The sequence below is a fragment of the Carassius gibelio genome, chromosome A21, assembly GCF_023724105.1.
Source record: "Carassius gibelio isolate Cgi1373 ecotype wild population from Czech Republic chromosome A21, carGib1.2-hapl.c, whole genome shotgun sequence".
Lineage (NCBI taxonomy): Eukaryota > Metazoa > Chordata > Actinopteri > Cypriniformes > Cyprinidae > Carassius > Carassius gibelio.
Genome location: NC_068391.1, coordinates 3,581,597 through 3,699,610, shown reverse-complemented (window position 1 = coordinate 3,699,610; position 118,014 = coordinate 3,581,597). Strand labels below are relative to the sequence as shown.

Sequence of the window (118,014 nt, the reverse complement as noted above, 5' to 3'; positions counted from 1 at the left end):
CAAGAACCCTCGAGTCAGCGCGCTTTTAGAAATGTGAAGCGCACTATGTGCGTTACACTGGTGGCAGCATTGGTTGTTTTTTTTGTTGGGACACTTGTAGTTTGTTTGTATTGAATGATGAGGATATCACCACTTTAACCTGCAGAAATATTGATACTGTTTTTGAATTGTTTTTCACTTGCTATTTTTACACATCTGCCATTTAAAATGGACCTTCCTTATCCTTTTTCTAAAGTCTGTACAGAGCCTTTTAGTTCACTGATACAGAGATTTGAAGTTGCACTTAATGTTGTTTTCCTGTATAAGGCCAAACTCCTCCCTGTGAAGCTTACTGGTCCAGCATTTGCATACTGGCAGTCTCTCTCATCTGAAGTGAAAGATGATTGTGAGGTAACTAAAGCCAATTTGGCCATTCAAAATTTTTTGCCACATTTCAGACATTTTTGAATGTACGTCTCCATAAAACACAATAACCTCTTGAAGTCTATGCTGCTGAGCTCACGAATTTAGTGACTGAAGTGTTTCCTCAACGTTTTGCAGCAGCACGGAATTGCGAAATGTTTCGTAGATTTGTGACCAGTTTAGAGCCATCGCTTCAGTTGAAAATGCATGGCGCGGTGAATTTGGACAATGCTTTAAGAGTGGCCACTAATGTGAGCATGCTCAGTTGGCCTTCAGTGTTGCTAACCCTTCAGCTGTTATGCCTATGATGATAAATCAACAACCATCGGCTAACACAGTGACAGCAACCCACATCACTGAACTGGCATCAGCCAAAGCTGAACTCCAAACAGACTTGCATTGCCCATTAGGTCAGCTTTTCTCAGTCATTGGCAATACATATGATGAGGCTTTCTGGAGCCAGAGTATTTAGCAATATTGATTTGACTGCTTGTTACTGGCAAATACCACTTAATCCGAATGACAAAGAAAAAAACTGCTTTCTCCACAGGTACTGGGCTATATCAATTCTGTATGATGCCAATGGGCATCTCTAATTAACAGCCCAGTTTCCAGTGCTTGGAACTTGTGCCTTGGGGTCTGCACTGGAGTGTTTGTTTGATCTACTTAGAAGACATTATTGTCTACAGTGCCAATTTCCCACAAAACCTACAGCACTTATGTGAAGTTTTCCAGCGATTTCGTACAGCTGGTCTAAAACTTAAACCATCCAAATGCCACTTAGCATGCTGCTCTGTTACTTTTCTGGGCCACTGTGGCGAGTGGGGCAGGGCCGAGAGACGTGGGAACAAGGATTGAGGCCGGCAGAATGATTGGGAAATCAGCGACACCTGCGCCCCACCGCCGGTCTCGAGTCCCACGTAGGAGATGGAAGGATATAAAACTGGAGCGACAATAGTGAAGGACGAGAGAGGACCAGGCCTGGGCCATTATTTTATGTTTTGCTTTTTATTTTATGCGCACCAGTCGTCCGTGAGGGGCTGGTGCGCTCTTTTGTGTTTATTTTTGTCATTAAAGTTTCATTTTGATTGTGTGCGGCTCCCCGCCTCCTTCTTCCCGATGAGTATGGTGATTTCATTATCATTACAGCCACCATGTTTCCAGTGCCGGTGTTGAGCCAGACCCATCTAACATAGATATAGTTAAGACATGGCCAATCCCAACATCAGCCACACAGGTCAGGGCTTTTCTAGGTCTGTGTTGCTATTATCATCAATTAATTAGACACTTTGGCTGAACCCTTGTACCATCTTACACACAATGGAGTATCATTCTCTTGGTCAGCAGAAGCAAGTGAAGTTTTCAGTATACTGAAACAGGCACTGACACATCACCAATTATGGCTTTTCCAAGTTTTTCAGCTCCTTTCCTCCTTTACACAGATGCTTCCCTTCATTCTGTGGGCTCTGTTCTTTCACAACAGGTGGAAGGAAAAGAGCATGCCATTGCATATGCCAGTCATGTGCTTTGTAGTCTCAGCCTCAGACATCACGCCCATGGACTGTTGGCTGAACGTCTGATGCATATGGCACACAGAAGTGGAAACGCTTCAGGAGTGTCAAAGTCCTCATCGGATTGGTTGAATTCTACCGGATTTCCGCAAGACGTGTGAGTTGCGTTCAGCCTGCAAACAAAGACACCGTGGTGCCAAACCCCCTCACGAAAGAAGAAAGCCTATTGTTTACAACTGTGACAACGAGTGCTTACCAGGATCAACTTAATGCTGGATTTTCAATAGTATGTGAAAAGAAAATGGTCTACTTTCAATTGAGAATTGTATGCCATTGTGTAGTCAGTTAGCCACTTCCGACACAATCTTGCTTGTCAACCTTTCACTATAAATACGGATCACAAGCCTCTGTTTGGTCATAAGAAACTTCTTTTAGATCATGACCCTACAGGTAGATGAACTTGTTGACCCATAGAATTGGACTTTTATAATTGAAATATCATTCACCATGTCTAGGCGGCCAGAGACTAATTCTGTGGAATCTGATCGTAGCTTTCGGGGTGACGTGTCCATCATTTTGATAGCAACTCAAACCACATCAATACCTTTGCAAGCAAAACCGGTCTCAGCACACACCCAAACATTGCGAATGAACAAAAATGTTATTTTGCCATTGGCTGTTTCTAGTAACACAACATCAAATCTCGTTCTAATTCAAAGTGATTGGGGTGTGATGAAAAAATAAAATTCAGATTCAGATTTACAGGTGCATCTCAATAAATTATAATGTCGTGGCAAACAAAAACTCACATTTAAAAAAAATCACCAATTACCAAATTAGAATATTTTGACATGCCAATCAGCAAATCAACTCAAGACACCTGAAAATGTTTCCTGAGCCTTCAGAATGGTCTCTCTGCTTGGTTCACTAGACTACACAATCATGGGAAAGACTGCTGATCTGGCAGTTGTCCAGAAGGCAATCACTGACACCCTTCACAAGGAAGGTAAGCCACAAACATTCATTGCCAAAGAAGCTGGGTGTTCACAGAGTGATGTTTCCAAGCATGTTAACAGAGAGATGAGTGAAAGGAAAAAGTGTGGAAGAAAAGATGTACAACGAACGAGAGAACCACAGCCTTGTCAAGGATTGTCAAGCAAAATCGATTCAAGAATTTGAGTGAACTTCGCAAGGAATGGACTGAGGCTGGGGTCGAGGCATCAAGAGCCACCACACACAGACGTGTCAAGGAATTTGGCTACAGTTGGCTACTTCAGTCTATGTGCATTGAATTTATTTAATACAAGTTTCACAATTTGAGTTGAATTACTCAAATAAATTAACATTTCCATGACATTATAATTAATTGAGATGCACCTTTTGTTGTTGTTTTCTTTAGGTAGAAACAGGACATAGACCACCCTTATGGAGGCTACGTGATGCTTCTCAACACCAAACAGTGGACACAGTTTAATGGCCTTATCATTCACAATGGGGTTTTATGCAGACATTTATGCAACCCTTTTGGTGATAATGCCTTGCAGGTGGTCATTCCTACATCAGTGATTCCTGAAATACTTGGTCACATCCATGGACACCCATCAGTGCCTAATTATGGTCTGGCCAAAACGTTGGACAGAGCTATGTGGTCCTTTTACTGGTGTTATATTTCTTCAGACATTGCTCCCAATATACAGTACGGCTTGCCCATCAAGGTGTTTTCCTGTGCAGGTGTCACTCATTCCTATCTCTCCCCGACGTCCATTCCAAATAGTGGCCACAGACATAACAGAGTTGCCCATTTCAACCAAGGGTAACCGATGTACTAGTAATGATAGACCTGTACACCAAGTTTGTCAATCTCTATGTGTGAAATGCGCACACTCTGCTCGGTAAAAATACAAATACAGTGAACAACACTTATGCTCTCCTGGCTTCAGACTCTGAGTACTAAAAGAACACGGCCAGAATCAGATGACTCGCTGGCTGACACCCCACCAAGCCTGAATGAATTATATATATATATATATATATATATATATATATATATATATATATATATATATATATATATATATATATATATATATTAGTACAGACCAAACGTTTGGACACACCTTCTCATTCAAAGAGTTTTCTTTATTTTCATGACTACGAAAATTGTAGATTTACACTGAAGGCATCAAAACTATGAATTAACACATGTGGAATTATATATGGAATTATATACATAACAAAAAAGTGTGAAACAACTGAAAATATGTCATACTCTAGGTTCTTCAAAGTAGCCACCTTTTGCTTTGATTACTGCTTTGCACACTCTTGGCATTCTCTTGATGAGCTTCAAGAGGTAGTCACCTGAAATGGTCTTCCAACAGTCTTGAAGGAGTTCCCCGAGAGATGCTTAGCACTTGTTGGCCCTTTTGCCTTCTGTCTGTGGTCCAGCTCACCCCTAAACCATCTCGATTGGGTTCAGGTCCGGTGACTGTGGAGGCCAGGTCATCTGGCGCAGCACCCCATCACTCTCCTTCTTGCTCAAATAGCCCTTGATGCCTTCAGTGTGACTCTACAATTTTCATAGTCATGAAAATAAAGAAAACTCTTTGAATGAGAAGGTGTGTCCAAACATTTGGTCTGTACTGTATATATATGCTATAATAGAGTACAGGCACCTCTTTTGGGCCACTTAAAGCACTGGCTGAGGCCAAGTAGGGCTCGCTGCAGCATGCAGTGGACATCCAAGTGTGACGTCAGAAATCATGCCCATCCCCTACACAATCCCGCCCACATCCAAGTGTGACGTAAACGAAAGCCACGCCCATATCTAAAACATCACCTCATGTGATTTCCTCATCCCCGTAGCGGGAAACCCGGAAATATGTTGAAGCTTGGGCGGCGCGTTGCATTCTGGGACGTGGCGGCCATGTTGATGGCTTCATGAATGTAAACATACAGCAAGTCGAAGGAGAAGAAGCAGTTGGGAAAAAGAGAAAAGATGTTAAAATCGCGAAAAGATTGTCGGATTTAAATGAATACACTAAATATGGATGCCAGGGACCGGTATGTGCACAAAATCGGCACTATTAACGGTTTGGATCCATATGAAATTCCCAACAAAGAGTGGAGCACCAACTGCCGCACTATTGCATTACAGATATCCTCAGCTACCTTGTTTGTTTTATGAGAGTCTACACTTCAGAACAGTTGCGAAGCTACAAGTCATTGGAGTCTCATGTGTGGTTCACAAATGGATAGGTTCAGGAGTTGCAGATCATAAATCCAGGAAACAGTATACAGTAATCCGTACAAAGGTAAGCTGCGCTACACCTAGTTGCTGGTGTGGTAACAGCCGGTAGTGCTAACAACCATTCACACATGTACTTTTAACTATGTGTTTCAAAAGTGTAGTAGCTGTCAACCCTCCCATTTTTTTTCTGGGGTTCTCACGTATTTGAGCTCTTTTCCCGCTGTCTTCCCGTATAAGTATTTTCCTGTAAAATATCCCTTGTCAAGTCTCTGTACTGTTGTCTTTTACTACCCCCTTACCCTTCCAGTGAAACAGATGTTTTCAAAGCATCGTTTTGCTTACTTGAAAACAACCATAGCGTGATTTTTAATAAAATGGCACAACTTAAATCTAATATATATTTAATATGTCTAATATAAGGAGCTGATTTCATCATCATAACAGCCCTTAAAACGCCTGTGTTGACTGAAGTAGGTTAATTGTTAATTAAAACTTTTAAACCTTACCTTGTTAATTTAATGAGATAAATACACATTTATTAAGATCGATTTTGACTTACCCAAAATTGAAATGCATCTAATTTAATGGGGACAATTAGATTTCGGTATTGTAAAAGTATGCAAAATTATTGTTAAAGTTGGTAGTATTGTATAATTGTCATTTAATTTTCTAAAAGCGTATTCCACTCACCATAAAGTGTTAACATTTGAATGATAGAATCAACAGTTGCCCATATGCAGTAGGCTACACATACTTAGGCTGAATAAAGATTGCATTGATAGATTATATAAGTAACATGACATTGACCTTCAGGCAACTTGATATGAAACATGTCCAGGTCCTCCACATACTTAAAGATGAATGTAAAAGGCATCCATTGTTTCACTGGGTATTTTTATATTTACTATTTTACAAAAATAATTACATGTAGAATTTTACAAAAAAATAATCTACACCACCAGTCAAAAGTTTTTGAACAGTAAGATTTGTATTATTTTTTGATGTCTTTTCTGCTCACCAAGCCAGCATTTATTTGATCCAAAATAAAGCAAAAACAGTAATGTGAAATATTTTGACAATTTAAAAGAACTGCTTTCTATTTGAATGTATTTTAAAATGCAGTTTATTCCTTTGATCAAAGCTGATTTTCTGCATCATTACTCCAGTCTTCAGTGTATTAACTTAATAATAATAACAATAATAAAATAATTTTTTGAGCATCAAATCAGCATATTAGAATGAAGGATCATGACTGGAGTAAGTCACCTTTGAAATCACAGGAGTAAATTTCATTTTAATAGAAATATAGAAAATTTTTATTTTAAATAGCAAAAGTATTATACAAATATTCTAAAATTGGACTGTTTTTGCTGTACTTCGGATTAAATAAATGCAGGCTTGATGAGCAGAAGAGATTTCTTTAAAAACAAAAAAAATCTTACTGTTCAAAAACTTTTGACTGGTTGTGTTTAACAAAAAGTATGCTCGAAATATTAGTCTGAGCAGCTGAATGATCAGATAAACAAGTTCTTGACATGCAGTGCACACACATACATACATAGACTACACAGAGAGATTCCCAGAGATATATTAAAGCAAGAGATTCCTTGGCAGACAGTTTAAATCCAACCTCATAAAGCACCTTTGTAACTTGTTGTCAATCAAGACACTCTGTACGTACCCTTATCATGCTCAGGGTGACAGAGCTGTTGAGCACTTTAATCACACTCTAAAAGATGAACTTTCCAAACAACTTTTTGACTTGGGTACGGAGTGGTGTGATCACCTCCTGCAGATGGCATTGGTTTATCACACTACTAAGCACACTAGCACAGGGATGGCACACTTCTTTCTGGCTTATGACCATGAAGCCCACGTTTCCCTGGATGCAGTACTCCATGACAATAATGTTTCCAGTTCAGCAACAGTGGGCACACCAGCAGCATATGCTAAAAAAATTGTTCAAGAGACTGGAACGTGCTTGTCGTTCTGCAACTGCTTTCAGAGACCAGGCTCAAGACCGACAGTGCCTGAGCTATGATTGTCATTTGAAATACACACCGTATAACACTGGTGACTTGGTTTTAATGGATGATCCTGCCCACCGCCACAACAACTGTATCCACCTGTATGAGGTTTTGCAACCACTATGCTCCTCTGGTAGTTCCACCCCAGTTCATTTTGAAGTTCGGGATGTATCTAGACCTCATGCTAAAGCAAAAAACATTCATTACAATCGCCTGAAACTGTACATCACTTACTTAAAGGACTCACATATGATTATCTTACTTCTGTAGATCACAATAATGTACAAAATAAGCACTGTCAATCATCAGCGGAGCTTAGAAGGTGTAAAGTTATCCTGGTTTACAATTGTGAAGCCCATTTCCTTCAGTTTTTAAGCTTTTTTAGATTAATTTTTTTTGCAGTTTTTTCCATTTTAGTGATAAACCGTCACATTATTCTGTCTGATGACCTTTCTATAGTTTGCTGTATGACACAGGTGAGTTTTACAAGCAGTAACTTTTATTTTAACATACAAAAGCAATTAATAGATCATTGATACAACAACAACATATTTATCCAACTAAACCCCAAAATAATTTTTCATGAGCATAGTCTCCAGTAGGTGCTTGTTGTAAGCAAATGTAAGGTCAAAAAGATGCTGCTGCCACCTGCTGATAAATGTTACTAAACATTGATAAACGTTGCTAAAATGTTTATACATATAAACTTTTAACAGGAAACCTTTAATACAACACGGTGCATGTCTTTGCTGCAGCTGCAGAATGTGAAGATCTGCTGGATTCAGTGCCATTGGAGATGGAATCTACAAAATATTTTTTATTTTCTGTACAAAATATATCTAATGAAACAACAGCCTATTGATTATCCATTCAATCAGTTCTTAATAGAAAGTCTGACTGTACATTTTAAATGATTATACAAGTCTAATCCCAACACTCACTGTGCTGGTCCAGTTTTTATAGTTGCAGAGACATGTCTCTCACATCAAACCTTACTCAAGGTGACCAACGTTTCGCTTGCTGCCTTCGTCTGTGTGACAAGTTCTCAGTAACTTGAATATATAAAGACCAGTGAAGACTAACAATGGTAGTAATTATATGATTTTGTACAGATCTTTAATTTAAGATAAGATTATATTAAATTTCCATGTATCTTTTTTTTTATTTTCTAGATGTGTTAACATCAAATCAATAATATCTCCACCACAGTGATCCGTAAACAAACATAAAAAAATATAAATAATAAAACTATCTGCTTATAGTACTCACCAACTACCACTTAATTTTTTTTTAACCAACTCTATAGACTGAGACGCATTTGTGATTCAGAAAAGGAATTTGATAAACATGTTCTACAAAAAAAAAAAAAAAATAATAATAATATACATACTTCAATTTCTATGTCCATTTAGGGTGACCATATGAGCCATTTTCCCAGGACACGTCCTTGCCAGGATTTTTATATTGCCTAAAATATCCAGATTTTGGCTGTTTGTGCTTTGCAGATTGATCATTTTATGACATTCATAAGATCTTTAGAGAGCAGAGCAGATGGCTCCTTATCCATTAAAACCACTCTCTTGGCACTTTGGTGTCATACAATGATCACTGTGCAGCGACGCTTCAAGTGAATGAATGAACAGACTCCTAACATGTACATGTATTTGCATTGCTCTGATCGTTCTCTGTAGATCTCACCTTTTCACACACCACACGACTGGTCGATTATGTACAATACCTGCATGTTATTGGTCAAACTAGTTTGGATGTTTTAGGCATTATAGAAATCCTGTCAAGGAAGCGTCCTAGGACAATGGCTCATATGGTCACCCTATGTCCATTGATACATGTTGGAACAAACGACAATGCCAGAATCCCAGTATCTGGAGTATTTGAATTTAGAAATGTAATTACTATCACCATTGGTCTTAATCATTAAGTTACCGAGACTTCGTCACACTGACAAAAAAAGGCAGCAAGCACAACACTTGTCATCTGTTTTTATATCTCCTGCTATAATAAAGAGAGATCTAGAGTGCAGACCTTGAGAAATGCCTGATAATAAAAGTAAAATGCGTGTTGATTGGATTATTTGCATATGAACATTAAGGTATCATGCCTGAAGAATCCTGGGCATTACAAAGGTCAGTATCTTAGCAGAAAGAGGACATCTTTGCACTGCCAAATTTGTAGGACATGGTTTGACAGTTATTTGGTAAAGCACAACCTTTAACATTTAATGTAGGACTAGTGTTACCTACAAAAAAAACAAAAACAAAAGGAAAATAAAGGAAGATTGGTACTGGTATGACAAGTTCACATGCACAGTGGAAATCTAATCTGCATATTCATTTGCACAAATATAACCGTCAATTTCAATTCATCAACTGGACTTACCTTTTGGTGTCACCACTGTTAAACACTTGGAAGATTCACCTTCACAAGTTATCTCCTTCTTATCCGCACAAGAACCCGTCGGATCATTACACTCATAACATCTGAGAGCGTGTCCTTTAGTAATAAAACAGAGAGATGGTGAGAGAGAGATCCTGTATTTGTACAGTTTAGGTCCTACAGTCTTTGTTTAGGAGGTGAATGTAATGTGTACAGCAATGTGTTTTAGTGCCGTTTTTATATCCTGGAAAAGGGGGATGAAGATATTTCAGGAAATAGAAATGAGGAATAAGGAAATTACTATGAAATGTGAAGAAGTGGGTTTAAAAAATGCAGATACACCAAATCTTCATCTTCCCCAAAAGCATTTAATATGCTAATGATCACAAGTTTGTATACTTGTATTTTTTTTGTTAGTTTTTTTTTTTTATGGAAACTTTTATAGCTTATAGATTTCTGAATGATATTTATTGAATAGATAATTCGAACAAACGGCATTTATGTGAAAATAGAAAATCTGATAAATTTATTTACTGTCACTTTTGATAAATGTAATGCTTTAATCCAATTAAATATTTGCACAAAATAAACAAAATTAGAAAACTTTCTAAAACATTCTGTTCTGTACCAGAAGAAAGACAGTCAGGTTTTCATGGATGAGGGTGTGTAAGTGAAGGTTCACTTTTGGGTGAACTGTACCTTTAAACACAAACTGATGCTCAAAGTTTTTCATTAGCAGCATATTAGATTATGTTTTAGATTAAAATCAGTTCTTGAATTAGTTGAGTGTTATTCACCAAAAACAAGCCCAAACAGGAAACAGTTAAAAGATGAGTAAGAGATTTAATTACGGTATATCTTTACAATAAAAATCCGGACCTGACAGACTGCAGTTTACATAAGAAAGCTTAAGGTTTGGCCCGGTGTGTGGAATGATGGGTAATGAAAGAGTATTCAGGAATGAAGAAAGAAAAATCGTGGGAATGAAATAAAAACAATTAGAAGGTAAGATGAAGGAAAGGTTACTTGCCCAGAAAATGGTAGACAAATATGTAATGAAAGGGTGGAGTAAGTTGAGTCATACTTTTTGATGGAACAATGCATAATGTTTTATGTTCAAAAGAAGCATGTCAAATCTTGCTGTTTGTAATACATATTTTCATGCCACCTTTTTATGATTTAGCGTGCATGTGAAGTACAGTGATACTTTTCCATCAAATATCATGTTGATAACTTTGTCATTAACAAAGCACTAAACATGATGCTTTGAGGAAAGATGCCTGAGTGATTCTGCTTGCTTTGACATTATTTTATTTATTCTATTGTGTATATCCTACAAAATATAGATCAGTATATAAACAGACACTTCGAAATATGAAGGGTCTTACCCGTTTGCAGGAAGCAGCATTAAATTGGCTTGATTGTTAAATTTGAGGAAATGCAAAGCAGGAGTGCCATTTCCTAGAATTCTTTCTTTGATTGTTAAATTAATATGGACAATCTTTTATTTGCATGTTTTATTGTCCTGTTCTAGTTCAGTAAAATATTATGTTATACACAAAAATCTGCTCACAAAAATCTGTTCTCCTTGGAAAAAATGCTTGTTATTCAGAAATATTGATGAAAACTTTATTATTATTATAAATTATCTAGATATTATTTACTGAAACATACAAAACCAAAATGATTGAAACATTAGACTGACAACCTCTTTATGATTTCAATCCCAGTGAGAGCCAATCTTGATGTTAGGTCATGCATTCATTTTTTCCTACAGACATTTTGTAACAACTCCCAATATTATTACTCCCAAAATTCGATGAAGCTCTTTTTGAATCTGGCCTTGAAAAGCTCGACGTACCTGAACCAAACCCAGACCTGAACCTCTGATTGTGAAACATCTGTGTGGAGTGAAAGCTGTCACGGCAGTAAAGGGAGGATCAGATCCCTATAAACGCCTGTGGCTTTGAATTAATTTAAACATTAAGTATTCAGAAGGAACACATGAGTGTGATGTTCAGGTGTTCATACACTTTTGCCCATTCAGTGCATCTTTACACTGGTGTCAGTGTGAGGTAATGCATATGATTGTTATGGTGTAAATATTTATATTTCTGTTGATAAAATATAGACTGAGAAACATTATAGGAAAATAAGTTTGTTTTGATAAAAAATCTAATTCAAGGCAGCTACAGGTGAATCCTGTTATTACCAGTCTTGTCCTCTAGATGTCACTCTCTGTCTGTGTCTGGAAAACGGTTTTGTTTGTACAGTTGTACAAAGAGCTAGAGAACTAGACTATTTTTAATGTCAAATCTTAATTTTTCAGTGCTTGACTAATGAACTGTGGGGTTTTTAACTTTTAGAGGTTCAGCTTTAAAATAGCAAATCATCAGTTTGTGTAATACAAGAACATAATGTAAAGCTGATGGCTAGTAGAGTGTTTAAACTCAACTGAGCTGCTGTTTCAACCGATTTGAACAAAAGTATGAACTAACTGTTGGAAATATGAAGTATTTATAAGTATTATTGATCATCATTCTTAAGTAGACAAATAAAGGTTATATAAAAAACTAATTTATTATAAAATTTTATGTTTTCCTTTTATTATGTTATTTACCATTACAGCTAATTATAATTGTATTTATTTACTTATATTATGTGAATTCTTTTGGTGTTGAAGCATGCAGCTTTAAGGTAATACACACACACACACACACACACACACATGTACGTGGATTGCTGGATTCAGTGCAGCAGGATGAAGGAGAGCAGAGAACAGCAGAGGAACAGGAAGCTCTGAGAGACGTTCTGAGAGACGTTCTGAGAGACGCTCTGAGCACCGTCAGGACTCTGGATGTTGATCTGGTTGACACTGACACCGTTACACAGGTTCCCCTCACAACATTTGATGCCCTGACCACTAGGAAACAATGCTGAGGCATCACAAGCTTTTTTAGAGATACAGCCTTTTGCAGCAACTGACTGGCTTCCGAAATTCGCTGAAAAGAAAGAAAAGAGTTAGAAGTGAAAGCTGAAGTGACAAAATAATTGTGTTAGCCGGTCATTGGCATACAGTATGTGATCTCTATCAAATGCTCTAAATAAGACCCACAGATTCTCACCGGTTGCTGTAAAGCAGTGGTCTTCACTCCCCGAACAGTCTCTTATTTTTGAGCAGCTCTTCTCATCGCAAGAGTAACATTTCTTTCCATTGGGAACATCACTGGGGATATCAAAGTTGGTAGAACTGGAATCTACAGAAGGATCTGTACAAAATAAAATGAAACAACTCTAAAGGCTACATTCAATCAATTTCTACAATTATGAATTGAATGTCCTATGGATGTAAAATTAGTGTTGAATATTTGTAATTTGCACATGTTCAGAAAAGTACAACACCTGGAGCATCTTGGGCGTTACAAAGGTCTGTGCGACAGCAGAAAAAAGACATATTTCCAATGCTGAAGTTTGTGTACCCATTTATACAGGAATATGATGGAAAGCAACCTTTAATCTTTGCCTTTAAAGTGGTGTCTCCTAAAAAACATAAATGACACAGGAATGAAAACTGTTCATAACTTTAATGGTGAATTTATTTATAAATATGCCAAAATAGATGAAAAAACTTTCTAGTTACAACTGTAAAGCAAAAGAGAAAAGACAAAATTTACAGTCTAAAAGACCAGCAGTGAAACACTTAAATGTAGCATTTTTCTCATTTCAAAATTGTATTCATTGCAAATCTTATTATTAACACAGTGCCAAAAATCTGTATATAATATGCTTGCAATCATAAATCTTATATTTGCATTTAAATACATATTTGCTGCGCCCCCATCAGTGAAATATGACAGTTAATCACTGGACTTACCGTACTGTGTTATAGTGGTTGAACTGAAGCATGTTTGAGATTCAGGACATTCTTTCACATTTTGATCCGCACAAGACCCAACACACTCATAACATTTGAGAGAGTGTCCTTAAGCAATAAAAGAGAGACAGTGAGAGAGAAATCCAATTATTTATGTTTGTATAAAAGAGAAATTAAAGTGATTTGTCTTTTTACCTGCATTGAAAAAAATCAACAGAAGAAAGACTGAGAATTGTACATCCATCTTTGAGAAAAATGAAATAATGTGTTTCAGTGGTCATTTTATATCCTAGAAAAGGGACTGGCCTTTGTGAGATAATGACTGCTTCGGGAAGTAGAAATTAGGAGAATCTGTAAATCTGTAACGTAATATACCCAGGGTGCCCAATCCTGCTCCTAAAGGGCCAGTGTCCCACAGAGTTGAGCTCCTGTCTTGAATAAACACACCTGAACCAGCCAATCAAGGTCTTCAGGATAACTGGAAACTTCCACGAAGGTGTGTTTGGGCAGGACAGATGTGACACCTCTGCAATATACATACAGTAGCCCTATTCTGCATCATTATATCAGAATAAAATACACCAAAAAACAAATTTTACATGATCACCAAAATACAACACCTTGCTAAAATGCCCATCTTCTTTTAACAGATACTATTTTCTTTTAACGGCTAGGTTTGCATATACATGAGGTGAGTAAATGAATGTTCACTTTTTAGTGAACTATACCTTTAACAACAAACTGATGCTCAAAGCAAATAACTAGAAGCACCACATTAGTTTAGCATTATATTCACCAAAAACAAGCCTGAGCAGGAAACTGGAACACGTCAAAGATGAGTAAGAGACTGACAAAAGAGATTTAATATTTATAATTGAAATCTGGATCTGACAGTTATAGTGTTTTGCTTATGAATGCTTAGGTACAGCCTGTGTTTGGTGATGTTGATGGGAACGTATTGAGAAATCAGGCCAAGATTAGTTTTTATTTTTTTTACACATCAGTATAATGTGGTGTTCAATTAAAGGATTAAAATGGGTGTAGTAATAATACATGCATTTCACACATTGGATATTATTGATGATATATGGTTCTGCTTAACATGGTTTTTATTTCATTTTAATAAATTCCCAGTGCATTTTTTTTTTTTTGTGTAGAGAATGCATATCAAGATTTAAAAAAAAAAGAATCTGCTATTAAATATATTGTGTGTATATATATATATATATATATATATATATATATATATATATATATATGTATATATATATATATATATATTTTTTTTTTTTAATATATATATATATTTTTTTTTACAAACCAGAGATCTAATTAAAAATGGAAACTTCAAATATGAAAGATTCAGCCAGTTTATTGATTGCCTATATTATATATCTATCTATATATATATATATATATATATATATGTGTGTGTGTGTGTGTTAATAAAAGATTAACTGACAGTTATTTCTCAACTGGCTGTATGATTCAGTCGTCTTGTAAAAGTTTGAAGACTCCTCCATATGATTAATGGGTTTGCAATCCCAGTGAAATCCAATCTTGATGTTCTGTCAGTCACTTATACAGATATTTGAGGAAGGTACTTTAGAATCTGTTCTTGAAGGGTTTGATGTTCCTGCACCAGACCCAGACCTGAACCTCTGCTTTAAGAAGTAACTGTGGGAGTCAATGAAACAAAACAGTATGGTCATGGAACGCAATGAGAAGAAGTATTTGTTGCATGGAAGACCGTATGCACCAGTACCAGTAGCACCCTTTTGTGGCTGTATTGCAAATACAATACATGTGTCTTAAGTTTTTACAAGAAATAAAACATTTTTTTTTATTCATGCAAATACAAAAACAGCTAATCCATTATAAGAAGAGGGACAACTAATTGATAAAACACAATTATGAAAAAAAAGATGGTGTTTGTTGTCAGCAGTTGCAAAGATGTAGGTGTACAAATGTTATCTGTTTCCACCTGCTGTTAATTAATGCTTAATGCGATTTTTAAATATAACAGTATTTCAATCAATCATAATGCATAAACGTATATTGCCACTGTTAAACTTTAGCATTACGAAGCTCCACTGGGATGCCGCTTGTTTTTCTGCACAAGAACCCATCAGTGTCCTTTAGTAATAAAGAAAGAGACATTGATATCTGTATTTGTACCAAACAACAATTAAAACATGATTAGACTTTGCACCTGCAGTGAAAAAATGAATAGAAGAAAAGCAGTGAATTGCTATGATCTTTAGAAATGAATGAAACGAGTAACAATTCAGGAAATAAAAATGTAGGCTTGTATAACTACATAATTGGTCATATTAGGAATATGAAGGGTTTTTATCAGCAAACCTGTTAAGAATTACATGGATTTTTGCAACTAGGCTTCTTAAAGAGATGGTTCTACTGTAGAAACTACTAGAACTATCTCTTTAACCACACACTCATGTTCAGTATCCCTAACCTCCTATTCTGAAATCACATTTTCAGCTGTTTGAAGTAGCTGCTAAATGGCTTTGCTCAGGTCAAATATGGGCAGGGCTTTCATTGGTCATCTTTACTTTATAAACCTTTGCACCTTACAGTCGAATGCAAGTTTATATAAAAATACTTTTAAGATCAGCCGTCTTGGTGATGAGGAGCCAAGATAGAAATAGAAAGCCAAGATTAGTTTATATTATTTTAACTGGAACATATTGTTGCAACTAGCTAAAACATTAAAATAGGTATAAAGTGTAGGTATAATACGTAGACGATTAAAATAGGTATAATGTGACCTAACTGGATTGATAATATGTGGCGACTAAAGTAAGTGTGAAAAGTAAAATCTCTTTCATTCATCGCATAACTTTAAAAAACCCAATTTTAGTAAGTTTATAGCATTAGCCGAAAGACTAAAGACTAAATCCTGAAGAAAAATCGAATTGTGATCAATAACCAGCACGTGTCCTTTATCTTCTTATGTACTACAGTTACACTTTGTACCTTTGTGTCTGTAACTGTAAAAAGAACATTTGTGATACTTGAAATGCAAATATTGTAACACAAACTATTTATTTAAATAATTAAATAATTATCTTTCACGTTTCCTCTGAACACAATAATGATGGAATCATTTTTTAAGAAAGACATTTTTTTTTAATTGTTGCTGTATATCTTTGGTTGTCTTTGCAGTATTACAGGCTTTATTAAATATGACCCCAGGAACAGCTGATTTAATATTTTACTTCATAAATGTCACATCAGAATGCCACAAGAAAATTCAAATCAAATCAAATCAAAAAATGCATAGGTTATAGAAAATAGATGCTTTATATTCAGTGTCTCATTGTAGAAGATCTGCTGGATTCAGTGCAGCAGGATGAAGGAGAGCAGAGAACAGCAGAGGAACAGGAAGCTCTGAGAGACACCATTAGCACTGTTACACAGGTTCCCCTCACAACATGAGATGCTCCGAACATCTCTAACCGATCTTCTGGTATCACACAAAGCTTTAGAGACACAACCTTTCACAACCACTGACTGGCCTTCGATGCTCTCTGATAAAAAAGAAAGAAAACACAGGTTGAGTCTAAGTTTTACTGGTATATATGATATAAATTACATATTTAAACATTAGAGAGATTAAAAACAACAGCAACAGACAACTTTAATCTTCTTTCTTCTTCCTTTAGCAGATTCTCACCTGTTGCTGTAATGCAGCGGTCTTCACTCCCCGAACAACTCAGTATGTTTGAGCAGGTCTTCTCATCGCAAGAGTAACATTTCATTCCATTGGGGGAATTCGAGCCGGGATCTACAGGAGGAAAACAAGTAATCTTTTATTTTATTGTTTTAAGAGATGATTTAAAAACATTTAAGCATTGTGCCGATCTGATATAGGCTGGAAGGCTGCCAGCATCTGCAAAAGCTCTATCCCTTCTATGCTTTAACTGTGATCTGGGGACAGAGAGAAGTCTTTGTTCACCAGAGCTCAGATTTCGTGTAGGATTGTATGATAGAGAGCTCGGTGCCAGATTATTTATAGTTTTAAAAACATAGAAAATAATTTTTAAGCAAATTCTAAGATGCACAGGTAACCAATGCAACGATTTCAAAATTTGTGTAACATGATCAAATGTACATTGTCCTTTTTTTTATTTTTATTTTTTTTTAGAAATGCCAAGATAAAGAGAGTTGCAATAGTCCAAGTGAGATGTAATGAGCGCATGGATAGCAATCTCTACATTTTTCACAGAGAGAAAAGATTTTATTTTGGAGAGAAGCCGTATTTGAAAAAAAAAAAAAACAGTTACTAATAACAGCATTTTTTTTTTTTTTTTATCAAATTTGAGACTCTGATCCCAGAATTATAAAGAGCAATGTTGTCCAGTTCGATTCTTCTGTTCCCTGAATTTTCACCAGGGCCAAAGACTATAACCTTAAGCAGGCAACGAAGAAAAATGACCTAATCTGACAAGAAACTTCGGTAACACTTTAGAAGGTTCCATTAGTTACTGTTAGTTAACTACTTTCGTTAACATGAACTAAGCAAGAACAATCCTTTTACAGCATTTATAAGTCTTAGTTCATGTTAATTTCAAAATTTACTAATGCATTATTTAAATCAAAAGTTGTGCTTGTTAACATTAGTTAATGCACTGTGAATTACCATGAACTAACAATGAATAACTGTATCTTCATTAACTAACATTAACGAAGATGAATAAATACAGTAATAAATGTATAATTCATTGTTTGTTCATGTTAATTAATACATTAACTAACATTAACTAATGGAACCTTATTCTAAAGTGTTACCGAAACTTCTATTTGTTAATTATGATTTGAAGTATAGTACACACTGTCCTTTGGAAGTAGAGCGAGTTTTGACTTTAAAGATGATCATTTGTATATGGTCAGTAAATCAGACAATACCTGGAGCGTCTTTGACGTTACACAGGTCTGTGTTACAGCACACTGACGACGTCCCCACAATCCCGAGGTTCATGGATCCATTTACACAGTCAGGAGTACAATCTTTTAACTTCTGGTTAATGCCACCTACAGTAAAAACATGAATGATTCAGAAAAAAAATGATCTACAGTGCACATTATTTTTAATGGAAAATTGATTTATATGTATGTCAACATTTATAATTCTTCTCATCTTTAGATTCAAATTGTATCTGAGAGTAAACAAATTAAATATCAGAAATCTCTATAGAATATTTTGGATTTGAATCTGTAAAAATTTGTAGAAGTTCTGTGACATGTTACATTTCAATCCGTCATATTGGACTTACCAACTTGTGTAACTGTTGTTAAACTCGTGCACTTGGAGAATCCACTGGGACATGTTTTTACCTTTTGATCCGAACAAGAACCCGTCATACTAACACACTCATAACAGCTGAAAGAATGTCCTTTAGTAAAAAAAAAAAAAAGAGACACATCAATAATCTGCATTAATAATCTCAATAACATTACAAACACTATTTGTCTTTGTACCTGCAGTGAAGAGAACGAACAGAAGAAAAAGTGAGATTTGCAGATCCATCGTTGATCAGGAGCTGAATGAAACAGTGTCTGTTTCAGCGCTCATTTTATAGCTTAATTAGAAGGTGTGGGTCTTTATGAGCATATTAAAGTGTAACAGAAGTTAAACACATTTCTGGAATCAGAAACTTACGTAATTTATAAGATAAAGGGATGTCTGATAAGGAATTGTAGTCTACTAAACCGTTTTAATGGGACAGTTCACCCAAAAATGACAAATCTGTTATCATTTATTCATGTCATTCCAAACCTGTTTGACTTACTTTCTTCAGTGGAACACAAAAATAGATATGTTAAAAATTTCCTTGTGTTTGTTAGTTTGTCTGTGTGTGTGTTTGTCCATAAAATGAAAGTGACTGGGGTTCAGTGTTGTTTGTGCCCCAAAAGTCTTTAAATATCTTCTTTTGTTCTGCAGAAGAAAGAACCGCATACATACTTTGTATATCTTCAAATGCTGTATTATCTGTACATATTTACATTCGGTAACTAGAACCAATACAGTTTGTATGATCACTTTAATATACTATATTGTTGTAAGGTTTATAAGGTTTTATGACACCCACCCTCACACACTGGGTGCATGAAACATTGTGTTTCAACAGAACCATAGTTTCATTTCTTCTGAAATAATTAAAGATAAGTCTGGAGGTGTTAGAAGCTGTAATGACCTTGAACCCATTAGATTGCATTACACTCTTTAGTGAAAGTGGAAGTCGTGACATTTGCCAAGTATAGTAACCCATACTCGGAATTAGTGCTCTGCATTTAACCCATTCAAGTGCACACACACACAGCAGTGAGAAGTGAACACACTGTGAACACACACCTGGAGCAGTGGGCAGCTATAGATCAGCGCCAGGTGGGCAACTGAGGGTTCAGTGCCTTGCTCAAGGGCACTTTATGTATGCACTGTAAAAACAATTACTTTGATTTTAACTGTAAAAAAACAAACCTGTTAAATGGTTAATGATAATTTCCTGTAAAAGTCCCAGAATTTTCTGCGTTGCATTTCAAATTCTGTTTGAAAATGAAGTTGTTCTTTGAAATAACTATGTTTCTTCTTATTTTTTATATATATAATATTCATTGACTCCCCCACTGTGGGAGTCAATGAAACAAAAATCTTGAAGAGTTTCAAGCACCCTTTTGTGGCTGTACAGTATTGCAAATACAATACATGTGTCAAGTTTTTAAAAAAGCAATAAAAAATGTATTTTTATTTTTATACATGCAAATACAAAGACAGCTGATGCATTATAAGAAGAGGGACAACTAATTGATAAAACACAATTATTGAAAAAAAATTATTGAGCTGTTCTTTAGGTGATAACAAACGTTATCTGTTTCCACCTGCTGTTAATTAATGCTAAATGCAATTTTTAAATATAACAGTATTTCAATCAATCATACTGCATAAACATATATTGCCACTTTTAAACTTTAGCACTTGTTTTTCTGAACAAAAACTCATCAGTGTCCTTTAGTAATAAAGAAAGATGGGTCTTTAGGAGAAAAAAGTAAAAATGAATGAAACGAGTTACATTTCAGGAAATTAAAATTTAGGCTTGTATAATTACATAATCGGTCATATTAGTAATGGTTAGGGTTTCTTCCAGGGGGGCAGGGTTTCATATTTTATTGAAGCCCCCATGGGCGCAGCCATTGGCTAGCGGACCCCCACCTGCTGTTAGCATTCCATTGACTTCCATTCATTTTGGCGTCACTTTGACAGCAAATAACTTTGCATCTGAGGCATTTAAAGACTCCATTTGTCCATTAATTATTTCTAAAGAAACACGAAAATGTATAAAAGGCTCCATTACCTTGTATCTTACATTATGGTCCCGTAGAAGCAGTTTTTGTAAAAATAGGCTAATGATTGCATCATGACCTGCGACTCTCTGTCGTACAGTAGAGAAATTACCGTATGGAGAGGAGGAGTAGCTCGCAGACAATCTTTCACTGTCTATGAGGCTATCGGGGGGACGTGGAGGCATGAAGTCAAGGGTGAAGCCCATAGAGAGTCCATAAAAGCAACAGAACAAAATTATTCAACAACATCTGCAAGATTGGGTGGGTGATTCAGATTTCTTTTGCACAGCGATTAGAAGACTTACAATTGTCAGACAGGTTGCTCACGTGACATATATGTCATCAAGCTCAGTTTATGTCTGCGCAGTTCGCTCGACCTCCAGGAAGTGCGTGCCCCAAATGACTTCACTTGTCTCTGTTGAATCCAATGGGGTCTCTGTGTCCATTTCTTTTACTGTCTATGGTTTCTTCACCCCACCAGTTAAGAATTACATCAATTTTTGCAACTAGGCTTCTTAAAGGGATAGTTCGCCCAAAAATTACAATTCCGTAATCATAAAATTTTTTGGGTGAACTCTTTAACCACAAACTCATATTCAGTATTCCTAACCTCACTATTCTGAAATAACTTAAGATCACATTTGATATTTCAGCTGTTTGAAATAGCTGCTAAATGGCTTTGCTCAGGTCAAATCTGGGCAGGGCTTGACAAAAGATTTCATTGTTCATCTTTACTTTATAAATATCGAATACAAGTTTACATGAAAATACTTTTAAGATGGTGATGAGAAGCCAAGATATAAATAGAAAGCCAACTTGAATATATTGTTTATTGTATTAACTTGAATATATTGTTGCAACTAGCTAAAACATGAAATGATTAAAAAAGGTATAATGTGACCTAACTGGATTGATAATATGTGGCAACTAAATTAAGTGTGAAAAGTAAAATCTCTTTCATTCATCGCAAGACGGAGAAGAATTTTCACAAGAATTTTGTCATATGCTCTGAGAGAAATTTAAATGATAATGTTATAAAAGGAGGACAGTGCAAGATTATTTTATATAAAACAAATAACGATTAAATTTGACAGTTTGTGATTAACCAGTTAATTTTAGCTTAAAATAAACACCACCATAGTAAATAGTAATGTCTAATGAGGATTCCAAGTACAGCATTAGCCGAAAGACAGTTTTTATCCTTAAGCAAAAACTGAAACCAAATCGAATCGAACTGTGATCAATACCCAGCACTTGTCCTTTATCATCTGATGTATTACAGTTACAATTTGTACCTTTGTCTGTGTAACTATAAAAATACAAATTTGTGATAATTGAAATGCAAATATTGAAAAACAAACTATTTGCCGATCCGTTAAGGAAACAGTGTCTGTTTCAGCGCTCATTTTATAGCTTAAATTGAAAGGTGTGTGTCTTTATGAGCATATTAAAGTGTAACAGAAGTTAAACACATTTCGGGAATCAGAAACTTACGTAATTTATAAGATAAAGGGATGTCTGATAAGGAATTGTAGTCTACTAAACCGTTTTAATGAGACAGTTCACCCAAAAATGACAAATCTGTTATCATTTATTCATGTCATTCCAAACCTGTTTGACTTCCTTTCTTCAGTGGAACACAAAAATAGATATGTTAAAAATTTCCTTGTGTTTGTTAGTTTGTCTGTGTGTGTGTTTGTCAATAAAATGAAAGTGACTGGGGTTCAGTGTTGTTTGTGCCCCAAAAGTCTTTAAATATCTTCTTTTGTTCTGCAGAAGAAAGAACCGCATGCATACTTTGTATATCTTCAAATGCTGTATTATCTGTACATATTTACATTCGGTAACTAGAACCAATACAGTTTGTATGATCACTTTAATATACTATATTGTTGTAAGGTTTATAAGGTTTTATGACACCCACCCTCACACACTGGGTGCATGAAACATTGTGTTTCAACAGAACCATAGTTTCATTTCTTCTGAAATAATTAAAGATAAGTCTGGAGGTGTTAGAAGCTGTAATGACCTTGAACCCATTAGATTGCATTACACTCTTTAGTGAAAGTGGAAGTCGTGACATTTGCCAAGTATAGTAACCCATACTCGGAATTAGTGCTCTGCATTTAACCCATTCAAGTGCACACACACACAGCAGTGAGAAGTGAACACACTGTGAACACACACCTGGAGCAGTGGGCAGCTATAGATCAGCGCCAGGTGGGCAACTGAGGGTTCAGTGCCTTGCTCAAGGGCACTTTATGTATGCACTGTAAAAACAATTACTTTGATTTTAACTGTAAAAAAACAAACCTGTTAAATGGTTAATGATAATTTCCTGTAAAAGTCCCAGAATTTTCTGCGTTGCATTTCAAATTCTGTTTGAAAATGAAGTTGTTCTTTGAAATAACTATGTTTCTTCTTATTTTTTATATATATAATATTCATTGACTCCCCCACTGTGGGAGTCAATGAAACAAAAATCTTGAAGAGTTTCAAGCACCCTTTTGTGGCTGTACAGTATTGCAAATACAATACATGTGTCAAGTTTTTAAAAAAGCAATAAAAAATGTATTTTTATTTTTATACATGCAAATACAAAGACAGCTGATGCATTATAAGAAGAGGGACAACTAATTGATAAAACACAATTATTGAAAAAAAATTATTGAGCTGTTCTTTAGGTGATAACAAACGTTATCTGTTTCCACCTGCTGTTAATTAATGCTAAATGCAATTTTTAAATATAACAGTATTTCAATCAATCATACTGCATAAACATATATTGCCACTTTTAAACTTTAGCACTTGTTTTTCTGAACAAAAACTCATCAGTGTCCTTTAGTAATAAAGAAAGATGGGTCTTTAGGAGAAAAAAGTAAAAATGAATGAAACGAGTTACATTTCAGGAAATTAAAATTTAGGCTTGTATAATTACATAATCGGTCATATTAGTAATGGTTAGGGTTTCTTCCAGGGGGGCAGGGTTTCATATTTTATTGAAGCCCCCCTGGGCGCAGCCATTGGCTAGCGGACCCCCACCTGCTGTTAGCATTCCATTGACTTCCATTCATTTTGGCGTCACTTTGACAGCAAATAACTTTGCATCTGAGGCATTTAAAGACTCCATTTGTCCATTAATTATTTCTAAAGAAACACGAAAATGTATAAAAGGCTCCATTACCTTGTATCTTACATTATGGTCCCGTAGAAGCAGTTTTTGTAAAAATAGGCTAATGATTGCATCATGACCTGCGACTCTCTGTCGTACAGTAGAGAAATTACCGTATGGAGAGGAGGAGTAGCTCGCAGACAATCTTTCACTGTCTATGAGGCTATCGGGGGGACGTGGAGGCATGAAGTCAAGGGTGAAGCCCATAGAGAGTCCATAAAAGCAACAGAACAAAATTATTCAACAACATCTGCAAGATTGGGTGGGTGATTCAGATTTCTTTTGCACAGCGATTAGAAGACTTACAATTGTCAGACAGGTTGCTCACGTGACATATATGTCATCAAGCTCAGTTTATGTCTGCGCAGTTCGCTCGACCTCCAGGAAGTGCGTGCCCCAAATGACTTCACTTGTCTCTGTTGAATCCAATGGGGTCTCTGTGTCCATTTCTTTTACTGTCTATGGTTTCTTCACCCCACCAGTTAAGAATTACATCAATTTTTGCAACTAGGCTTCTTAAAGGGATAGTTCGCCCAAAAATTACAATTCCGTAATCATAAAATTTTTTGGGTGAACTCTTTAACCACAAACTCATATTCAGTATTCCTAACCTCACTATTCTGAAATAACTTAAGATCACATTTGATATTTCAGCTGTTTGAAATAGCTGCTAAATGGCTTTGCTCAGGTCAAATCTGGGCAGGGCTTGACAAAAGATTTCATTGTTCATCTTTACTTTATAAATATCGAATACAAGTTTACATGAAAATACTTTTAAGATGGTGATGAGAAGCCAAGATATAAATAGAAAGCCAACTTGAATATATTGTTTATTGTATTAACTTGAATATATTGTTGCAACTAGCTAAAACATGAAATGATTAAAAAAGGTATAATGTGACCTAACTGGATTGATAATATGTGGCAACTAAATTAAGTGTGAAAAGTAAAATCTCTTTCATTCATCGCAAGACGGAGAAGAATTTTCACAAGAATTTTGTCATATGCTCTGAGAGAAATTTAAATGATAATGTTATAAAAGGAGGACAGTGCAAGATTATTTTATATAAAACAAATAACGATTAAATTTGACAGTTTGTGATTAACCAGTTAATTTTAGCTTAAAATAAACACCACCATAGTAAATAGTAATGTCTAATGAGGATTCCAAGTACAGCATTAGCCGAAAGACAGTTTTTATCCTTAAGCAAAAACTGAAACCAAATCGAATCGAACTGTGATCAATACCCAGCACTTGTCCTTTATCATCTGATGTATTACAGTTACAATTTGTACCTTTGTCTGTGTAACTATAAAAATACAAATTTGTGATAATTGAAATGCAAATATTGAAAAACAAACTATTTGCCGATCCGTTAAGGAAACAGTGTCTGTTTCAGCGCTCATTTTATAGCTTAATTAGAAGGTGTGTGTCTTTATGAGCATATTAAAGTGTAACAGAAGTTAAACACATTTCTGGAATCAGAAACTTACGTAATTTATAACATAAAGGGATGTCTGATAAGGAATTGTAGTCTACTAAACCGTTTTAATGGGACAGTTCACCCAAAAATGACAAATCTGTTATCATTTATTCATGTCATTCCAAACCTGTTTGACTTCCTTTCTTCAGTGGAACACAAAAATAGATATGTTAAAAATGTCCTTGTGTTTGTTAGTTTGTCTGTGTGTGTGTTTGTCCATAAAATGAAAGTGACTGGGGTTCAGTGTTGTTTGTGCCCCAAAAGTCTTTAAATATCTTCTTTTGTTCTGCAGAAGAAAGAACCGCATACATACTTTGTATATCTTCAAATGCTGTATTATCTGTACATATTTACATTCGGTAACTAGAAACTGTATGATCACTTTAATATACTATATTGTGGTAAGGTTTATAAGGTTTTATGACACCCACCCTCACACACTGGGTGGTGCATGAAACATTGTGTTTCAACAGAACCATAGTTTCATTTCTTCTGAAATAATTAAAGATCAGACTGCAGGTGTTAGAAGCTGTAATGACCTTGAACCCATCAGATTGCATTACACTCTTTAGTGAAAGTGGAAGTCGTGACATTTGCCAAGTATAGTAACCCATACTCAGAATTAGTAATTGGGTTCAGTGCCTTGCTCAAGGGCACTTTATGTATTCACTGTAAAAACAATTACTTTGATTTTAACTGTAAAAAAACAAACCTGTAAATATAAAATAGTTAATGTTAATTTCCTGTAAAATTCCCAGAATTTTCAGAAAGTTCCCAGAATTCTCTGCGTTGCATTTAAAATTTTGTTTGAATTTTATGTTTTTTTTATTTGAAATAACTATGTTTCTTCTTTTTTTTTCTTATCTTTTATGTTTATTAGGGTTTTATGTTGTTAAATTTATGTTTATTGCATATTTCAGTTTAATGAGTCTCACCATGATGAATCATACTGTGCATCTTCTATGTATCTTATTATTTAAAAGCTGCTTGTGATGGGCTTTGTTTCATCACGTGACTTTCTCATCACAACCTGCTTTCAGTGGTTACCAGTATATTACAGAGGTAAAAAACAGATTTCAGTACTTCAATAAGTCGGTATATTAACATTATACCAGTTAAATGACAGTATTAAACTGTAAATTTAAGGTAAAACCTTTTTAAAACTTAAAACTGTGTTTTGTTTTGTTTGTTTTTTTGTTTTGTTTTTACTGTATATTTTACAGATTTTTTTTTACAGTTTATGTATCTATGCATTAATTAATGATTAATTAATTGATAATAAACGATAATAAAAAATAAATGATTAATTCAATAATTTATGATTTTAACATTAAAAGTGAGTAGTTTTAACATGTAATATAGCGAATAATAGATAATACCAAAATAATCAAATTAATGAACCAAAAGTGGGCTAAAATAAGCAAAGAAATGAGGGTAAAACATATTAAAAAATTATATGTTGATGAAATTAAATTAGTAATTAGTAAATTAGTATTACTAACACACAGTATAATATAGATTTTTAAAATGCCGTTATATCTTAATCAACCTTTTGTCTTCTTGCATGTGATTTTGCATAGTGACAGACTGATGTTTGAGGAAACAAATGTGTTTGGGAACAAACTGACAATTCATCTCAACACATAACCTGACAGATAACACAGTTTACACTGCAGGTTTATGTAACTGATTATGACATGAAAAATGCAAAATTTTATTACTGATACTGATCTGCGCATATGCCCAAGAAAAGTTCAGATAAGAAACTTGTATTATTATTTATTTGCCATAATCATAAACACAATGATTTTTAAGACAAATAGTTTGACCATTTCCTGTTGTTATTCTAGATATTTACATACAGTATAGTGGCTACTGAATTAGAAGTCTTACATATTTAAAGTACTTAAAGGTTAAGATAAAATACTGTAATAGTTTGTTCGAGAGCAGGAAGGCCTGAAAAGAGATATTGAGGTTGCTTTGTTTCTGGTCAATACGTAAGTAATTGATATGATGTTGTAATATCAGCTAAAGAGACATGAGAGATTGGAGAGTTAGCCTGGATGAAGCAATAAAGGGAGTGATGCTGATGTCAAATCTTGTTGTTTCTCAGAAATCATTTACTGCACTTTGAACCTTAGTAGACCTTGAAGAACTAAAAGAAAAAAAAGTTAACTAAGGAAAATAACTGAGGAAGATGTTTAATGTAAATCTTTCATTTTAAACAGCAGTTTAGCACACAGTTTTTCTTTTTTAATCTTTATTGGATTCCATTATAACTTTTCACTTGATATATATAGGAAAGTACCTAAATACCAATATACTGTATATACCGATTTAAATATATATATGCAAAAGAAGGGAAAGAAAAAATCTAAAGGAAATATGTAGTCTTTACTGCAAATATTATTACTCTACAAAGTTAATGCAGATATTGCAAACTCTTTATCTTATATTCATATTTTTTTCTTTTTAATAATTATCTGTTACACTAGTTGATGCACTATTTTGTTTAATATGTTTAGTAAAAACACATATTTTCATCCCCCATACCATAATGCTAAAGAACAGTAGAATTACAAGTATACTTTATTCTGAAGAGTATGACAAGAAATGTGCGTTGTTCAGTTTGTGTTGCAGCTGTTGAATCTGAAGTGCAGCTGGATTCACTGAAACAGGAAGTAGAAGAGCAGAGGAGACAACAGAAGGAGGAAGCTCCCCTTATACACGCCATCTGATCAAGACAATCGGGAAATTACTGTTAGTTAACAATACTTATACTAATAACATAATAAAAAAAAATGCTTATCCACTGTTGATGAATTTAATCACAATTAAAACTCTCTGAAACTAATTCATAAGATTCTCCTTTTTCTTCCACTGAAGCTTTGCACACTATTCACTGCTGAAATTTGATATTATGTTCCTTTAAACAGTCAGTTGTGTTTGTAGTATTATTGTTTGTATTATTTCCTCTTTTTAAGTCACTGTGGGGAAATCAATATCACGTGATCATGTAAAGGACAATACCTGCTGCATTGCAGAGGTCAGTGCCACAGCATTGGGTAACTGTCACTTGGGGCAATTGAGTCCCAACTTCACATGCAGGAACACACATTTTACTCATGGTGGACAACTTAGTGGTACCTGCAAAAAAAAAAGACACAACCCTCTGTATAATAGAGAAACAAAACAATCAGTTCTGTGAAAAAAATTTAAATTCTTCCAGTTAATTTAGCTGTACAAAAACAGTCAGTTATACTGCTCAATATTTCATACTGGTATTTCTTATCATATTATTTTAATGTATTGTTGTAATCATAAACACACTGGTTTGTAGCACAAATAGTTTTACTGTTTACTGCACTTATTATGCACTTGTTACCTAGCAGAAATTTGTGGTTATATGAAATGTTACAGTTGCCTTATTTCAGCACCAGTAAATTATAGCAGCATCTTCATCAGTCAAACAAATGACAGCAAATTTTCATAAATCATATTGGACTTACTGGTTTGTACCACTGTTGTTGTAGTCATGCACTGGGACATGTTGTCTCAGTTTTATCCGCACAAGAACCCGTCAACGTATAAACGTATAAAATGTTGCATCATCTTATAAATAATCATCATAACAATTGTAATACATTGTAATACTTACGCATTTGTGATTAACAATGGCTTAGTTATGAGATTTAAAATACATTATAACTGTGATAAATATAATTAATTGTAACTTGGATACAGCATTTTCATTGTTTGTTATAAATGATCATCTTAAAAGCTATAACCACAAATAAGTAACTATCAAAATTAAATCTGTTCTCATGATTGTTTATGAGATAATACAAGATACTGTATTATACATTTTTTTAAAATGCATTAAAATATCATTATGATGTCTTTAGAATACACTTATATTGTATTATAAATATAGGCTTCAAGTGTTTGCAGAATTTCTTCATATTAATACAATACATTGTACCATATTTGTATGGATTTATTTCCTCATTGTAAGTAATTTACTTGGAAGTTAATGATAAAGGAATGTATAATTAGGAACCATAAGGAATGTAAAAGTCTACTTCTAGGGACAGTTCACCCGAAAATTGTGTTTTTCTTATGTTCCAAACCTGTTCTTAAAAAAATATTTGAAAAATGTCTCTTTGTATGTGTTTGTTTATTTATTTATTTATTGTACATAAAATGAAAAGCAATATTGCAAATTAGGAAAAATATCAATCCATGCATTTTCCAATCAACTGTACGTCCCCTATAAGTTTTGTTTTAACCAAGCAAAATATATGGTTTTGATATATCATTGTAATATTACAGTGCACACCTAATGAAAATAGCCACCTATGCAAACAGTTTATTGTTTTTTGTTTATTTAATCATAACAATAAGCTTTTAAGTATTCTGCATTAAGTATGATTTTGTCAAATGTATTTCTTTTAAATAAATGTATTTTGGATGCTATAATCAACTACGTAAATTTGCAATGTTTAAAAAAATGTGTTACATTTTAAATCAACCTATAATTTGAGCTAGTGTAATACATTTTTTAAATGTTGTTTAACCTCTGTAAACCTTTTTTTATTTTTTTTGCATGTGATTTTGCATAGCAACAGACTGACGATTAAGTTAATGTCATGGGATACAAACTGACAATTCATCCCAAAAATAAAGTGACACATCACACCCAAACACATTTAGAAGACCGTGTTTGCATTGCAAAAGCTAAAAGATGCAAAAGTTGTCTCTGGGGCAGTACCTTTTCAAAATGTATTAATATGTATAATTTAGGTACACTAGGTACTAATATGTAACTTTGAAGTCATAATATGCACCTCAAAATATGCACAAAAATGTGTACTGTTTAAAAATTTAAACCTTTTGTACATTTGTATTTTTGAGTGTATCTGTGGTATGACAGATTGACAGGACTGAAAACAAAATACTAAATTTAAAAAAGGAAAAGAAAAAAGATACATTTCTTAAAATGTTTAATACATTTCACCTGTTTTCAGACATGTTCCCATTTTCTCAATGTTTTCTGAGAAACTGTTCTCAAAAATGGCCTCATTTTGCACAGGTTTAACTATGTTCCCATTCTGAAAACTCAATATAATGAACTCAATTCATCACAGATAGCACATATTGATATATGTGTAACTAAGGACGCACCAGTCAGAATCTCTGGAGCACATGTGATTATCTGCTGATGAAAATTAATCCTAGTGGTGGGAGACCAAGAGGAAATGGAGAGGGAAACAAAATAAAGGGGATTTGAAAGGACATTTGATCCTGATGAAATGCAAAGCACTAGATGACCATGTTCTTTGCATGGAAAATGTCTTGCCATCACAACACACACATGGGGATAACAGGAACTATGGTGCGAGGAGACGAGGAATATACTAACATAGTCTTTAATTAATGGAAACACAGGGAACATTAACACCGGAAACAGCAGGGATCACATCACTGTAACGACAAGCAGATCCAACAGTGACAGAACACAAAAACAAAGACTTACATACTACGGATAATTAATAAACACAGGTGACATGAATCATAATCAAACTAAACGAAAAAAAAGAAACATGACCAAATAAGGAAACACAGGAAGGCAAATTTTATCTCAGTTTAAGAAATTGTTTTTTTCCTCTTAGTTTTAGAAAATAACCTTGACGCAGTCTCTCGTTAAGAATTTTCCTCTTGTTGTGGCCTAATGCATTAAGACTGAGAGATATTAAAACACCGAATTTGATATATAATGTATTAATAAAACGTATAAGGCAAGCATGTACACTTTTTAAAAAGTGCCATAAAGAATACATGCATCCATTTGCATCAGTCCGAATAAAAACAATCTGTGCATGTTAAAGATTTGAGGGAAGAAAATCTGCCAAGATTCTTCGTATTATGTTTGTGCTAAATCCAAAAGGATTTAGCCTTTTTTTAAACAGCAGAACAATATGTACACTTGATGTAGGATATAGCTAGATGTGTGTCGTTCAGTTTCTGTTGCAGCTGTTAAATCTGAAGTGCAGCTGCACTCAATGAAACAGGAAGTAGAAGAGCAGAGGAGACAACAGCAGGAGGAAGTTTCTTTTATATACGTTATCTGATCAAAAGAATACAATTGAAATATTTCCTGAAATATACAACAATATATAAACAACTAGTATTATTGTTTGTATTATTTCCTCATTTTAAGTCACTTTGGGGAAATCAATAGCACGTGAGCATGTAAAGGACAATACCTGCTGCATTGCAGAGGTCAGTGTCTTTTTAATGGACACCTTAGTGTAACCTGCAAAAAGACAAACCTCTGTATAATTAAATAATTAAACAGTTCCAACATTTGCAGTTCTGTGAAAATATCAAAAGGCAGGCAAACCCCTTCAGAGCAGAGCTGATGGTCACACACTCAATGATTGTTTTCTGTTTCTGGTAATACATGCTGCTCAGGTCACATTTAGCAAGAGTTGTGTTTTTCCTCTCTCATACACATACAAACTTTGAATGTTGTAGTTATCACTTTAGATACTGCACTTACTTTAACAAGAAATCATTGCTTGTTTATGAAGTGATGTGTGGTCAAGTGTGGTGACCCATACTCGGACTTTGTGCTCTGCATTTAGCCCATCCAAGTGCACACACACAGTAGTGAACACACACCCAGAGCTTCTCGGGAGCAGTGGGGTGTTCGGTGACTTGCTCGAGGGACTCACATCAGTCGTTATATTGAGGGTGGAAGAGAGCGCTGGTTTTTCACTCTCCTCACCAACAATTCCTGCTGGACCTGAGACAAGAAACCTGCAACCTTTGGGTTACAGGTCTGACTCTTTATCCATTAGACCTTCAAAAAAAGAGAATCCAGAAAGAGAGAATCCAAAATTATTTATTATTTATTTATTTTTATAGCGCTTTTTACAATACAAATCATTGCAAAGCAACTTTACAGAAAATCTAGTTTATCAGTGGTGACTGATAAATTATCCAAAATTATGAGATGCATTATGAATGCTTGGCGAAAGAGATGTGGCTATTCCAAGACAACAACTAGAAAATGTATTACCCTTTTAAATAGAACTATAGGCAGAGTACACAGTTTACGTAGGGCACCAACTCCCAGGGGGGGGCATCATCCCAGTTGCTCAAAAGAAAAAGAAAAATTCACTCTATATTAATATTAATATTAATATTAATATATACATAAATAAAAATGTTTGGGGGGGGGGGTATTATAATTATTGCATAAATATTAATTAGTAGCCTACCATGAAATTGTCACGCTGTGTAGTCTCTGTTTCCCTGGGTGTCCACTAGTGGGCTCACTTCCGCTTAGGCACTTCACCGTAGGCACTAGATTTCCTCTAGTCTTGTCATGTCATCACAGTAATTGCACTCCTATTAATTGCACCAGGTGTAGTCACTTTATTGTATTAGTCTCCCTATATATATACCAGTCTTTTTCTGTTTGTTTGTATGGAGTCCTTACCATTCGTGTTGCCAGCATTCTCGTCTTCCGAGATTATCCTTGCCTTCTCGTCCTCTGAGTTCATGTTCCTTCCCTTTCCGGTTCCCTCCTTTTGTTTATTTGTTTATTTGTTTGTTTGTTTGGACTGCTCATTTGGTTTTGACCTTGGCTTGTTTTGGATTACGTTTTGGATTACCAAACTTAATAAAGACATCTGCAACTGGATCTCTATCTCTCCCTGTGTCTCTCTGGTACACGATCGTCACAGAAGGACTCCATCACTTGAGATCCAGCAATATGTTTTTTAATACTTCCTCCCCAGCCACTGAGTGGGATAGAGGAAATGGTTTTGAGGGTACCCGCCTGGTCGTGTTCCGTGGGACCAGGAGAGGTTGTTCAGGAGTGAGTGGTCGAGAGGAGGTCCGGCATCGCTCTCCACTGTGGCCCCCCGTCGACCCTGGGTTCGGATGGGAGCCGCCGTCTCACCATTGTGGATGGAAAGAGGAGAGGAGGCGCAAGTCTGCTGAGCCAGCGCCGCTTCACAAGATGGCCGCCAGCCCAGCGCCACTGCGCAGAATGGCCACCGACCCAGCGCCATTGCACAGGATGGCCGCCAACCCAGCACCACAAGGCAAGATGGAAGCCAGCCCAACACCACAGCACAAGATGGCCGCCAGCTCGGCCACACGAGGCAAGATGGACGCTAGCCCAGAGTCAGGTTCCAGTTGACTATCCAGAGTCGAGTCAGGTTGCTGTTGACCCTCCAGAGTCAAGTCACGTTCCTGTTGATTCTTCAGAATCAAGTCAGATTCCTGTTGACCTTCCAGAGTAGAGTCAGGTGCCCAGTGACTGTCCAGATTTGAGTCAGGTTCCAGTTGACCCTCCAAAGTCGAATCAGGTGCTCATGGACCCTCCAGAGTCAGGGTTAGTCACCGTTGACCTTCTAGAGTCAGGGTTAGTCACCGTTGACCTTCTAGAGTCAGGGTTAGTCACCGTTGACCTTCCAGAGTCAGGGTTAGTCACCGTTGAACTTCTAGAGTCAGGGTTAGTCACCGTTGACCTTCTAGAGTCAGGGTTAGTCACCGTTGACCTTCTAGAGTCAGGGTTAGTCACCGTTGACCTTCCAGAGTCAGGGCTAGTTCCTGTTGACCTTCCAGAGTCGAGTCAGATTCCAGTTGACTATCCAGAGTCGAGTCAGGCTCCTGTTGAGTCACGTTCCAGTTGATCCTTCTGAATCAAGTCAGGTTCCAGTTGACCCTCCAGAGTCGAGTCAGGTGCTCATGGACCCTCCAGAGTCAGGGTTAGTCACCGTTGACCTTCCAGAGTCAGGGTTAGTCACCATCGACCTTCCAGAGTCAGGGTTAGTCACCGTTGACCTTCCTGAGTCAGGGCTAGTTCCTGTTGACCCTCCAGATTCGAGTCAGGTGCTCGTGGACCCTCCAGAGTCAGGGTTAGTCACCGTTGACCCTCCAGAGTCAGGGTTAGTCACCTTTGACCTTCCAGAATCAGGGCTAGTCACCGTTGACCTTCCAGAGTCAGGACTAGTCACCATTGACCTTCCAGAGTCAGGGCTAGTTACCGTGGACTTTCCAGACTCAAGGCTAGTCACCATTGGCCTTTCAGAGTCAGGACTAGTTACCATTGGCCTTCCAGAGTCAAGGCTAGTCACCGTTGACCTTTCAGAGTCAAGTCAAGTCACTGGTGATCTTCAAGGATAGAGTCAAGTCATCGGTGATCTTCAGGGACCGAGTCAAGTAACCGGGGTTCGTCAGGGACAGAGTCCAGTCACCGGTGATCTTCAAGGACCGAGTCAAGTCACCAGGGTTCTTCATGGGAGAATTCAGGTCACCAGTGATCTTCATGAACAAAGGCAAGTCACCATTGATCTTCATGAACAAGGAAACAACATGGGAGTACCAGAGTCTCGTCATTTCTCTGTGGATCTACCAGAGCCTCTCCATGTCTCTGATGAACTACCAGAGTCTCTCCACGTATCTAATGATCTACCAGAGGCTCTCCTTGCTTCTGCGGAACTTCCAGAGCCTTGTCACGTCTCAGTTGAACTCTCTGAGCACCCGACTGATCCTGCTGTGGCCATGGAGGCTACCTTTAACTTGTTCATGTTTTTTTCAGACTTGTCCAATCAGACTTATCCTCCTGTTTATTCGGCCACATGGAGGTGGTGGTCCCTGGGGGGGGCGTGTGGTTCGGACACACGGATGTGGTGGTTTTCAGCTCAGCCCTGGGGAGGCGTCTGCTTCGGCCGCACGGATGTGGTGGTCTTCTGCTCCGCCCAGGTGGGCATCACGTGATGTCCTTCTTGGACTTTTTTTTTCTGTCTGTCTTCCTCCCATGGACCTGGCTCTCCGTCCCTCCCCCTGATCCTCCGCCAGTCCACCACCCTCCTGGACTCCTTGTTTTGTGTTGCACTTCTCTTGTCTCTGTTTCCCCATTTTACCTGGTCCTCTTGTCTCTGTTTTACCATTTTATCTGGCCCTCCGTCCCTCCCCCTGGTCCTCCGCCGCTCCACCTCCCTCCTGGTCTCTTTGTGTCTTTGGTTTTCCCTTGGGTTCGGGTGAAGCATCTGGCAGCTGCTCCGTGGAGGAGGGGGTAATGTCACGCTGTCTAGTCTCTGTTTCCCTGATTGTCCACTAGTGGGCTCACTTCCCCTTGGGTACTTCACCGTAGGCACTAGATTTCCTCTAGCCCTGTCGTGTCATCACAGTAATTGCACTCCTGTTAATCGCACCAGGTGCAGTCACTTTATTTTATTAGTCTCCCTCCAGGTGTGTGATCACAGTGTGTGTGTGTTCACTGCTGTGTGTGTGTGTGTGCACTTTGGATGGGTTAAATGCAGAGCAAGAATTTTTTTTTACATTTTTATGAATATATATATATATATATATATATATATATATATATATATATATATATCAATATTATAGTAATGAGTCACGTGAGAAGGTCCCATTTATTGTTTACAGCATTATTTGACCAATCGAATTATAAAATGTGAATCACATAATGTATTACAATTCGACTTCTGACTTTTCATAGTTACACAACATCTAGTTAATCAATATCTCAATTTTTGCTTTCATAACCTATAATTGAACATGATTCCTGATAGTGGGAATCCAAATGCCAAATATTGTTACAGCTAAAGAAAAACTAATCTAATTAAATCATTATTATACATGTTTCTTCTGAACATAATTATCATGTAAAACATTTGCATTTCTGTAATGTAGTATTTTATTTAAAGAAATGTCACATCAGAATGTCAGTAAAAAAAATCATATCAGGACACAAAAGATGTGTTGCACAGAGAAAACACAAGCTCGATATTCAGTGCTGTATGTCTGATTGTAGAATGTGTAGATCTTCTGGATTCAGTGCAGAAGGATGAAGGAGAGCAGAGAACAGCAGAGGAACAGGAAGCTCTGAGTGACACCATTAGCACTGTTACACAGGTTCCCCTCACAACATTTGACACCCTGAACATCACCAAGTGGTGTAGAAGCATCACAAACAGATTTAGAAACACAGCCTTTTACAACTGCTGACTGGCCACCAGAACTCCCTGTTGAAGAGAAAGAGAACAGAGAACAGAAAACAGAGGTTAGTCTAAGCTGAAAATGAGTAAATGTGATCTGTATCAAATGCTCAATCATTAGAGCAATAAAAATCATGTCTTCTTTCTTTTCCAGATTCTCACCTGTTGCTGTAAAGCAGCGGTCTTCACTCCCTGAACAACTCAATGGGTTTAAGCAGCTTGTTCCATCACAAGAGTAACATTTCTTTCCATTGGCTACAGTAGAGGGATCTGCAGGACAAGAGCACATATTACTTTATTTTCTGTGCAAAATATAAAATCGAATGAAATAACACCGTTAGCTGCTCCATTCAATCAATTCACTGCTGTACACACCCTGTATTGTATTCCCTGATTTATTGTCCTTTGGAAGCTGTTGACCTTTGTTGGTCTTAAAGATATTCATTTGCATATGGTCTGTAAAGCACAATACCTGGAGCGTCTTGGAGGTTACACTGGTCTGTGTTACAGCATGCTAAAGACGTCTTTGCAAGGCCCATGTTCATGGAACCAGCTGCACATTCAGGAACACAATCTTTAATCTTCACTTTAGCACTAATGTCTCCTGAAAACAAGAATGATTCAGAAAAGACCAGTTCAACATTACTTTGACAGAAAATATGTTTATAAAAGTAGCATTTGATTATTTTAAATATTGATTTCATTTGAAAACAAATGATATTGTTTGCACAACAATCAGAGAAAAACTATTACAACAGCAGAAATCTAAACAGTATTCTGTAATTATTACAATGATAAATTCTGTGAGGAAATTAGCAATTCTATGAGACATTACATTTTCAGTTAAGCACCACCAGTAAAAAAAAAAAAAAAAAAAAACCCACAAGCATCTCCATCACTCAAAAATAACAATGACTTTAAACCCATCATATTGGACTTACCACTCTGTACAGTTGTTGTTAAACTCATGCACTTGGAGAATCCACTGGGACATGTTTTTACCTTTTGATCCGAACAAGAACCCATCAGACCCATACACTCATAACAGCTGAAAGAGTGTCCTTTAGTAATAAAACAGTCAGACATCAATAATCTGTATTTGTACTCAGTAACATTACAAACACTATTTGTCTTTGTACCTGCAGTGAAGAGAACGAACAGAAGAAAAATTGAGATTTGCAGATCCATCTTTGACCAGGAGCTGAATGAAATAATGCACCTGTTTCAGTCTCATTTTATAGTTTTTCAAAGGGGAGGGTCTTTATGAGCAAATACAACTTGAAACTAACATTCGTTACTAGAAAGAGAAACTTCAGCATGCATACTTTAAATGGGAGTTAGTGAAAAGGTTTTTTTTAATAAGGTATTACAAAGAATGCATAAGTCTGCTCAGACCGACCTTCTTAAAGGGATAGTTTACCCCACAATGAACATTCTCTAATCAGGTGTTTTTTTTTCCATTTGTCTATAAGAAAAGCAAAAAAGCACTAATTAAATGTAATGAATTATTATAATTATTATTTTGCTACCTCCAATTAAAATTTTAAAATTTACAACAAAAATGCTGCCAGTAAGATTATGGTTTATGAACGTCTACACCAAAACCCTAAACCTACTCTCACAGTAATGCAAATACAGTAATTATGTGTTATATCTGTGGTTTTAGCTAGAAGGGGTACGTCTACAGGAAACCAACAATAAATAATTGTTTCTACCTGTTAGATTGTTTCATTAAAGTCTACACCGACCCCAACCCTAAACCTACCTTTACAGTAATGCAGATATATTAAATTTTGTTGTTTAGCATGAGAAAAAGGATAAAATATTGATGTACGCATGCGCAATAAAACCTGGTAGGACTCTTAAGGGTAGTGTTTCGCTTAATCAAATCATGACACCAAATAACTGCAGAAAAACATGCACACTTTATTGAAAATTGTTTAATTTTTGTTAAATTGTTTTTTATCCTCAAATCATGATGTTAAAGAACAGCAGAACAACACTTAATTCAGTAAGTATAGCTAGAAATGTGTCACTCAGTTGCTGCAGCTGTTGAATCTGAAGTGCGGCTGGACTCACTGAAACAGGAAGTAGAAGAGCAGAGGAGACAACCGCAGGAGGAAGCTCCCCTTATACACGCTATCTGATCAAAAGAATACAATTTAAATATATCCTGAAATTTAATGTATGTTCCTTTTCTTATTTGGCTCCTTAACTCTGGAATAACCTACCTAACATTGTTCGGGAGGCAGACACACTCTTGCAGTTTAAATCTAGATTAAAGACCCATCTCTTTAACCTGGCTTACACATAATATACTAATATGTTTTTAATATCCAAATCCGTTAAATGATTTTTTAGGCTGCATTAATTATGTGAACCTTAACCGGGAACACTTCTCATAACATCCTATGGACTTGCTACATCATTAGAAGAATGGCATCTACGCTAATATTTGTCTGTTTCTCTCTTGTTCCGAGGTCACCGTAGCCACCAGATCCAGTCTGTGTCCAGATCAGAGGGTCACTGCAGTCACCCGGATCCAGTACGTGTCCAGACCTGATGGTGGATCAGCACCTAGAAAGGACCGCTACAGATCCCCTGTAAAGACCTTCTCTCAGAGGACGACCAGGACAAGACCACAGGAAACAGATGATTCTTCTACACAATCTGACTTTGCTGCAGTCTGGAATTGAACTACTGGTTTCGTCTGGTCAGAGGAGAACTGGCCCCGCAACTGAGCCTGATTTCTCCCAAGGTTTTTTTTCTCAATTCTGTCACCGATGGAGTTTCGGTTCCTTGCCGCTGTCGCCTCTGGCTTGCTTAGTTGGGGTCACTTCATCTACAGCGATTTCGTTGACTTGATTGCAAATAAATGCACAGACACTATTTAAACTGAACAGAGATGACATCACTGAATTCAATGATGAATTGCCTTTAACTATCATTTTGCACTACTGACACACTGTTTTCCAATAAATGTTGTTTAGTTGCTTTGACGCAATGTATTTTGTTTGAGCGCTTTATAAATAAAGGTAACTTGACTTGACTTTAAACAATCACTAGTATTATTGTTTGTATTATTTTCTCATTTTAAGTCACTGTGGGGAAATCAATATCACGTGATCATGTAAAGGACAATACCTGCTGCATTGCAGAGGTCAGTGCCACAGCATTGGGTAACTGTCACTTGGGGCAATTGAGTCCCAACTTCACATGCAGGAACACACATTTTACTCATGGTGGACAACTTAGTGGTACCTGCAAAAAAAAAGACACAAACCTCTGTATAATAGAGAAACAAAACAATCAGTTCTGTGAAAAAAATTTAAAATCTTCCAGTTAATTTAGCTGTACAAAAACAGTCAGTTATACTGCTCAATATTTCATACTGGTATTTCTTATCATATTATTTTAATGTATTGTTGTAATCATAAACACACTGGTTTGTAGCACAAATAGTTGTACTGTTTACTGCACTTATTATGCACTTGTTACCTAGCAGAAATTTGTGGTTATATGAAATGTTACAGTTGCCTTATTTCAGCACCAGTAAATTATAGCAGCATCTTCATCAGTCAAAACAAATGACAGCAAATTTTCATAAATCATATTGGACTTACTGGTTTGTACCACTGTTGTTGTAGTCATGCACTTGGAAAATCCACTGGGACATGTTGTCTCAGTTTTATCCGCACAAGAACCCGTCAACGTATAAACGTATAAAATGTTGCATCATCTCATAAATAATCATCATAACAATTGTAATACATTGTAATACTTACGCATTTGTGATTAACAATGGCTTAGTTATGAGATTTAAAATACATTATAACTGTGATAAATATAATTAATTGTAACTTGGATACAGCATTTTCATTGTTTGTTATAAATGATCATCTTAAAAGCTATAACCACAAATAAGTAACTATCAAAATTAAATCTGTTCTCATAATTGTTTATGAGATAATACAAGATACTGTATTATACTTTTTTTAAAAATGCATTAAAATATCATTATGATGTCTTTAGAATACACTTATATTGTATTATAAATATAGGCTTCAAGTGTTTGCAGAATTTCTTCATATTAATACAATACATTGTACCATATTTGTATGGATTTATTTCCTCATTGTAAGTAATTTACTTGGAAGTTAATGATAAAGGAATGTATAATTAGGAACCATAAGGAATGTAAAAGTCTACTTCTAGGGACAGTTCACCCGAAAATTGTGTTTTTCTTATGTTCCAAACCTGTTCTTAAAAAAATATTTGAAAAATGTCTCTTTGTATGTGTTTGTTTATTTATTTATTTATTGTACATAAAATGAAAAGCAATATTGCAAATTAGGAAAAATGTCAATTCATGCATTTTCCAATCAACTGTACGTCCCCTATAAGTTTTGTTTTAACCAAGCAAAATATATGGTTTTGATATATCATTGTAATATTACAGTGCACACCTAATGAAAATAGCCACCTATGCAAACAGTTTATTGTTTTTTGTTTATTTAATCATAACAATAAGCTTTTAAGTATTCTGCATTAAGTATGATTTTGTCAAATGTATTTCTTTTAAATAAATGTATTTTGGATGCTATAATCAACTACGTAAATTTGCAATGTTTAAAAAAATGTGTTACATTTTAAATCAACCTATAATTTGAGCTAGTGTAATACATTTTTTAAATGTTGTTTAACCTCTGTAAACTTTTTTTATTTTTTTTTGCATGTGATTTTGCATAGCAACAGACTGACGATTAAGTCAATGTCATGGGATACAAACTGACAATTCATCCCAAAAATAAAGTGACACATCACACCCAAACACATTTAGAAGACCATGTTTGCATTGCAAAAGCTAAAAGATGCAAAAGTTGTCTCTGGGGCAGTACCTTTTCAAAATATATTAATATGTATAATTTAGGTACACTAGGTACTAATATGTAACTTTGAAGTCATAATATGCACCTCAAAATATGCACAAAAATGTGTACTGTTTAAAAATTTAAACCTTTTGTACATTTGTATTTTTGAGTGTATCTGTGGTATGACAGATTGACAGGACTGAAAACAAAATACTAAATTTAAAAAAGGAAAAGAAAAAAGATACATTTCTTAAAATGTTTAATACATTTCACCTGTTTTCAGACATGTTCCCATTTTCTCAATGTTTTCTGAGAAACTGTTCTCAAAAATGGCCTCATTTTGCACAGGTTTAACTATGTTCCCATTCTGAAAACTCAATATAATGAACTCAATTCATCACAGATAGCACATATTGATATATGTGTAACTAAGGACGCACCAGTCAGAATCTCTGGAGCACATGTGATTATCTGCTGATGAAAATTAATCCTAGTGGTGGGAGACCAAGAGGAAATGGAGAGGGAAACAAAATAAAGGGGATTTGAAAGGACATTTGATCCTGATGAAATGCAAAGCACTAGATGACCATGTTCTTTACATGGAAAATGCCTTGCCATCACAACACACACATGGGGATAACAGGAACTATGGAGCGAGGAGACGAGGAATATACTAACATAGTTTAATTAATGGAAACACAGGGAACATTAACACCGGAAACAGCAGGGATCACATCACTGTAACGACAAGCAGATCCAACAGTGACAGAACACAAAAACAAAGACTTACATACTACGGATAATTAAGAAACACAGGTGACATGAATCATAATCAAACTAAACGAAAAAAAAGAAACATGACCAAATAAGGAAACACAGGAAGGCAAATTTTATCTCAGTTTAAGAAATTGTTTTTTTCCTCTTAGTTTTAGAAAATAACCTTGACGCAGTCTCTCGTTAAGAATTTTCCTCTTGTTGTGGCCTAATGCATTAAGACTGAGAGATATTAAAACACCGAATTTGATATATAATGTATTAATAAAACGTATAAGGCAAGCATGTACACTTTTTAAAAAGTGCCATAAAGAATACATGCATCCATTTGCATCAGTCCGAATAAAAACAATCTGTGCATGTTAAAGATTTGAGGGAAGAAAATCTGCCAAGATTCTTCGTATTATGTTTGTTTGTGCTAAATCCAAAAGGATTTAGCCTTTTTTTAAACAGCAGAACAATATGTACACTTGATGTAGGATATAGCTAGATGTGTGTCGTTCAGTTTCTGTTGCAGCTGTTGAATCTGAAGTGCAGCTGCACTCAATGAAACAGGAAGTAGAAGAGCAGAGGAGACAACAGCAGGAGGAAGTTTCTTTTATATACGTTATCTGATCAAAAGAATACAATTGAAATATTTCCTGAAATATACAACAATATATAAACAACTAGTATTATTGTTTGTATTATTTCCTCATTTTAAGTCACTTTGGGGAAATCAATAGCACGTGAGCATGTAAAGGACAATACCTGCTGCATTGCAGAGGTCAGTGTCTTTTTAATGGACACCTTAGTGTAACCTGCAAAAAGACAAACCTCTGTATAATTAAATAATTAAACAGTTCCAACATTTGCAGTTCTGTGAAAATATCAAAAGGCAGGCAAACCCCTTCAGAGCAGAGCTGATGGTCACACACTCAATGATTGTTTTCTGTTTCTGGTAATACATGCTGCTCAGGTCACATTTAGCAAGAGCTGTGTTTTTCCTCTCTCATACACATACAAACTTTGAATGTTGTAGTTATCACTTTAGATACTGCACTTACTTTAACAAGAAATCATTGCTTGTTTATGAAGTGATGTGTGGTCAAGTGTGGTGACCCATACTCGGACTTTGTGCTCTGCATTTAGCCCATCCAAGTGCACACACACAGTAGTGAACACACACCCAGAGCTTCTCGGGAGCAGTGGGGTGTTCGGTGACTTGCTCGAGGGACTCACATCAGTCGTTATATTGAGGGTGGAAGAGAGCGCTGGTTTTTCACTCTCCTCACCAACAATTCCTGCTGGACCTGAGACAAGAAACCTGCAACCTTTGGGTTACAGGTCTGACTCTTTATCCATTAGACCTTCAAAAAAAGAGAATCCAGAAAGAGAGAATCCAAAATTATTTATTATTTATTTATTTTTATAGCGCTTTTTACAATACAAATCATTGCAAAGCAACTTTACAGAAAATCTAGTTTATCAGTGGTGACTGATAAATTATCAAAAATTATGAGATGCATTATGAATGCTTGGCGAAAGAGATGTGGCTATTCCAATACAACAACTAGAAAATGTATTACCCTTTTAAATAGAACTATAGGCAGAGTACACAGTTTACGTAGGGCACCAGTATATTAATATTAATATATACATAAATAAAAATGTTTGGGGGGGGGGGGGGTATTATAATTATTGCATAAATATTAATTAGTAGCCTACCATGAAATTGTCACGCTGTGTAGTCTCTGTTTCCCTGGGTGTCCACTAGTGGGCTCACTTCCGCTTAGGCACTTCACCGTAGGCACTAGATTTCCTCTAGTCTTGTCATGTCATCACAGTAATTGCACTCCTGTTAATTGCACCAGGTGTAGTCACTTTATTGTATTAGTCTCCCTATATATATATATATACCAGTCTTTTTCTGTTTGTTTGTATGGAGTCCTTACCATTCGTGTTGCCAGCATTCTCGTCTTCCGAGATTATCCTTGCCTTCTCGTCCTCTGAGTTCATGTTCCTTCCCTTTCCGGTTCCCTCCTTTTGTTTATTTGTTTGTTTGTTTGGACTGCTCATTTGGTTTTGACCTTGGCTTGTTTTGGATTACGTTTTGGATTACCAAATTTAATAAAGACATCTGCAACTGGATCTCTATCTCTCCCTGTGTCTCTCTGGTACACGATCGTCACAGAAGGACTCCATCACTTGAGATCCAGCAATATGTTTTTTAATACTTCCTCCCCAGCCACTGAGTGGGATAGAGGAAATGGTTTTGAGGGTACCCGCCTGGTCGTGTTCCGTGGGACCAGGAGAGGTTGTTCAGGAGTGAGTGGTCGAGAGGAGGTCCGGCATCGCTCTCCACTGTGGCCCCCCGTCGACCCTGGGTTCGGATGGGAGCCGCCGTCTCACCATTGTGGATGGAAAGAGGAGAGGAGGCGCAAGTCTGCTGAGCCAGCGCCGCTTCACAAGATGGCCGCCAGCCCAGCGCCACTGCGCAGAATGGCCACCGACCCAGCGCCATTGCACAGGATGGCCGCCAACCCAGCACCACAAGGCAAGATGGAAGCCAGCCCAACACCACAGCACAAGATGGCCGCCAGCTCGGCCACACGAGGCAAGATGGACGCTAGCCCAGAGTCAGGTTCCAGTTGACTATCCAGAGTCGAGTCAGGTTGCTGTTGACCCTCCAGAGTCAAGTCACGTTCCTGTTGATTCTTCAGAATCAAGTCAGATTCCTGTTGACCTTCCAGAGTAGAGTCAGGTGCCCAGTGACTGTCCAGATTTGAGTCAGGTTCCAGTTGACCCTCCAAAGTCGAATCAGGTGCTCATGGACCCTCCAGAGTCAGGGTTAGTCACCGTTGACCTTCTAGAGTCAGGGTTAGTCACCGTTGACCTTCTAGAGTCAGGGTTAGTCACCGTTGACCTTCCAGAGTCAGGGTTAGTCACCGTTGAACTTCTAGAGTCAGGGTTAGTCACCGTTGACCTTCTAGAGTCAGGGTTAGTCACCGTTGACCTTCTAGAGTCAGGGTTAGTCACCGTTGACCTTCCAGAGTCAGGGTTAGTCACCGTTGACCTTCCTGAGTCAGGGCTAGTTCCTGTTGACCCTCCAGATTCGAGTCAGATTCCAGTTGACTATCCAGAGTCGAGTCAGGCTCCTGTTGAGTCACGTTCCAGTTGATCCTTCTGAATCAAGTCAGGTTCCAGTTGACCCTCCAGAGTCGAGTCAGGTGCTCATGGACCCTCCAGAGTCAGGGTTAGTCACCGTTGACCTTCCAGAGTCAGGGTTAGTCACCGTTGACCTTCCAGAGTCAGGGTTAGTCACCATCGACCTTCCAGAGTCAGGGTTAGTCACCGTTGACCTTCCTGAGTCAGGGCTAGTTCCTGTTGACCCTCCAGATTCGAGTCAGGTGCTCGTGGACCCTCCAGAGTCAGGGTTAGTCACCGTTGACCCTCCAGAGTCAGGGTTAGTCACCTTTGACCTTCCAGAATCAGGGCTAGTCACCGTTGACCTTCCAGAGTCAGGACTAGTCACCATTGACCTTCCAGAGTCAGGGCTAGTTACCGTGGACTTTCCAGACTCAAGGCTAGTCACCATTGGCCTTTCAGAGTCAAGTCAAGTCACTGGTGATCTTCAAGGACAGAGTCAAGTGACTGGTGATCTTCAAGGATAGAGTCAAGTCATCGGTGATCTTCAGGGACCGAGTCAAGTAACCGGGGTTCGTCAGGGACAGAGTCCAGTCACCGGTGATCTTCAAGGACCGAGTCAAGTCACCAGGGTTCTTCATGGGAGAATTCAGGTCACCAGTGATCTTCATGAACAAAGGCAAGTCACCATTGATCTTCATGAACAAGGAAACAACATGGGAGTACCAGAGTCTCGTCATTTCTCTGTGGATCTACCAGAGCCTCTCCATGTCTCTGATGAACTACCAGAGTCTCTCCACGTATCTAATGATCTACCAGAGGCTCTCCTTGCTTCTGCGGAACTTCCAGAGCCTTGTCACGTCTCAGTTGAACTCTCTGAGCACCCGACTGATCCTGCTGTGGCCATGGAGGCTACCTTTAACTTGTTCATGTTTTTTTCAGACTTGTCCAATCAGACTTATCCTCCTGTTTATTCGGCCACATGGAGGTGGTGGGCCCTGGGGGGGCGTGTGGTTCGGACACACGGATGTGGTGGTTTTCAGCTCAGCCCTGGGGAGGCATCTGCTTCGGCCGCACAGATGTGGTGGTCTTCTGCTCCGCCCAGGTGGGCATCACGTGATGTCCTTCTTGGACTTTTTTTTTCTGTCTGTCTTCCTCCCATGGACCTGGCCCTCCATCCCTCCCCCTGATCCCCCGCCAGTCCACCACCCTCCTGGACTCCTTGTTTTGTGTTGCACTTCTCTTGTCTCTGTTTCCCCATTTTACCTGGTCCTCTTGTCTCTGTTTTACCATTTTATCTGGCCCTCCGTCCCTCCCCCTGGTCCTCCGCCGCTCCACCTCCCTCCTGGTCTCTTTGTGTCTTTGGTTTTCCCTTGGGTTCGGGTGAAGCATCTGGCAGCTGCTCCGTGGAGGAGGGGGTAATGTCACGCTGTCTAGTCTCTGTTTCCCTGATTGTCCACTAGTGGGCTCACTTCCCCTTGGGTACTTCACCGTAGGCACTAGATTTCCTCTAGCCCTGTCGTGTCATCACAGTAATTGCACTCCTGTTAATCGCACCAGGTGCAGTCACTTTATTTTATTAGTCTCCCTCCAGGTGTGTGATCACAGTGTGTGTGTGTTCACTGCTGTGTGTGTGTGTGTGCACTTTGGATGGGTTAAATGCAGAGCAAGAATTTTTTTTTACATTTTTATGAATATATATATATATATATATATATATATATATATATATATATATATATATATATATATATATATATATATATATATATATATATATATATATATATATATATATATATATTAATATTATAGTAATGAGTCATGTGAGAAGGTCCCATGTATTGTTTACAGCATTATTTGACCAATCAAATTATAAGATGTGCATCACATAATGTATTACAATTCTACTTCTGACTTTTCATAGTTACACAACATCTAGTTAATCAATTTCTCAATTTTTGCTTTCATAACCTATAATTGAACATGATTCCTGATAGTGGGAATCCAAATGCCAAATATTGTTACAGCTAAAGAAAAACTAATCTAATTAAATCATTATTATACATGTTTCTTCTGAACATAATTATCATGTAAAACATTTGCATTTCTGTAATGTAGTATTTTATTTAAAGAAATGTCACATCAGAATGTCAGTAAAAAAATCATATCAGGACACAAAAGATGTGTTGCACAGAGAAAACACAAGCTCGATATTCAGTGCTGTATGTCTGATTGTAGAATGTGTAGATCTTCTGGATTCAGTGCAGAAGGATGAAGGAGAGTAGAGAACAGCAGAGGAACAGGAAGCTCTGAGTGACACGATTAGCACTGTTACACAGGTTCCCCTCACAACATTTGACACCCTGAACATCACCAAGTGGTGCAGAAGCATCACAAACAGATTTAGAAACACAGCCTTTTACAACTGCTGACTGGCCACCAGAACTCCCTGTTGAAGAGAAAGAGAACAGAGAACAGAAAACAGAGGTTAGTCTAAGCTGAAAATGAGTAAATGTGATCTGTATCAAATGCTCAATCATTAGAGCAATAAAAATCATGTCTTCTTTCTTTTCCAGATTCTCACCTGTTGCTGTAAAGCAGCGGTCTTCACTCCCTGAACAACTCAATGGGTTTAAGCAGCTTGTTCCATCACAAGAGTAACATTTCTTTCCATTGGCTACAGTAGAGGGATCTGCAGGACAAGAGCACGTATTACTTTATTTTCTGTGCAAAATGTAAAATCGAATGAAATAACACCGTTAGCTGCTCCATTCAATCAATTCACTGCTGTACACACCCTGTATTGTATTCCCTGATTTATTGTCCTTTGGAAGCTGTTGACCTTTGTTGACCTTAAAGATATTAATTTGCATATGGTCTGTAAAGCACAATACCTGGAGCGTCTTGGAGGTTACACTGGTCTGTGTTACAGCATGCTAAAGACGTCTTTCCAAGGCCCATGTTCATGGAACCAGCTGCACATTCAGGAACACAATCTTTAATCTTCACTTTAGCACTAATGTCTCCTGAAAACAAGAATGATTCAGAAAAGACCAGTTCAACATTACTTTGACAGAAAATATGTTTATAAAAGTAGCATTTGATTATTTCAAATATTGATTTCATTTGAAAACAAATGATATTGTTTGCACAACAATCAGAGAAAAACTATTACAACAGCAGAAATCTAAACAGTATTCTGTAATTATTACAATCATAAATTCTGTGAGGAAATTAGCAATTCTATGAGACATTACATTTTCAGTTAAGCACCACCAGTAAAAAAAAAAAAAAAAAAAAACCCACAAGCATCTCCATCACTCAAAAATAACAATGACTTTAAGCCCATCATATTGGACTTACCACTCTGTACAGTTGTTGTGACACTCATGCACTTGGAGAATCCACTGGGACATGTTTTTACCTTTTGATCCGAACAAGAACCCATCAGACCCATACACTCATAACAGCTGAAAGAGTGTCCTTTAGTAATAAAACAGTCAGACATCAATAATCTGTATTTGTACTCAGTAACATTACAAACACTATTTGTCTTTGTACCTGCAGTGAAGAGAACGAACAGAAGAAAAATTGAGATTTGCAGATCCATCTTTGATCAGGAGCTGAATGAAATAATGCACCTGTTTCAGTCTCATTTTATAGTTTTTCAAAGGGGAGGGTCTTTATGAGCAAATACAACTTGAAACTAACATTCGTTACTAGAAAGAGAAACTTCAGCATGCATACTTTAAATGGGAGTTAGTGAAAAGGTTTTTTTTTAATAAGGTATTACAAAGAATGCATAAGTCTGCTCAGACCGACCTTCTTAAATGGATAGTTTACCCCACAATGAACATTCTCTAATCAGGTGTTTTTTTTTCCATTTGTCTATAAGAAAAGCAGAAAAGCACTAATTAAATGTAATGAATTATTATAATTATTATTTTGCTACCTCCAATTAAAATTTTAAAATTTACAACAAAAATGCTGCCAGTAAGATTATGGTTTATGAACGTCTACACCAAAACCCTAAACCTACTCTCACAGTAATGCAAATACAGTAATTATGTGTTATATCTGTGGTTGTAGCTAGAAGGGGTACGTCTACAGGAAACCAACAATAAATAATTGTTTCTACCTGTTAGATTGTGTTTCATTAAAGTCTACACCGACCCCAACCCTAAACCTACCTTTACAGTAATGCAGATATATTAAATTTTGTTGTTTAGCATGAGAAAAAGGATAAAATATTGATGTACGCATGCGCAATAAAACCTGGTAGGACTCTTAAGGGTAGTGTTTCGCTTAATCAAATCATGACACCAAATAACTGCAGAAAAACATGCACACTTTATTGAAAATTGTTTAATTTTTGTTAAATTGTTTTTTATCCTCAAATCATGATGTTAAAGAACAGCAGAACAACACTTAATTCAGTAAGTATAGCTAGAAATGTGTCACTCAGTTGCTGCAGCTGTTGAATCTGAAGTGCGGCTGGACTCACTGAAACAGGAAGTAGAAGAGCAGAGGAGACAACCGCAGGAGGAAGCTCCCCTTATACACGCTATCTGATCAAAAGAATACAATTTAAATATATCCTGAAATTTAATGTATGTTCCTTTTCTTATTTGGCTCCTTAACTCTGGAATAACCTACCTAACATTGTTCGGGAGGCAGACACACTCTTGCAGTTTAAATCTAGATTAAAGACCCATCTCTTTAACCTGGCTTACACATAATATACTAATATGTTTTTAATATCCAAATCCGTTAAATGATTTTTTAGGCTGCATTAATTATGTGAACCGGAACCGGGAACACTTCTCATAACATCCTATGGACTTGCTACATCATTAGAAGAATGGCATCTACGCTAATATTAGTCTGTTTCTCTCTTGTTCCGAGGTCACCGTAGCCACCAGATCCAGTCTGTGTCCAGATCAGAGGGTCACTGCAGTCACCCGGATCCAGTACGTGTCCAGACCTGATGGTGGATCAGCACCTAGAAAGGACCGCTACAGATCCCCTGTAAAGACCTTCTCTCAGAGGACGACCAGGACAAGACCACAGGAAACAGATGATTCTTCTACACAATCTGACTTTGCTGCAGTCTGGAATTGAACTACTGGTTTCGTCTGGTCAGAGGAGAACTGGCCCCGCAACTGAGCCTGTTTTCTCCCAAGGTTTTTTTTCTCAATTCTGTCACCGATGGAGTTTCGGTTCCTTGCCGCTGTCGCCTCTGGCTTGCTTAGTTGGGGTCACTTCATCTACAGCGATTTCGTTGACTTGATTGCAAATAAATGCACAGACACTATTTAAACTGAACAGAGATGACATCACTGAATTCAATGATGAATTGCCTTTAACTATCATTTTGCACTACTGACACACTGTTTTCCAATAAATGTTGTTTAGTTGCTTTGACGCAATGTATTTTGTTTGAGCGCTTTATAAATAAAGGTAACTTGACTTGACTTTAAACAATCACTAGTATTATTGTTTGTATTATTTTCTCATTTTAAGTCACTGTAGGGAAATCAATAGCATGTGATCATGTCAAGGATAATACTTGCTGCAGTGCAAAAGTCAGTGTCTTTTTAATGGACACCTTAGTGTATCCATAAAAGACAAACCTCTGTATAATTAAATAATTAAACAGTTCCAACATTTGCAGTTCTGTGAAAATATCAAAAGGCAGGCAAACCCCTTCAGAGCAGAGCTGATGGTCACACACTCAATGATTGTTTTCTGTTTCTGGTAATACATGCTGCTCAGGTCACATTTAGCAAGAGTTGTGTTTTTCCTCTCTCATACACATACAAACTTTGAATGTTGTAGTTATCACTTTAGATACTGCACTTACTTTAACAAGAAATCATTGCTTGTTTATGAAGTGATGTGTGGTCAAGTGTGGTGACCCATACTCTGACTTTGTGCTCTGCATTTAGCCCATCCAAGTGCACACACACAGTAGTGAACACACACCCAGAGCTTCTCGGGAGCAGTGGGGTGTTCGGTGACTTGCTCGAGGGACTCACATCAGTCGTTATATTGAGGGTGGAAGAGAGCGCTGGTTTTTCACTCTCCTCACCAACAATTCCTGCTGGACCTGAGACAAGAAACCTGCAACCTTTGGGTTACAGGTCTGACTCTTTATCCATTAGACCTTCAAAAAAAGAGAATCCAGAAAGAGAGAATCCAAAATTATTTATTATTTATTTATTTTTTATAGCACTTTTTATGATACAAATCATTGCAAAGCAACTTTACAGAAAATTAAGTTTATCAGTGGTGACTGATAAATTATCAAAAATTATGAGATGCATTATGAATGCTTGGTGAAAGAGATGTGGCTATTCCAATACAACAACTAGAAAATGTATAACCCTTTTATATAGAACTATAGGCAGAGTACACAGTTTACGTAGGGCACCAACTCCCAGGGGGGCACCATCCCAGTTGCTCAAAAGAAAAAGAAAAATTCACTCTATATTAATATTAATATTAATATTAATATATACATAAATAAAAAATTTGTGTGGGGGGGGGGTATTATAATTATTGCATGAATATTAATTAGTAGCCTACCATGAAATTGTCACGCTGTGTAGTCTCTGTTTCCCTGGGTGTCCACTAGTGGGCTCACTTCCGCTTAGGCACTTCACCATAGGCACTAGATTTCCTCTAGTCTTGTCATGTCATCACAGTAATTGCACTCCTGTTAATTGCACCAGGTGCAGTCACTTTATTGTATTAGTTTTCCTATATATATATATATATATATATATATATATATATATATATACCAGTCTTTTTCTGTTTGTTTATATGGAGTCCTTACCCTTCGTGTTGCCGGCATTCTCGTCTTCCGAGATTATCCTTGCATTCTCGTCCTCCGAGTTCCCATTCCTTCCCTTTCCGGTTCCCTCTTTTTGTTTATTTGTTTATTTGTTTGTTTGTTTGGACTGGTTATTTGGTTTTGACCTTGGCTTGTTTTGGATTACGTTTTGGATTACCCCATTTAATAAAGACATCTGCAACTGGATCTCGATCTCTCCCTGTGTCTCTCTGGTACACACGATCGTCACAGAAGGACTCCATCACTTGAGATCCAGCAATATGTTTTTTAATACTTCCTCCCCAGCCACTGAGTGGGATAGAGGAAATGGTTTGTCGTGTTCCGTGGGACCAGGAGAGGTTGTTCAGGAGTGAGTGGTCGAGAGGAGGTCCGGCATCGCTCTCCACTGTGTCCCCCTGTCGACCCTGGGTTCAGATGGGAGCCGCCGTCTCACCATTGTGGACGGAAAGAAGAGAGGAGGTGCAAGTCTGCTGAGCCAGCGCTGCTGCACGCTGCTGCACGAGATGACCACCAGCCCAGTGCCGCTGCACAAGATGGCCGATAGCCCAGCGCCGCTGCTCAGAATGGCAGCCGACCCAACGCCATTGCACAGGATGGCCGCCAACCCAGCACCACGAGGCAAGATGGAAGCCAGCCCAACACCACAGCACAAGATGGCTGCCAGCTCAGCGCCATGAGGCCAGATGGACGCCAGCCCAGAGCCACCGTGCAGAGTCGAGTCAGGTTCCAGTTGTTCCTCCTGAATCAAGTCAGATTCCTGTTGACCCTCCAGAGTCGAGTCAGGTGCCAGTTGATTTTCTAGAGTTGAGTCAGGTTCCGGTTGACCCTCCAGAGTCAAGTCAGGTGCTCGTGGACCCTCCACAGAGCAGTGAACACACCAGTCAATACCACGACTTAGGTGCCCTTGAGCAAGGCATCGAACCCCCAACTGCTCCCCGGGCGCCGCAGCATAAATGGCTGCCCACTGCTCCGGGTGTGTGCTCACAGTGTGTGTGTGTGTGTGTGTGTGTGTGTGTTCACTGCTCTGTGTGTGTGCATTTCGGATGGGTTAAATGCAGAGCACAAATTCTGAGTATGGGTCACCATACTTGGCTGAATGTCACTTCACTTACAGAGTCGAGTCAGGTGCTCATGGACCCTCCAGAGTCAGGGTTAGTCACCGTCGACCTTCCAGATTCAGGTTTAGTCACTGTTGACCTTCCTGAGTCATGGCTAGTTCCTGTTGACCCTCCAGAGTTGAGTCAGGTGCTCGTGGACCCTCTAGAGTCAGGGTTAGTCACCTTTGACCTTCCAGAATAAGGGGTAGTCACCGGTGATCTTCAGGGACCGAGTCAAGTCACCGGGGTTGGTCAGGGACAGAGTCCAGTCACCGGTGATCTTCAAGGACCGAGTCAAGTCACCAGGGTTCTTCATGGGAGAATTCAGGTCACCAGTGATCTTTATGAACAAAGGCAAGTCACCATTGATCTTCATGAACAAGGAAACAACATGGGAGTACCAGAGTCTCGTCATTTCTCTGTGGATCTACCAGAGCCTCTCCATGTCTCTGATGAACTACCAGAGTCTCTCCACGTATCTAATGATCTACCAGAGGCTCTCCTTGCTTCTGCGGAACTTCCAGAGCCTTGTCACGTCTCAGTTGAACTCTCTGAGCACCCGACTGATCCAGCTGTGGCCATGGAGGCTACCTTTAACTTGTTCATGTTTTTTTCAGACTTGTCCAATCAGACTTATCCTCCTGTTTATTCGGCCACATGGAGGTGGTGGTCCCTGGGGTGGGGGCGTCTGGTTCGGACACACGGATGTGGTGGTTTTCTGCTCAGCCCTGGGGGGCGTCTGTTTCGGCTGCACGAATGTGGTGGTCTTCTGCTCTGCCCTGGTGGGCGTCACGTGATGTCCTTCTTGGACTTTTTTTTCTGTCTGTCTTCCTCCCATGGACCTGGCTCTCCGTCCCTCCCCCTGATCCTCCGCTGGTCCACCACCCTCCTGGACTCCTTGTTTTGTGTTGCACTTCTCTTGTCTCTGTTTCCCCATTTTACCTGGTTGTCTTGTCTCTGTTTCCCCATTCTACCTGGTCCTCTTGTCTCTGTTTTACCATTTTATCTGGCCCTCCGTCCCTCCCCCTGGTCCTCCGCCGCTCCACCTCCCTCCTGGTCTCTTTGTGTCTTTGGTTTTCCCTTGGGTTCGGGTGGAGCATCTGGCAGCTGCTCCGTGGAGGAGGGGGTAATGTCACGCTGTCTAGTCTCTGTTTCCCTGATTGTCCACTAGTGGGCTCACTTCCCCTTAGGTACTTCACCGTAGGCACTAGATTTCCTCTAGCCCTGTCATGTCATCACAGTAATTGCACTCCTGTTAATCGCACCAGGTGCAGTCACTTTATTGTATTAGTCTCCCTAAATATATATCCTACCTTTTTTTGTTTGTTTGTATGGAGTCCTTACCCTTCATGTTGCCAGCATTCTCGTCTTTAGATGATTATCCTTGCCTTCTCATCCTCCGAGTTCCGGTTCCCTCTTTTTGTTTATTTGTTTATTTGTTTGTTTGTTTGGACTGCTTATTTGGTTTTGACCTTGAGTTGTTTTGGATTACGTTTTGGATTACCCCATTTAATAAAGACATCTGCAACTGGATCTCTATCTCTCCCTGTGTCTCTCTGGTACACGATCATCACATAAATTCTCTCAAGATACAAAAGAAGAACACAAGTGTGGCCCCCAAATAACAAAACCAGAGGGTTAAGATTAAGGTTCGCAGAAATGGTTTGGGGTGTAGGAAGGCAAGTAAAGCAAGAACTTTACAGGAAAAGTGCATACATTGTGTATGTTCAAGACTGTCAAATTGCTGTTTTGCAATCGAAAGAAAGGTCATGGGAAAGTGCTTTGAGCCAAAAACAGAACTATTGTGCTTGTCAGACATTATGTCTTAACAAGACTGAACAGCTACGTCTCCTGAAGCACAATCTACGTCCTCAGTATCTCTAAATCCAGGGCCGCTGCTGGCCAAATGGGTGCCCAAGGCAGAGTTGTATTGTTGTGCCCATTCACAGTCAACAGCTTGTTTGTTATTTAAAATATGCTCCACAGTATATATAGAAATAAAAAAAAAAATCATTTTTCATGAATTCTTAAAATTAATTTCTGTTTCAATCATCAAGTTCATTACTGTGAATTACTTTCAGTATTTTGGCAGACATTTTCAGACTTTCTTGTTTAGGGAGACCAGTTCATGCCTCCTCCAACCTGCCTCATGAGCAATTGAAATGTTCATGTAGAATTTTAGTTTGAGTGTTGATTATTATATTTGAAAAATATAATATAATAAATAGCAGTTGAATGTGATAGTTTGGGCTCTGTTGTTAATTTGAACCTTTATAGACAAATTACAATAATCCGGCCGGCAATAACACGACTTAGACTGTGCCCTTCAGCAAGGCACCGAACCCCCAGGTGCTTCCCACTGTTCCAGGTGTGTGTTCACAGTGTGTGTGTGTGTGTGTGTGTGTGTGCACTTTGGATGGGTTAAATGCAGAGCAAGAATTCTGAGTATGGGTCACCATACTTGGCTGAATGTCACATCACTTTTTTTTATTTTTATAAATATATATATTAATATTATAGTAATGAGTCACGTGAGAAGGTCCCATTTATTGTTTACAGCATTATTTGACCAATCGAATTATAAAATGTGAATCACATAATGTATTACAATTCGACTTCTGACTTTTCATAGTTACACAACATCTAGTTAATCAATATCTCAATTTTTGCTTTCATAACCTATAATTGAACATGATTCCTGATAATGGGAATCCAAATTCCAAATATTGTTACAGCTAAAGAAAAACTAATCTAATTAAATCATTATTATACATGTTTCTTCTGAACATAATTATCATGTAAAACATTTGTATTTCTGTAATATGTATTTCTGACTTGTTTGACAGCATGACAAGCAACATTAAATATAACCACAGAAACAAAGTAATGTAGTATTTTATTTAAAGAAATGTCACATCAGAATGTCAGTAAAAAAATCATATCAGGACACAAAAGATGTGTTGCACAGAGAAAACACAAGCTCGATATTCAGTGCTGTATGTCTGATTGTAGAATGTGTAGATCTTCTGGATTCAGTGCAGAAGGATGAAGGAGAGCAGAGAACAGCAGAGGAACAGGAAGCTCTGAGTGACACCATTAGCACTGTTACACAGGTTCCCCTCACAACATTTGACACCCTGAACATCACCAAGTGGTGCAGAAGCATCACAAACAGATTTAGAAACACAGCCTTTTACAACTGCTGACTGGCCACCAGAACTCCCTGTTGAAGAGAAAGAGAACAGAGAACAGAAAACAGAGGTTAGTCTAAGCTGAAAATGAGTAAATGTGATCTATCAAACGCTCAATCATTAAAGCAATAAAAATCAAAATCATCTTTTCCAGATTCTCACCTGTTGCTGTAAAGCAGCGGTCTTCACTCCCTGAACAACTCAATGGGTTTAAGCAGCTTGTTCCATCACAAGAGTAACATTTCTTTCCATTGGCTACAGTAGAGGGATCTGCAGGACAAGAGCACGTATTACTTTATTTTCTGTGCAAAATGTAAAATCGAATGAAATAACACCGTTAGCTGCTCCATTCAATCAATTCACTGCTGTACACACCCTGTATTGTATTCCCTGATTTAATGTCCTTTGGAAGCTGTTGACCTTTGTTGGTCTTAAAGATATTCATTTGCATATGGTCAGTAAAGCACAATACCTGGAGCGTCTTGGAGGTTACACTGGTCTGAGTTACAGCATGCTAAAGACGTCTTTGCAAGGCCCATGTTCATGGAACCAGCTGCACATTCAGGAACACAATCTTTAATCTTCACTTTAGCACTAATGTCTCCTGAAAACAAGAATGATTCAGAAAAGACCAGTTCAGCATTACTTTGACAGAAAATATATTTATAAAAGTAGCATTGTAGCATTTGATTATTTCAAATATTGATTTCATTTGAAAACAAATGATATTGTTTGCATAACAATCTGAGAAAAATATTAAAACAGCAGAAATCTAAACAGTGTTCTGTAATTATTACAATGATAAATTCTTTGAGGAAATTAGCAATTCTATGAGACATTACATTTTCAGTTAAGTACCACCAGTAAAAAAAAATAAAATAAAAATCTCCATCACTCAAAAATAACAATGACTTTAAACCCTTTATATTGGACTTACCACTCTGTACAGTTGTTGTGACACTCATGCATTTGGAGAATCCACTGGGACATGTTTTTACCTTTTGATCCGAACAAGAACCCATCAGACCCATACACTCATAACAGCTGAAAGAGTGTCCTTTAGTAAAAAAACATCAAAGGCATCAATAATCTGCATTTGTATTCAATAGCGTTACAAACACTATCTGTCTTTGTACCTGCAGTGAAGAGAACGAACAGAAGAAAAACTGAGATTTGCACATCCATCTTTGATCAGGAGCTGAATGAAATAACATCTGCTTCAGTCTCATTTTATACCGTATCAAAGGGGAGGGTCTTTATGAGAAAATACAAGCTGAAACTTGTATACAAGAGAAACTTCAGCATGCATAATTTACATGGGAGTTATTGAAAAGGTCAATTTTAATAGGGTATAACAAAGAATGTATAAGTCTTTTCAGACCAACATTCTTAAAGGGATAATTCACCTGGCAATAAGCATACTGTCATCAGGTGCTCATCCTGTTTGACTTATCCTTTGTGGAACACTAAAGAAGATATTTGAAAAAAAAGTGGCTCCATGTTTTTGCATGTTTGGGCCCGAACATTCTTTAAAGCATCTTCAATGTTCTGCAGAAGAAAGAAAGTCATACTTTGCTGAATGATTCAGAGGTATTACCTCCAGGATGATTGAAGGTTGAAGGAAAAACATGGCCAACATTAGTTTCTATGACCTTTTCATACACACACACACACACACACACATACATATATATTCTTGTTTCAGCAAGTTATCCACTAAAGTAGGTGCGGTTTATAAGTATGACCTATACTTTCACACACTGGGTAGGAGATGAATCATAAGCCATAAGTTTCCATCCCTCTGAAATGTTAAATCCCAAAGTGAATTAAATATAATTTATAAAAACGTAAATATTTTATAAGATCTCAAGAGGAGAATAAGACTGTACTGGTGAAACTCTTGTTTTGTTTTGCTGAGATACTGTTGTTCCGACTTGACTCGAATAAGATGTTTATTAATGAAAGCAAATAAATTGTAATAAACAAAAAAAAAACACGAAAGATAAGTGCAGTATGTTCTTTCAAGACTCTAACCCACACTGTTCATCTTCTCCCATCTTGCCCTCCTGGACTGGAATAATAGCCTTTATAACAAATTTTTCTCCCATTGCCTGCAGGATGACAACACACTAAAAAACAACAGAAACTTAGGTATATGTTAAAGAAATAAAAGATATTATGGCTCCTGCATACAGGTGCATCTAAAAGAAATTTGAATATCAAGGAAAAGTTCTTTGTTTTTTGTCATTTAATTCAAAAAAGAAAACTTTCTTATATTCTAGATTCATTGTGCACAAAATGAAATATTTCACAAGTTTTTTTGTTTGCATTCTGATGGTTATGGCTTACAGCTTAGTAAATAAAAAAATCAGTATCTCAAAAATATTTAAATCAAGAATATTTTCTCAAAGATCGGTCGAAAAAAGATCTACAAAACAGAAATGTTCAAGATCTCCAAAGCAGGTTTAATTATGGGCTCCTTTTGCCTGAATGCCTGTTTCAGTGAGGTGTGGCATGGAGGCATTCAGCCTGTGGCACTGCTGAGGCGTTACTGAAGACCAGGTGTCTTTGATAGAGGTCTTCAGCTCCTCTGTATTGTTTGTCAGATGTTACTCTTCTTCCTCTTCACAATACCACATTGATTCTCTGTGAGGTTCAGGTCAGGTGAGTTGGCTGGCCAATCAAGCACAGTAATATCAGGGTCAGCAAACCAGTTAGAAGTGGTTTTTGCACATTGAGCAGGTGCTAAAGTCCTTCTGCAAAATGAAATCAGCGTCTCCATAAAGCTTGTCAGCAGATGGAAGCAGATGGTGCTCCATGATCTCCTGGTAGATGACTGCAATGACTTTGGACTTGACAAAACACAATGGACCAACACCAGCACAGGTCACAGCACCCAAATAATTAATAATAATAATTTATTACATTTATATAGCGCTTTTCTAGGCACTCAAAGCGCTTTACATAGTCAGGGGTATCTCCTTATCCACCACCAGTGTGCAGCATCCACCTGTATGATGCGACGGCAGCCATATTGCGCCAGAACGCCCACCACAAACCAGTTTACTGGTGGAGAGGAGACAGAGAGATGAAGCCAATCAGCAGATGTAGGGATTGTTAGAAGGCCATGATGGTCAGAGGCCAGTGGGCAAATTTAGGGGATTTTTACCTCTGAGCAACAGTCCAGGGCCCGGTTACACGATAACACTCGGAAGATATATCTTCCCAAAGTTGTTTATGTTCCTAAGTGTGTTCCCCGAAGTGTCCCTTAGGAAGCTTCTTAACACGCTGCCTCTTACGTTCATTGTTACAAAGGGCGCTGTCCGAGTAAAGGTGCTGAATTAGTTGGCATCGATTGCTCAGGAATCGATTTTCCACTTCACGCGAAGGTGCATTACAGCGCAAAAGAAGGACTATGCAAATGAAACATTCCTCAAATTATTCCAATAACATTTATTTTAACATAGTTTAAGTTATCAGTACAATATAGACTATTAATTCAATTATCAAATTGTCAGTAATATGTTCACACAATATGTTTGTGATGCAGTAGTGTAGCCAGAAAAGAGACCCTGGGTGTGCATATGAAAATCTGGGTGTGCCACATTTATTGTCAGATTACTGTGCACAATTATGGGATATTTTTGTCGCACTGCTTCCATCCAACCATACTCCTAGTGGTAATTTGCAGGTCGTGTCAAAATGTAGTTAATTATTAAATGTAATAATTTTCTTCTAAATACGATAATTTAGAACTTCTGGTACGATACTTGGACATTTACAATCTGGCAACACTGTCTGTTGATGTTGGACCCGGGGAGGGAGAAACATCCTCATCAGGTGTAACATTAGGTTTTTTGCTAAAAAAAAAAAAAAGAAAAAGAAAGGAGCACTGCGACATATTGCTAGCTAGCAACGTGCAATCAAAAATTATCTGTTTATATCATAGACTGCTGGGGTCACAGTCAGCTGCTGTTTGCTGATTGGTTGGCAGTCAGAATGTCGGCAGATATATTTTAACAAAAATAATTTAAAATGTAAAATACATTTTAACATTTTTATCATTATTGCACCATATATTGGGTTCTTATTTCTGTGCCCCTGAGAGTATGATTTAGAAAGTTCATTGACGTCACAGAACTGCCAGATTCAAACAGCTTTCGCGCGTTGGCTGGCACTGAGCCAGAGACAGACGCGCTCAGCGCTTGTCATATATCACAATTAATATGCAGTGTTTTCAACCACATAATGTTTATTTTAGATTTCATACATTTAAATATACATAATCACTAGTAAAACAATACATTACTAGTTTGTAAAATACACACTGATGTCTATGGAACCAGCAAAAACTATCTAATCAAATCCGATTTACCGACGTGTTTTATTCATATATCAGACAGACATAGCAGAACAATAAAGTTTACTCTATTCTTCTCCCAGTTCAACAGCCACTTACTTTCATGTATTTCGGGAGAAACTGTGGAATTCAAGTGCTGTACGTTAAACCCGGCTGACAGGACTCTGAACTGCAGCGCTCATCTCGTTATAGATCAAGATAATTTATAAAGGTTTTTAAAAGAAAAATCGGAATATCAGTTAGTTGACATGGTAGTCAAGTTTGTGTATATATTTTAATAAAAATATGAAAAACGAAATAAAACGAATACTGATCAGGCGGCAAGGAAGTCGACGAGAAGTTGAAGTCAGCTGCGTGCCGCCATCTTGTAGCAGAACTTCACTTGCGTTAGCATTCCCATTGACCTCCCATTCATTTTGGCGTCACTTTGACAGCGAATAACTTTACATCTGAGGCGTTTAAAGACTCCGTTTGTCCATTATTTAGTTCTAAAGATACACGACAACGTATAAAGGGCTCCATTACCTTCTATGTTACATTATGGCCCCGTATAAACAGTTTTTGTAAAAATAGGCTAACGATTGCGTCATAACCACTCGGCTCTCTGTCGCATTACCGTACAGACAGGAGGAGAAGCTCGCAGGCAATTAACTTAATATGGCGTACTGGCGTTACATTTTAAAATACTATACAAAATAATTAATCAGAATACTTACTCCTGCTCACTCACGACAGAGAACTCCCCGCTCAAGCTCGCCGTCTCTGCAAGATTAATGATGGCAGTTTGCACGCACAGCTACTAGAGGATTTACATCTGTCAGACAGGTTGCTGACGTCGTCAAGCTTAGTTTGAGTCTGCACGTCAGAAACGGAAGTGCTAAAAACCGCTTGTCTCAATTGAGTTCCAGTGGGGTCGCTGTGTCCATTTCTTTTACTGTCTATGATACCGATACATCTGTTAGTGGCTGCAGTGTGTCACGTGACAATCATGACGCGTCGCCATGGAAACAAGGGGTCAGTTAAAATATTTGTAACTTAAGCGTGAAAGGGTTGATTTAAAATATATATTTTCTAAGTAAACAACAATAGCCCAAGTTTAGTAAACATTTTTTTATTGAGACTATAAAAAATAATTCTGCATCTATTTTTACGTGTGCCAGCTGCCACTGTGGGTGGCACAGGCACACCCTGGCACACCCGTGGCTACCCCACTGTTGTGACGGGTAGACAAACCGGTTGTCTCTCGCTAATTATCCACCCTCCTTATCCCGTTGTGCCACTTGTGCCGCTTCTTGACATGGGTTTAAGACTTCTAAAAATTATGTAATACACTTTTATATTAATGGTAAGGGACTTTACAGAATTGATTGGCAAGCAGCTGGACTTCAGCAGCTGGATCCCCTGCATTACCACACCTGCTACTAATCACTCTCTCATCAAGACCATTTAAGCAGTCACTTTTCACATCATCTTTGTCTTGTCTCATTTACACGTACAACAATCTGCATGTGTGTTTGGTTATTTATTCATTTATTTATTTTATTATTTGTCCATAAAATAAAAGCCAGTATGGGTTCAATGTTGTCTAGACCATAACATCCTATAAAGCATCTTTTATGTACTGCAGAAGAAAGAAAGCCATAAATATATATATATATATACATACAGTATAGACCAAAAGTTTGGACACACCTTCTCATTCGTAGAGTTTTCTTTATTTCCCCCCAGTTTTTTTTTTTTCGTGGGATTGGGACGGGAGAGATTTGAAAATCCACTCCCGTGTGACCGTCACCCTCTACGTCACACACACACCTGCCACAGCAGCCACGAGTCGCATTGGAGGGACGTCAACTCCCCCTTGGACTGATTGGCTAGAGGCGCAGCTGTCAATCTAGAACTTGAAACTCAAACTGCAACTTTTGGAAACGCAAGCGTAGAACGTGGAAACAAGGGCAAAGGGGAAAAGACCACAAGCACATAAAAAAAATAACGTATGAGCAGGAAACCTGATTTTGTTTGCGATTTGGAAAATGTTTAATTCATGTTTCAGTTTTGTGTAATCCATGACTGCGCTGTTTGTTACTTAAAAAAATTGCATTTGTTTCTCGGTTTTGAGCGCTATTATTTTACACGTTTTTTAAATATTTTATTTATCCTTGTTATTTTTCGATCTGTGACTGCAATATATTTGGCGGGAATCTAATCCCATAGACTACCTCTTGAAGCTCATCAAGAGAATGCCAAGAGTGTGCAAAGCAGTAATCAGAGCAAAAGGTGGCTACTTTGAAGAATCTACAATATGACATATTTTCAGTTGTTTCACACTTTTTTGTTATGCATATAATTCCATATATAATTCCACATGTGTTAATTCATAGATTTGATGCCTTCAGTGTGAATCTACAAAAATCTACAATTTTCATAGTCATGAAAATAAAGTCAACTTTTTGAATGAGAAGGTGTGTCCAAACTTTTGGTCTGTACTGTATATATATCATAGATATTGTAAGATATTGTACATAAAAGATATTAACATTTAGTCCACACAAAAAAAAAAAAAATGAAATTATTAAAATAACCCCACTCAAAAGTTTGGGAACCCTTGGTTCTTAATACTGTGTTCTGTTACCTGATGATCCTCGACTGTCTTTCTGTTTTGTGATGGTTGTGCATGAGTCCCTTGTTTGTTCTGAACAGTTAAACTGAGCAGCGTTCTTCAGAAAAATCTTTAAGGTCCTGCAGATTCTTCAGTTTTCCAGCATCTTTGCATATTTTAACCCTTTCCAGCAGCGACTTTATGATTTTGAGATACAGTTCATCTTTTCACACTGAGGACAACTGAGGGACTCAAACACAACTATTAAAAAAGATTCAAACATTCACTGATGCTCCAGAAGGAAACACGATGCATTAAGAGCTGGGGAGTGAAAACTTTTGAGCACGATGAAGATGGCCAAATTTGACTTATTTTGTTGAAATATAATTTTTTTCAATTTAAATCTGCCCTTCGTAAGCAACAGAAGATACTTGTATGTTTCCCGGTACACAATTTAAGTACAATTTACCTTGATCTTCAAATTCCAAAAGTTTTCACCCCCCAGCTCTTAATGCATCGTGTTTCCTTCTGGAGCATCAGTGAATGTTTGAATCTTTTTAAATAGTTGTGTTTGAGTCCCTGAAATGTCCTCAGTGTGAAAAGATGTATCTCAAAATCATAAAGTCACTGCTGGAAAGGGTTAAAATATGCAAAGATGCTGCAAAACTGAAGAATGTGCAGGACCTTAAAGATTTTTCTGAAGAACGCTGCTCAGTTTAACTGTTCAGAACAAACAAGGGACTCATGCACAACCATCACAAAACAGAAAGACAGTCGAGGATCATCAGGTAACAGCACGCAGGACTAAGAACCAAGGGTTCCCAAACTTTTGAGGGGGTTATTTTAATAATTTCAGCAATTTTTTTGTCTTGTGGACTAAATGTTAATATCTTTTATGTACAATATCTTACTCAGGACAGTACTAAATAAAAAATAACATGCATTTAGTATGATCTCTCTTATTTTTTGAAAATTACTCATATTTTCTGCAAGGGGTGCCCAAACTTTCGAGCCCCACTGTATATGGATTTGTTACAACAAGCTATCCGTTAAAGTAGGTGTGGTAACCTTCAACCCCACATACTTGTTGGGATATGTTCCATAGGTTTCCTCACAGTTAATTAGGTTTGAGTTTAGCCTCAGGAGAAGATTGTACTGGTAAAACTTTTGCTGTTTTTACTACTTACCTGCTCAACTTACCTGCCACGTGGTCCTCTCCTTCATCTGTAATCTGCTCAGCAATCCTGCCATCCCACAAAACTGCAGTGATCGTGTTACTGCTCAGCTAGGTCTCAAAATTACTTGTTTTTCATTAACACCACTCATAAATATACAGTATATACACTAAACACTTTAGAAGAGACAGATATGTAAATGTTTGTGAAAGATGTTTTCTCTGTTTTGAAAGAATGAGCATTGTTAAATAATGTCACATTGCACCATTACTTTAGTGGTATATCATTTTATCAGTTATTTTTTATTTGTTTATTGAGCAATACATAGGCCTATCATAGTTTTTACTAATGAATATATAGATTATAACTTTGTCTAGTGTCTTTATGAATGCTGTTGGCATGACTTTGCAAAAATTGAACTACAATAAGAAATAGCATAAAAGTAATATACTTGTTCTACAGTTCTCTGCACTAACGTTATTTGCTACTGATTTGATAGATCTGATCATGTTTTTTACAGATAATATCATGTGGGTTTTTTTTTTATATTTGCATTTTGGCTTGTGGTATCCTGTTAGAAATTACACGTGGGCTCTTTTGATTACTATCAGTTTAAGTTCTGGCAGTATTGCTATGAAAATTATTACAAATAAATAAATACAAATATCTTTCCACCTGTAGTCCCTTATTGCTAGCAAACTCTCTGTTTAGTCTGTTTTTGGAAAGGCTACGACTTTGGTGTTCAACATATTATTTCAGAGATGCAAACAATTATATTGAAATTTAAACTTCATTTGGTTGGTGTTATGTTGTTATAGTTTACTTTAAAGAGTTACTCCACCCCAAATACAAATGTTGTCATTAATCACTTACCCCCATGTTGTTCCAAACCCGTAAAAGCTTAGTTCGTCTTCAGAACACAATTTAACATATTTTGGATAAAACCGGGAGGCTTGTGACTGTCCCATAGACTGCCAAGTAAATTACATGGTCAAAGTCGGGAAAAATATGAAAAGCATTACAAAAATAGTCCATCTCTCATCAGTTCATCAATTCTTAGAAACAGCACATCCTTGTGGCACGCCAGACACAGAAAAGTGTAGGCAGTTTGAATGATATGGAGAGTCTTTGGAACACAATTTAACATATTTTGGGTAAAACCGGGTGGCTTGAGACTGTCCCATTGACTGCCAAGTATGTTACACTGTCAAGGTCCTGAAAAGTATGAAAAGCATCGTCAGAATAGTCCATCTGCCATCAGTGGTTCAACCGTAACGTTATGAAGCGATACTGTTTGTAGGCGAAGAAAACAAAAATAAAGACATTACATAAGTTACTTCAACACTATATCACTAACTATATCAAACATATTTTAATATGTGAAAAATAATCAAGATATTTTGAGGAAGTAGCTTTATAGTCATGGAAATATCATGCCTTCCAAGTATTGATGCCAGAGGGTTTTTTTTTTATAAAGCAATAGGTTGTAACCTGTAGCCACGTCAGTGCTTGAGGGCACTTTTAGTGTGTGTAAAGAGATGCTAAATGGTTAGAAATTACATTGAGCATTTATGTAGACTAAATTACATAACAAGCTGCAGGCTATATAATTTTTACATTATGAAAAAATAATTTTGAATAATGAAAATGAATTTGTTTCTGATTCTATTAACCAGTGTGAGAAGAAGAAACCACTTTTGCCGTAGCTATTTCTTTCAAAACAAAAGTATACACAGACCAGGATGTGGTATGTGCGTCAATGGCTGCGGGTATCAGTAAGTCCGAAAAAAAACAAGAACAAGATCCTTCTTGTAAGTCTCTTGAGCACATGCCATTGCATGGGCCTACATAAAGAGCTCCAACATTTATGGTTATCTTGTTATCCACTTTAAAATGTGCATCGAAAAGACAAAAAGGCATACAATTTGTAGCTATTGTTTGAGCTACTGTTTGTCAGACCATATTAATCTAATAAAAAAAAATTACTATGTAAATTGCCATATTCAATTTAATTTTTACATTATAAATTCTGCAAATTTCTCTCGCATTGAGCAACATTGTTTTTATTCATATTTTTCATCCTGTAAATAATAAATAAACACGATTAATGCAATGGCAACATGAATACAACACAATTATGAAAAACACAGATTAACATTGAGCTGTAGTCTCCAGTAAGAGTTCTGCTGCCACCTGCTGATAAATTATGCTAAACTCAGTTTAAAACTTTATTCAAAGATACAACATTGTGTAACAGTTCCAACGGGGGGAAAAATGTTGCATTTACAAAGTGAATTATGTTGTTTTATATCATTAATTTATCAATGCAGCAGCATGCTCCGATGGTATTTTACAGGGATGTCCAGAGAGAGAGAAGAAAAATCCTACATTTTTAAAGACTGATCGTCTCGGTCTCTTTACTGCTACGAAATAAACATGAATTAACTGAAATGTAGAATGTCTTGATCTTGTTTGACTGTCTTGTAATGTCTTGTAAAAATGTTGTAAAATTATCTCGGCTACAGGATGGTGCAAAATCTCCCCTCAACGCATTTAATACTATGCGCTGCTTATTTTTTTATTTTTTGTAATTTATTTGGACTATTATTAGCATCTGTGATATTTAATCAGTCAACAGAGTTTTCAGGTTAACTGATCTAATTTTGTGTCTCTGGAAAATAGTGATCTGTTTATTACGTTGGAAATCAAAGTGTCTTTGTTTATTTTCTTTACATACTTATAAGCTCCTGTGCCTATGCAAAAAAAAAAAAAAAACTCACTCTCTCTCTCTCTCTCTCTCTCTCTCTCTCTCTCTCTCTCTCTCTCTCTCTATATATATATATATTCAAATGGTAAAGTTAGACCCTTGTGGCAAGATGCCTCCTAGAATGGAAACAGAAGGCATGTTTCTGATTGGAAATTCAATTCAATCCTTCCAATTTATTTAAATATAATTATTCAATTTCACTCCATAAGTAAGACATACATTGCAGATATCTTTGCTATTCATTAAAACCTATAACTAAGTGAACGAAATTATGTAATTTGAATATAAAGTGTTAATGTTATGACATAACATCAAATAAAACATGGGCTGCTAAACATCTATAGTCTATAAGTCACAGAATAAACGTAATTCTGATTTTTTTTACAAGGATTCTGCTTTGCCTGAATAGTTGATTTAGTATTTTTATCAATGTTAAAGGTTAAGATTGACAATAGAGCATGCTGTTTATATAGTTGCTGTTTATCTTTTTAGATCTAAAAATCAACACTCTGACACACACTGAGTTGTATAAGGCTCTTCTGTACAGTGTGTCTGATTGTAGAATATGAAGATCTGCTGGATTCAGTGCAGAAGGATGAAGGAGAGCAGAGAACAGCAGAGGAACAGGAAGCTCTGAGTGACACCATTAGCACTGTTACACAGGTTCCCTGAACAACACGAGATGCCCTGACCATCACTTACAGATGTTAAGGCATCACAAATAGATTTAGAGAGACAGCCTTTTACATCTGCTGACGGGCCTCCAAAACTCCCTGAATAAGAGATAGAAAACACAGATTAGTCTAAGCTGGAAATCCGTTTGAGTTAGCTGTATAATAAATTTAAAGTGAACGATGGAGAAGCAAAAATAATGACAATGATTTTCCTTTTCCAGATTCTCACCTGTTGCTTTAATGCAGCGGTCTTCACTCCCTGAACAGTTCATTATGTTTAAACAGCTGTGCCCAACACAAGAGTAACATGTCTTTCCACTGGGGACAATGGAGCTGAGATCTACAAAAGTAAACAGGTGTTCTTTTATTTTATTTTCTGTACAAACATAACATCTAATGAAAAACAAATCCCCTGATTGAATGTCATATAGAGGTAAAATGACTGCTGACTTTAAAGAGGACAGTCATTTGCACGTGATATTGAAGTTTAATACCTGGAGCATCTTTGGAGTTACAAAGGTCAGTGTCACAGCAGGAATAAGATGCCTTTATCATACCCAAGTTCATCGACCCATTTTGACAGTCAACAGTACAGTCTTTAGAACTAATTTCACCTTAAAAAAAAAAACATGACTAATGCATTAATGCTGTAGAAAGCAGCAGTGATAGATAAAAACAAATACATGTATATGTATAATTTCACCTGCATAGCAGAAGAGAAGTAACATTTTGCATTTTCTCATTTTAAACAATTGTCATTTGAAAAAAAGTTAATTTTTAATAGTTATAACATCAGTAACTTCGTCAGTCAAATATTACTTACCAGATTGTGTAACTGTTGTGACACTCATGCACTTGGAGAATCCACTGGGACATGATTTTATCTTTTGAGCCGCACAAGAACCCGTCATACTAACACACTCATAACATTTGAAAGAGTGTCCTTTAGTAATAAAACAGAGACACATCAATAATCTGTATTTGTACTCAATAACATTACAAACACTATTTGTCTTTGTACCTGCAGTGAAGAGAACGAACAGAAGAAAAACTGAGATTTGGAGATCCATCTTTGACCAGGAGCTGAATGAATTAATGAGTCTGTTTCATTCTCACTTTATAGCTTATCAGAAGGGGTGGGACTTTGTTAACAGTAATAACAAGACATTATAAATCTGTCTTCTCTCTGTTTATGTCTATGAAGAATCACAAAGGGTTAATCCGCCGCGGGGTACTCCCGAATCAATCTAAAATAGTCCGAATATGAACACTTATTATAGGTGCACCCTAGTGATTCAGGACAAGCTAAAAACCAAGGGGCAAGGAACTCGACCGGTGTGGTGAGAAATCCAGTCCCCCCGCGAAATCGAGTCCGCTTAGGACCAAGGCGGTAGCTGTTTTAAATGCCTGATCAAAAGTTGTTATCGCGATAACTTGTTGCATGGCTAATCGGAGCTGCGGTAGCTTGTTGTTTCAAGCTAAAATAATTTAATAAAAGCAAAATACAGAATGTAATCGTTCAAAATGTTTTTTTAAATGTCATAAAACTAGCAGCATCTCATAAATGATGCATTGTAATTAGTTTTAATATTCGGTTACTAAAACGCCTCAGCACAGCTTTTGAATATATTTTCCAGTTCTAAAATAATAATAATAATAATAATTCAGTTGTGATGACTAAAACACGTTTAGCCCACAAATTCAGAAGATTGTGGGATAGTTTAAAGATAATTATTAATAAAACGAACCTATATATATATATATATATATATATATATATATAGACACACACACACACACTTTGATTTTTATTTATTTTGACTTACTACCTAATTCATGTAATTTTTTACATTATTTTCAATATTGTAATAAGTATACTTATGTTGTTATATATGGTTTTGCTTACAAGCAGTTCATGTATTGCAATTGCTGATTGTATATTATTTAAGAAACTATTGTTTTCAAAGAAAATCATACAGCAATTATCACATTATGATGACGAAATTACAATTGTAATTGACTTTAACTCATATAACACAGTACATATAATAGTACAACAGTTACTTGTACTATTACAAATCAGTAATAGTAAGGCAATAATGGCTGTTTGTGCACTGAAAGTAACTAAAAATGCAGCTAGTTTATAATTGTTAATTATAACTTGCAATTATAATATAATTCTACACAATTTTTTTACATATAAATGTTCAAGCAATATGCACACTATCTATGTAAGACATTTATACATTTTTCAAAATGAATAACATTTTCAAAGAATCTTTACAGAAAGACATACTGTTGTGTCTATGTGGTCAAAAACACCCTCACTGTTTTAATAGTTGGTGTTAAATGCATTAGTCGTCATACATACAGCAAGCAAGCCAAAGGCAACGGTGGTTAATTAAGAAAAAACTGTAAGATGTCGATACTGGAGTAAAAAAAACCTTTGGAGAAACCAGACTAACCAAAAACACTGGGGACCAGTTCTCCTCTGTATATTCAGTCTGAACATTTGGTACAATATCATTGGTAGTTAACAGTGTTACTGCATTGATTCAGCTGTAAGGTTAGAGGTTAAATGTGCCATGTACAGGCAGCAACATTGTTTTCTCTGTGGCCCAGGTGAGGCAAGCAGTGGCAGTGAAGAGTGCTAAGGTGCAGTCATCCATTCATAAATTCTTGCTGTTTTGCTGAAACTGGAAACAGTTCATCCTATGTGAAGTCCATTGTGGAAGATTGGGGAATCCTCAGTCTCAACGTAACTCGAGAGCATCTGGGACAGAGCTTCTGTGGTAAAGAAAAATATAAAAATTGTTTAGGAACTGTAATATAATTTTAAAAAGAATTTCCTCTCTGCCTTTGTAATATACAGTATGCTGGAAGACTTTCTTGACATCATACAGAACGGGTTCAGAATACAACAGAAGCAGGAAACATCAAAAATCACTGTTAACCGTAGAGCATCGGTTTACAATTCTTGCAAAAATCAAGTTATGATTTATGTGTAGGTTGTTATAAAAACAATCAAACAGACATAAATGTAATCTGTTAAACTTAGTCTATTTTGCATTCAAACATTGCTTTAAATAAAGAGACAGGTGATTTATTTGAGCAGAGCTTGTTTTCTGCCTCCACTATTTGGAAAGTCTAATACGAAAATACTTATATATATATATATATATATATATATATATATATATATACTATTTTATATTAAACAAAAAAACTGCTGCAATGAAAATCTCCTTTTGATTTATTGTGCCTTAATTTACTATTAATTTCATTCATAATTATTCACTTACTGAACGCTATTATGAAAGTATATGTGTTTGTTTATGTTAAATAAAAGATAAACATGAGAAAAGAGTCGTATCTTCACTTAAAATCATAGAAATGCATCTTGAACAATCGGGTCCCACCTAGCGAGGACCCCTAAGATGGCGGCCGTCGCGATGCCTGTGCGCAGGATGCAACGGAGGCACTTGTCCCGAACGAAGGACACGAGACAGTTACTAATGTACACTAAAAATCTTTGTCAGATTTGAGATCGTATTAACTACCAGCAAAATACGCTCATATGTGGAAAAAATAGCAGATGGAGTTGATAAAACGCCTGAACAATGAATACAGACCTCATCGTCAAAGATCGCGAGAAAAAGGCTTGAACAATCGGGTCCCACCTAGCGAGGACCCGTAAGATGATTCATTATTATTATCAGTACTAACGTTACTACTATTATTTTTGTGTTTATTGTCAGTGTCATATTACTGTACAAGGACAGTGGATAATATTGGTAGTTAATAAGAAAATCAGCTCAAATCATTAATCGCCCCTCCCCTCCACACCCAAATACATGCGTGTGCAGGACGGGTTTAAGCACACCTCTAGTTCTGTCATACTTGTGCACAAATCACACGAAGATTTTTAGTGTGAATTACTACCTGTCTTGTGTCCTTCGTGACAAGTGCCTCCGTTCCGACTTGCGCACAGGCATCGCGATGGCCGCCATCTTAGGGGTCCTCGCTAGGTGGGACCCGATTGTTCAAGATGCATTTTAAGGGAAGATACGACTCTTTTCTCATGTTTATCTTTTATTTAACATAAACAAACGTATATACTTTTATAATAGCGTTCAGTAAGTGAATAATTATGAATGAAATTAATAGTAAATTAAGGCACAATAAATCAAAAGGAGATTTTCATTGCAGCAGTTTTTTTGTTTAATATAAAATAGTATATATATATATAAGTATTTTCGTATTAGACTTTCCAAATAGTGGAGGCAGAAAACAAGCTCTGCTCAAATAAATCACCTGTCTCTTTATTTAAAGCAATCTTTGAATGCAAAATAGACTGAGTTTAACAGATTACATTTATGTCTGTTTGATTGTTTTTATAACAACATACACATAAATCATAACTTGATTTTTGCAAGAATTGTAAACCGATGCTCTACGGTTAACAGTGATTTTTGATGTTTCCTGCTTCTGTTGTATTCTGAACCCGTTCTGTATGATGTCAAGAAAGTCTTCCAGCATACTGTATATTACAAAGGCAGAGAGGACATTTTTTTTAAAATTATATTACAGTTCCTAAACAATTTTTATATTTTTCTTTACCACAGAAGCTCTGTCCCAGACGCTCTCGAGTTACGTTGAGACTGAGGATTCCCCAATCTTCCACAATGGACTTCACATAGGATGAACTGTTTCCAGTTTCAGCAAAACAGCAAGAATTTATGAATGGATGACTGCACCTTAGCACTCTTCACTGCCACTGCTTGCCTCACCTGGGCCACAGAGAAAACAATGTTGCTGCCTGTACATGGCACATTTAACCTCTAACCTTACAGCTGAATCAATGCAGTAACACTGTTAACTACCAATGATATTGTACCAAATGTTCAGACTGAATATACAGAGGAGAACTGGTCCCCAGTGTTTTTGGTTAGTCTGGTTTCTCCAAAGGTTTTTTTTTACTCCAGTATCGACATCTTACAGTTTTTTCTTAATTAACCACCGTTGCCTTTGGCTTGCTTGCTGTATGTATGACGACTAATGCATTTAACACCAACTATTAAAACAGTGAGGGTGTTTTTGACCACATAGACACAACAGTATGTCTTTCTGTAAAGATTCTTTGAAAATGTTATTCATTTTGAAAAATGTATAAATGTCTTACATAGATAGTGTGCATATTGCTTGAACATTTATATGTAAAAAAAAAACAGTAGAATCATTATATTATAATTGCAAATTATAATTATATAGCAATTATTGCTATCTATATAAACTATCTAGCTGTATTTTTAGTTACTTTCAGTGCACAAACAACCATTATTCACTTACTATACTTAATGGTATAAATATAATAGGCATACTGACATACTTCATGTAAAATTAATATAACATTCATTTTACATAAAATAATAATATATCTGTATATAATACAACAATAACACGGTTCTGCACAAGCAATTGCGATATTATATCATTAAGATTAACAATATAAATTTACACACACACACATCGAGTAGCTGTATGCTATGCTGATACGCGAGTAACAAAAAAAAAAAAAAACGAGAAATGTTTGATTTCACAACCTAAAGCGCGTCGGCTATATACTAGCCTATGAAACATGTAATTTAAAGTACATAAATGGTCATTATAGCAAAGTTCAAACGACAAAAATAAAAACGCTATTTAGCAGGAATTGTAATCAGGCGCTAAAAAATAATACCCAATAATTATTCGTTGAGCCAATGGGATCACTCGGGGTCCTAAGCGGACTCGATTTCTCGGGCGGACTCGATTTCTCATGACACCGGAAGTTGAAGTCGGGTGGGGGCTGCCATCTTTTAGCAGAACTTCACTTGCGTTAGCATTCCCATTGACTCCCATTCATTTTGGCGTCACTTTGACAGCGAATAACTTTACATCTGAGGCGTTTAAAGACTCTGTTTGTCCATTATTTATTTCTAAAGATACACGACAATGTATAAAGTGCTCCATTACCTTCTATGTTACATTATGGCCCCGTATAAACAGTTTTTGTAAAAAATAGGCTAACGATTGCGTCATAACCACTCGGCTCTCTGTCGCATTACCGTACAGACAGGTGGAGAAGCTCGCAGGCAATTAACTAAATATGGCGTACTGGCGTTACATTTTAAAATACTATACAAAATAATTCATCAGAATACTTACTCCTGCTCACTCACGACAAAGAACTCCCCGCTTAAGCTCGACGTCTCTGCAAGATTAACGATGGCAGTTTTCACGCACAGCCACTTAGAAGATTTACATCTGGCAGACAGGTTGCTGACGTCGTCAAGCTTCGTTTGAGTCTGCGCGTCAGAAACGGAAGTGCTAAAAAACGCTAAAACTGGGCTTCATTTAGCTCAATTGAGTTCCAATGGGGTCGCTGTGTCCATTTCTTTTACTGTCTATGCTAAAAACACGGTTTGGAAAACGGATTCATGGTGTACTCGCTTATTATGTTCATTTTTCTACATTTTGAACACAAACAAAGTTACGGACCGCAGCTCTGATTGGTTGTTTTTACCGGGAGCGCATGGCTTTCTGCAAATGGCAATAGGACACTGGGAGGAGCCAGAGGAGCTTGATTTTTTTCACAGATTATCTGTCTCATATTCTACTGTCAGGACATAATGACAGGTTTAATAAATATGTAAAAAAAAATTTTTTTTACAAAAGTTCCCTACAGCACCTGTAATGTAGTATCTTTATTTATTTCTTCAGTGACACTTTACAGTAAGGTTCAGCTTGTTAACATCAGCTCACAGTTAACTTCATCTGTGAATTTGTGAATTTACAATCAAAAACACTTCAAATGCATTTATTAATCTTATAGTTAATTAACTCTAGCATTTACTTAAATAATATTAAAATGTAAAGTCGTATCTGTTAGTGGTGTATAACTGATGCGAGCTAACATGAATTAACAATAATCATTTGTATTTTTATTAACATCAGCAAAGATTAATAAAATTCTGCAGCAAATTTATTGCTCAATTAATTTTAATGCATTAACTATGAGACTTTATTGTTACCATTTCCTCTTTTTTGTCTGGATATTCATGTTCACATGGAAAATGCTAAGTGACAAATTAAAAATGGAATTATAATAACCTGTTTTAATGGTTCAAATGCAAACCACTAATCCAGCAACACAAGAATATGTTTACAAGACTTTATAAAAAAATCATGTGATTTAATGTTTTAGCTAAAATGAACTCTGCCTGTATTTGTGCTCATATGAGTCTTGTTCAGTTAAAACGGTTTGCAGAAATAATTTCACAAAAGCAAAATTAAAAAAAAAAAAAAAAAAAAAACTTTCTTTAACAAAAGATGCAATAGATCATCGGTGCAACAGATGTTCACTGTCCAGCAGATCATACATTTTACACCTGTCTTAAACTGAATTATTTCTGGTTTTCTTTTTTTTTTTACACATCTCAAAAGCTCTTAATGTTTCTGTGCAACCCTGTCCAATAATTGGCATTTTTTGGAGAATCCCCTGTTGATGGTTTATATAGCTTAAGTGTCATGCCGATATTACTGTTTTAATGCATTTTCTACATTTGTAAAAAAAAAAAAAAAAAAAAAACATTTTATATATATATATATATATATATATATATATATATATATGTGTGTGTGTGTGTGTGTGTGTGTGTGTGTGTGTGTGTGTGTGTGTGTGTGGGTTAAAAACAAACAAACACCAAAACATATTTGAAACGCCTTCTGTAAATCGCTTCTTACCCCTATTGGCGGATACTCATGTCAATCATCTTTTCAGCACTGTCATTGGTCAATAAGTGTGTTTGGCTTACAAGCCATGCAAGCTTAGCCTAGGATCTGAAGAGGCTGTTTCGGCGATTAACTGCGATAAAGGAGACATATATTGGTAAGATTCAGTCGGGTTACCAGATTATAAATGTTTTAATGATCACACATTTTGTTGATTGTTTATATATACCCTATTTTATTAGTAGTGTCGTGTTCTGGTGCGTTTACGTTACGTTATCTACTAGCTTACATTTTAGCATGTTAACTTAGCATTCTAGCAAATACTCCTAGGGAATTTATATTTACAATTTAATTTTATAGTTAAAATATCTTTGTATGAAAATCAGACGCCTTTTTAAGTGAACAGTATTGCTTTTTCAGTTTTAGTTAGGTAGTTTGTTTCTCAAATATTATCTGGTGTATTTAGCAGGTTGTGTTTTACGGATTAGCTAATACTAAATGCTCCATAAGCTTCTCTTACGAAATGTATGATTGTATGCGTTTACACTGAAGGTGACATGTGTTAAAAATATGTTTTGTAAGACTTTAGTCATTAGTCTAGATTTCATGTCCAGAGGGGATGAGAGCTAATTGGATTTCTTACCAGCCCCAGTTTGATTTTCCCTTGAGGTATCATCTTTGAACTAGATTTGCATTTCCTGAATAACAGCACTTTATAATGGACTGCAAAAGCATAGTGTTAGTGCACGAGTTGTGGAGTGTTTTGAGTTAAATTATCTAAACCATTAGAGAGGGGTAACCCAGTGAGTAAACACTCATTGATTTAAAAACTGTAATGCTATTACACTCACTAATGTATTTATAAAAGAAAAATCAGCTTTTTTTTTTTAACCTAACATGCTTCGATATTATATTGGTGTGACAGCATATTGATTGTTTTATTTAGGGCTGTTTGATTCCACAATTTTTGGAATCAATTCCAATTCCTGATCCTGGAATTGATGGGAATTAATTCCTCACTGTTGTTTTCGATTCTTTTCCAATTCTTTTTTTTTTTTTTTAGATTGAAGGAACCTAATCTCAACATGATGACCGCAGGATAGGTCGTATAATGCATCCTTCCTATAATATGAAGCTTTGTTTGTAAAAAAATAAATAAATTGATGATATGAATATGGTAATTTTGTCAGCTTTGCCCGTGAAATTAGTCCTAGCCCAGCTCCGCAGGGACATGCGTTTATCACATGAATCAAATAAGACATGAAGTGTCTAAAATAAATGTGCACAGTTCAGCTGAATGATGAAGTTTACTTCGTATACTTTGAACAATATTAACAAACCGTACACTGAAACAAAATAACCAGAACATTAATGACTGATAGAGTTCATGTTTTATCTGTCAATCAGATGTGCTCTCAGCCGCTGATCTATGCTCGTGACGTGCTCTTTTAGAATTATCATTGGTGATAGAAATGTGTTTTAAAATGTTTATTTTAGATGGTAATAAGCTCAAGACCCTCAATGACATCATGATCTATTCTGTCATGCAGCGCTCAAAATTGTGGACAAGCCAGTTCTACCATCAAATTATCTCTGAATCTTTTTTTTTTATAAAATTTAAAATAATCTTTTATCTCACAACTGTTGTAATTATGGCTCAGAATTAATCTATTACCTAATATACCTGTCTTTCACATCTATCTCAGTGTGTCATCATGACGACTCTTGATGATAAGCTTCTTGGGGAGAAGCTGCAGTATTACTACAGCAGCAGTGAGGGTGAAGAGAGCGACCATGAGGAAGAAGAGAGCGCATCTAAAACCATCCGCGACCAGGAGGTGCTGGATGTGGAACTCAGCTACAGTGCAGATGGCAGTTCGGTCAACACTGGTACGGTTAAGCGTGAAATATGAACACACATTTGTACTTCTGTCTCTCACAGCCTCTGATTAAAAGATGCTGCATCTATACGTCTGTGAGACTGACTGTGTGTTTCTCCCACAGGGCCGAAGGGAGTGATCAATGACTGGCGTAAATACAAGCAGCTGGAGAACGAGCAGCGCGTGGAGCAGCAGAAAGAGATGGAGCGACTCATCAAGAAACTCAGCATGACCTGCAAGTCACACCAAGAGGAAGAAGCCGACAGACAGAAACAGAAAGAGCTGCAGGATAAGATCGCAGGCAAAGTGAGAAACACTCTATACACTAGTCAACATACTGAATGACACTGAATATCACAATACAGCGGTTATCGCCTATTATAGTTTTTACTGGTATTTTGAATGGGTTTTTGTTTTAGTAATTTAGTTTTTCAGGTTTTTTTTTTTTAAATGTCTTATTTTTATATTTATTTTACATTATTTAATTTTTAGTTAAGTACTTAAAAATAAATAAAAAATTAGAAATGTTGCCTTGAACTACCTCAAATAAGATTTTTTTTTTTACTGCAATTTATTTATTTTATTTCAAGTATTTATTTCAATGAAAATATTTTTAAAGGTTCTTGTTGATAATAACCCTAACTATTCGTATCAAATAGATAATCTCACATAAAATAAAAACTCATTATTAAAAGTAGAAATATAATTTTCCACTTTTTTTTTTTTATTCTGCCCTTCCCATTTCCGAATATCAGCAAAGAAATGATTCCCCTTATTCTTTTGTTTTGCTTCAGATGAACCTCCGTGTGGATGAAGAAGAGGAGGAGGAGGAGGATGATGACGATGATGAAGCCTTCCTCCAGCAGTATCGTCTGCAGCGCATGGAGGAGATGCGACGACAGCTGTGTGGAGGGCGGCGCTTCGAAAAGGTGATTGACATCTCCTCAGGGGAGGAGTTCCTGCGTGCCATTGACGAGGAGGGCAAGAACACTCTGGTGCTGGTCCACATCTATGAGCCAGAGGTGCCCGCCTGCCAGGCCATGGATGGAAGTCTGCTCTGCCTCGCACTGCAGTACCCAATGGTAACACTGATGAATCTTTTTCATTCTAGGGCTTTAAAAGAATCGTTCAGCAAAAATCAATTAATTTGAATGTGTAGTTACCCTCCCACACATGTTTGTATAGAGACATGCTGTCGAGTGAGAAAGATGTTTCACACTACGAAATGAACAAGACTGTGACAGCATGAACACACCCGCCAAAAAAAGCAACCTACATCAGTGTTACTTATTACTTTCCTCTTGTGGCTCGCAGGGCAGTAAATAATACTATGATATGAAAATGCAGTCAATACAGATATTTTATTATAAGCAGAGCTATTACAATAACTCATTAAAAATGAACACCATGTCTACATCAGACACAAGTAGCGCGATCCGACAAAAGACAATAAAACCCAGTGATGTTGTCTACACTGGACACAGTTAGACCATGTCTGCTCTATTTACAAATTTATATTAAAAAAAAAATAAAATAAAAAATAAAAAAACTAAGCCAGCAGCATTACAATATGGAAATATATATAATTTATATTTTTGTAATTGTCTGGTCTTAGTTACAAATTTGAGTGGTAAATGATAAAGCATGAAAGCCCCATTTGTATTGCATTGCATATCAGGGATGAGAGATTGATAAAAAAGACATGTTATTTTTGACTACCGTATTTTCCGGACTATAAGTCACACTTTTTTTCATAGTTTGGCTGGTCCTGCGAATTATAGTCAGGTGCGACTTATTTATCAAAATTAATTTGGCATGAACCAAGAGAAAACATTAGTCTCCAGCCGCCAGAGGGCGCTCTATGCTGCTCAATGCTCCTGTAGCCCTACACTGAGCAGCATAGAGCCCTCTGGCGGCTGTAGACGGTAATGTTTTCTCTTGGTTCTTGGTTCAAAATAAATAAAATAAATGAGACTTCTAGTCCAGTGCGACTTATGTTTTTTTCCCTCATCATGACGTATTTTTGGACTGATGCGACTTATAGTCCGAAAAATACAGTAGATGTAACTTTTGATACTTTGTAAAAAAAACAAAAAAAACATTAAAATACTCCCATGAAAAAGAAATAGTGAAGACCTCTTACAGTCTTACAAACATTTACAAACTGTATCCAGTATGATAAGAATGTTATGTTAGATTTTGTTATGTAATGTTTTCACTGTTTACAATGGCAGCGCCTGCCATCTTGTCTTTTATGGCTTGTTGTTTCTGATTGCACTTGAAACCCAAATGAGAAATACAGATTAATCCCAGAAGATAAAATCAAAACAAAATAAAGTTAAAACTTGTTTTGAAAAAAAATCATTTGTCATCTGTATATGGAATTTAAGTGTGTTTTTTTTTTTGTTTTTTTTAGGCCATATTGCCCAGCCTTAGTTCAGCACAAAATGTAATCATCCTCAGGCCATCCAAAATGTAGATGAGATGAGAAATTTATATCACTTACTCAATAGTCGATCCTCTGCAGTGAATGGATGCCGTCCAAATGAGAGCCCAAACATCTGATAAAAACATCACAATAATCCACACACTCCAGTCCATCAGTAAATGTCTTTTGAAGTGTAAAGCTGCATGTTTGTAAGAAGAAAATCCATCAAGAAATGTTCAGTTCACATCGTTGCTTCCTTTATCCATAAAATCTCTTTCTGCACTGTTGTCCTCTCACATATCTGCACCCACATATGTTTAGAACGGTTTCACCTGTACACGGTGCTTGATCAGTGCACCTGTGCAACTTTTCAAATGGAGAAAGCAATATTATGGATAGAGGACTCGTATTTTTGTTGGAAGTAATGGTTTGAAGTTAAAAATGTCTTGACTGGGTTGTTTCTTTCAAACACGCAAGCTTTTCACTTCATAAGACTTAACTGATGGACTGGTGTGGTGTGGTTTACTTGTGGGTTATTGTGACGTTTTTATCAGCTGTTTGGACTCTCATTCTGACGGCACCCATTCACTGCAGAGCATCCATTGGTCAACAAGTGATGGAATACTACACTTCTCTTCCCATGTAGAAACGAATTTTATGGACTGAGTAAATTTGCAGCAAATTCAAATTTTGGGGTTAACTGTTCTTTTTCATTTGTATTAAGTTGTTATTTCTTACTTTGTTCCTCTCCTTGACCTGCAGGTGAAGTTCTGTCGTGTCCAGGGCTCTGCGGTCGGCACCAGCGCTCTTTTCCGCAGTTCGGCTTTGCCGGCTCTGCTGTTGTACCGCGGCGGTGAACTGGTGGGGAATCTGGTGCGTGTCTCCGATCAGCTCGGAGATGATTTCTACGCCACAGACGTTGAAGCTCTGCTGCAGGAATACGGGCTTCTTCCAGAGAAATACATTCAGCCAAACACACACTCGTCTATACGCAATGCCGCTGTCACTCACCCTAACGAGTCAGACAGCGACCTGGATATAGACTAAATGCGTAATGTCTGTATACAAACACATAGATCCAGAAGAATATACACTCTTGTATATGTTCACACAGTGATTGAGACCCAATACAGTGACCAAAAGCATAAACAACGGAACAATGTGAGCTACACTACTGTCAATACACCATTCACCGATTACTGGACCAATACAGTAGATATCATTAGATGCATTCATGTGTGTGTCATTTCCGACACTTCCAGAATCTGGAGTGTTTCTTTATGCAAAGAAAAATGCAAAACCCTTCAGAGCACCCTGCATTGATGTTTCACTATTTATTATAGTTTTAGATTTATATGTTTGTTTATTTGTGTGTTTTTGGACATCTTGGTTTGCTTTACCCCTCTGTTAGTTTTATACATTTTGTAAACCTATCCATCAAGACAAATGCAAAAATAAAAACAAATGATTCAGATTTAACCTTTGTTTTGTGGTTATTTTCATATGTGTGCATTTTCTCTGTATTTTGAGAAAATATACATTTAAATTCATTAAAAAAAAGTTATATGAATAATTATAAAACAATTCATACAAATATATAAATAAAAATACGTTTAATTCATTTGCTCAGTATATTATGTAACCATTTTATTAAAGATGTTATGTCTTTATCTATATTAGATTAGATGTACTTTATTAATCCAGAGGTCGAAGTTAAATACCGGTAGTCATGGCAGTCTAATGTAATCTGAAAATATTGAGAAGATTTTGTGAAGCTGTATGGCTTTATTTTACACTATGGAACTTATTTTAGAGAAATATGTTGAATTAGCTCTAAATCTGAAACCATGGTCCGTTCACTCACTCTTGTTTACGTGCAAAACATTGAATTAATTAATTACGCTCCGAGATCAAGAGGGGGCGCATTTTAGCTGTAGGACAGTCTGTGCAGCGCTTGTCTTTATAATAGCAATGCAGCAAACGTAAAATACAGTAATTTTATTCATATTACATTTTAACAAAAATTACAGCTCTCATTCAGCAGATTGTGGCGTTTATGTAATGTTTTATGTTTATTTTTATGCCGTGAATTGGGCGGAGCCAAACGGGATCGATCCGTGACATCACATGTACACGTCGCCAAGCAGGACGCGCTCGGCCAAGATGGCGGACAAGTGTCAGCCGCGGTGTCCTGCACTTTTCTGAGAAACTCAACTCCAGCCGCGCTCGTATCGAGTTTTGTTTGTATCTGTGCATCTCGACTGGAAGATAACGGGTAAGAGATCCCGTATAGAGCAATCTGTTCAGTTCTGACAGTTCTGTGGTTCGAGGGATTAGCTGCAATATTTAGCATGCTAACGGCTAGTGGCCCAGTCAGCTGTCAACTGTAATTCCCCGCATCCTCTATTTACATTTCTGATGTTGATTCCTTTGTGTTTCTTCTCGTGATATTTAAAGATTTAGCTGTTCAGGGTGTGTAGTTAAATTTCCAGGCTTAATTGATTAGTCATATTGTAATTTGGCTACAACTTCTTTTTTTTTTTACTTTTCCCTGCTTGGTTTACACTGCTGTAAGTTTATTTACGTTATTGTTTATGTTTTGTTTTGACAGTTTTGTGCACTAAGCAACATGATCCATATTAACAGCATGACATTATTGTGTGTTTTCAGTACATCGATACAGGTCCTCTTTTAGGAACATTTGCAGTTGTAGTTAAAGAGACAGAAATTAAAGACCAGGATGTGACATCAGTGGGTTAAATCCAATGAGGAGGGCTATATGTGTCCGCCTAAGTGCCTGATATAATGCAGTATATTGCAATATTCCAAAAGCATAAACAAAAAAATTGAGATACACTACTGTCAACACGGAATCTCTGTGCACTGTGGACGTTACCCCATTCACAGATTAATGGACCAATACATTATATGTATTGCAATATGAACATTGCATATTTGTATTAAAATATTTAATGTAAATTATGCTTTTTTATTTGTTATTTGTCATCTCAGCTCAAAATCTCTGCAGACATTACAAAATTCTGTACATGACAGCATAGCCCACTGCATAGACTGTTATATGGCACCTCAACTGAATTATGATCCCCTTGGGCTCCAGAAATGCTATTATGTTCTTTCCGTCTGGCTGCATTATTGTTTACAATTGGTTCAAATGCAGTGTTATAACTTGTTTTTTTTGTGATTTATAATGGCTAGAGTGTAAACAGAGGCGAGATTACTGTGGATGTACAGTAAAGTTTCTGTTCGGACACCTTCCTACTCATTCTTGATTGTTTCTATTTCTCACATTTTAGATCAAGACTGAAATGACACCATTGTATGTGAATACTAAAAGACCAATATAAAGACCAAAAAACATATATTTAAGCTTCTTCAAAGTTACCACCCTTTGCTGGATTACAGTTCTGCAAAGAGCTTTCTAAAAAGTTAAATTACACTACAGTTCAAAAGTTTGGAGCATTTTAGATTTAGTTTCCACTATTAATTTGAAATATTACAATTTGAAATAATTGTTTCTGTATTTGATGAATATAAGGTTCAAAAGACCAGCATTTATTTAAGATAGAAATATTTAATAACATTTTTAATGTCATTTCTGTCACTTATGATCAATTTAATGTATCCTTGCTGAATTAATTAATTAATTGTATTAAATCTTTATAAAAATAAAAATAATTAACCTTACTGACTTTTATAGTACAGTAGTGTATGTTTGTCTTGAAAATAATTTAAGCATAAACATTTGAATCAAAATGTTTAAAAAAAACTATTGGAAACATTATATTCTGTTTAACTTGTCCAAATGTTTGACCAATGCTGTATTTGTCGCAGTGGTGTTGTTTTAGTCACACCTGGTGTGACTGTGAACATTGTTGTTTAATGATAAACACTGTATTTTTATTCAGATAAACTGCGTCTGTGCTGTTGTTGTAGATTAAACTATGTACTTAAAGCCCCCTGCTTTAAAAAAAAATGTCTGACTGGTTTCAAAGTTCAATGTAACGTAATGCACATTTCTTACACCCAGCACGCAGTGTGCCTGATATCAGGTTTCTGATCATGGTGACTTTCCACATGCCAACATAGTGGAGTACTGCTGTCTTAGAACTCACTCATAATAAGGCTTATGAATCTCAGATGGTGTGATAATGTTTGTGTATAAGAGAAGAAACTTAGTTTTAACAAAGTCAAAATGTATGCTACTACTTACGAAATCTGTCAGTTCACTTTTTTTTAAAAATAGACTGACATACTGTATAAAACCAATGCATGTCTTGTTCACGAATGGGTGAGTCACTTTGTTTGTGTCCGCTAGAGATACTTTTGTGTGTAGTTTTATAGACGGCCCATGTTGACATTCTCATCATATAATGTTTAAAGCAAAATAGTCATTGTTATTTTAGCTGAGCAGCTATTAGCAGTATTCATTGAACTTTGGATGTATGTTCACATGATGCTTGTTGATAACAGGCAAAGCTTGGTCATACAGTCTTTGCACCAAGAAATGACATAGGCCTAAATCTGTGTTTTTTCACTACAGGGAGATCTCCAGTAAGTATAAACACTTTGGAGACCTGTGAGTGTAAACAATGCAGCCCCCTCCTCGGACAGCCCCTCCTGGAGCTAGTGGACCACCGCCTCCCTCTGGTGGACCAAATGCCTTCAGAAGAACCAGACCTCACAAGCATGGGGCTGCAGCTGCTATGACACCGGCTGCCCCACCCACACATCCAGTGACTGATCCTTTTACCTTTGGAAGACAAAGTTTTTCACCCATGGCAGTGGGCAGCCAAGTTCCAACAACAAACAGCAACCCACTTCCTATGCAAGGTCCTCCCCTGCCCATGTTTAACCCGACGACTCCGGCACAAGGGCCACCACCAGGAGCAGCGCAGACAGCCTCTCCTGGCCCACCACCAAGAATTTTTACACCTCAACCTGTTCTCCCAGGGCCTGCACCAAACTTCAATCCTCCACCTGCAGAGCCAGGATACTTTAATTCCCAAGAACCTATGCCCTATATAGCACAATTGCCTAACCCTGTTTCTTCCTTCAGTTCTGGTTCATCACATCCACCCTCCACTGCCCCAACACCTCCAGTTCAATCCCAGACTCCATTTCAGTCCCAGCCAATGCCGCCCTTACCTTCTCACTGGGTGCCTGACCACAGAAGCCGCCCACCTTCTGTTCAGAACTACTTTCAGCCAACTAGTGATCTGCCATCTCAGCCTTTTCAAGCTCAAGCCCTTCCCCCTGTGTCCTCTTCCCACACAGCCCCACCATTGGCTCAATCTCAGAATCAAGGTCAGTCAGCTCAACCAAATGTTACTGGTCCTGCTCCGACTGAGCAACTGAACTCCTACTTCCCGTCTCAAAATTACTTCAGTCAGTCAGGTGGACCCTTAGAGCCATGGTTCAATCAAAACCCACAGGATCCGTCTCAGCGTGCCTGCCCTGTCTCCTACTCTGAAGTTCCCAGTGATTCCGGAACTCTTTCAATGTTCTTTCGGGGCAATGATGTTGAAAATGAAGAAACACTGTCAGGGGAGGGACGTGTAAATGGGATTCATCACCCTTTCCATTCGACGACTGAGTTCTCTGGTCCATATCTGAATGACACTGGTAACATTCGAGCCGGGGCAGGGCCATGTGATTCTGTGGAGAATCAGGAATGCGTTCCAAACCAGGAAGTGCTGCCTAGTGAGCCTCCTCCAAGCCAAGCCTTTGAGGGGGGGCCTAATTTGGAGACACCTGAAACTGGACCTCATCTGGCCCGCTCTGCAAGTGTTTCATCCAGCTACAGTAATGTCAGTCACAGCAGTGGGCATGGTCCTCAGAGTGGCACCCACATCCCTCGGCGACAGCAAGGTGTAGTGGGAACATTTATCCAACAGGAAAGTCCCCGCCCACCAGATCACCCTGCTTTGCCTCTCTCCACTGGTGGATACTTTGAACAGATAGACTCCAACCCAGCTGCAGAGGCAAGTCCAACTTTCCCAACTCCTAGCCCACCTAAACCAGTTGGTGTGTTCCAAGCGAGTGCAAATTCTTCCTTTGAGCCTGTCCGCTCACACAGTGTAGGAGTTCGACCTGCTGAGGTTGATCGTGCACGTGTGGTCATGGAAAAGGGTGGAAGTGACATACAGTCTGGCAACCTAGAACAACCCCCAGATAACTTGGAGACCATTTACTTACCGGAACGCCGACCTTCATCTCGAGCTCAGGGAGCACGACGCCCCATTGAGAGTCCCGCTACTACACTCTGGGCTCAAAATGACACTGCCAGTCTTGGTGCTAACATACTGTTAGCCCCTGCAGCACCCTCGCTGGCTGCAACATTTGTTCCAGCACATCCATCCGAAGTCATCCAGCCACCAGAGGATGGCCCTCTTGATTTGCATCCAGCGAACCCAGATCCACAACCAGCCTCTGAAAACCTGGAAATTCCCCCAGATTCCACATCTCAGACAAGTTTGGGGTATGCCTCCTTGCTGGTGACCTCACCTCCAGTAGAGACCCTGAACCAGCCTGTTTTGATTGCGCCACCTTCCAGTTTGGTTTCCTCTCAAATCCTCTTACAACCCTCCAATCAGACAAGTCCTCAAGAGACAGCAACACTTGTGCACCCACACCCTCAGTCTTCTGTGGCCAATCAAATGCCTCAGAATTCTCCTCCAACAAATCAGCCACAGCCTCTTTTCTCTCAAACACCAATAAACTTTAACACTTCTTCCACTCAGGCAAAAGATGTTCAGCCCTCTGTTCAAGCACCCCGACCCGTTCTTTCAAGGGCTCCGTCTCTTAGAAGTGATAGCCAGTCTCTTCTGCCTTCTGTTTCTCAAGCTCTGACTTTTGCCCCTGCCACAAGTCACAGTGAACCTTCAAATTATGAGCTGCTTGATTTTTCCATGCATCAACCACAGTCCACGAATCAGGTGATGGTCCCAGCTGTCTCTCAGTCTGCCCATCCTGCGGGCTTGGTGAATAACACACCTGGCTTTTACCTGCAGGTCACCAAAGATGCACAGCAGGGTGGGCAGTCTGACAGTGAGACTCTGCCCCTTCAGCAGATCTCCAACACCCCACGACCCTCCAGCAACCAACCTGACAAAGATCCAGCTCACATCTCCCACCCTGCCCATCCACCTCCAGCTCAACACCAGCCTCCTCCACAGGCCCCTCCAACACAACCTGGTGTTCCTCCCGGATCTGCCCTACCTTCCTCTTACCCACCCCAGTCTGGGAACGCTGCCCCCCAGCCACTTCAAGAACCCCAAAGACCTCCTTCATCTCTAAGTGGTCAGTCAGGTTATGGTGCTCCTCCTGCAATGCCACCTGGTCCGGGTTACGCAGGGTACTACCCGGGACCCTACCCTGAGTACCAGAATGGAAGACTGCCGTATCCACCCCAGTACCCTGTGGATCCCAGGTCTCAAAGCTACTATCAGGTGCAGTGATGTAATGACCTAGTATGTTTCCACATATCAAAGCTTCTAAAAGACAGACTTAAAACATGACTTAATAAAATATTCAAATTTTAATGTATGTTTTTAATTTTGTAGGACGATCCCTACCGTAGAGGAGATCCTCGATACGGCTGGTATGATAGTCAAAATCCTGGCTACCGGGAGGCTGAACGTCAACCAGAGAGGCCGAGTTCTAGAACCAGCCAATACTCAGACAGACCCAACTCCAGGTCAGGTCATTCACTCTCTTTCTGACACTTTGAGTCTGTTTTCATACTTTGTTTCTGTTGATTGAGTTTCTAGTTGTTTATCCCTAGAACTTTTTATTTTACACCCTAATTTTACATGCACAAAATGGTTCCTATACAGCACTTCTGATCGTGACTCTTCAGCATCAGAAGCCCTAGTTTCAAAGCATCCTTAGACTGAGGATTTTGTACTTTTTGTCTGTAATATCAATAACATGTTTCCCTTGTTTTTTTAATTTTTGATCTTAGACAGGGGTATCAAGACGATGTTTCTAGAACCAGCCGTAGTGCCTATGATGAATACTATGCAAACTACTATAAAAGACAGAATGATGCCTATGGAGGTAAAGACAGCACTACAGACACTTGTTCTCTATGCACCCAAGGGCTAAATATGGTTTCTGCTTTTTGCTTATGAGTGTGTGTTTGTGTGTTTTCAGATAGGAGCAGGTGGTATGATCCAAATGCTGCTTATGATCCACGCTACAGAGCCTACTATGATCAAGTATATGGCTGGTACTATGGAGATGCCTACTACAACCAACAATATCAAAACCGGTACACAAATACACTTGTGCAAATAATGTTTTTGTACATGCTGACACCTCTCTAACTGAGTTTTCATGGTAATGGTTGCTAGGGGAAGAGAGGGCTATGATGATCAATGGCGATATTACCCTGGTTATGACTCAAGCTTTGATGACGACTACCGACGCCGCGATCCGTACGCTGACGATTTTGACCGCCGTTCGGTTCACAGTGAACAATCAGCACACAGTGTGCATTCATCACACAGTCAACACAGTGGCTTCAGCTCACGATCACAACAGGTATGTTTGTGTGTGTGTGTGTGTGTGTGTGTGTGTGTGTTTTAGATCTTATTGTGTCTATAACAAATTTCTTCCTTATACAGAGTCAAATGTATAGAAGTCAACCAGATTTGGTCAGTGCAGTCTACGATACCACTGGGACAACTCTTCCAGCGGATTACACCTACAGCCAGTATCCTAACCCTTCAGATACTACAGATTACAGTCAGATACCTTACTCTACAGACAACACCTGGACTGCCCCAGAGCAGCGTAAGTATTACACATAAAGCCCAATGTCAACCATAATGTTCCATTTAACATTGGGATTTTCTTTAGAGCCGTAGCCTTCTATATATATATCAGACCCTCCAGAAAAACGTAATTATGCGATCGCCTGATTTAATGCATAATCAGCCAAAGGCCGTATAGTTATGCGGGGTCGCATTTTTTCAAATACGCCGCTCTTTCGCCGCATAAATTGTCGATTTCAGAAAGCAAAATATGCGGGGCTAGCAAGATTTCATAATCCCTGTATTTTCGTTGCAAAAACCTCACATATATATTAGCAGAAAGTTGAAAAATGTTGCGTTTACCTCACACAAGTAAAGCGCCATTTTCCCCCTATTGCCATGGGAACCTTACGAAGTGACGTAATTGCGTGACGTGAACATCATCTGCAAACCCCCGCGGTGAAACCAGGGTGAGACTTGAAGCATGCAAATCATTCTTATTTGCCAACAAAAATAAGCGCAAAAGAATGCGCGAAGCAGTTTCCCGATTTGTTACATGACAGTGGAGCCAAATTATATTGCTAGAACTTGCGAAAACTGCGGTTTGATGAAATAGAGAAAAAAAGGTGATTCCCCCAACACCCCCTTCACACTAGGCTACTAACACCGTTGTAGTTTCATCCAGAAGTTGATACAACTTTACAGTTGTAAGATTGCACTTTTTTGTTACAGAACAGTACCAAAAACTTACAGTTGTAATTATATTAGTAGTATGTAAAATAATTTACGTTGCAGTAAGAGATTGCAACTTAAATATTCTGTGATTTAGTATGCTCCTTATCATAGGAAGTAATATGAAATTACTCTTTACATTAAGGTAGTAGCCTAGTGAGAAAAAGGTGTTGGAGAAATCGCCTTTTTTTCTCTTTTTCATCAGACCGCAGTTTTTGCAATTTCATCGCATAAAATTGCAAAAATATCCCGCATATTCCATCGCATTTTTTAAGAAAACGTGCCGCAAAATGAAGGATTTTTGCCCGCAACAATCACAAAAAAAAATCTATGTTTTTCTGGAGGGACTGATATATATATATATATATATATATACACACACACACACACACACAAAATTGCATAATAAATGAAAAAATTTAATACAAAAAGATTAGAAAAGTAGTTAGATTTTTTATTTTTTATTATAGATATTTTAATACTTAAAGTAAAACTAAATAAAAATGAGTAATGTTGCCTTGCATTTTTATCCCTTTAATAAAAGCTTCCTGATTTTGTGGGGGAAGTAAAATGATCATGAATTATCTTCCCCTGTGTCTTTCTCAATTTATTTCTTCTTTCTCAGCTCCTCCAAGGCCGTTGACCCCGGAGAAGTATTCTGTTCCTCATCGCTGTGCTCGGTTTGGTCCGGCTGGTCAGCTGATCCTCGTCCAACCCAACCTGCCCTCTGCTGGCCAGCCTACACTTGTAGAAATCCACAGTATGGAGGTAACATTTGAATCAACGTGCAAATATCCTGATATATAAATCTATTGCAAGTTATCACCGATATCTTTTTTTTTCAGTTAATAAATTCTATAATCAGCTTGTTTATCAGATGTTCCTAGGTACTTGCCTACATTGTAAAAAAGTTTTACCATTTAAAAAAATTATACTTTGCAACTAATTGAGTTACCTTGCAATTATATTTTTCAACTTTTAGCCTTCCCCTTGATTCTCAGCTCCCTTGATTTTGCTTTTGTGATTTGGTTATGAAAAGGTCCATGATAATTAGACAACTACATTATTTGCATCTAATATGGCTGTGATGTTATTCCAGATGATTCTGCAGGATTCTCCAGAGCAGTCAGAAATGCGTTCATTCCCTGGCCCACTCGTCAAGTAATAGTCTTGCTTTATTTACTAAATAAAGGTGTACGTGTGAATACCCTGACACTGTTAGAGCCACGTACACAGACAAACAATCCAGTCATCGTCTCATGTGTATGTCCACAGAGAGGAGACTCATAAGGTGGATGTCATAAAGTTTGCTCAGAACAAAGCCCAAGAGTGTTTGCGAAACGATGACCTCATCGACAAAGACTCCGCCTACCTCATCTGGGAGTTCATTGTGCTGCTGTGTCGCCAGAATGGGGTGAGTGTTTGTGCAGCCCTAGCCTTAACTAAGAGTGTGTATTGTGTTTGATTGCTTGTTTGATGCCAGTTCCTTTTTTTTGTATACTGAGTAGTTTTTCGTTTTTGTTTTAGACGGTAGTGGGCACAGACATCGCTGACCTGTTACTGAAGGAGCATCGCTCTGTCTGGTTGCCGGGAAAATCACCCAATGAGGCTAATCTCATCGACTTCAACAATGAAGCAATAGAGCATGCTGAGGAGAAAGAGGCGGGGCCAATATCCCTTCTGTCAGACACTTTCATGGGCGTGCCAGAGAATGTCGGCAAGGAGACGGAGCGCTTCAGAGAACTACTACTTTTCGGCCGCAAGAAGGCGAGACAAAATGCATGAAATTCCTTTCCCCCTTCAGCCACATAGAGACCACTTTTCATGATCCAATTGGTTCCAGTGGATAACATGAAGTCCTGGACCATATTGTGACTGGTTGAATATCCTGTTCAGTTTTATTTTGTGGCAGGTTATGTTCATTTAAACAAATCTAAATGTTTTTAATAATAATATTGTCTAGTCGTATTGCATGGGGAACCAGTCTGCATATTATTTTATGTGGATGTAGATTACATCTTTGTCCCCACTGACAAAGCTATATATTTAAACAGTGGAAAGACAATTGAGAAGTTTGTGTATGTTTGTTAGGATGCTCTGGAGTCTGCTATGAAGAAAGGCCTGTGGGGTCACGCGCTGTTACTGGCCAGTAAGATGGACAACAGAACACACGCTCGTGTCATGACCAGGTAGACCACATCTACTTACAGTGACCTATGGCTGCGTAGTTTCAAAGCAACAAACAAGGCTTAAATTGTTTATATTTGTTGTTTTCAGATTTGCCAACAGCCTGCCTATTAACGACCCTCTTCAGACGGTGTACCAGCTCATGTCAGGACGAATGCCAGCTGCTGCTACTGTATGGGAGAGTTTTTGTGCACTTGATGTGTTAATTTAGTCATTTACGCAATGCTTGTCTTCACATACATCTTCTGTTTTTCTGACAGTGTTGCGGAGATGAGAAATGGGGCGATTGGCGCCCTCATCTGGCCATGGTGCTGTCCAACCTCACACACACTCTAGATCTTGACACCCGCACCATTTCCACCATGGGGGACACTTTAGGTATATAAACGTAGATGAAAAGCATAAACCCATGTTATAGTAGCATTGGATCTGTAGTCAAGACTGTCCTATGTGTTCACAGCATCTAAAGGTCTAGTGGATGCAGCCCATTTCTGTTACCTGATGGCTCAGTTGGGTTTTGGCGTTTACACCAAGAAAAGCACCAAGATGGTCCTTATTGGCTCCAATCACAGGTGTGTAATAACACAAACAGTTGATTAGACATATGTATTCACACAACTATACACATCAAGGACATAAAATGTGCAGTTGTACAGTGCAGTTGTTTGCATTAACACCCATTCACTCTGATCTCTCCCAGCTTGCCATTTTTGAAGTTCTGCTCGTCAGAGGCGATTCAGCGTACAGAATCATATGAATACGCTCAGTCTCTTAGCTCACAGCCTCTCTCTCTGCCGAACTTCCAGGTGAGCCAAACACACACACACACATTGCATTACTATACTAAGGATGTTTTCACAACCAATTATTTGGCGGCATGTCAAACAGAAAAATAAATAAATTCAGTTTTATAAACAATATTTTATGAGCCTATCTTTACTAGGGCTGTACAGTGTATCAAAATAAAAATCAATATTACAATATGGCTAAATGCAATAGACATATTGTGAAAGCTGCAATAATTAAATTAATATACACATTGCCGGTTTCAGAATGAAGTGTGGCACTGTGTTTTTTTTTTACAAGCGTACAGCTCCTGATCTGCTGTTTCAGTGTCTTGGTTCACTTACTATAAATCAAACCAATTTTAGAAGCTGAAACAGCATATGACAAGCTGTATGCGTGTAAATTAACATTGTGCCATGCTTCACTCTGAAACCATCAGTGCATATATTTATTTGCAGACAAATAAACCATTTTCTTTATCGCACTGAAGGAGATTTGAGTTGGTTCTTAGAGAAAACCCAATTGTGAACATCCCAGATTTGCCAGGTTTTTCCCATGTTGTTAAAGAATAAAAGGTTGGTTTGTGCTCAGAGAAGTCTTCAGAATTGCTTTTTAAAAGTATTTTTACTGTATTTTTCCTACATAGATGCACTTCCCAACAGAATCATCCCAGTCATTCTAGAACGATTATTTCTTTCAAAGATAGTTCAATGCCTTGCAGCCCTAATATTAACAATCCTCAATTCTAGGAAGACCATGACCCTTTACCTTTTGACCTGTGCAGGTGTTCAAGTTCATCTACGCGTGTCGACTGGCGGAGACGGGACTCTGCGCTCAGGCCTTACATTACTGTGAGGTCATCTCTCGCACCCTGTTGAGCCTACCTGAGTACTTCTCACCTGTGTTCGTCAGTCAGCTCATACAGGTCCTTAAACCAACAGGCAACAGACGATTCTGTCTGTCTCTGAGTTTACATTTCTGTCTAATCTTTCTTCTCGTTTGTGATTACAGATGTCTCTGAGGTTGAGGTTCTTTGACCCTCAGCTGAAGGAGAGACCAGAGCAGGAGTTATTTATAGAGCCTGACTGGTTACTGCATCTTAGACAGCTCGATGGGCAGATCAAGGTGTGTGTGTTTTCTTTTATCCATAAGTCATGCATTACTCTGTTCCTGCATAGTCCCAGTAAATTAAGGATTTTTTTATTTAAAAGCGTAAAGCCAGAAAAGGCTGATTAATTGAAATAAAAATGAACTTGTTGTCTTTTATCAAATCATGTCTTTTATCAAATCATAATGGCTTTGTAATAAGAAGCATTTATAAATGCTTACCAAAAATGAAAAACCTTAAGAGCAACTTGTGGTTTTCCAACAAAATAAAAGCTTGAAAAATATTCGTTTTTAAATACTCTTATTTTAAGGAAAGAATTTCTTATTACAATATGAATATTTCTTTTTTTTTATCATCCTCATCATTACTTTTATTAGTTTATATAATGATATTTATATAATTTACATAATTATATTGATGTATAATTGCAAAATTTTGGCCAAAATGTGCAGTTGTGTAAACAGCTCAAAAAACTTTTTAATTAGTTGCATTATTTTATCTGGAAAAATCAGGTTTATAACATTTCTTATTATATTTAATATTTTATTTATTAATAATAATAATAATAACAACAACTGTCATCATCATCATCAAAATCTTAATAAATATTATTATTATTATTGTTATTATTATTTTATAGTTATATTGGTAAAGTTGCAACATTTTTGGCCAAATTGTGTAGTTCTGAAGCTTTTTAAAAAAAAAAACTGAATTCAATTTTCCCCCAATCATGCAGCCATACCAGAGTTACTTGTTCAGTAAGGTAATGCACTTATATTCTTGTATGTTCACATTAGACTGTGTTCCGATCACGTGCATGTTATTGTCCCATTCAGGATGGTGCGATCACCTTACGTGCGGATCACAGCACCCCACAGCTTTATCACTGCAGTACACCCAGTTCAGAAGACCACTGCAGCCCACCTGACCCCTCGACTCTGAACCCTGATCCCCACAATCCTCTCATGACCTCCCTTATGCCCTCAGCTGGTGTTCAGCTCATGCCACCAGGTACGACTCATTATAGAATGTGAACTTAAGAAGAAGAATCTGTTTTGATTCTGTAATCATTTACCATCTATTTTACTGTCTCCTTTAGCTCCTCCCACTATTCTTCAGGATGGGGCGGTCCCTCTGCAGCAGGCTCCGCCTTCTGGTGAAAGTGTTCCGTTCTACCCAGTAGCCCCTGGGCCACCACAGCCAAAATTTTCAGCACCTTTCCTACCTGAAATGCATGACCAATACATGCTCATGCCACCCCAAATACCCACACAAATACCCCAACAAATGTCCCCACAAATTCCAACGTACAGCCCTACAGAAAGGCCTCCACAGATGCCGCCAGGAATGCCTCCTCAGATGCCCCCACCAATGCCTCGGTCCGAACATGGCTCTGTCCCTCCCTCTCCTCAGCAGTTCCCCCAGTCATCTCCCTCGTTCTCTGCCCCCCCTCCACAAGGGAAGGACTTCTATGATGAAATGGCACGCATGGTGAGTTACAATAAGCTAGAATAAGGTCATGTTACATTGTTGCATAAAATGTAGAATCGTTACTTTTAATGGAATATAACACACAAGTTATGTTAGATTCATATTTTCTTGGATTTTGTTGCCTGTTACTCCATATTTACTTTTATCACCAGCGTCAGGTAATATTGCTTTTTAAATGCAATACACTGTATTACTCTTACAAAGAATAGATTGTTTAATATTTCGTTTTTATGAAATATAACACTTATGAAATCTGTTAAAAACTGTTACTTTTTAAGGGCCCTGGCAGAAGATCAAGAACCACTTCCCAGTCATCTGTGCAAATGGTACAGTCTATACATATACATACACATAGTACCATTCAATGAGTGCTTTTATTTATTTTATTTTTTTACATAAGTTCAACAAGGGTGCGTCAAATTAATAAAAAATTACAGTAAAGACTTTTTTTTTTTGATGTTGCAAAATACTTCTATTTCTAATAAATCCTGTGCTTTTGAACCTTCCACAAAAATATGAAGCTGCACAGCTGTTTTCAACATTAATAATAATAATAATAGGAAATGTTTATTGAGAAGCAAATCAACTTATTAGAATGATTTCTGAAGGATTGATGCTGAAAATACAGCTGCGCATCACAGCAATAAATTACATTTCACAATATATTCAAATACAACAGTTACCTTAAGTTTTAATAATATTTAACGATATTACTGTTTTCCTATATTTGATCAAATAAATGCAGCATCTATTAGCGTAAGTGACTTTCAAAAGCATTTTAAAAAACTCCACACTTTGGTGTTTAAACAAACAGGGTCCTCGGTCTCGCACAACATCAGAATCGTCCAATCATTCTGGACGGGAGCGCAGCAGTTCTCTAGCCAATCAGGGCTCTCCACCTCCCCCTCCTATCCCAGAGGCTCCGCCACAGGACGAACCCAAGAAGACCAAGAAAGACTCTCCCCAAAAAGTACATGCTTGCATATAAACATATACTGAGACCCACTGGATATGCACTAGAAAATCTTTCACAATTTTGTTTTTCGTCAGGGAGCGAGTGGTGGCTGGCTGACCTGGCTGTATCCGAAGCGGAAGAACGAAGCTCATCTGCCCGACGACAAGAACAAATCTGTAGGCACCTACCTCCAACAACATCCTGCTCTCTCTCATGATCGTCTTGTCTTATAGCATCGATTAAGAGAAAACTTTGATTTTTCAGATTGTCTGGGATGAAAAGAAGCAGAAATGGGTGAATCTGGATGAACCAGAGGAAGAGGTACAGCACAAGATTTTAAGTACAGATGGACAAAAGTACAGATGTAGTGTATTGTGCATGTATCGTTGTGAATGATGGTATTTGTATGTGTTTCAGAGCAAACCCCCTCCTCCTCCACCCACCGGCTTCCCCAAAGCTCCAATGGGAGGGATGAGGCCTCCAGGAGCGGGTGGTCCTCCAGGGGGGCCACCTGTGAATATGTTCTCCAGGAGAGCGGGTGTGTCGTCTTTTCTCTTCCTAATTACTTACTAATGAGAAGTCTGTCCATTTAATAATCTTCTAGTAAAATGATATACGTGTGTTTCCTCTGGAATGCAAAATTGCACACAGTTTTGACCAGTCGTGGCTGCCCAAAAATTATTTTCATTAATTTAAATAAAGTTAATAAAATATCAGTTATATTTACACAAAAAAAGAGATCACTGGAAGTATTAAAATGACTAAAACTAAAATAAAAATAAATACAAATATTTTTTTTTAAAAATTAAATAAAAATGACAAAGGCACTTTAGTTTATTAAAACTAACTACAATGAAAATTTTAATTGAAAATATAAAAATGAAAGCTAGTTCAAAATGTTAATAATTACTTAAATAGTATATAAATACTAAAATAATACATTAAAATGTTATTGCAAGAAATGAAAGAACTAAAAATCCAGTAGTTAAAATAATGAAGGCATGATATTTGTTCATACTGTAGGTACCAGTAGTAAAAAACAAAGTAGTAAATGGCAATATTTACCTATTTATATTTTAATTAAATCTCACAGGGACTTTGATGAGCCAAACAAACGGATGAATCAGTTCTTTGAAATGGACAGTTCAAAATGACTAATTCAAGAAAATCCCAATCAATTACTATGTTGTGCTAAAGCGGTTTAAATAAAAGACACTATTAATGTCTCTTTGTCTTTTAATCTGTCATAACTACTGTTTTGTAAGAGAGTTTGCTTGTGTGTTTCAGGTACTAAGAGCCGTTATGTGGACGTGTTGAATCCCGGTCGTGGAGGATCTAAACCGGCAGCTGCAGTACCGCCTCCTGCTGACCTGTTTGCTCCTCTCGCTCCCATGGCTATGCCAGCCAACCTCTTCACACCAGCTGCAGGTGTGTATGTGTACGTCAGTGTGTTAATGTACATCACTGTATGTGTGTGTGACGTCTAACACTGCTGTTTCCAGCCCCAGCTGAGCAGCAGCAGCAGCAGCCGATGGAGGGAAGCGTTCCAGAAGCCAGTGGAGAAAACCCAGCGCAGACTAGTGCCACGGTGCCACAGGTACACAACATCCACGTCAACACACAGTGGCCACAATTTGACTTCTGTTCCTATCATAACTGGCAGTTTGAGTCTAACAGCTAAATGTCTGATGGTAAACGTTGTTAGAGGACACAGTTGGCATTTTATGGCTTCTCTTTTAATTTGATTTGCTCATTCGCACTTTTGTATATTTTATTTACCGTATTTTACGGACTATAAGTCACACTTTTTTTCATAGTTTGGCGTGTCCTGCGACTTATAGTCAGGAGCGACTTATTTATCAAAATTAATTTGGCATGAACCGAGAGAAATGAACCAAAAGAAAACATTACAGTCTCCAGCCGCGAGGGGGCGCTCTATGCTGCTCAGTGCTCCTGTAGTCTACACTGAAAACATAGAGCGCCCTCTAGCAGCTGTAGACGGTAATGTTTTCTCTTGGTTCTTGGTTCTAAATAAATGCGACTTATGTTTTTTTCCTCATCATGACGTATTTTTGGACTGATGTGACTTATACTTAGGTGCGACTTATAGTCTGAAAAATACGGTATTTGTTTGTTTATTTATATTCATTTAACATTTATAAGTCCTATTTTATTTTATTTATTTTATTCACCAGAGGAAGGTTTTTTTTTTTTTTACTGATCGGAGCCATTTTTTTGTTTGTTTTTTTTTCTCTAGCATTTGGTTAATTAATTAATTAGCTATTTCATTAGTTAGTAAATTATTTTATTTTTTTCCTGATCCTGTGTAGACATGCTTTTAATACACATCCACTTAAATGAGTGTGTTGTCCCTCTAGATGTTTAATCCGAATGCTTTGCCTCCTGGCCCGGAGGGAACCCAGTCTGGAGAGGTCAGATGCTCCTTTAATACCTTGCCAGTTCTCCTCTAAAGCTACTTCATGCTGTCACACCCTGCTCCTTCACCCATTAATGCGAATTAACACAATTAAAACAACACGTGTGCTCATATGTACACTTGGTACCTCTGAAAAACACACACAAACTCACACACACATACATTAACTTGCATCTCTCACTCTATTCTATGATTATTGGCTTTGATTATGATCACACAAAGAGCATGATTGTGTGAGTGTGTTTAAAAGCAAGGTGCATTGATCATGATGTAATCCTACTGTAATGATTGACAAGAGATGTGTGATTTAAGATGGCGCTGCATGGAATTAATTTGGGTTTGTGGTGTTTTTATTTGTTTGTTTGTTTGTTTGATTTATTCCTGCTGTTCTAGCTGTCACGTTCTAGCTCAATGAGTTCTCTATCTCGAGAAGTGAGTCAGCATTTAAATCAGGTACTTTCAGCTGGTTCTTATCTGAAACACACACACAAACATTTTCCAGACACTGCAATAATAAAACAACGGTGCTTTCTAAATCACGTGCACACACACGTTGTCTGCACGCTTCTAACATCACACACTTGTAGCCACACCTCCAGCACGAAACCTTTATATGTCACCAGCAGCCCTGACGGCCAATAAGAAGGGCTCTTGGATTTCAGAGGCGTGCTGAAGATCGAGGCTCTGGTCCTTTTGGTGCACGCATTCAATAACCAATCACATGCTGCATGCTAATCATGACTTTCAGTGGGCATGGTCGTCTATATTTACAATTAGTAATCTAGTCTGTGTCCATGGAGATGCATGGTGATGTTGCTCTGCTGTTTCTGTGGTAACTGTAAATGTGTTTTCATAGGTTCCCGCGGAGCCGCCAGCACAAGGAGCTCCACCTGCAGGAGGCGTGACGTTTTATAACCCCTCCCAGTTTGCACAGGTGAGACCGACATTGACGCCAAACTAGTGTTGTTATTGTTAACTGAAACTATTACAAAATCGCTTTTGTTAATTGAAATAAAGCTGAAATAAAATACAAATGTTCAATTAAAACATGAAAATTTGAAATGTTATTTTTGCAGCTAACTGAAATAAATTCAAGTTGAAGTACTAAAATGACTAAAATTAAAAGTGAAAGAAAAAATTAATTAAATCTGATTAGAAATAGCACAAAATAAAGCCTAAACAAAAATTTTAACAGTATTAATTAAAAAGAAAATTACACAGCACTTAGATTTATTAAATTTATAAAAATGTATTATTAGATTTAAATTAAATAATTTAAAAAATACTTTAAAATGAAAACTGAAAATATGAAAATAGCTAGTTCAAAATAAAGAATACTATAATAAGATATAAGTAAGACTAAAAGATCATTGTCAAACATATTAAAATGTTTAATGTAAGAAATTTCTAATATAATGGTAAAAATCTAGTTGAAAATAATCAAGGCATGTTTTATACTAAGTAAACATGAAGAAGAATGATATTTGTTAATTTGGACGAATACAAAGAAACATAGTAAATAATAAATGGCAATATTTATGGCAGGTTAATGAGGTAAAAAAAAATGAATCAGTAAGTCCCACAGGACATTAAGACAATTGTTTTGTATTACAAGTTATGGTTACATATGCAAATGAGGTACTAAATTGCATGCATTTTCAAAAAATAAATCTGGACATTGGATATAACCAGTTTTTTTTTTCTTCTTCTTTTCATGAAATGTAACTTTTATTAAATTCTTAAGCTTATTGATTTAAAGGAATAAAAAGTCTGGTACTAAAAGTGCTACTAAAGTGGAGATTTCTCAAAACTCATCTAGGACTTTAAAGATATGTACTGTAATTGAAATCTAGAGTCAAACAGATATAGTCTATTAAAAGAAACACTTAAAGGTGTATTTGATATGTTTTCTTTTCACTAGTTGTGGATGAAAACTGACCAGTGCATAAAACAAACTTTAGAAACTGACATCTAAATGTCTTTCTCTGTCTTTTTCAGTCTGTTCCCACAAGCCGCACTCGACCTGGTCGTCTGGCACAGAGAGGATATAAACAGTGAAATAACAGTATCGCTGTAGTTCTAGATCAATCTGTGGCTCTAGACCAGATCAGACTAAAGTTTGGTTCCTGCCTGGACTTCTGGAAACATTGGCATGTGGCCCTTAGCCTCCCGAATAATGCTGTCGCTGTCTTAATCATGGATTTCCCATCTGTGCTGAAGTCGGAGTGAATGGATCAGACTCGGTTTCTTCATTTCTCCTTCTAGACTCATCGTACCATCACAGTCTTACGCTATCCTCTTGTTCTGTGTTTGTACGGACCGGGCGGCACTTCCTCAACCTGAGCAGTGTGAATATAAGTGCAATATGTCCATTTTTAGCCCTGTGTAGTCTGATTTCCTCTTGTAGTCTGCTCACTTCAACAGGGTGAATGCGAGTGCATGTGAGCACGTGTGTGTGTGTGTGTGGGGAGGAGATGTGGGCGTGTCTTGCTGATTGAAGGCAGCCAATGCATGAGTTAGAAGGCGGTCTGGCCTGTTGTCATTGGAACAGTGCAGTGTACCAGAATGTTTTAGATATTTATTAAGCTTCCTGTCGAAATGAAACAGTCGAAACGCTGTTGCCAGACAGGATCTGTACATCAGAATGAGTTTGTGTACGCATAGTCATGACGTGCTAAACAAACCCATCTGTTTTTCCATCTTCTGATCGAATCCTTAATTTTGCCAGTAGCGAAGAATCATACAGTTCTATGATTTACCAAAATCCTGTGATCATTATGTGTTGTGTTATGCTCATAAAATATCATTTATTATTTCTCTGGCTTCATCTCGCTCTCTGATCGGTCGTCTTCATGTCTCTTAATCGCACGCCATTATTCCTTCGCTCGTTCCGGGGTTCTTGTTCCCATGGTAACAGCGGGGTTTTGTAATTCCAAAGGTCTGCTCTGTTTGAAGGAAGCTCGGACCTTTCCAATGTGTTTAGAAGCTGACTGTACAATTCTTGATAAAATGATAATAAAGATATTTTTGAGCTCTTTAATACTTTAGAGTGTTTTTATTAAAGTACAGTTATGAAATGTCTTAATTTTAATATGAGGTTATCTGCATGCCTAATTTTATAAAAGAATTAGCGACATGTTATTTAAAATAATTCCAGATTGATGTAAACTAACCGTGTTAAAAAAAAATTTGGGGTCGGCAAGATGCTCACTCAGGTGATTTGATCAGAAAAACAATAATATTGTGAAATAATATTAAAATTTATAATACATTCTTTATAATTTAATATATTTTCAAATGTAATTTATTCTTGGCGCGAACCTGTATTTTCAGTATCATTACTCCAGTCTGCAGTGTTGCATGACCCTTCAGAAATGATTCTAATATACTGCTGAAGAAACTATTGATTATTAATGCTGAAAACGTGCTGCATCATAGTTTTTTTTTTCGTGATTTTTTTTTTTTTTTTTTGTGAAAAATACATTGACAAAAGTATTTATTTGATATTGAAATATTTTTGTAACAAATGACCATAATGTGACTTGATCAATTTAATGCATGTTTGCTGAATATATAAACAATTTTAATTGAAAATGTGCTTAAAACCAATTCATCTTTGCTTTAATATCTCCATGGCTTCATGTTACACTTTATGAATATACATGAATCTCAAACAAAACTAGAAAGTGAAGCTTTTCATAATTTTATTATTTACAGACAAATATATTATTCTGAACTAAACTATGGAAAAAAATTAATGATGGCGGATTATGGCACAAATCATGAAAAGATTGTAAACATGCTCGTAAAAATGTGTGGATAGCTCTGGAATGTCAAAGCCATGACCTAGTGGTTAATGCACATGCTCTAGATGCTTTTAGCTGAGGTGCTCATGCAGGTGAAGGAGGTTTGAATCCAGCCGGTGATGTATTCTGACACAGTTTCCCCTTTCTCTCCACTTTACATATTTAAAAAAAGTGGCAAAAATCCATGTAAACAATGTCTTGTATAAAAGTAAAAAATACAGCAATCTAGACCTCAAAGTCCCACGTTTCTTGCGGTCACGTGGTCTGCAGAGATTCCAAGCCTCATTCTGACATTTCTGTATGTGTTGGCTTCAAAGCGCCCTCCTGTGGACAAAAAGAAAAAAAATTATTTAAAGTGTTAGCTGGTCACTTCTCAAAAAGTAAAAGTTCACTCACTGCTCTTCTATATCTAAAGCTTGTGGCTTGACCGGAATATTAGCTTAAAGAGCATGCACAAATGCATACTTCATCAGAAAATACACAAATTGCAATAAAGCCTTGGAAGTGTGTGTTTATTTGGTTAAAGTACCAGTGCACTTTTTGCTCTGTGAACTGCGATTTCCAACATACTCCGGTCAGACAGAATCTGTTTCAGCATTTCAGAATCCATTTCCAGCAGCATGCCTACACACACAAATGTTCACACATTCAGCATATCACACAGTGTGTACAAAAACAATCTCAAGAAGACTATTCAAATGAGCTGAGTGGCTCACCAGTGATGTCAGCGCAGTGGGTGGGGTCTAACTGACGCACAATATTGAAAAGCGTCTCACCAATGGATTCCACTTCCCCTGGATCAGAGCTGTCACTCACATCTGTCGCTTCGTCACCCTGCCTGAGCCAAGAAAAACAGAGCAGAGCGTTTGACACTTGCCAAATACACTGCAGAAAATCTGACAAATCCAATTGTTGTTTCTTACACATTTTTAGGGGTTGATTTAAAAAATAATGCTTGTTTTGCTCAAGCGTTAACAAAATTGCTCAATTATGATGCATTTCGTAGCATTTTTTTTCCTCGTATTATTCTTCAACTGGCAAACAGACATGACTCCTATCTGAATCGGAGCAGATTACAACTGATTGTTCAATTCTCAGCACATTTTCACATGTAGGAATGATTCAGAAGATATTATTTCATACCTAATGCTTATTTTTCAATGCAGCTGTTAAAAAATCCTAAAGCACCTACTCCTGCAAGGTTTTTAAGGCGATCTTGACTTGTTCCTCGAGAAGCGAATGATCCGACAGCAGCTGAAGCACCGCCCCCTTCTTCTGCTCCAATAACATGCCTGTATAGTTGTCAAAGTAACGTAACTATTCCAACAGACTTTGAATTCCTTCCTGCGGTGTTTTTGCAGCATGTCAGTAAATGTACCTGTTATTTTCTGTGTGTGTCCAGTGTTGTAGAGGTCAATGAGGTCAAACAGCTGTTCACCCAGAGAGTCGGAGGACACAGACGCCGCATCATCAGTGTGAGACACAGGTTCACTGGGAAGAGAATAAATAATAATGTTCCTTTGTCCTGTGAAGACACAATATAAAATGCTTTATTCTGAGATTTGTGTCTAGAATTATGCATTTTATGTTACATTTTGTTAAAAATAAAAAAATCAGTGTGATACCTGCTGTCCAATGACGTGAGAGCGGTCAGTGCTCTTTCCAGTGCTTTATTCAGCAGAGCTTCATCATACAACATCTGAGATACAACAGAAATAGGTAACTCCAGCAGCATGCCTGCAAACATCACAAAGATGAACTTCGACTAATATCATCACAATATCAGACAGACGGATGGATGGATAGATAGATAGATTCTGTCACCTGTAAGTTTAGCTGTCATCTCAGTGTATTTAGGATATATCAGATCATACAGTTTCTCTCCCAGAGTCTCCAGATCTTCATCATTATCCATCACTGTAGCATTAACTTAATAAATCATACGTATTACAGTATCACATGTCTATACTCCGCCGTCAATCATATGATATAACTGTACTCAATGAGGTTGAATATGAATCATAATAATGTATTTAGAGCAGGCATGAGAGCTGTGTTGATATGGTTAGAGGACGCATGAAAATGACGTAGAGCACACTGAGCGCTAGACGTACACCAGCTGCACCACTGACTGCTGCACTGTTTGTCTCCCTCCGCACTGTACATCAAACATATAGTCCTGCTTAAAATATATATTTAACGAAGGATACCTAGATACATTTCCGAGAACTATTTGAAAATGTATCTTAAGCACATCTTCGTAATTTCATACAGTTTGACAAAGAAGGAAAATCACTAAGTTACTAATTATCACAGAGGCGTAAGAAAGTACGAAAGCTACACCGGAACTGGAACTCATTCCTTTCCTTCGCTTTTCCTCTGCTGAAAAGGTAACGTGGTCGACTTGTGTCGCTGTTCAATGGTCGATTAAACACTTTATAACGCAAATTTCAGCATTAAACGGGTATATATCTGTGTCGAATACGATATAAGTTGTTTATGAGTTACACCACTCGGTGTAGTTACAATAAAAAGGATATTTCATTCTAAACGCTGCCGGTGTGGCTTAGCGAGGCCTTTAGTGAGTGAGAGACGAGCACCACACTGCTAATGCTAGATAGAGTATAAACACTCTAGACCGTTAAATAAAGTTTGGATTTACTCACATTCAGAGCGTTGTTTATGTTAATAACTAGGTTTTTTATTTATTAATTTTATTTTACAGCTCCGGTTTTGTATGAGGGTCTTTGAGTTGGTGATGTGACAAGATCACGGGCACAAAATCTTTTAATATTTTATTTACAGAATATAATAAAATGTCAACTTTATTTTTCAGTATTTTTTGTTTAAATGTAAGCTTTGCAAATTCAAAATAAACGTGAATCTCATTATTTACTCAAATATATGACGTAAGTTACACACATATATAAATTAAGGTGCAGTTTTCGGTGGATATGCGTTTGATGTGACTGTTATGGATTATGATCAGTATAAATGATATTTGTTGCCTTGTTGTGTGCGTTCAGGACGGTCATCATGGCATCGCCTCACCTGCAGTGGATGGTCATCAGGAACACCTCCAGTTTCCTAATCAAGAGGAACAAGCAGACCTACAGCACCGTGAGTCACTGCTGTTCAGTTTCAATGAAGACACTCCTGAGACCGGGCTTTACTGGGTTATATTTAATGCACTCATCAATAAGCTGGTGTTGTGTATATCCTGGTGTTGCAAGCAGAAATACTGATTCAAGAGAAAGGATACAGGCTTAGATTAAGCACCGTTCAGAAAATGATCATTATTTTCCAATCGTATGTGATCATAATCTAGTGGATCTGCTTCAAGGTTTCTCTCTCAGATGTTAAAGTTGCTGTTTATGAGCTGCTGTGTTCCAGAATACTGAGGAATATGTACACTTTTGAATATGCATAAGTACGATTTACTAAAGCAACACCGATTTTCACTGAAATAACCGTGGTAAAAATAAAGTCTCACTTTATCTGAGTGATGCAATTATTATTATTTTTTGACTGTCAGAACAGATTCCAGATCAACTAGTTAAGAGCTTTTCTTAGTTGTCCCTTTTGTATTACTAATATTTCCTGTGTTTTTCATTTTGCTGCATATTAAATAATTACTGCTTTATGATCTCAAATTTTCTTCCTCTCTTCCAGGAGCCAAATAACCTGAAGGCCAGGAATGCTTTCCGCTTCAATGGCCTCATTCACCGCAAGACTGTTGGCATCGAGCCGGCCGCTGATGGTAAAGGTGTGGTCGTCATCCTGAAGAAACGTGCTGGTGAGTGGACAAACTGGACACTTGGAGGTTCAGGGGCTCAAACTTTCACAACCATCGAAGCTCAGTAAATTTAGGTTGCATATTTTTAGGATGCCATAAGGTTGCATGTCTATTTTGTTGGTCTCTTGTGATTTATTTCTGAAATCAGCCATTAATCTAGACGTCTCTGCTCTCAATCTGTTTTTAAACATCTGTTGGCATTCTTTAAAAGTTAAAAGGTTGCATGTGTTTCAGGTCAGTGTAAACCTGCCACCTCATATGAGAAGATCACCATCAACAAGAACTCTCGCACCACCCTCGCCAGCGTGAGGAACATCATCCGCAAAAATAAATACAGGAAAGACCTGCGCATGGTGAGTTCACACATGCTGATCTGACAGGGTCCAAAACCCTCCTCTGAAACACATTTTACAGTTTGGAGTTATTTAATTCATAAAAGCTTTACAGCTCTTAAGTTGACAGTGTGTTTTGAAATCATGCAGGTTCTTTAAAATCAAGTGAGGAGTTGATGCTCTTGTTCAGTAGATGACTGCTCTGTCTCTGTCCTCCAGGCTGCTCTGAGACGCGTTAGCGCCATCCTGAGGAGTCAGAAGCCTGTGGTGGTGAAGAAGAAGCGCTCCAGGGCTCCCAAGAGTTCATAAATAGTTGCATATAAAACTTTTGACTTAATAAATTGCTTTTGGTCAAAATTTCTCTCTATCCATGTCTCATTTGTATGAGTCTACTCACTATGCTTTTTTTGTCATCAATTTTTGATCGTCTTAAATGGTGGTATAAAGTTTGCTTGGTTATTAATTTTATGCATCTAAATGCTGCACAAAAAGCAGATGAATGTCTTAAGTATTTGGGGGATTTTTCACCACTACATCATTTAATACATGCTTGTGTCAGGCATTAAAGTGATTGCAGAGTGACTTTTTTTCTCCTTCCTAAAGTAAAGATATAAGAATCTTGCATAACTAAATTTAAATGTGAAGTTTTATCCACTGGGGTCTTAAAGTCCACAATCACCAGAAAGCTTATTTCTGTCTTTATTTATTCCCATGTCATTCTAAACCTGTATGTCCTTAAAACATGCAATATGTTCTTATTTAATTGTAATTCACAGTAAATCTTTGCTGCAGCTCTTGAATCTCATTTGGAATATACCAGAGTATTTCTTTTAGTTTTATAGTATCGGTATGTATTTACGTTGAATTAGCTCGTATACTTAGATTTTCAGGGTAGTTTGTATTATGAGCTTTTGTCTTTTATTTCCTTTTTTTTTTTTTTTACTTCGAGATATATCATCTTTTTCCGTTATCAATTAGCAGTGATATTTAAGTGGTAATTAAGTACTATTTCTTAATATTTTCATTTTATTTTTTTATTTTATTTTTTTCCATATGAGTTTATTTTTTTTAATTTGGTTTGTTTTTCTACTTCAACAACCGTATTTTCCGGACTATAAGTCGCACTTTTTTTCATAGTTTGGCTGGTCGTGCGACTTATTTATCAAAATTAATTTGACATGAACCGAGAGAAATGAGAAATGAGCTAACAGAAAACATTACCGTCTACAGCCGCAAGAGGGCGCTCTATGCTGCTCACATAGACAGTAAAGGGGGGCTGCTCAGTGCTCCTGTAGTCTACACTAAGCAGCAATAGAGCGCCTTCTCGCGGCTGTAGACGGTAATGTTTTCTCTTGGGTCTATATAAATGCGACTTATGTTTTTTTCCTCGTCATGACGTATTTTTGGACTGATGCAACTTTTACTTATACTCGGGTGCGACTTATAGTCCGACTAAATTTTATTTCAGTTAGTTGGAAAGAAAACATTTCTAACTTTTTTTTTTTTCAGTTAATATGTTTTCATCCAATATTTATATTTTATATCAGTTTTTATTACAATTGCCAAAAACTATTTGTAATAGTTTTAGTTAACAATAAGTAAGTTATATGGACAACTTTTAAGCATTTTGCTTGTGTCTCTGTTTGTCTATGTGTGTGTTTGTGTCGGTGTCTCTGTCTATCTGTGTGTCTGTGTCTGTCTGTGTCTGTCTGTGTATGAGTGTGTGTGTGTGTGTGTGTGTGTGTGTGTGTGTGTGTGTGTTTTGTGTCTCTGTCTGTCTATCTGTGTGTGTGTGTGTCTGTCTGTCTGTCTGTCTGTCTATCTGTGTGTCCATGTCTGTCTATGTGTGTGTGTGTGTGTGTGTCTCTGTCTGTCTATCTGTGTGTGTTTGTGTCTGTCTGTCTATCTGTGTGTGTGTGTATGTGTGTGTGTGTGTGTGTGTGTCTGTGTCTGTCTATCTGTGTGTGTGTCTCTGTCTGTCTATCTGTGTGTGTGTGTGTCTCTGTCTGTCTATCTGTGTGCGTTTGTGTCTGTCTGTCTATCTGTGTGTGTGTGTGTGTGTGTGTCTGTCTGTCTATCTGTGTGTGTGTGTGTGTGTCTGTCTATCTGTGTGTGTGTGTCTCTGTCTGTCTATCTGTGTGTGTGTGTGTGTGTGTGTGTGTGAAAGTATTCCTTTAAGCCACAGTATGTGTAATTGCTGGTTTTCTGAGTGAGTTGCGGTGGTACTGCAGTGCAGCTGTGGAGTTGATCTGGTTGCATCAGTATAATCTGTGACCGCGCTCTGATTCATGAGCTCACTTAATGATTGAATTGATCAGTATAAAGCAGAGAACAGTCCTCTCTCTCTCTCTCTCTCTCTGTCACTCTCAGCCTGCACAAGGTCCGCTGTGAGTGTGTTTCTGTAAAGATGTTGTTCTGATGTCCAGGTGTGTGTGTGTTCAGGATGCATTGCTCGCTGGCTCTGCGCTGTCTGTGTATCTGTGTGCTGCTGTGTTTGTGCTGTCGAGCGTTTGAGCTGCAGGACACCATCCATGCTCTGATTGAGGAGAACATCCACCTCCACGACCAGCTGGAGAACCTGACGAGAGCCCTGCGAGAGCTGCGGCAGCTTCTGTTCCAGCACAGCGACGGTACGGGACTCTTTCAAGTGTTTACTCTCTTAACACTTCATGCATTACCTCTTCGAAGTGCAGAGTAATTAAAAAGTTGTTCTTGATGTGTTTTACTCCAGATCACACTCATGAGCATGATGAGGAACTTCAGCATCTCTGGGAGGAATGGTCACAGCACAGTGAGTTTCAGTCTCATATGTGTTATTAAATGCTTTTAATAAACTGCATTTAAATAAAAAATAAGAATATCTTTATATTTTTGAGAGTTTTGGCCCTCTTTATGTCCCTCTGCTTTATATCGACTGATTGTGTAACGATGGAAACAGGACACTGCTCATCAATAATAGCACGTGTACTTCCTGTGACCATATAAGGGCGGGAATCATTGATTGACAGAGCCCAGAGGAATGGGGTTTATAAACTTACATGCATCAAATTGAGCAAAAGTGACAGTAAAGACATTTATAATGTTACAAAAGATTTCTGTTTCGAATAAATGCTGTTCTTTTGAACTTGAAATGAATCTGTTTCCACAAAAATATGAAGCTGCACAACTGTTTTCAACACTGATAAGAAGAAATGTTTGTTGAGCAGCTAATCTGCATATTAGAATGATTTCTGAAGGAAAGCATTGTGTTTCACAAAATTGTGTTTACGATTAAATGCAGAAGAGACTTATTTCTAAAACATGATCATTTACTGCATATGATTTTAAGATTGAGTTGATGCTGTTTCTGCTGTTGCAGATTATATTTTAAAGCAATTGTAATTCATCAAGTTATGTAAAATTGTATTACATAAAATATTACATAATAAATATCTGTGATCCAGTTGATTCAGGTGTGACAGAGAAGATTTAGGATGTCCTGCAATGCCAGCATTTCAAAATTGCAGTTTCAAAATCCTGTTCACTTCAGTGATGCCTATGAACATAAGATAATAATACATTAAATGTAATGCAATGTTAATTTGTGTTAAAATTGTATACTGGTCTCATAACACCCATTATCATTTATCACTATTTTAATATGATTTATACTAGTATTATTAATATTTTGAATTAGCTTTAAAATTTTTATTTTCAGTTGTTTTAGTGATTTATGTTTTTTTAAATTTGACTTTTTAGATTTATATACATATACACACACACGCGGCAATTTCTAGTCATTTTACTTAGTTTTAGTCATTTTAGTAGTTATTTCAGTTAGTTGCAAAGGTAATAAAATGCTTTTTCTGTTAATGACTTAACAGGTGTTCAGTCATTGTCCAATGTGCAGTAATTGATCAACTGAAATGTGAACTCTTGTAGGCATCACACCTGAGACTCACCTGCTGTTGGAACACGCTCTCTGTGGACATGACCTCCATGGCTCCGCCCCCTCCAGTTCAGGACACGCCCCATTAATCATTATGGCTTTTATAGTTCTTGCACACCTTCTAATATGAAGTGTGTATGCAGAATTACAGCGAGCGTGAGTCTATTCAAATACATTTGACATCATTCAGAGCAGATGAATCCAATCCAATGTGGATCAACACTGTCTGTCAATTCTGAAGTTTGGTTTTGGAGAAAAAAAGAAGGACAGTACAGAGTAGTTTATCAGGTGATAGTTTGAGGCCAGTGTGTGAGTGTGTTTGTTTTTTCATCCTACACATTCTTGCCAGAGAAGTTTTTAATGCAACTCATTTTTAATTCAGATTGCTGCAGTTGCAACACATCGGGCTGAAACTCTTGATGAAGTTTTAGTATTACATTTTTTTTAACTGTTCATTGTCTTGCCAGTGACTGACTGTCTCTATATTAATTTATATTAAACAATTCCACATGCAATCAATGAAAATCAAGTCTAAATGTGTATTTAACTTTGTTTGGTAATGTTGCATGTTTTTAATAAATGTACAAATGAATACAAGGCATAAAATTATAATTTTTCCAAATTCAGATTTTGTTGTGAGATCATTTTTATTGGGTATGTAAGCATCAATTCCAATTTAGAATCCATGTTTAACCAAGTACGGAAAACTGAAAAACAACACAGCAAAACGGAGGACGTGTTCAGAGAAGAAGCGGATTATGATGAAGCCGACAGAGATGAGATTACTGACCCTTGAATTTGAGAGGTGAATTTTCACAAACAGAAATGGCAGAGCATTGAGGTAATCAGAATTCCAACCTTCTGACATGGAATGTTCACATGTTTTAAAATTCCTCGTAGAACTTTAGAAATAATATAGAACGTCTTGGTACAGTACGACTTTAGATTATTATTATCATTAATACTATAGACAAAAATGAACAGGATAGAAAAATAAAAACAGACTGAAAAATGCAATATATTGTTCTCTGGAACACCAAATTTACAAATAAAATAAATCTATCAACCGTACGAATACTTAGCATACGGACAATTAAGTTACCTGGAGAGAAACTCTGTCACAACAGAGAATTCGGTTAAAAGCGCGTTTGTAACATTTAAATAACATTAAATTAGCAAAAAGGGACCCACTGTATACATCAAAGCCTGCAGACTTATACACACGGTCATGAAAAAAAGCTTTGACCATTTTTTGCGAATGATAATGCACTTTCTGACATCAGTTCTAGTTACAGAAATGTTTTCCCTTATAAAAGGCATTAGTTGATTTTTGGGCTAGTGAAGTGAAGGTACAAAACTGTTCTGTACCACAGAGGAGAGGACACACGCTTATTGTGTAGTGCATTCAATATGCAGGTCTGCACAGATGTGCAGCTAACGCTCAGACTGAATGCCACATCTGGATTCAACATGGATTTCGGCCGGTATTTCTGAGAGCACAAGTACAACAAGTACACAAAATACACTAAAATAATTCAGAATAACACGGGCACTAAACAAAAGCATTGACTTTACAACAGCTTCAAATGAGCACCATTGTAACCGAGATAAACCTGTAATGGGTGAATCTCACAAAAAACCTGTCAAGAACACGACTAAGTCATATTTTACCCAAAATGTTAAAGAAATACATAAGCTGCTGTGATATTTTGTGCTTGAGAGTAATAACTATGGATATTGCAAATAATAATTTTGAGATAAAAAGTTGCAATTATTTTTGTTTGTTTGTTTATTCTGCAACAAAAATTGTAAGATACAAACTCAGAATTCTAACTTTGTCGCAATTTCGTGTTAGCATTTCAATATTTTGTCTTTTTAACTCAGAATTTCAAGTTAACATCTTCCCAATTCTGACTCTTTTTTTTTTTGGCACATTAAAAAGATAAAAAGTCACAATTATTTTTATTTATTTATTTATTTTCTATCAGAAACAAGCTTCAATAAGAAATGCCTTTGTCGAAAAGTGATTTATATTATTCTCTTCAATAAAAAAAGTTAAATTACAAAAGATAAAGAAATTAAAAGTACATTTTGCATAGTCAAAAGAAAGCCTTGTGGGTCCACTTCTTGCATTTCTTGACAATTAAACACATTTTTGTCTGAAATACGTCTAAATAAGACTGTTACACTGTAATGTTTTTTAGCAATTCAAAAATTCTGTATAACTGTAATAATCTTAATAGCAAAACAACCAAAACACAAGTTTACAAAAGTAACTATGAAATATGTCAAAATTAATTTTTTTGCAGGGGGTAAAAATGTGCTTGTCATAAAAATGTCACTATGCAGATCTTCAAAATGTGCTTTCCTTCTCATTTTGGGTGAAATATGACCCAGACCTGTTCTCATGAGGGATTCACCCTTATTAACCCTTTGAACAAGACACACCCATTTGATTGAGACACGCCCCCTTAAAGTGACAGGCTGTTTTATAAACAGGGGTCATGTATGTTGATATTCACAGGTGTATATGCACCTTCACCAGTTCACTGATCTGTCCCATAAACACACACACACACACACACATTCACAGTCACTTTCAAAGCTCATTTACACAAACACACACACACACACACACTTCCCTGTCTGACGGAGTGTTAGAATAACACGTTTGAATGACAACACCCCTGAATAACCTTCCTTAATGAGACACACTAAATAGTATAATCAATAATCTTTTTTTTCTTTGTTTTCCTATTGCACATTAGCATTTCTTTCTTTTTCTTGTGACAAAATTACAATAAAAAATATCAGTTAAACAATAAGTGTATATGTTCATATTATACCTCCCAATGATCTTAATTCTCTTCAATAAACTGTTGATACTTATTGTAACAGTATGAGTATTATAATAACTTATTATTATTATTATTATTAATTTGAAAGAAATCAAGCACCAAAGAAACAGGCTGACAGAAAGAGAAGAGAGAAAGACAAGAGATAGAGAGCTTGACAGTTTCTACAGCCCGGATGTCCTGAGTGTTCCTCCCTGCGAGATGATTGGCTTGTTTTCTAGAGGAGTCAAATCTGATTGGACATCCGTGGCAGGTAAAGGCGGGATTTCCTTTAGACTGTAGACATCTCTAGTGCTAACTCCCCCAAAGCCCCGCCCACACCACTTCTTTCTGTTTCTGCAGTCCAATCAGTGGCTGAATGCTGAAGGGGGCAGGCTGTGGGGGGTTTGATGAGTGCACACACACTCACAATCTCACACACACACACACACACACACACACACTAAAGGAAGCACACAGGTCCGACTTCGATGTGAAAGCGCGATGAGGCCGTTGTCTTTGGTAGGTTGTTTATACGTACGACAGGAAGTAAGGTGGGGTCAGACACCCGGAACAGGAAGTCAGCATGTTGCCAGCGCCCGTTTAGTTGCTGTGTAATACAAAGCACATGATCAGTGATGTCATGCATAAGTACATCTCAGAAATAATTATTTACTATAATAATACTAGATTAAACTTGAGTGGCCTTTTTAAATTAATTTGGTTAAAATAATGTAAGCAATATATTTAGCTGAGATGTATTTTTTTATTGTTTTATTTAATTATTATTTATTATAATAAAGAACCCTAAAAATGACCTGAAAGTCACATTGTTGCAACAAAACTTTTGTTTGTGTGTGTTTTCAAAAGCAGAGGTTTCCTGCTAACTTTGCCAGTCTTATGGAGGAAAGAACTATTGAAAGCATCTAATAATCATGTTTTTAAAAATGCATTATTAAAATCTATTTACATTTATTTCAATTAAAATACAAATGTATTTAAATGTATAATTTATTTACATTTGGATAATCAGGCAAAAAAGTAACTTCATATAATGTTATATCTTTTTATTTTGATCTTGTTGGAAGCAGATCAAAAGTGTTTGTTTTTCATTCCTTGTTCTTAGTTCCATATATTCAAGTCTGTTTCTTGCACATGTTGTAAAGGGTGCTGTGGGTGTTTTGAAGTTAAGGTTGCTAAGGTGTTCTGGTTAGTTAGAGAGAGATTTTTGAAAGCAATACTCACCCAGCAGTCGTCTCCTAACACATCCGGCTCCAGCGTCTCTCCGCTCCACGCCTGGAACCGAACTGCATTCTGGGATGGAGACTCAGAGGGGGCGTGGCTCCAGATTGTCACGTTCAAGCAGTGGATAGTGATTCGTTGCTCCGCTCCGGCGCTCAGCATCTGGAGGAAGTTCATCTGAACGCGTCCGACACTGAACTCCAGCTGCAACCAGCCGACGACGCAGCATGATTATAAACAGATTATGAACTTATTTTCTAAACATATCACCTCGAGCCACAAGGATTTTTCAAATACAAAGCAATGCAGATGATCTGAAAGCTGAACGTTCTGAACCTTGGCTGTGGTGATGGGCCTGAGGCAGGTGCGTCCGCCGCCGGTGAAATTGCACGTCACTTCTATAGAATCTGAGGAGCAGCCCAGGTTCGGGTCGATCCAATAAGTGCCTGAAAAATTACAAAACACACATTGTAGCAAAAACATAACATGCAATTTAAAAAGTATTACATCTGTCTATAGATGCCATTGGTGGGATTTAGCACTACAAAGAAACTCAACACGCACACACCATCGTAGAGCGTGTCCCGGCAGCCGTGCAGGTCTTTGCAGAATCGAGCGGGATGATCTTGTGTGCCCAGCGGGTTCTTCAGGTTGTGGACCAAAGAGCTCAGGTAATGGAGAGTCCGCAGGATCTCTGGAGCCTGATCCAGCATGGGCATGTCCATCAGCCCCCGAGCCTGAGAGAGCATTGAGACCTCTTTAAAACACGTTTTACACAGCTAACAACAGAACAAATCTTCTAGTCATGTTAATAGAATGTTCATTCAGATGTATCTCGGCTTTAGTTTTGTTCCCAAAACATTAGTACAAACACATTATTTATACATTGCATTATAATTGCAATGTTTTGTTTTTTTCAGATAGGTTTCAGTTGGACGTTCATCTAACATTTTTTAAATGTTACTTCTTTGTCTCGGAATGTTCAGATAACGTTTAAAAGTAACATTCCCATAATGTTTGAAAAAACAAAAAACAAATTCTAAAATAGAATCCCCCCACAAACACACAACCAAAAAAAAAAAAAAAACTGGATGCATTTCGTTTTTTTTTTTTTTTTACTTAATAGGAATATTTTACAAAAATGTTCTTAGAACATTGTAAATGTGCAGTATTTCAAACACACAGGCCGTGCCCTCTGTATCTATATATGTGTGTGTCTGAATGATCTCACCTCTATATTCTGTGTGTGTGTCTCCATAAAAACTGGCTGGGCCGATCCAAGACCAAAATCCTGTTTCTAAAACATACATTCATATGAGCAAACTAAAAAACAGATGTACTGAGTATATCTTAAAATATATTTTTTTATTATTATTGTTTAAATTTTTTTTAATGTTTCTTCTTTATTTTGAAGTCTACCAGGGGGTGGGATGGGTTCTAAATTTGCACAGTTGCTTTTTGTTTTATACTACCGTTACCAGAAGAAAATTTCAATAAACAGTTGTTAAAACTGTTAGAATTGTTAATTGTTAGAATCAATTAATAAATAAATCGACAAATAATTAAACAAAGAATAAATAATCAAACTACATAAACAGAGTTAGCGAAAATTCTCACCAAAGCCAGTGGGATTCCCGGCGGACCCTGTAGAGAAAGACATAATAAAACAATTGATCATAACTATCATGATGAATTCTACTGACCTTTTTTTAAACAAAGTAGAGATAAGTGTGTGTGTGTGTGTGTGTGTGTATGTGTGTGTGAGGGGGTGTTTCTGATAGAGTTTATTAAAAGAAAGAAGTGTGTGTTGTACCGGAGGTCCACGGGGTCCAGGAGAACCCTGGAAAAACACGCAAATAAACAAGTTAGAAACAAACAAGTGGCCTTAAATAAACACAAGCAGCTGATGACGGGAAATGCCGTGTCTTTGACTGTAGACTCACTCGAGGTCCCTGAACACCCTGTGTGAAAAAAATAATGTGCTTATGAAAAACCTGTTAGATTTCCTGTGACATCAAGATCTGAAGAGAAAGGATAAATCATGTCTCACCATCTCTCCTTTGCTGCCAGGGTCTCCTCTCGGGCCCTACAGAGACGTCAGTGTGAGAGCACAGGTCAGCTGAGGGTCAGACAGCAGCATGAACACACTCACTGTTCAATATAGTTGTGTGTAGAAGTGACTTATACTCACTGGACTACCGATAGGGCCAAACACACCGACAGGTCCAGCTAAACCCCCTCTACCCTGAGAACAACAGGAAATATTACAACAAAAACACTAGAAAATCTGCCAAAATTGGCAGACTAGTTATTGGTACATACTTATGTATGACAGGATAAATGGATGGATGGATGGATGGACAGACAGACAGACAGTCAGACAGAAAAATCAGACAGACAGAAAGTCAGACAGACAGTCAGACAGACAGAAAGTCAGACAGACAGTCAGTCAGACAGAAAGTCAGACAGACAGTCAGTCAGACAGAAAAAGTCAGACAGACAGAAAGTCAGACAGAAAAAGTCAGACAGACAGACAGTCAGACAGAAAGTCAGACAGACAGAAAGTCAGACAGAAAAAGTCAGACAGACAGACAGTCAGACAGAAAGTCAGACAGACAGAAAGTCAGACAGAAAAAGTCAGACAGACAGTCAGACAGACAGACAGACAGAAAGTCAGACAGACAGTCAGACATACAGACAGACAGACAGACAGAAAGAAAGTCAGACAGACAGAAAGTCAGACAGACAGTCAGACATACAGACAGACAGACAGTCAGATAGAAAGTCAGACAGACAGACAGACAGAAAGAAAGTCAGACAGACAGAAAGTCAGACAGACAGTCAGACATACAGACAGACAGACAGACAGTCAGATAGAAAGTCAGACAGACAGACAATCAGACAGACAGTCAGACAGAGAGACAGAAAGTCAGACAGACAGACAATCAGACAGACAGTCAGACAGTCAGACAGAGAGTCAGACAGACAGACAATCAGACAGAAAGTCAGACATACAGACAATCAGACAGACAGACAATCAGACAGTCAGACAGACAGACAATCAGACAGACAGACAGACAATCAGACAAAGTCAGACATACAGACAGACAGACAGTCAGATAGAAAGTCAGACAGACAGACAATCAGACATACAGACAGACAGACAGACAGATAGAAAGTCAGACAGACAGACAATCAGACAGTCAGACAGACAGACAATCAGACAGACAGACAGACAGACAGTCAGACAGAAAGTCAGACAGACAGACAGACAGAAAGTGTGTGTGTGTGTGTGTGTGTGTGTGTGTGTGTGTGTGTGTGTGTGCTCACCATGCTGCCCTGCGGCCCTTTTGGCCCCTGAATGCCCTTTAGTCCAAAGTCTCCTGGAGGCCCCTGAAAAAACAAGCCAAGCATCAAGCTCACATGAACAAACACACAAACACACAGCTGTGCCTAACCCAACATTATTGCTAATGTGTGTGTATTATGAGGAGCACTAGAGCATTTAAGGAGT

The 118,014-nt window shown here is 37.4% G+C and overlaps 6 protein-coding genes and 2 long non-coding RNA genes across 27 annotated transcripts in view; 4 read left to right on the top strand and 4 right to left on the bottom strand.

Moving 5' to 3' along the window:
* Window positions 1–16,676: 16,676 nt before the first annotated feature.
* LOC127941671 (prostate stem cell antigen) lies at window positions 16,677–74,564 on the bottom strand. 16 transcript variants are annotated; one of them, XM_052537006.1, is made up of 6 exons: window positions 57,573–57,674; window positions 48,653–48,772; window positions 48,184–48,315; window positions 47,874–47,981; window positions 47,629–47,738; window positions 36,197–36,432 (listed from the first exon to the last, which is right to left on the bottom strand). In XM_052537006.1, exons 1-6 carry the CDS (start codon window positions 57,619–57,621, stop codon window positions 36,352–36,354), a joined length of 600 nt encoding a protein of 199 aa, XP_052392966.1. In that variant the 5' UTR covers window positions 57,622–57,674; the 3' UTR covers window positions 36,197–36,351. The 16 variants fall into 16 exon arrangements, with proteins under 16 accessions (XP_052392976.1, XP_052392975.1, XP_052392974.1 ...); XM_052537010.1 differs by lacking the exon at window positions 57,573–57,674 and adding an exon at window positions 48,851–48,918; XM_052537016.1 differs by lacking the exons at window positions 36,197–36,432; window positions 47,629–47,738; window positions 47,874–47,981; ... (1 more) ...; window positions 48,653–48,772; window positions 57,573–57,674 and adding exons at window positions 16,677–17,006; window positions 17,153–17,263; window positions 18,385–18,510; window positions 18,753–18,872; window positions 69,030–69,363.
* LOC127941678 (uncharacterized) lies at window positions 27,950–28,556 on the bottom strand. The gene is made up of 2 exons (XR_008149131.1): window positions 28,504–28,556; window positions 27,950–28,207 (listed from the first exon to the last, which is right to left on the bottom strand). It is a non-coding gene; the product is annotated as an uncharacterized LOC127941678 (long non-coding RNA).
* LOC127941679 (uncharacterized) lies at window positions 71,454–73,123 on the top strand. The gene is made up of 2 exons (XR_008149132.1): window positions 71,454–72,144; window positions 72,634–73,123. It is a non-coding gene; the product is annotated as an uncharacterized LOC127941679 (long non-coding RNA).
* A 1,243-nt stretch (window positions 74,565–75,807) lies between the features above and the next one.
* Window positions 75,808–81,568, top strand: LOC127942171 (phosducin-like protein). 2 transcript variants are annotated; one of them, XM_052537806.1, is made up of 6 exons: window positions 75,830–75,938; window positions 76,845–76,884; window positions 77,488–77,671; window positions 77,786–77,967; window positions 78,456–78,743; window positions 80,852–81,568. In XM_052537806.1, the coding sequence occupies exons 3-6, from the start codon at window positions 77,497–77,499 to the stop codon at window positions 81,134–81,136; spliced, it is 930 nt and encodes a 309-aa protein (XP_052393766.1). In that variant the 5' UTR covers window positions 75,830–75,938; window positions 76,845–76,884; window positions 77,488–77,496; the 3' UTR covers window positions 81,137–81,568. The 2 variants fall into 2 exon arrangements, with proteins under 2 accessions (XP_052393765.1, XP_052393766.1); XM_052537805.1 differs by lacking the exon at window positions 76,845–76,884 and having other exon boundaries at window positions 75,808–75,938.
* Window positions 81,569–82,207: 639 nt separating this feature from the next.
* On the top strand, window positions 82,208–101,602 carry LOC127941288 (protein transport protein Sec16A). Of its 2 annotated transcripts, XM_052536207.1 has the most exons (31): window positions 82,208–82,364; window positions 84,651–87,558; window positions 87,673–87,806; window positions 88,074–88,168; window positions 88,265–88,382; window positions 88,465–88,654; window positions 88,738–88,906; window positions 90,224–90,366; window positions 90,698–90,759; window positions 90,874–91,012; window positions 91,126–91,365; window positions 91,690–91,787; window positions 91,876–91,957; window positions 92,046–92,163; window positions 92,246–92,357; window positions 92,486–92,591; window positions 93,356–93,496; window positions 93,583–93,696; window positions 94,516–94,690; window positions 94,779–95,170; window positions 95,449–95,496; window positions 95,985–96,140; window positions 96,221–96,301; window positions 96,390–96,446; window positions 96,543–96,663; window positions 97,413–97,553; window positions 97,628–97,722; window positions 98,504–98,557; window positions 98,956–99,015; window positions 99,419–99,496; window positions 100,561–101,602. In XM_052536207.1, the coding sequence occupies exons 2-31, from the start codon at window positions 84,700–84,702 to the stop codon at window positions 100,618–100,620; spliced, it is 6,438 nt and encodes a 2,145-aa protein (XP_052392167.1). In that variant the 5' UTR covers window positions 82,208–82,364; window positions 84,651–84,699; the 3' UTR covers window positions 100,621–101,602. The 2 variants fall into 2 exon arrangements, with proteins under 2 accessions (XP_052392167.1, XP_052392168.1); XM_052536208.1 differs by lacking the exon at window positions 98,956–99,015.
* A 647-nt stretch (window positions 101,603–102,249) lies between these two features.
* Window positions 102,250–104,654, bottom strand: LOC127941290 (uncharacterized). 3 transcript variants are annotated; one of them, XM_052536211.1, is made up of 7 exons: window positions 104,193–104,654; window positions 103,994–104,105; window positions 103,747–103,859; window positions 103,561–103,660; window positions 103,145–103,206; window positions 102,898–102,992; window positions 102,250–102,692 (listed from the first exon to the last, which is right to left on the bottom strand). In XM_052536211.1, the coding sequence occupies exons 1-7, from the start codon at window positions 104,281–104,283 to the stop codon at window positions 102,651–102,653; spliced, it is 615 nt and encodes a 204-aa protein (XP_052392171.1). In that variant the 5' UTR covers window positions 104,284–104,654; the 3' UTR covers window positions 102,250–102,650. The 3 variants fall into 3 exon arrangements, with proteins under 3 accessions (XP_052392171.1, XP_052392173.1, XP_052392170.1); XM_052536213.1 differs by having other exon boundaries at window positions 103,085–103,206; window positions 103,994–104,067; window positions 104,193–104,474; XM_052536210.1 differs by having other exon boundaries at window positions 103,085–103,206; window positions 104,193–104,473.
* Window positions 104,655–104,697: 43 nt separating this feature from the next.
* LOC127941291 (60S ribosomal protein L28-like) lies at window positions 104,698–106,853 on the top strand. The gene is made up of 5 exons (XM_052536214.1): window positions 104,698–104,758; window positions 105,395–105,488; window positions 106,041–106,164; window positions 106,399–106,517; window positions 106,716–106,853. The coding sequence occupies exons 2-5, from the start codon at window positions 105,405–105,407 to the stop codon at window positions 106,803–106,805; spliced, it is 417 nt and encodes a 138-aa protein (XP_052392174.1). The 5' UTR covers window positions 104,698–104,758; window positions 105,395–105,404; the 3' UTR covers window positions 106,806–106,853.
* Window positions 106,854–111,052: 4,199 nt separating this feature from the next.
* The window catches only part of LOC127941289 (collagen alpha-1(XXVII) chain A), a 56,259-nt gene continuing 49,297 nt past the window's right edge, over window positions 111,053–118,014 (bottom strand). Inside the window, exons 51-61 of the mRNA XM_052536209.1 lie at window positions 117,831–117,893; window positions 116,692–116,745; window positions 116,551–116,586; window positions 116,444–116,461; window positions 116,314–116,340; window positions 116,118–116,144; window positions 115,732–115,797; window positions 115,069–115,237; window positions 114,837–114,946; window positions 114,504–114,704; window positions 111,053–113,868 (exon numbers count right to left, since the gene is read on the bottom strand). Of these exons, the coding sequence (XP_052392169.1) occupies window positions 113,722–113,868; window positions 114,504–114,704; window positions 114,837–114,946; window positions 115,069–115,237; window positions 115,732–115,797; window positions 116,118–116,144; window positions 116,314–116,340; window positions 116,444–116,461; window positions 116,551–116,586; window positions 116,692–116,745; window positions 117,831–117,893 (918 nt within the window). The 3' untranslated portion in view covers window positions 111,053–113,721. The remainder of the gene's footprint in view (window positions 113,869–114,503; window positions 114,705–114,836; window positions 114,947–115,068; window positions 115,238–115,731; window positions 115,798–116,117; window positions 116,145–116,313; window positions 116,341–116,443; window positions 116,462–116,550; window positions 116,587–116,691; window positions 116,746–117,830; window positions 117,894–118,014) is intronic.

Excerpts from the sequence above, each read along its gene's own strand:
- LOC127941291 (XM_052536214.1), top strand. The coding sequence starts at position 105,405 with ATGGCATCGCCTCACCTGCAGTGGATGGTCATCAGGAACACCTCCAGT. Across the intron at positions 105,489-106,040 it reads ACAAGCAGACCTACAGCACC|GAGCCAAATAACCTGAAGGC; the intron begins GTGAGTCACTGC and ends CCTCTCTTCCAG. Across the intron at positions 106,165-106,398 it reads CATCCTGAAGAAACGTGCTG|GTCAGTGTAAACCTGCCACC; the intron begins GTGAGTGGACAA and ends CATGTGTTTCAG.
- LOC127942171 (XM_052537805.1), top strand. The coding sequence starts at position 77,497 with ATGACGACTCTTGATGATAAGCTTCTTGGGGAGAAGCTGCAGTATTAC. Across the intron at positions 77,968-78,455 it reads AGGATAAGATCGCAGGCAAA|ATGAACCTCCGTGTGGATGA; the intron begins GTGAGAAACACT and ends GTTTTGCTTCAG. Across the intron at positions 78,744-80,851 it reads TCGCACTGCAGTACCCAATG|GTGAAGTTCTGTCGTGTCCA; the intron begins GTAACACTGATG and ends CTTGACCTGCAG.
- LOC127941288 (XM_052536207.1), top strand. The coding sequence starts at position 84,700 with ATGCAGCCCCCTCCTCGGACAGCCCCTCCTGGAGCTAGTGGACCACCG. Across the intron at positions 87,559-87,672 it reads GGTCTCAAAGCTACTATCAG|GACGATCCCTACCGTAGAGG; the intron begins GTGCAGTGATGT and ends TTAATTTTGTAG. Across the intron at positions 91,958-92,045 it reads GAATGCCAGCTGCTGCTACT|TGTTGCGGAGATGAGAAATG; the intron begins GTATGGGAGAGT and ends TTTTTCTGACAG.
- LOC127941290 (XM_052536210.1), bottom strand. The coding sequence starts at position 104,283 with ATGGATAATGATGAAGATCTGGAGACTCTGGGAGAGAAACTGTATGAT. Across the intron at positions 103,661-103,746 it reads ACACACACAGAAAATAACAG|GCATGTTATTGGAGCAGAAG; the intron begins GTACATTTACTG and ends ACAACTATACAG. Across the intron at positions 103,207-103,560 it reads GCCTTAAAAACCTTGCAGGA|GCAGGGTGACGAAGCGACAG; the intron begins GTAGGTGCTTTA and ends TTCTTGGCTCAG.
- LOC127941671 (XM_052537012.1), bottom strand. The coding sequence starts at position 69,078 with ATGGATCTCCAAATCTCAGTTTTTCTTCTGTTCGTTCTCTTCACTGCA. Across the intron at positions 48,773-69,029 it reads GTTCGTTCTCTTCACTGCAG|GACACTCTTTCAGCTGTTAT; the intron begins GTACAAAGACAA and ends TTATTACTAAAG. Across the intron at positions 36,786-48,183 it reads TAACCTCCAAGACGCTCCAG|ATCCCTCTACTGTAGCCAAT; the intron begins GTATTGTGCTTT and ends CTTGTCCTGCAG.